Raw genomic sequence first — 121,385 nt, 5'->3', positions numbered from 1 at the left:
GGTTCTGCAAACTACTTTTAGTTTAATTCAAAGTTTCAATTGTCTCTTTATTCTTTGCATTTGCGCCGCCATTGATATTACTCATTCACGTTTCTAATTTCAATTATTGTTTCTATTTCATTCACGCTAGCTATTGCATCGTTTATAAAACTTTAATAGTTTGATCACTATTTTAAAAATATCTGCAGAAGAAATATATTTATTTTTTGAAAGAACAAAATTTTTATGTACCGATATTAGAAAGTCGATATGATAGAATTTTGAAAACTCATAACTATTTTAAAATATCAACACTAATAAGTGTTCTTATTAAATATTTTTTATTTTATATGGAAAACATTTGCACCGCACCCGTTGCAGATTTCAAATATCGATATGATAAAATTTTAAAAACTCATAATTACTTTTTAAAATGTGATCATTAGTAATTTGTTTTGTCAAATAGCCACTCACTTTTTAAAAATATCAACATTAATACAATGCTTCTATTCAATATTTTTAAATTTTATACGTAAAACACCGTTTAATATTTGCATTGCACTTGTTGCAAATTTAATGTGCTTATATTTGCATAAGAAATTATTTTATTTTTTTAAGAAGAAATATTTTTCCATTAAAAAGGAAATAATCACAACAATATGAGAAACAATTCATAACGATAGAATATTAAGTTCTCTAAAAAAACCTTATTTTGCCTTTATATAAAAAATAATTATGTTTCGGTTTAACATTTTTCATTCAATTTTACCTTTCACCGCATTATTATTTTACCAATTTATCATTCTTTGTTTCTTTAAAAATCATTCTTTATTAACAAAAGCGACTGACGCTTAGTTAAAATTAAGATTATATGCATGTGTATATGACAATGGATTTGTCGGCTATTATAAAAAATTTACCACGTGAACCATTAAAATTATGGAGCCATTTGTAAAACTTCTTTTAATAATCTCAAATGAATTTAGTTATGAAAATGGCGTCACATATAGTAGCTGCCTTGGAAAACAAAATGTTTCGTGGGAAAAAGAAAATATACATTGGCATATGCGATACGGTATTGAGAAACGAAAATAATAAGTGATGATCATGAATTATTATTTTTTTACAAAGTGTTGATAATTAACGTTAAGGCGGTCATTTGTGTAACATGATGGTTTAGTCCATCAAATTTGTGATTTAGTGGGAATTAAGAAGGACAGTTAGGGGAAAATGATACTCCATTCATCTCACAATAATTGTCACTTTAAATATCAATGAAGTATTTAATTATTTTTTTCATTATTATTTATTTATTGAATTTCATCCAAGTTAACTATTCTATTAGGCAACAATAAAGCATCAAGGTCTATTTTAAAAATAAATAAATAACAAAAACGAAAAAGGAAACTTATGCAAAGATATTTTGGTTTTTTTTTACTAAAAACAAATTTTGAAACGAATTAAAGAGCACTTATGACTTAATATCTAGATGAAAAAGAAGACTTTGATTTACCAAGAAAGGAATTTAAAGAGCACTTATGACTTAATTGAATTGATAAGAAAGAGCACTAATGACTAGATGAAAAAGAAGACTTTGCGTTACCAAGAAAGGAATTTGAAAGGGATTGAGCTAACTGCATAAGTAATACTACTCCCTCCTTCCTTTAATAAGTGACACAGTTGACCCAATTACGCATACCAATGCGTAATTTTGAGTTTAAATATCTTGAATAATATATTAAAAAAATTATAAAAATTTGATATTTTGAAAATATTCATCGAGACGAATCTAACGACATCTTATATGATATTATTTATCTTTGTATATTAGTAGAAAAATATGGTCGAAGTAAATTAGGTCAAAATTGCACATTTTCAAACAGGTCATTTATTGCGGGACGGAGGGAGTATTATGGTGGAATATTCTTTAGTTACTACTCCCTCCGTCCCTTAATACTTGACCCAGTTGACTTTATTACGCATGTCAATGCATAACTTTGAGCTTAAATATCTTGAATAATATATTAGGAAAAATTATGAAAATTTGATATTTTGAAAATACTCATCGAGACGAATCTAACGACATCTTATATGATGCTATTTATCTTTGTATATTAGTTGAAAAATACGGTCAAAATCAGTTAGGTCAAAATTAAAAAATTCCAAATGGATCAAGTATTAAGGGACGGAGGGAGTAGTATTAATTTACCTGCAATTTTTGTTGTTGATTTTTTTTTGGCTATATGATTTCTAGCTCTAATTAAAAATTATAATATAAAATTAATATACCTGCAACAGATGATCAGCGGCAGCATAAATGGATGGTGAGTAGAGAGTAATTATATACTCTATCCGTCTCTAAATAAATGACGTATTTGACAATATATATTATTGACTTAACGTAATTTGACCATATTTTTCTACTAATTCATAAAGATAAATAATATCATGTAAGATGTTGTTGGATTCGTCTCGATGAATATTTTTAAAATATTAAATTTTCATAATTTTTTTTTTGTAGAGAATTGAAGATATCAAAGATAAAACATATGCATTGGTACATGTGTCGAAGTCAACTAAGTCATCTATTGAGGGACGGAGGGAGTAGATTATAGTAGTATATACATAGCTTTGACAGAAAAAAGAAAATAATAAAAAAAGAAAATGACTATAGTGTTCTCAGGGAAAAAAAGAAAATGATTGGCGGAAATAATAGACAAGAAATAATAAAAAAAAACCAAAAAAAACTTAAACCCACGATTAAATATTAATTTCAAAATCAAGATCTTCAGCATCCTTTTTTTTTAATTAACGTGATCGATCTGGACTCATGTTAAACTCATCATCTTCATGATCTTTCAATTTAGAAAAACAATATCTCAGTTTCACATTCAAAAACATCACTTACATCTAGAATCGTCCATCATAATTAGCTTTCTTTCTTTTGTTCGCTTCAGCAAAAATTACAGGATATTTTGAAGAATGAGTAAATAGTCAATTTTTTTCTTGAAATTGTAAGTTTCATCAATTACCTCTCTGAAATTAACAAAACTTCAATTACCCCATGAAATTTCACAACGTTAGTCAATTTGCCCCTCCGTCAAATTTTTCTGTTAGCGAACATGACATTTTGCAAATACCCCCTGAAATTTTGCACTTATGTGCAAAATGCCCCCCAAACTTAAAAATTTATATTATTTATTTCTTAAAAACAAACAATTAATAATTAAATATTAAAACTAACTATTAATTTTGGAGTTTGGAAAAACTACATACATATATACATCAAAATAGAGAAAAATGTGTATTTTTAAAGTGACAATAATGGTTATTTATAATAGACAAATTATTATTTTTAGAGGTTTATAAACAAATTAATAATCAGATTTAAATTTATATTTTCTCCTTCACCATCTTAGTCTTTCAACTCCTCCAACTCTTTCAACAATTTGCTCAAACCATTTAAACTACACAACCTCCAATATTAATCCACAAATCATCCCATTATTGTCACTTTAAAAAATACATATTTTTCCCCATTTTGGAGCCTATTTTGATGTATATATGCATGTAGTTTTTCCAAATTCCAAAATTAATAGTTAGTTTTAATATTTAACTATTAATTGTTTGTTTTGAAGAAAAAAATAATATAAATTTTTAAGTTTAGGGGGCATTTTGCACATAAGTGCAAAACTTCAGGGGGTATTTGCAAAACGTCATGTTCACTAACAGAAAAATTTGACGGATGGGGTAAATTGACCAACGTTGTGAAATTTCAGGGGGTAATTGAAGTTTTGTTAATTTCAGGGAGATAATTGATGAAATTTACACTTTCAGGTGAGAAATTGATTATTTAATCATTGAAGAATATATTCCTCAAGCTTCGACGGTATACAAATTACAATTGGTCACCAATTAAAATCGAGATCTAGGTTATTTATTGAAATAATGTACTATGAAAATGAAGTTATATGCAGGCTGCCGTTTTTTTAGAAATTTGTGAATTGGGATTTTAATCCCGTAGAATAGAAAGATGGAAAACGTATCAAAAGGGGGTTAAATTTTTTTTGGGATTTTAATTTTAGAGTTTAGAAGAAGATGTAAATAAACAATACACATAAATTCATGTAATTTTGAGGTGGATTTTGGTGAATTTATTTTTTTGTTTAAGAAAGGAGATCATGAAGATCAGACGAAGAAGATGAATAATCATGTGATTTTAGAGTTTTATGATTTTCAATATAAAAAAATAGCAAAATTATACTATGTGGTTTGCCACATTATCAAATTTTAATAGAAAATGAAAAAAAGGACCAACTTGTGCAAGATTATAAAGATAAAGGACCAATATGAGAACAAAAATAAAGATAAAAGATCAATCTATTACAATTAAATAAGATAAATAACCATTGAAGTAATATATATATTTTTTTTTAATTATGTAATTTCTTTCTTTTTGGATTTTTTTTTCATACGAAGAAGATGAAGATGATGAATGTATGATGAAGATGTTGAAGAGTGACATGGTGATTTAATAAAAATATGGAAGGGAGATAATATGTATAAATAAAGAAAGACAAAGAAATATGAGAGATGCATGAGTGATAAAGAGGAGAGAGATTTGGAATTATAAGAAAAATCATGTGTAAAGGGTGTACCACAATAACATAGACACCAAGTAAACCTAACCGTTAAGATCTTGAAATAAACTTGTCCACGGTGGAACATATGAAGCAAGTGATCCATATTGTAATTTGTCCTAACATCTGACGTGTCATGGCTTGAAATCTGATTGGTCCATTCAAACGACTTCACCGAAGAAGTCATTTACCCGACTTCATCATAGAAGCTCCCAAAGAAGCCACTAATAATGAATCCATGTTGACCTCTACAACTCGAAACCCCAAGTTTCTAGCATAACTAAACCCTTTATACGCTCCCAGAGCTCTACCATATACGCACTACACTTTCCAATGCGTTTAGCAAATCTGCCCAACCACACGCCATCACTCCTCTGAACGATGTCACCATAACTAGCTATACCATTATCTCTACAAGTACCATCAGCGTTTAACTTGACCCATCCATTAGATGGAGGCTTCGACCCACTTAGAGTCATCCCACAACGTTGCTTAAAAACCACACTATTAGCTTTATCAACAAGATTATAATTTATGATAAGATTCAAGACATGGAGAGCAAGATTATAACTTCATTCCACCATGAGGAGAATGCACCTACTTAGCTTAGTTTATAGAGATAACTTGTGTAACAAGTTATCAAGTTACTTTGTTCTTTGCATTCTATGGTTGATGCCTCACCATAGTTATCATGTGGCTTACTACTATTATGATATCATATTTTCCCTCTTCTTCAGAGAGAGAGAGAGAGTTACGATCCATAACTGTTTTTCAAGTTCACTTATCGTTCATCATTCTCGTTGATCTTCATCAATTTTCATTACGTTTTGCTTCTTTGATCTTGATTCTTGTCAAGATTCTCTCATTTTTCATCAATTATCATAGATTTTGTGGTTGAATTGCTTCAATTTCTCTGTTCTTTGTGATTGATTTCTCTTCCATATCTTGCTTCAACATTCATCATCATCATCATTCCTCCGTGCCAAATACCGCTTCATGTTCATAATCAAGAAATTGATACCAATTCCATTTTCTACATTTATTCAAACGAATGACCAAATTTTGTTTTCGTTTTAATGGATCAAATTATCTTGCAAGGAGCAGATCAATGCAACAAATGTTAGGAGCTAAGACAAGCTTGCATTCATTGAGGGAACCACTCCTGTTTATGATCTATTTGATTTGAATTGAGGTGCATGAGAACGATGTAATCATCTTATTCATTCATGGTTCATCAATTTTGTTTCTGAATCTATAGCACAAACCATAGGTTTCCATGAAAATGTTGTTGTGTTGGAGGATCTCAAAGAAAGGTTCTCTAAAGTTGTTAGGATTCACTTATCATATTTATGTTATGGAATTAAAAATCTTAAGCAATGATCAAAATATGTTTTGGATTATTTCACAAATACTAAATCTCTGTGGGAGGAGCTAAATTTCACAGAATTGTGAAGTTATGCATGTTGCATGCAATTATCACACCAAAGATCAGGTTATTCAATTCTTAACTGGTTTGAATGAGAAATTTTATGTAGTTAAAACTCAGGGTTTGCTCATTAATCCTCTTCCTCAAGAAGATAACAAAAACAGAGTGATCACTTCCCATGTCTCTCTCGATGAATCAAGTGCTTTTGTGAATGCTTCTGATCGAAGGGAATTTCAAAATCGCGGTGAGGGATTCTCTAGTGGTTCTGATAGTAAGAATGGATCAGAATATACTACATTTATTGCAAGTTTGCAACCGTCATATCGATACTGATATTTTTGCTATAAAAAAGCCAAATACACCATTACAATGATTTAAATTAGAAGTTTGTGATAAATTATGTGTTGAAATCTTATTTGTTACCAAACATTTTCAAAAGAATTTATGTGTCTTGATGAATGCAGACATAGTTCCATAACATGTAGTTCCGTCAGAAGGTTTCATATTTGTACATTAGGATGGACTAAACTCATACTTTCTGCCAAGTAGTTTAAATAACAAATACATTTTTTTTAAGGAACATGTTAAAAAAGTTAACAACTTACACATTTATGAACTAATAAATGTCTATAAAAAACAGGATCCTTTTTTGTTCAAGTTTCATATGACAATATAATTATTGTGTTTATCTTAGTTTTCATTGACACAGAATATAGGTGCAGTCAAAACTTCAAGGAACATCGAACCTGTTGAAAACAACTTCATACCACTGTCTTAACAACATGCACATTACAGCTTCGTATAATTCAAGGAATGTTTATAATTTTCATACACTTTAAAGACTAGATTGGAAAGAAAAAAAAGTGATATTTGAAGATTAAATTTGACACCATTAAATTTGGCTCTTTACTCTTTCCACGATCGTTTGGACTAGTTTATATTCGTACCTGCAAAATTAAAGACATTAATTCATGTACATACGAAGTTTTCATCGATTTTATTCAATTAAAAGAATACCACGTACTAAGTTATTCAATCATATTATTAGTTACCAGAGCAGTAGTACTAGTAGACCAGGCATCAACTATGAAACTAAAAATATTTGAAAGCATACCACGTACCCAGTTTTGTAAGTTATTCCACTCAAGCTAGCAACTTCAAGTAAAGCTGACCTCCATATCTGTAACTTCTCAAAGTCATTACCAAACCTTTTTACTTGTTTAGCCATTCCTCTTTCATAACTGTTTTTCTGATGCCTTACATCGGACGGTTCTATTTTATAAAAAATCGGCAAAATCTGTTGGTTCTTCATCTTTTTACACTTAAGAATAGTGACCAATTCATCTAGACACCAAGAAGAATGTGCAATTTTTTTAGAGAAAACAATAACTGAAATCCTTGATGCCTCAATTGCTTTGATTAGAGAAGATGAAATTTCGTCTCCACCCTTCAACCCCTCATCATCCATGAAGGTCTTGAACCCTTCCCGGCATAGAGCATCATAGAGAAAACCCGTAAAAGAGTCACGAGTATCTTTTCCTCTAAAACTGATGAAAATATCGTACTGAGACATAGAATGTCTTAGACCGTCTAATGATGTTTTCCACTCCTCAATAGGTTTACTTCTTAAGGATGATCCCACATCTTTAATTGTTCCAGGCAACCCTTGACATTCAATTGCAACTTCGTATGCCACATTTAATAGATCAGTTGAGGACTCATCGTCTATCCCTGAATGCTTCTTAAACAAAGTCCAAGCTTCCTCTATAGATAAGGGACACAATGGAATCTCTTCTTGGCAGTTCATTAGTGCGAATTCTTGTTTGCAATGCGTCGTCAAAAGAACCTTGCATCGATTACTATTACAAGGAATGCCTAATTCCTCAAGATCAAGATTTTCCCAAACATCATCCAAGATCACAAGAATTGGACGATCTGTGCTTTCTAATGTCAAGTATAATTCTCTAGCTCTTCCAACTTCAGTGTTTTTGTCAAATTTGAGATCCAAAAAGTCAGCTATTTCATCTTGAATCTGTTTTACATTTGGATTTTGAGACACAGTGATAAATAAAACTGCAGCAAAAACCCTCAGGTACCTGGCTTTCTCAGCCACTGCTTTAACCAACTTTGTTTTACCAGAGCCTCGCTTTCCATACAATCCAATTTTATAGAACTTACGATTTTCTAGTGCCTCCAAAAGTCTATCTGAAGTCTCTTTTATAGGCTCAAAACATACAAAATTTCCAGAAGAGAAGTGCTCTAAACTTGGAATTGGATTGAAAAATGGCTCAAACTCACATTTGATATTCAATGCCTTTAATTTGTTAAGCATTTTATTGGGATATCTTGATTCTGGTTCTGGTATTATTGTCACATTCTCCACCTCTTGTACAAGTTTTTCCACTTCTTTTAGCCACTCAAGAACAATATCATTGACCTTTTGAGTTTTATGATCGGTTGCTTCAATTTTTTCTTGTACTGAATCATGATTTGATATTAGCTTTTTCTTTTCTCTTTCTACATCTTTAATGATTTTGTAAGCTCGATATACACATAGTTTATTGATCGTCTTTATCAGAATAATCGATATGATACAAACAACAGTTATGGTTATCTTGTATGTAGCAAGTCCAATGGCAAGGTAATCTGAAAAATAACCAATCTAAATTTCAATGGCATATATATAAAAAATGAAGTTCCTGTAAATCATCTAAAAAAAATCCTACACAAATAGAATTATCTTTTCTAATTGATCATAATTATAGAATCTCCATTAGACGCCCCAAGTATCCCGAACCCGACGGGACTAATTCTCAAGTCAACCGTGGATCAACTGATTTTTTCTTTTTTTACCAAGGCTACCTCTGAAATGGGTAACTCAAAAAATCAAACTCATGTTCTTTTTTGTAAAAGAGAGTCATGTTGTCAACTCTCCCAATACTATGTTAGTTTTATAAATGGATTTATATAAACTCGTATCCTCCATTTATATTTATAATGTTGGATCTATAGAGGTATGAGTTTGATAAAATAGGTTACAACTTACAACATAGGGCTGTCTAAAATGTTCAACATTGAACATGTTAAAACAACTAAAAGTAACAATATTTTATTGAAAAAAATAACAATAATTTATTAAAAAGTTATATATTTAATATAAAATGACTTCATATATTGCCTAAAAAATACCCACAATCATAACATATATGCTCCACTTTAGTAAATAACACACAAATTAGAAAACAAATTGTTTTACAGTACATAGTAATGAATAGAGAATACAAATGCAAATTATACTCTCTCTCTCATTTTTCTCACATCATCACATATTTCATCTTACAACTAAACACACCAGTAGTGAATAAAAAAAAAAGGAGAGGAAATTTGATGTGAAAACGATGACATAAAGGTGGAGAATTTAAATGAAAGAAAGGAATTTGAACTCACACATAGTGCAGCAGGGAGGAACAATATGTATCAATGAACTTTGAAGTTTGAATGATTGTCTCTTCCTAGCTTCAAAACCAGAAAAGTCAAGTGTCCCATCTATCTATATAATTGCAGGAAATACGAGAACTAGGTCCTCTTGACAGTTGACACTAGCATCTGATCAAGTCAACACACGTTATGGTTAAAAAGTGGCTCATAATGGTCCATTTCCTACTTGGTACATGATGATGAGCTGACTTAAAAGTCAAAGTTTTAAAAATTGAGGATGATTTGATCAATTCAAATATTTCCTTACATTAATTACTTCAACTACAATTATTCTATAACCAACCAGCCTTCTCAAGTTCAAAATAACTCGGTTTAGTCCAAAAAAAATTCGTAAGATCCAATTTAGTTCATAAAAAAAAAAAACAATTTTAGTCCCTGAAGATGCAATGTAGTACAAATTAAGTGAAGATCCAAATAAACATTCACTCTTTTTATTTTTCAAATACCAAATTCGTCTAAATTATAATTTTAGTAAAAACAAATATGTATTATTGCACCTGTCCGATTACAATTGTTTCATTTGCATAAAAATATTTCACTTTTGGTTTTCAAAAATAATTTAATTAATTTTCGAGTGAAAACATATTTTAGTCTTTGGGAGAATTTGCAAGACTCAATTTAATCCTTAACAATAATAAAAATAACTTTTAGGTACCGTTTGGCCAGCCTTTTTTTGGGTCTAAAAACTACTTTAAAATAAAGCCCTTTAAAAAAAAGGTTAAAGCTGTTTGGTTTTTTTATTTTTTTTTTAGTTCTAAAGTTATTTTTAAGTTAAAAGCTGTTTGGCAAAATAGTGTACAAAACTTTGAATTTATTATTTTTTTAGTGGTGTATGGGGTTCAAACCCGAAACCTTGCATATATTTATGCATTGTCTATAAATAAATAAAACTTTGAATTCATTATGAATTAACATAATAAATAAAAAAATGTCTAAAATATTTTTTGAAGGGAAAAAATGTTTAAAATATAAAAGATATATTTTTACAAATACTATATTTACTTAATGACGTTTATTTTGTGTAACATGAATACAAATTTGTATCATCATATAAAGGACTTGTTAAATATTTGAATGGAAGACATAATTTAAGGAGGCTCAAATAATAACATAAATAATATCAAAGTAGTTTGAAAATTAAAAACAATAATCATCTTTTTTAAAAAAAAAACATGAATCATCACAAACTCAAACATTTCTACTCTCCATCAATGCAATTCCTATTTAATTTCTAATTTTATTCATGTAGCCTCCATCTTGTACTCTTCCTGGATTATATGAACTGATTTCTTCATTTATATTGTTTTCTTCGTCACGCTCAATCATATATTCAGAGATAACATCTATAATATGTATATGTGTGTGTATATATAATGAGAATAATTTGTTTTTTCTTTTTCAATTATACTCTATAACAAATTTTGTTATAAGAATACCATATTTTTAGTGTCAGTCAAAAAGATAAGAATTTATATTATATAATATTATATTTGTTACATTGCTGGTGTCATTGGAAAATATATGTTTAGTTTTTTTAATAAGAAAAAGATATGCATAGTTTGTTACAATACAAATGTGTAAAATATATATAAGTATAATTTTTTTAGGCAACTACACTTGTACTTTTAATTAAAATCAAAATTTTATAAAAATAATTACACGCATTACGCAACACTAAAAAAAATTAAAAGGCATTAGCGTAACAAAAAAAACAGACAGACAAACATAAAGTATTACTCTAAACGCTAATGTGTGTGTATATATTTCCGAGGTTGAAGAAAGGGAATAAAAACATTCGGTGTCATTCATTGACAACGTGAATAAAAATATTTGCGAGGTTGTGATAATCAAAAGATATTGAAATTAATATATAAGTGATAAAAAGATAATAAAATTCCTTAAAAAATAGATAATAAACTTAAATGGACCTTCATTAAAAAAAAATTAAATGGATCGGTTCAAAAAATAAAATAAAATAAAATGGAAGAAAAAAACATATTGAAAAAATAAAAGAAAAGGTTGCCCGCGTGAGTTGTAGAGAGGTGCTTGTGAAATAAATTGGGGAGAAGTAGTTTTTTGAAGTGGCATTCAACAATTTTTGGTTAAAGCTCATTTCATTTAATTTTGTGCATTCTAAAAAAAGTACTTTTTTTCGAAGGTACTTTATTGATATTGTGTTTGGCCTAACTTCTCCTTAAAAACATAGAGAAGCTGAAAAAAAGTCGGGGCAAACGGTACCTTAATCTCTAAAAAAAAGTCGGGACAAGTTGGTCCCTACCCTCTTTACACTATGTTTGGTTCATAAAAAAAAAATAAAGAAAAGAAAATAAAACGAGAAGAACTGATTAATAAGTAATTTGATATGAGATAAAACCACAAACCTAACTTTTCCAAACTTTTATTATCTTCGCAAAATTGCAAACACAAGTCCTTTAACTCAATATTTGTTTATCAGTGTATTCTTGCTTCTTCTTTTTCAAGTTAATTATTTATGTAAAAAATTTATAATTATTATTTTTAGGAAAATGCTTTTTGACACGATGGTCAGAAGCACGACACACACACGACTATTTGAAGCCGTTAGATCACCCATCAACATGTTTTCCTTTTTTTTTTTTTTTTTTTTTTACTTAGTAATATCTTCTGCTTTTTTTGCCATGCCTTTAACATGCATGTCGTGGAATCTCGTGTGGTTGAGTGTCGTGCTATATAGCACTTCCCTTATTTTTATGGTAAAATTGCGACAGATTTAATGGAAATTTGGTCTTAAGTCGTGCTTTATCTGATTGACAAAAACGTGTGGATAATGGAAGGTTGGATCCTTGTGGTGCTATCCATATAGCTATTGGTAATGACTAATGATGGTTGAAATAGAGAAGGCTTAGGTAGGTAAGTAATATCTGCCAAACCCAACATTGAAATCCGTTATCTGAATTGTTTGTTGTGTGAAAAAGTACTACTAGTATCAAGGTTATTTATCAGTAGGCGTGCAGCCTGCAATATGTATCTTACATCGTTGTTGTGTTGCAGGTACATAAATCCACAACCAAAGTGGTCTGAGTTCTGCAAAGCCAGTTTTTGTCGTGGTAAGCCGAAGATTGTAAACTTTACTCATGCCTTCTGGAGTTGGCTTAGGAATGATAACGATGAATCGGTAAAAGCTGATGATATTTGGATAACCTCTTTGGTAAGCTTAGAATGTGTGTTGATCAGAAGAGACATGAGCTCAGGAGTATGCTTATGACACCCTAAGGGTGTGTTTGGATTGAGGGTTTAGGAGGAGAAGGGAGGGGAGAACTCATTTTTATTTTTTAAATTACGACCAATGTAAAATGTTTTTTCAAAATAAATTAAGGGTTTTTGAAGTACTATATGATCATTTATCATATTGTTAATTCAATTTTCTAAAAATTATTTTATAATGTCTGTAATTTAAAAAAGAAAACTAAGCCCTCCCTTCCCCTCCTAAACCCTCCATCCAAACACACCCTAAGTAATCCATGTATGTTGTAGTCATTCTTTAACTAGCAGTTTGATTATGCTAGGCTTCTGTCATGAGCGAGTAAACTGAGGTATCTCACTATAGATGCTGCTTATGCAGTATATACTAATACTGACATGTATTAATTATCTGTAAATGGATTGAAAAAGCTAGTGGTGGTCTCTTTGCAATAAATGTTACTACACATTGTATCAATGCTTCCTGCAGATGTAGTTTCATCCACTCTGGATTCTGGATACTTGAAATGGTTTTAGTAGCCAAGGCAAACATAGCATTCATCACACCTTTTCCCGCTAAATCTTCAATGTATTGAACCAAAAGAGGACTTTAATGGAAAATATGAATAGCAGCCAAGGCAAAGTCAAATATTTCCATGGAATGGCACAATAGAGGATCTGTCCATTGTAACGATCAGCTCTGCCAACATATCAAATGCAATACCATATGACTTCATGTTGTTCAAAATCAGAGGAAGTTCAGTTAGTGATTTTGCACCTAGAACCTTGATAAATGCATTATGTAACAATTGTTTGAAGGCAGGTAGAAAAGTCACATCCAAATTATGAGATGCCATGCATCCTGTAATAGATCCAAGGCATACACAGAACATGTAACCATTAGAAAGGAATTTTTCTGCCAAAACTTCTAATGCTGAAATTGTTATAACTTTCAAGGAGGTATTTGATGAATCATCGAGTACTCCACTAATTTCTATACATATTTTCTTAAGTTATTCTTCAGAACTTGTATTCATAGGAAGCCAAGGAAAACTTAGACTTGGGAAAAGTGGACCATTCCTGAGGAAAGACTAGCAGTGTGACTTGCATTTACACAGTGCATACATACAGGTAGGGTCATGTTACAGTAGTAACATCACCTACATTACAGAGTACAGACTACAAAATTACCTTGATTATGAAAGACATTGTTCAATGATCTGTAAACTTCAAAGAAATTCACTGGACTATGATTTCTCCATACATACACAGATACTTCATTTGTATTGCACGTAGAGAGAAAGAATATACGGACCAAAACAACATACAATTCATATGTCAAAGTGAACTCCTTAGCTACCATTGTTTAAAAAAAAACTGGATATTTAAAATTATAATTATACACATTGTTTTAATAGAGCTTCGGAAAGGAAAAATGGTTTTGTGGTCTAAATAAAAAGGTGGAAATTATTGCTCCTTCGTAAAACTTTGATAGAGTCTTGGGATAGAGAAAAACAACACTTTGATAGAGTTTTCTCCAACTAATTTATCGTCTGCGAACAAATATTATCCTAGAAACCATATTCAAAAACAAATTATCATTGAACATGTATATTACAATCATAATTCATTTATGAACAAGTAGTTGTTTGCCATCACTTATATCTAATGTAGCACTTAATTATTGCAAGAGAAAATGTAGGCATCCTTCTAGTTCCTATCTGTGCTTCGTATACACAGTCGATGTTTAATATTAACGGCATCTTCCACAATCTTTCGGATAAATTCATATTCGTACCTACAAGATATACACAAGGGATTTCAATTTTTTTTTTCACTAACGAAACTACACGGTTCATATGACCAACAAATTTTCTATAGCACAGATAGTCACTCAAAATGCAGAACTTGAACAGAATATTTCATGTAAAAGAGCCAAACTAACATCTATAACTAGTAGATTAACAATTATGAAATAATGTTAATCAAAGTATGTGAAAGTATGCTACGCACCCGATTTTATAAGCCTTTCCAGACAAACCAGAAACTTCAAAAAAAGCTGACTTCCATTTCTGTAATCTCTCAGAATCACTTCCGAATTTTTGTTTATGTTCAGTCATATATTTGCCATAACTATTTCTCATATGTCTTATATCTGAAGGTTTCACTTTGTAAAAGATAGGCCAAACCAATTGATTCTTCGACTTCTTACACTGAAGGATCTTCGCAAGCTCATCAAGACACCATTAGGAACTTGCATAATTTTCAGACAAAACAACAATCGAAAGCTTTGATGCTTCAATTAATAAGAGAGGGTGAAATTTGGTCCCCAATATGCAATCCCCCATAATCCATGAATGTTTTGAATCCTTCTCGACAGAGAGCATCATAGAGAAAACCCGTAAAAGAGTACCGAGTATCTTCTCCTCTAAAACTGATGAAAATCTGCCATCGAGCCATTGAACGCCTCAAATTGTCTGAAGATTCTTTCCACTCCTCCACAGGATTACCTTTTAAGGAAGATCCCACTTCTATTATTGTACCAGGTAACCCTTCACATTCAAAAGCAGCATCTTGTGCTACATTTGATATGTCAGACGAGGACTCGTCTTCTATGCCTGAGCCTGAATGTTTTTCGAGCAAAGTCCAATCTTCATCTCTAGCTGCTTTCACCAAATTTGTTTTACCAAAACCCCTCTTCCCATACAATCCAATCATAAAACAATTATTATCATGTAGTGCCGCTAGAAGTCTATCTGAAGCCTCTTTTATAGGCTCAAAAGACACACAATTTAGTGAAAAAAAGTGCTTCAAAGCTGGAATTGTGGTGGAAAATGGCTCAAATTCACACTTGGCATTCAGTGTCTTTATTTTACCTAGCATTTCATGGTACATCCAATATCTCATCCTATGATCAGCAGAAAATACCCCAGCTAATGAACAATCATAATTGGGAATCTCTGGCTCTGCTCTTGTTTTAAGATTCTCCTGCAGTTCTATGAGTTTCTCCATTTCTTTAAGCCACTCAAAAATAGTATTGTTGATTTTTTCAGTTTTAGCAGTTGCTTCAGCTTTTTCCCGCACAAGATATCGATTTGAAATTAATTTCTTCTTTTCCCTCTCGACATGTTTCACGATATTGCCAAACCGAAAGAGACATGTTAGTTTGTTTAGCTTTTTTGACCACAAGATCTGTGATGGATTCGATTTGCATTGAGTTGAATAACGGTAAGCAGCTAAGCTGAAAAATAATCAAACTAAAACTCAACGAACTACGGCAAATATTTCCTGCAACAAAAAAAGAAGAATTGCGAAAGATATAATCTAAAATAAAATAAATTTCTACATAAAATTGAAGCCAATCATTCCTTCAATTATAATGTATGTTTCATGATCCAGTAAGAAATGGAATAAATTAGAGAAGATGAGCAACACTTGATCGCATATTCATTAACATCACACTCACAGCAAAGAAAATTATGTTACAACAAAACTACAGAAAGAAACGTGTTAAGGAAGAGTAAGGATTTACCGAAGAACTGGAAAATGAAAATGACTGTCTGTCTCTATGAAAATGACTGTCTGTCTTTGCAAATCAGAAAGTCAATGACTTCGGTGCTGAAGCAGCAGACTTGCCAATTGGGAGTTTGGACTCCATCTACACTAGCTGTGAGGTGAGAACCCATTAGCTATAATATACCTATCTTATAATAATAACACAACAAACATTAAATAACATAAATAAATAGTTGAAAATTTGAAAATGTCTTGTAAAAAGGGGACAAGGAAATTTTTGAAGCAAATCTTATATTTTAGAATAGCGGTAATAACGAGGCTCTTATTTTATATGATAGGAAGCATCATATTCCATCTTCAATTATTGATGTGAAGCAATCTGTATAAACAATAAGATGTTGACTTGTCTCAAAATAATACTAGTATTTTTTTTATACAAACTCGGCAAAAAAGTCCAAATGAGAAAATCCATGATAATTCTACTAGGACCAATGAAGGTCTGATGATTGAAGAGGATAATAACATAACAATAGAATAGAAATTAATAAACCAGCAATCTTTGAATAGAATTGTAAAACATAAGTCGATTATTAAGCATTAAGTGAAAACTTCTGTCGTGAAATACTATCAACAAATGAAATCAGGTTTTGAGAATTCAATTACATGTATGGCATCATACCAATTTTGAAGAAATGTGAAGAAAAACTGAGTTCTAATATCATATATCCATGTCATGTGAATTCCAGCTTGTAAATCCATTCACATATTCTTCCTTTTCAGAATTTGTTTCTCCTTGTTGTTGTTAACACTTAACAATAATCTTTCATTTTACTACATCATCATCACGTGGCTGGATTTGCTTCGATAGTGTATCTCTCTGCTGATGTTTCTGCAATCTTCAAAGTTCCGGCTTGATTATTTCAATCCTTCTGCTGAGGATACGCACGGCAGAAACTCCTAGAGGTTTCATGGTTCATAATTCATTTCAAAACTATTTCTTTTTGGGTTTAAGCGACTTCTTCAAGTTGTTCAACTTCAATCAAAAGAAGAAATCAAGGGCTACCACAACTAGGTAACAGTTTGCTCAGTCTCTCATCTTTACATCGCCTTTGGTCACCAACCATGGACTCAAAAGTATCCAACAGATTATCCAAACCCTTGTGATTCTCCCCAACTGCCTTCAAAGCAAACACAATACTCTCAATGGTGGACAAATAACCAGCTTTAGGCTGATTCCTCACTTCACCATATAAGCTCATCTCATTCACTTCCAACTTCAAATGCGGCAAAATGTTCAACCAAGGATTTTCACTATAAATCCTTTTAGCCTTAGCCCATGTTCCATCTAGAACAATCAAATTCTTCACCTCAAAACCAACAACATCTAATTCACCAACACTAACAGCATTATCCGATGGAAAAAGTAGTACCGATCCAGAACTAACCTCAAGCTCAAATTCCTCATATTCTTCCACTTCTTCCCTATTCAATTGCTTCCTTTGAAACTTCTTCACCAAAAACCCTTTTGAGAGTGCTTCACATGCTTCAGGACAAGACAAAATCTTGTCAAAGGTTAATAACTCATTAGATTCACATTGCTTCATCCAAATATGTGACAAAGAAGTAATTGCACCATATTTGCCAATAGTAAAAGTAATAGCAGGTCTTCCATTACCTCCAGTTAGATCATCACAACTTCTACGAAACGGAATTTTCTTAACTTCATCATTCACATTTTCAACAGTATAATTATGAATGACATCATTTTTCAAACTAGCACTGTCAGTATCAATATCAATAAAGTTGGAATCTTTAGCATAAAACAAATCATGGGTCTCCTCAAATTCACGAAAAAACGAACCTTTTTCAGCAGAGTTTGAATTGGGGTCAAAAAGTTGAATAAAGAAGCGAGATTCAAAGTTAACATCGGAAACAGTTGCAATAGTGAGATTGTTGAGACCCATTTTAGCAATTCTGGTAGAATTAAGAGGATGATTACACTCAAGAGAGTGTTGAAGAATGGTTACATTGACGGAATTAGGGATTGGAGGAGTGAGAATTCGAGAACAGAGACAAGTTCGGGTGGGTTTGGAACATGAAGGGCAAATTGGTCTTTTAGATTTTGCCTGTGACATTGATGCTAATGTTGTATGGAGTTTGTGTCTGTGAAAAGGGTTGAATCGCAATGTGATGATTTGGGTTTGAGTAGTCAGAGAAAATGCCATTGTTAATTTGAGAGGGAATTCTTGGATAAAACCCTAGAAATTAGGGAAAAGGAATAATGTCGTTTTACTCAAGTGGTTTGATTCATGTTTTTTTTCTTTTTTTTTTAAACAATGGTGTTTATATCATTTCATTAATAATCAAAGTCTCAATACTTCCTAAAAAAAAAAAAAGAAATCAAAGTCTCAATACAAAGTGGTATATGAAAATAAACAACGGAACTAGCGAGAAATGTGGCCTCTTCTACGAGAGTATGAGCAACCACGTTTGCTTGTCGCCTAACAAACTCCACCCGAGAGTTGTTGAACTTGGAGGAAAGCATAACTTCGGAAGTTGTGGTGATATTGCCTAATTCATAAATGTCTTCCTTGTCTGAGTAAATCGCATCTCTTGTGCTTTTGGAATCAATTTCAAAACCAATATTGTCGAGTTGCATGTCACTCACCCATTGCTAGGCGTGATAGAGACCCAAGGCTTCGCCAATATCAATTGAGTAAGCGACAACAAAGTTGATTATTTTGGCCAGAACAAACACACCACCTTCATCACGAAGACATACACCAATACCGATTCTATTACGAAGGTTTATAAACTCATGAAAATAAGTATAAACTCGTAAAAAAGATTTATAGCTAAGATGATAAGCTATAAATTATTTGAATTAATTTATCAAAAATGTTATAAACTCATGAAAATAACTATGAGCTTGTTAAAAAATGACAATTATCAGCTTGATCTTTTTCGGATATGAACTTATAAATTATGCGTCATAAATTCACCTAACAAACCTTAAGGTTTTTCAAAAGAAAATAACTCATTTCATTAAAATTTAAAACAGTACAACCAAGAATATGATAAAAGAATGCATATGAATTAGCATTAAACATTGACTTTTTTTTTCTTTTTTACTCACCCTTGTCTCCCTTATTAGTAGGAATGAAAATAAGTTAAATCGAGTTAGAGTTTATAAAATCTAAGTCAGACCTAATAAAAAAAATTAAGACTTATGTCTAACTAATTATCTATCATAATCTTATTTTCATATTTCTATCTTACTTTTTTAGTTAAATTAAAGATGAAAATAGTTGACTCAAACTACAAAATATAATATAATAAATAATTTTTGTATAGGCTTAAAATATTTTCTTTGAGGCCTAAAATATAACATTTTTAGATGAATAAACTTTTTAAAAAGTCTTAGTCTAATCTATTTTGAGAAGAAGTCCATTCTGATTTGTTAGACTTGGCCATAGGCTTTGTTGATCAACCCGGCCTATTTCTACCGATACTTGTTAGAATATAAGCAACTAAGATTGCTCCTTCAATAATAAATTTTAAACTAACGTCTAAAACATCGTTACAAGAGTAAGATTTTTTGTTGTTGATAGGATTAACAGAGTATGATAATCACATGTAATAGCACATTGTTCTAAAAAATTTATCAAATATTCATTTGTCTCACAATATTTGTCGCATTTGGAAAGAAAAAAAAATTACCCCAAAAAATTGTGACCTTTTGATTTATAATATAACTTTTTCTTTTGAAAAAGGTAAATGAATTAATAACTAAGATAAGATCAAAGCACCAAGCATCGTAAGGAGCATGTATTTGTGATAAGGATTGAATCGCAATGTGATGATTTGGGGAGGAAATCTAGTCACGAATATATATTTTTTGGTTGACTAAACTTCATTCAAAAGTACTATTTTCTTTTTGAGGCCTTCATTCTAAAGTGTTGAGTGTTGACTACATTAAATAGGAATTATCATATGACATTATATTAAGGAAAATGTTAATTTGTGCTCTTAAGATACAAGTTAATAAGTTAAATATAAAAATAATTTATTAGAATGTGTACATTACATTTAATCTTTAACATTTTAATGAATTGAATGCACAAAATTTTAGAAAATATTTATTCTTTTAAATTTCTTAACATGTGTTCTAAGGGCACAAGTTAACACTATCTATTAATGATTCCTGAATGTAAATTGACAATTCTAAACTGTAATGGATCACCAATTCATTGTGTTCGATAACAAAATTGTGAAAATGATCAACACATTGTTCTTATTGGTTTTGTGTTTGGTGACTAATACAAGCCATAGAGTTGATGGCATACAAACTACACCGAAAGAAGAGTTGGAATTGGAGAAACAACTAAAACTTATTAACAAGGATCCTATTACGAGTATTCATGTATTTTTCACATATACATTTTAGGTTTAATTGCACTTTTGGATCCCTATCTTTCCAAAAGTTGCGGTTATGGACCCCTAACTAATTTAAATACAAAACAACCCCCTATGTTTTAATTTTTTGGCAGTTTTGGACCCCCATTTCATTGTTGACTTGGTCAATGCTGACGTGGCACCCTACGTGAGGTGCCACGTGTCAAATTTTTTATTATTTTTTTGCCTTGGGGGTCCAAAACTGCCAAAGAATCAAAACATAGGGGGTTGTTTTGTATTTAAATTAGTTAGGGGTCCATAACCGCAACTTTTGGAAAGATAGGGGTCCAAAAGTGCAATTAAGCCTACATTTTATTAGTGGTTTTGTTTGATCTATATAAGATGATTATAATTTCTCTTTGTTTGATTTTGGTGGTTTTAATAGACAAAATTCGGATACATAGTTGATTGCATTGATATTGACAAGCAGGCAGCTTTCGACCATCCTTTATTAAAGAATCATAAATTACAGGTTGAACACCTTTGAATTTGGTTAATCTTCTTTGTTTAATTATATGTATCATCCATTTTCATGTTGAGTTTTTTCTTTCATTTGTTGCATAGACAACCTAATTTTTCAATAAAGAAAGAAAAAACAAGTGCAAAGATTTCACCAACCGACAAAATCACGTGCCCAACTAGAACCGTTCCTATTCGAAGGACAACAAAAGACGACCTCATTCGTGCTAAATCTTTGTGGAATAATAATATTCTAGCTAACAATGCTCGCTTTGCTCCCGTAATATTCTAATAACCCACTTAATATCAAATGTGCATAGTCTTAATTCATGTGTCATTTTTAAACAAATTTTTTTCCTTTTTTACTTATTACTTTTATATCTTAATGTCATGTTTTGTCAATTATACTTATCTTTCATTAATTATATATCTTATCGTGGAAATGACGCTTACTTCAAGAGGAGCAACCTCTTTGAAAGAGGGTGTTGGTGGAAAAATACGGCGATCATGTTAGTGGCTAGTTCCGGGTGAGGGAGTGATAAGGTGGCCGAGATTTACCTCTCTATGGTGGCGGAATTTAATGTCTTTGGAGGATGGAGTTGGAGAGAATTGGTTCACTACTAGGGTAAGAAGGAAAATAGGTAATGGATGTAATACTAGTTTTTGGAAGGATAGGTGGTTGGGGGAAGAGCCTTTATTTAATTTGTTTCCTAGACTATTTTCACTTTCAAGTCAAAAGGAGGCAAGATGTTTGGATTTTTCAAAACTCTATGGACATGCAGAAGAGACATGTTATTCCCACTCGGACCGAGACATAACTTTACTTGTTAAAATAACAATTAAGGTGAAGCAGAGTCGGAAACAATGAATCCCGATATGATAAACGGGTTCATTTTCCAAGTTCGTTATTACGGGTAGTTCCTACATGCGTTTCGGCACATCTTGGAACCGGATGCGCCTCATGTATGTGTGTTGTGTGGTTTGATGGTGGAGGCGTCAACACATCTTTTCCTTCATTGTGATGTATCTGTTGGTGTGTGCAAGTGTGAGTTATATGTCCCACATCGGATAAAATAGAAAAGGTTGAACACCTTATAAGTAAGAGGACCCATAAACCCATTGCCTTGAGGTTTTGGGTAAGAGTGTGGTGTCTCTCTTGCTTGTGCGGTTGTTCTAGCCTCGATGTGGACGGTCCCCCAGGCCTCCCTCATGACCCAACAATATCCTCTCTAATTTGGCGTGAAGTCTTGGATTGGCTTGAGATTAATTTCATTACTCCATAAAATCTTGATGTGGAGGAGATTGTGGATGATATCAAAGCGGTATCTTGGGTTTGGGCGTCCACTCTTATGAGTGGACTTGGAATCCTAAAGAGTGTCTAAATAGAAGATGAATATGGAGGTTTGGTATTTTCGGTCCTTTCAGCTGTTGGTCTAGGTTCCGTTGATGCAGTTTGGCATTTTAGGGAGCGCATGTATATAGCTTTGTTCTTTTTGGTGATTTGGCTTGTTGCCTCCCTGTATGATGCGTTTTTTTCTGCACTTTCCCTATGCTGCTGCATGTTTGACAGTAGGCAGGGGCTTGTTTTTCAATTGTATCAGCTTGCCATTTTGCACTTCTTGTGCTTGGCTTATCAATATATATGCCGATTAAAAAAAAAAATTATACATCTTATCCAATTTTTTCTTTGGCTGGCTCCGACTTCAACCCTTATGTTCTTAGTTTATTTGTATAAATATCAATTAATGTTTCAATATTTTATCAGCTGCATGAACATATATTGAACTTGTAGATTGCAGAAGTTTCTCTCTTTAAGCATCCTAGTCTACATTATTATGGAGTCAGTGGAACTACTAGCATTTATAATCCAAAATGTAGTATTGCTCAAGCAAGTTCAACTCACATATTTATCCAAAATGGAGAGGGAGATGGTACTAATATAATATATGTTGGATGGCAGGTAAGTTTTATTTTATCCCATTACAACAAGATATTCACTTTAAAATTTTAAGGTGCATCTAATAAGGATCTCTCAAAAATTGTTCAATGGTGAACCTTTACTATTGTTTGGTATGAAAAGCACTCTAAATTAATTTATTATACAAATTGTTCCCAGGTATTTCCCCATGTATATGGTGATGATAAGACACATTTGTACTTGGCATGGACGGTAAGGGATGGTTAATTTATTTTTGAGAAACCACTTTTTCTTAAAATAACTGTTCTCAGTAAAATAACTTTTTTTTTTATTATCATTCTTTGTTTTAGGTATGAATCTTCTTCTTCAAAAAAAGATTAATTTTGTTTTGGACATGTTCTTCAAAATATAATACGATATTAAATTGTGACAGTCAGATAATTTCAAGAAGACTGGATGCTACGATATGCAATATCAAGGTTTTGTTCAAACTGGCGATCATCATCACGTCGGTGAAGTTATACAAAACATATCTGTTTATGGTGGGCCTATGGTTGAGATGTCAATTTCTATTCCCAGTTATATACAATTTATGCAAATTAAAAACACTCTCTTAAGATCTCAAAGATTTTTTATCTTATTTATTTGTAACACTTTTTTTTTTTTTTATTTTCAGTTCAAATTCTTTATCTTCAAAAATGTGCACAAAATTATCTATAGTTTAAGATAAATGACCTATACATAACATAAAATAAAATGAAGAATGTGTTATAAATAAATAAATAAAATAAGATCAAATCAAAATGTTTTTTAACTTGTTAACCGCAATAAACTTTTAAATAGATATAATCATGGCAAAATCACTTGAGAAAATCTAGTCTCGATTGGGACATATGTACATGAATTTTGCTCTTTACCCAACTGATTTTGTTCGTTTTCAACTGAAATTCTCATAATGTTCATGTGTGATTTAACTCACGCACTACGAGTTAACTCACGCAGAAATTAACACTACCTTGAGTAAACTCACACAGGATATTTTTGGAATTTCAGGTTGGATCAAGCAATTTATGTTTGGTAAAGAGCATAATTCATGGTATATTTACAAGTTTCTATGGATATTTGCAGGAACTCAAAACCAACAATTGGGTAGTGACCATTGATGATAAGCCACTTGGATATTTTCCGGCAGCTTTGTTCAGCAACTTGAAATCAGCCGGCCAAGGAGGGTGGGGTGGGGGAACAATAGCTATAGGGGCTCCTAGTCCTCAAATGGGATCAGGACTCTTACCCGATGAGGACTTTAATCATTCAGGTTATTTTAGAAATGTTGCATATAAAAATGAATCTGGATCATCGACGACTTATGGACCTGAAAAGGAGTTGATAGAAGAATTCAATGATGCCCCTAAATGCTATGGAGTTGATTACTACGAAAAACAAAAAGACCCGTTTAGATATTGTCTTCAATTTGGAGGACCCGGTGGTAACTGTGCTCCATGACCATGATTTATGAATTGATACAATCATATTATTAGAAACAACTTTTTCTAATGATCTATGCACTAGTATTTTCACATATCCTTCTTTTTTCAATGTGATTTTAATACTGTTTATTTTTAAAATATAACCAGAGAGTGTTATGGGAAAATGTTTAAAGTAAATCATATGGTATTAGAAAAAAAAAATGTATATGTTCAAACAATATTATAATATAAAAATTAAAATAACTAGCAAAATAAATTATGAAAAAAATTAAATTGAGAGAATCCCTTGCTCAATTTCTTAGTAATTGTTGTGAATTCGGACAAAACTCACACCAATAGTTTGATTTGTGGAGTAAAATCAGCCGCAACTAAAATCAAAAGGATCATATACAATAAAATATGATAACGGAAAGATGAACACGACAATATTTTTTTTTGTCCCTCAAAAAAATATTTGTTTATTTAAATCGGTCTAAATTTGACCTATGATCGGAAGAGAGAGATTTCTCCAATTTACTATCAATGAGTTCTTTACAAATAGAAGCAAGGATTACAAGAAATTAACCTTCAATAAGTTCTCCAAAAACAAACCTCAATTTACAACTCCATGTACTCTTTAAAGGTTTTCATGTACATTTACCTATTATCACAATCAAAGAGTCATCTACTCCCTAATCAAAGAGTCATCTAGATCCAAGTTAAAAGCTATAGTAAGAATGCATTCAATCTTTGAAATCAATTTATATATGATCAAGATATAAAAAGTATTGCACATAAATTAAACATAATAAAACTATATTTGCATTAGTAAAGGGTTTAACAACCTGCGTGATTCAAACAATAAATCCAATAAGATTCATCTCAAGACCTAATCACTAAGAATTTAACTAATGCATATAAATTACAAACAATAATTTTTATGAAATTTTGATTAAAATTATAGGTATAGATACTAAATATTTTGCACTTTCATATTTTAAACAAACTATACTTATTTTTTTTTTTCTAATTGATACCAACAATATAACAAATATAATATCTTTTGTAAAAAAAAGACAAATATAATATCTTTAAAAAAATACAACAATTTTTTTTTTTTAATGACACCAAAAAAATAACATTCTTATTGTCAAATTTGCTAAAGGATATAATTGAAAGGAGAAAAAATTGGGTGCAGATCCTCTCCATTTCCTTAGAAAATTGAGATCTCAATTTCATTACATATAAGCTTGACACGTAGCACATGGCTGAGATTTACTTTAAAATAAAACAAAATCATTTTAATTTAAAAAAAAAAAAAACAGAAAATTAGAACAGGAATAGGAACCACTTCGTCGTTTAACTTCTTCACATGACAAACATCCACCACATTAACTTGAAATTTGAATTAAATTGGAAACTTTTTTTTTTAGATAAACGAAATGGCAAAATCATTATAAACTCACACACATAAGTGGAGGCATTGGGGAAATTAAATTGGAAACTTAGCCGAGATCAATGGATTCAAAAGGAAAGTTTAAACAATCAAATTGAAAACTTGAATTAACTGAATCCTCCATTGGCAATGAACTATTGAGAAGGAAGTTTTCTAATTGAAGAATATCACTAAAATCATCTTCCTTTTAATTATCTGGAGCGTTGGATTGTTGTTGGTACCAGAACAGCGTAGAGGTGTGAGGCGCGTGTACGGCGACACACCTGTTAGTGAGAGATGGGAGAAGGTGTGTGTATTCTCTTTCTTCATAACCCCATTCCCACTTTTGGTTTTAGATCTCAATTTCCTAAGAAAATGGAGAGGATTGCATCCCAAAAAATCAGTCCAAGACGACGTATTTTCTTAATATAATATTATGACTAATTCTAACATTCAATTGTATTTACTTTTGTCTAACCTTCTATGGGCTAAGTGGGATTTAATTGACCCTATGATTGCTTGCCAATCTCGACTATACACAATTTTTAGTAAATATATATATATATATATATATATATATATATATATATATATATATATATATGTATGCGGGGCGTCATTTTCTAAAAGGAAAGTTTTTAAAAACAATGTCTTCAAATTCAATTAGGCATTTAGTCTTTTAAAAATATATGGACATATGAACTTTGACTTTTCAATCACTAACAAAGTATAATTATCTGAGCTGTAAAACAAAATTTTTAATTTAATTTAACAGACTTATTAGATATAGTCATAGACTTTAAAAAGAAAACTTTAGGCCTATATGAGAAGTGTGAACTCATTTTCTAGAATCCATTCATACTTAAGTTCCTATGAGAAAGTATATGCTGTAGTTATTACTTTAGGCCTCCAAAAATATTCACTCACTTTGAAGTTTAAGGCTGAACATAGTGGGATTGATATCATGGGCTTGTGTTTGGATAAAAAAGAATTACATTTGACTAATTTGCAAGTGTGGCTGACGTAAGTATATTTTGTTTGTAAATTTAATGGTCATTCAATTACTTAATTTTATTTATAATGTAATTTTGTTTCATTATCTTAGATATCTACACCGTCGTTGTGTTGAATTGGACAAAAGTGGCATGTTCGAATTTCTTGATCCATATTACACACTTACTCAAAATGACCATGTCAGTATTCAAACCTACATTCAAAACACAATGGACCATAATAAAAAGGATTTGTACCTAGTTCGTTACTTTAACAAGTAATTTTTTTTTCTCTCTTTATATCCAATCACTTGTAATATAGAGATTTGAATTTTGCAAATAATTTAATTGTTTATTTCCCTTTAGTCATCATTGATAGTTGCTCATAATTAATCCCAAGAAGCGGGAGGTAACCTTTCTATGTTAATTACGAAAGAAGCCGTCAGATAAAAAAATATCAGCCATTGTTGATTCGCAAGTATTCAATTTATTTATTGTACATGAACTGAACTGTGATATGTTTAATGATATAAGTTTAATGATTAAGTATTAATTATTGTTGGAAGGTTATAATAAGCTACAACGGGTGAGAAATCATAATAAAGTAGTATGGTTTTATCCCACTGCAAGTTGTTTACACATGTTGCTGCTTCATCTATCATCTTTGTGGTGAGTCTGTATTAAATATCTTCTATATATTTTGAATAGTATTTACCGACTAAACGGTCACATTTGATCATATTCAATTTCAGAGTCGAAGGCAATCAGTTTGTGACGAGAGAGGATATTTTGTCATGCTACATATGTTGAACATTGTATCCGGTGGTGTTGTCTATGGACGCAAGTACGCATAAGATTTTTTTAACAACTATTATAAATTAATTAATTTTATTTTTACATGTTTATATGATAAACTAATATTATGCCATCATTAGTTTATTCAGTTATTTGCGGATTCAACTCCCTTTCAAAAGGATGAAGTTAAAAATGTTCAAGAACGTTGTGCAAATTTGATTCTGGAACTTATTGAAGCAAACGCGGAGTCATCTTAGTGCGAGATTGGTTTTTGGAGCAGGTGGGAAGTAAGCTTTAGTGTGACACTGATATTTTTTTTTTAAGCAGTTGGAGTTTTAACTTAGTGTTAACTCTGTGTTTAGTTTTTTTTACTATTTGCATTTTGGTCCTAACATGAACTTTACTCTGCCAGTGTTGTGACTATTTACTTTCGTGTGACAATATAGTTCTATGGTTTTATTTAATTAGTACATGTGGATTTTATTTATGGTTTGTTCTTCAATGTATCTTTCTATTACTACAAGTTAGTGACATTAACAGTGGACAAAAAAAAATGGTTGCAGGAAAACAAATGGAGCATATTCCGCATGTATGCTATATTTTTTTAAAAAAAAACTGAACTTTGTAAGTCGGTTAAAAGTGGCCGACTGAAGAAGTTAATATGATGCTTTCAGACGGTTGTTAAATCCGACTTAAAAAAGCAAATATTCTTTTGACGGAAGCTATTAGGTCGGACCAGAAACCGACTTAAAAGACCCTTTACAACCGACTTAGAAAATGATGCCTTAAGACGGTTGGTAAATCCGACTTAAAAAGCAAACACTGACGGGAGCTATTAGGTCGGACGTGCGCCCGACTTAAAAAGCCCTTTTTGTACCATGTCCACTGGTATACTTTTTCCTAATTAAGAAGAAAAAAGAGTAGAAGGAAAACATCATTGACTGTATCGTTTTATGTAAAATTGTCTACTTTGTTCAATATCATCCTTGTTCCTTCGCATGCATATATAACTTACTACGAATAATAAAGTTATTAATGCTTTAATTTTTCATTCCAACATAATTCATTTTCATCTTCCATATGATTGAAGTTAAGTACAAAAAACTGGTCCACGGATAAGGCCATTAAAATTTAAAACTTACATATTTGTGGTTTGGCATGTTTTTCCTCTGTATCTCTAGGTGGTGCTTGTTCCATTGGTTTTGGTGTGGGTGGCATCGACAAGGCAGGGAGAATGCATTACTTATACCTCCCCCTCGTCACCCTCCTTTCTACTACCGCTACTGGAGGTTCATCCTCAACCTCTCCAGACCCTTTTCAGTCCCTGCCACCAGAAGAGCATTTTCGGGCTGCAACTTCTGATCATCGTATAAGCCACAAGTCGAATCCCCCATGGGCGATCATTATGTGGGCATTGGCTGCAGGAATCTTCTTGATATTGGTTGCCATAAAAGTCTTCTGTTGGTTATCATCATCACCAGCACCTACGGCCAACACTGCGGTGCTTGGAGTACCAGTGCCAAATACATCAGTGGGCAACAACAGTGGAGTCTGACAGATAGAATTTCGTTTATTCGAAGAACAAGAATGAGAAGAAGCTTATTTTTCAAGATATAGTACTAATAATAATACGTACACATGCGCGCACGCGCACACACACATATATAATTACTTAATGTGTTGACATACCAATGATGTTCTTGGTATTAAGTACACCCTCCGGTCTTATATATAAGCAAAAAAAACAGCTTTCACGGTGATTAAGAAATGCAGTTAAGTGTAGTTGATTTTCTAAATTTTGTATAAAACATAAGTTAAATTGACTATATTGCCATTTTCTTAAAATTAATGTACACCAACATGATTGTACAACTGCATTAGAGAAATTTAATATTGTACCTCACGTTGAAATACCTTCTGGTTTCCCACCTCACGTTGAAAATATGCAAGGCATTGGAAACATCAATTCAATTATATGCAAGGCATTTCAGCTTCTTAACACCAAATATTTGGTGTGCCGCCAAAATTTTCATTTGAATGAATGAAACTACAATTTTCATTCCATGTCAAATTTCAAAAGTTTTTTTGGGATGATTCATTTTCCTTATCATGTTCCTATAAATAGGCTATGAACATTTACACCATCACCATCTATGAGTGTTCTTCAATATGGATTTTGATATTGACTTGAACGAACCTTATAATGATGCCGACGGCGTCGCCGATGAAAACAGAGATGTGTTGCCCATCGACTTAAATGTGCAGCCTTACGATGAAGATTACATTTTCGACTTGAATGTTGTCCCGTCACTTGAAGATGATTGTGTAAATGATGCTGAAAATGTCACTGGTGGAAATGAAGCTGATGATATATTTAGAGGTAAATTAGTTTCATTGAAGCTGAGGAATCTATAATGTAGTATAATCAAATGAGTTTTCTTTTCTTACTTTATTTTTTATAACTTTTTGTTTCAGGGACCCAAGATGATACAAATGGTGAAGATGAAGACATGGGTGACTTATTTAGTGAAGAAGATGAAGATATGAGTTATACATTAAATGAAGGTGAGACAACTAATTCAAACTATTACACACCATTGTTTGAGATATTATCATTGCTTGCTGTATTATAATTGCTTGGTGTATGTAATTTTATTGGAACTTTTTTATTAACCAAAGATATTATCAAGCATGCATTTTCTTAATAAATATGGTTAATTTCGTAAAACTAGCATGTAGAAAGAAACCTTAAACGGCTGTTAATTCGAAACAGAGTGTGTATAAGAGAGTTGATGCATTAATTTTTTGGGAGGCAATGAAGAGAGATATACATAATTTTGTTGCAAACTGTGACCACAATGTTTTAATTTTAAAACATTGTTTTTTTCTTACGTTTCTGTATTTTTTCTTCTTGTATATAATAACAATAAGAACTTCTTTTTTTAATCATGTAGAGGCAATTATCGTTGAGGAAATTGAACAATCTAATAACAAACGTTCTTTTCTCGACAACAATCAACGGAAGCTTGTTTCTCATTTATTGTTAAATTCAAGTTATAATGGTAAACTTTGTCGTGGGATTGTCAGAACATTGACATCTTATTTTTCAGTCTCTCAAGATGTCATTTATCGGATTTGGAGGCAAGTAAAAAAAACGGGTGATCCGTGTCATAAGAAATCAAAAAATTGTGGTCGAAAAAGGATCCAAATAGATTTCGACAAAATGCGCAATGCTTCATTAGCTAAGCGTAGCACTCTTCGATCTTTACAAACTGTCTTGGGGCTTAAAACCAAGACAACTTTGCTGAAGTACATAAAAGAAGGGGTCTTACGCCGACATTCGAATGTGCTCAAACCATATTTGAATGATAATAATTTGAAAGCTCGTATTGAATTCTGCTTGGATATGCTTGAGGAGAGTAGCATACCACATGATCCAGTGTTTAAGCCTATGTATAATGTTGTTCACATTGATGAAAAATGGTTCTATATAACGAAAAAGTCATCAAACTATTACCTTCTTGCTGATGAGGATGAGCCACATCGTATGTGTAGGAACAAAAATTACATCGGTAAGGTCATGTTTTTAGTTGTTGTGGCTAGGCCAAGATTTGATGGTGATGGTAATGAGACCTTCTCAGGAAAAATTGGTTGCTTTCCAATAGTTCACAAGGTACCAGCACAAAGGTCTAGCATCAATAGACCTGCCGGGACACTTGAAACAAAACCAATCACTTCTATAAATAGAGAAGTCACTCGAAAGATGTATATCGACGAAGTTTTACCGGCAATCAAAGAAAAATGGCCACGAGAATATGCACATGAAACAATTTACATTCAACAAGATAATGCACCTTGTCATGTGCCTCTAGATGATGAAGAGTTTTGTAGAGCGGCTTGCGATGGGGGATTCGACATTCGTTTGACTTTTCAACCTCCTAATTCTCCCGATTTGAACGTATTGGATTTAGGCTTTTTTTCTGCCATTCAATCCTTGCAGCAACAGGAAGTAACTAATTCGGTTGATGCACTTATTGAAGCTGTGGAGAAATCTTTTGATGCTTTTTCCGCCCAAAGTTCGAACAACATTTTTCTCACACTTCAATCTTGTATGATTGAGATAATGAAGGCGAAAGGATCCAACAACTACAAAATTCCTCACATGGAGAAAGAGATGTTGCTTAGGAGAGGCATGTTACCCACACAACTAAAATGTGACCCGGAATTATTTCAAGAAACTTTTGACTACTTGTATAATGTTGAGGAGATATGAGGGTAGAAACTTAAACTCTTAAGTACTTGTATTTCATGATTTCTTTTGGTGTACTTGTATAATGTTGAGGAAACTTTTTTATTTCAAGAAATTTTTCAGTATTTTTAGTGTGCCTACTGAATAATTATTGTTTCTTTATTTACATAAAGATAAAATAACATGGCAGCTTTAGAGGGAAGATAATTTGTTTAAGGCTACACGTAATGCCACATGCAATGCCACTAACATAAGAAAATCCACTTTTTTATGTTCCATGTTAGATTCACACAATTCATTTCAATTTATCTTGCCACACGTAGTGCAATGCATGCAAACAAATGAACGCAGACGTGAAAGTTGAGGAATTATAAGTAAAAGAAAGAAAATAAAATATTATAATCGGGACAAATACAATTTTATAAAGAGATGTGTAGTTTCATTATGAAAGAAGGATTAACCAAAGATAACAGGTTACAAAAAAAAAAAACTCATTCCAATACCCAAAAACATCAACTCTTTCTATGCCACACCTAGTTCAATGAATCTATGTATATTTTCAGCACATCTTCAATCCCTTTCCTCAACTCTTCATTATTCAACTCCTCAATCTCAAGTCCATTCTCCAACTCTTCATCCTTCAACTCCTCAATCTTATCTCTAGAGTCCATTGTTTCTACTGGAACTTCATTCAGATCAAAGTTTTCCATGTTTAAGTTCAGGAAAGCTCTCTCACATGGTTGGACGAATTTTTGACGCAGATTTTTCACTCTTCTAGATTGCATTACCTCTGGAACTTCACCACAAACACTCATAGAAGACCCATCTTCATTAGGGGCTTTGTTCAAGTCAAAATTGTTCTTGTACTGCCCTCCAAATGCTAGATCTTCAAACACCCATGTTTGCTTTGTTGTGACCTCATCATCACTTTTTGACATCACTTCACCTTCAAACAAAGTATCTTGAATTAGGTTGGTATCTCCATCCCCATCAAGTGAGTCTTCAACAACAAGAAGGGAAATATCTTCCAAGTTGCTGTCAATGCCCAAATCAAATGAGGGTACTTCATCAAACCATTTTTGTGGGGATGCCATTTTTTTTTTTGAGTTGAAAAGAAGAAGATGTATGGGTGGTAGAAGACCGTAAAATGAGTTTTTATAATTGAAAAGAAGAAGATGTATTGGGTACACCAAGAGTTATGAAAAGTTGTTATGAAGAATTGAAATGAATGCATTATGGAGAATTGAATTGAAATGTATTGGTGTACGTGTATTCCAATAGGTGATTGAAATCCACAAAAGACTTTAAAGGGGTATATTAGGAATAATAGTGTAAAAGTGGTTAATTTTGCTTATATTTGTGACCAAAGATTGATGTTTTTTTTTGCTTATATATGTGACCGGAGGGTGTAGTATATTTCATTCTCCAATTCAATGTACTTTCAGGGTCACTTGCTGGCCATGACAAGAGAAATGTTTATTCTTACAAAATAGAATGCAACAAAGGAACAATGAGCACGTCTCTCCTAAATTCAAGGATAAAGCTTGTGTTTTTTACATTTTACTTACTCTTATTGTTGGTTAGCATTGCCTTGTCTCACAAAGGGGTAAGGTTTATGAATCTGTTATAGTGTTAAGATTCCTTTGTTAATCTTTCAAAGAAACCATTGTAAGGTTTATTTTTTCGTCCTTGCACTGCAAGTAATTTGGCTACAGAAGGTTGAATCACAAAAGTGAAATGCATTGACTCTACCAATGACTATATTGAACATTTCAATTAGAAGACAATGAGACATTGGTAAAAACAAAATAGACATTAAAAATAATCGTTACAGGAACTACACTGAAGAATGAGGTACTTGCTTATATAGCGATGTCTTCAATTTTTTTGGTACCATTCATTACACCATTCACATTTTTGTTAAAGTTTTGCAAAAAGTCATTTAAAAATGATTTCAAGAACTGCATCAATATGACCTCATACTTTATTTCCGTAGAAAATCATAACAAAGTTTGTATCCGTATTTGATATGACTAAGGGACTCGCACAGTTTATGGAGAGAAATAGAGAGGAAAGAATGAAAGATACTTGATTAAATTGATTCAATGAATGAAAAATACAAAGGGTTAAACTTATGTACAATAGTGAAGCAAATGTATTTGCTAACAAATCCCTAACTAATTCAGTTAAGAAACTAACTTCCTAACCAGAAGTCTAACTAACTCGTCCGAGTCTCAACCGTGTAATAGTATTTAAACCAAAAGCAATAGACATTCTTATTGATAACAATCATATGGACAATAAGCTCATGAAAGACCTTAGGCCTCAAGGCTTTGACTAGTAGATCAAGTGACATAATGTTTGTCTCTAAATATTACAATAAGTTACAACTTCAATCCATTTCTTAACAAACAACTAATTGCATGCATGACTTCATTATAAGAAAATTGGAAACCTTCCTTCTAGTCCGTTTGCATACACAAACTATTTTTAATATCATTGGTCATTTTCACAATCTCTCCGATTAGTTTATATTCGTAGCTGCAAAATTGAAAGAAATATTAATTCATGAATGCACAATGTTTTCATCTTATCCATTAGAATATAAAAAATTAAAATTACTCTTCACAAGATACAAAATTGCACATGAGCTGAAAACAAAACATTAACAACACACAATTCTGCATGTCTAACAACATTTTAACAAAGCCATTAATTCTTAAAAATGTTAGGAACTTAAATATTTGAAAGCATGTTACATACCTACAATTGGAAGCTATTCCTTTCAAGTTAGCAACTTCAGATAAAGCTGACCTCCATTCCTTTACCTTCTCAGAGTCATTTCCAAACTCTTTTTTATGCTTAGCCATGGCTCTTTTATAGCTGTTTTTCTGATGCCTTACATCGGACGGTTCTATTTTGTAAAAGATTGGCAAAACCTTTTGGTTCTTCATCTTTTTACACTTAAGAATAGTGACCAATTCATCTAGACACCAAGGAGAATCTGCAAAGTTTTCAGAAAAAACAACAATTGAAATCCTTGATGCCTCAATTGCTTTGACTAGAGATGATGAAATTTCCTCCCCGCCTTTCAGTTCCTCATCATCCATGAAGGTCTTGAACCCCTCCCGGCACAAAGCATCATAGAGAAAACCTGTAAAAGACTGACGAGTATCTTCCCCTCTAAAACTGAGGAAAATCTGCCATTTAGCAAGTGATGCTTTCCATTCCTCAATTGGTTTACTTCCGAAGGAAGATCCCACCTTTATAATTTTTTCAGGTAACCCTTCACATTTCCCATTTAGTGCCTTTATTTTTTCATATAATTCATTAAATTCATTCCATGATGGCGGTTTTGATTGTATTGTAAGATTCTCCATTTCTTGTATGATCATGTCTGTTTCTTTTAGCCACTCAAACACAACATCTCTAACCTTTTCAGTTTTACAATCAATTGCTTCAACTTTTGCACGCGCACGATCACGATTTGAAATGAGTTTCTTCTTTTGTCTTTCAACTTTCATATAGCCTTTGCTAAACCAATCAGATAAACATTTATTTCCATCAACTTCCTCTACCGCCTTCTTTACCGCATGAGTTACAAGAAGACAACCATACTGAACAACAGCATAGGGTTTTTTGCTTGCTGCAAAATATTATTATAATAGAAACTAAATCAGCATAATTTTAGCTATATTTGTATATTAACTTATAACAGAACTTAAAATGATTTTACTTATGTTGGAAATTATGTGTTGGATTTTTTCATAGGCTCAATTGAAGTGGAGGAACTTAGTGAGCTAGTTTGTGTTCTTAAGTGTTGAGGCCTATGCAATGAAGAATTTAGAAAATTCAAATTCTCAAATAATTGTTCCATCTAGAAATCTAACTCAAATTTTTCGAATGGAATTCATGAACAACTTGAACCCAATTGTTTGGGTTAGGCGGTGTGGGGGTTAGTGCCCCCGCTGTATTTTCAATTTGTTTATAGTGTTACACACACTAATATACATATATAGATTAACAACAATACATAGTTTTAGAGTTATTTCAAATATTACTTGTGGGCTGCATGAAAAAAAACTCTACTATTAATATTATTAAGAATCGGAAGCAAAATTGCATTAAAAATGAATGATTAAATGACTATTTAGTTAATTATATAGAATGATTTTTATTAAAATTAAAAATGAGAAAATTAATCAATGTATCCATAATATGAAAAATCATAAAGAATAATTATGATGTATAATTATGTTTTCAAAAATAAAAGGTTAGTGTGTGGAAAAATAAAATATCATGTGCATTCAATATTGCTGCAAATTTATATATATGATGCTCTTACTCATAATAGATCCCTGCTCCAATTGAAACAACCTAAGCCGTCTTTAGGAATATGGTTAAAAAATTCAAACAAATGTACTTGGTCTTCATCACTTATAAACATATGGGTCGCTAACAAATGTTCCAAGAACATTCGATAATGATTCAAAAAAAGAAACAATTAAAACAAAATTATATAGAATAAAATGCTTTTGAATGTATCATCAATACAATGAATACACACAATTCTCAAGATAAAATTTTCACTTTAAACTTTTTAACTAGAGTGTCGTTGTGACCTTTGTTAATTAGCATTTGCTAATTTCCTTTTTTCTACCTATGAAACTTAGAAAGATATACACAAGAGCAGCAATAGTAGTAAAGTTGCAAGTGAATACTACTAAAATGAAGATACTTGTAATGTGAAGAAAAAGGAAAGGAAGTTGAACTCACACATATTGCAGGAGACAGAAAGAATGAATTGTCTGTGTCAAAAAAAAAGAAAGAATGAATTGTATGAGTGAAGTTTGAATAATTGTCTTTTAGCTTCAAAACCAGAAAGTCAACAACAAAGGGTTGGAGATAGAGCAGTAGACAAGGTGTTGTCAAGTGTGATGGTGAACCATAGTTTACCCATCTATCTATATATAATTGTAGGCTCTCTTGACAAGAAGAGAGATTAATATATAGATAGTAGTAATAAATTATAGTAGGTTATAATAGTAATGAAGTGATATTATTTCATACGAAGCATCGTTTGTAAACAATAGAAGTTGACTCAAATTCGAACTCACCAAACTTTAAAAAAAATTGAGGATCGATCAGTTGATCTAGTCATATCACATCAACTAGCATGCCAAGTTGATTGTACGTACGGTTTGCATTGTTTTTAAATAAATTTTATAGGCTCTCACAACCAAAAAAAGTACATAATCACCACAAAAAATAATTTTTTTTATAGGTTCTATGGTTAAGCTAAATTTATCTTAAAAGTGAATAAGTAAGGTGTTCGGAGTTCGAACTCCGACCCCATATATGCCCATACGTATATTATGTATTATTTCTATACCAAATGAGTTAAGCTTATGAAGACTAAGCTTTAAAAACTTTAATTAAGGCCAATCTATAGCCTATGATAAAATTAATATATATTTTTTAAAAATAACCCACTTGGGTTGGTTAGGTGGTATTGATTTGGGATATGAGAGTGTGCTCCTCCTTAAGGTTTGAGATTTGATACTCTCTAATGCTAATTTAGGTGGATTAATTTAATTTCTTAAAAAAAAAATATTGTTTTTGAATGTCAAATATTAATTGTTATATAGCAGACAAAGTTAAACTTGTGACTTCCTTATCATATGTGTTTGGATTGCCACCAGGAGATGACGTAATTTAATGACAACATTTAAGGGGTTTTGTGAGTTTTTCATATGGTTATGACATTTGGCATTTTAAGAAGATGGCTAGAACATTAATAGACTTTTCGGAACAAATAGTTTGAAGATTTAAGAACTCATGTCGAGTGTAATTTCATCTTCTTCTAGTATGTCTTATAATTATATAGTTAACAACTATTCAATTGATGTTTTGTTCGAAATAATTGAGTCTTATTCTTAATGTTTTTCTATACTTGATCACTATCGAGTTGATTATAAGATTGATACTTTGCCAATGAAAAATAGGTAGTAGTGATAACCAAAACTAAGATCTTTCGTCATGAATTTATTTACTATAGAAACATATATTATGAGTTTAGAAATGGAATGGAAAATATGATTCTCATTGATTGAATAAGCTTGTATAACAAGTATTTATAAGTTGTTATATCCACATGCTAACTAACATGAACCTAGAAGCATAGGAACATTACTCAGTAACTAACTAAAACTAATCTAAGCTAGTTACTTGCAAGGTAAGCTATTATAGTTAGGGTTTTATTCTTCTTGCTTATCTTCCTGATGCAATAACATATAAAAAAATTACCATGCGTTCATTCTAAATTGATGTTCTTAAAAGCTTAAAGTGATAATTAATCACTTAAGAATTTAAGGGTTATTGATAAGAAACAAAGGATATTGAAACAAGGAAATTGACTAAACCTACATTGCCAATTTAAAATTATTTTTGTAAAACTTAGTTGTGTTAACCTGATAATGAAAAGGAGAGAATTATATTCTTTATCATTCCTAATCAAATTTGCAATTTTCCCTAGGTTACTAAATCAAGCAAAATTTCATTCAACTTCAACCGAATTACAAATAACTTCATTTGTTGAGCAGTTAAGATAAGAGAGTGCTAATATGTGTCCTTATAATACTTTTTAGTGCTTTAAAGATAGAAACTTTGTATGGAAAACTTTGCATTTCATTTTTCAAATAGAATAACATTGAATCATGTTTAATTGTGTACCAAGGGCACCTCTTAATGAAATTAAAATGAAAAATCTTGAATTTAAAAAACAACTTCGAAATTTTAAGGAGCTGATGAATGCACAATTTTCGAAACATAATTTTTACGATAGATTTATTAACATATACATTGTAAAGACACACATTATTACACTCCATCGTTTTAAATTATATGTCATTCTAACAAAATTTGTTTATTTCAAATTATATATCACTTTACAATATTAATGAATCATTAATGTTTTTTTTTTCTATTATGCCCCTTACTTTTTATTACTTTATCTTTTTCCAATTTTTTTAATTTTTGTTTTTCATACCATTAATGAATGATATTTTTATAAAACAATTCAAAATTACTTTTTCTATACAACAATAATTATATTTTTTAATCTATACGAAATTGCTAAAGTGACGTATAACTTAAAACAGATAAATTATATAATCACTATTATTAATTAAAATACAATTCAATACACTTGCCAAATTGTAATTAATACCCAACTTCAGGGAATCCGATTTCAACTTATATGGTCAATGTTATTGTCAAAACTTATGGTCAATATTGGTGATTATTCTTGGAGAGAAGGACTATATAACCGAGAGAAGTAGTAGCAACTAGCAACCACTCAATAAAATATAAGCTTAATTGTATTTTTAACCTCCTATCTTTTTAAAAGTTGTGATTTTGACCCCATAATTAATTAAAATACAAAACAGTTTCCTATATATTGAATTTTTGATTAACACAAACATTAGATTAGATAAGTATCAAACATAACGTAGAACTATTTTGGTGTACCAAGTTGTCATACTAATTAATTACACTACATGATCAATTGTTCTTTTCATTGGCTATGTATGTAACCCTTAATTAATTAATTAAGGTTTTTTTTAATTACCTTTGAAGAATGGTGGGTAATTTACCCACCAACCAATGAAAATGAGCAATTTGTTGGTGGGGTCAACATAATTCATGGATACCACTTAAAAATGTGCTTATGTGGCTAATGTGTATTGATTGAGATAAATTACCCATCATTCTTCCATGAATACCCTAGTTGTCACCATTAATTAATTACACGAAAATAAAATCACAACAAATATTGGTACTGCTACTGAATCCTACCTAGACAAACATTCCATACGATACAAAGTGACTTTTAATATCTTTGTAATCTTTGTAGTCCATATGTACATGTTTTGTTTTGCACATGAGTTTTAGCATCTTCCACGATCTCTTGAATAAGTTTATATTCGTACCTGCAAAAGTATGCACAAAACGTTTCAATTAAGCCATGCATATATAATTATGGTTTTATTTTAGTTTTCAAAAATTATTTAGACAAAATATATATAGGTTAATCTGACTATCAATTTTTCACAAGAACAAATTGTCACATAGAACACAAAACTGCAGTGAAACTTAAAATAAAATGTATACAACAAAACCTTTCAGGTCTAAATTTCTTGTCAGCAAATTCATGCTTATGATAGCTATATATAAAGAAGACTAAATTTGTTGTTTAAGAATTCAAAATCCTTAAAAAACGACCGAATTATATTATATCATAGTCTTAACACCTATCACTACTAGAGTAGATATATTGGTTAGGAATGAAGCAAAAATAGAAGTATGTGAAAGCATATTACTTACCCGGATCTATAAGTCTTTCCGGATATATTAGACACTTCGATCAAAGCTGATCTCCATTTTTGTACTCTCTCCGAGTCTATTCCAAATCTTCTTTCATGTCGAGCCATGTCTTTGCCATAACATTCTCTCATATACCTTATTTCTGATGGCTCCACTTTGAAAAAGATCGGCCAAACTAATTGATTATTCGATTTCCTACATTCAAGAATCTTGACAAGTTCATCAAGACACCATGTGGAACTTGCATAGTTTTCAGACAAAACAACAATTGAAAGCCTTGCTGCTTCAATTGAATTTAAAAGAGTTGGTGAAATTTGGTCTCCAGTGTGTAGGCCATCACCATCAAAGAAGGTTGTGAATTCCATTTGGTCTAAAGCATGATAAAGAGAACCTGTAAATGTGTCGCGGGTATCTATCCCTCTAAAACTGAGGAAAATTTGGTATTTAGTTAACGAATGTTTCAAACTGTCTAGCAATACTTTCCATTTCTCTATTGGTTCACCTCTTAAGCGATGTCCTACATCTTCTACTTTTCTAGGTAACCCTTCACATTTGGAAGCAACTTCACGTGCGAGATTCAATAAGTCAATCGAGCATAAGTACTCATCATGAATACTACCTGATTTTTTTTTGAACAAAGTCCAAGTTTCCTCTGTAGATAAGGGATTAAGTTGAATCTTCCTTTGACAGTACATCAAGTCACAGTCTTGTTGGAAAAATGTGATCAAAAGGACCTTGCATCGATTACTTTTCAGTGGAATGCCTACATCCTCTGGGTTGAATTTTTCCCGAACATCATCAAAGATCACAAGTATTGGACGATCCATATTTTCTATGGTGGAAGATATTAGTCTTGCTCTTTCGGCTTCATCAAATCTAATATTCAAGGAGTCAGCAATTTCATCTTGCATTGCTGTGATATTTGGGTTTTTGGTCACACTGACAAATAAAATTTCATGAAAAATATTTAAATACTTGACTTTCTCACCCATTGCTTTCACCAATGCTGTTTTACCAGATCCCTGCTTACCATACAAGCCAATCATAGAACAATCATCATCCTTGAATGCCTCTAAAAGTTGATCTGAAGTCTCCTCTCTAGACTTAAAACACATAATATTTCCATTAGAAAAGTGCTCTAAACTTGGAATTCGAGTTGAAAATGGGTCAAATTCACATTTCTCATTCAGTCTTATTATTTTTTTTTGCAATTCTCGATATTCATTCCATGATGGTACTCCAGATTGTATTTTCAGATTCTTCACCTCTTGTATGAGTTTTTCTACCTCTTGTATGAGTTTTTCTACCTCTTGTATGAGTATGTCTGCTTCTTTTAGCCACTTGATCACATCATCGCTCACCTTATCAATTCTATGATCAATTGCTTTATATTTTGCACTCACACGATCACGATTTGAAATCAGGTCGTTCTTTTTTTCTTCCAACTGCCTATAGAGTTTGCCAACCAATTTAGATAGATGTTGCTTCACACTAACTTCATGTAACACCGTTCGTAACCCATCAATAACAACAAGAGCGCTATATTGAGCAATAGCATAGCGTTTTTTTCCTGCTACAAAATTTTATTACGTTAACTTAAAATTAAAGATGATTTTATTACGTTAACTTAAAAACAAGATTTTCCTTCATTAAATTCTACTACTATAAATATCACTACCCTCGGTGTGTTTGTTTCAAGTTTACTAAATTTATTCTTGGTAATAACATTCCTTGAATATAAAGATGATAAATTTATCTTCGTGAGTTTAGCTCAGTTGGTAGGAATATTGCATATTATATGCAGGGGCTGAGATTCGAACCCCGGACGCCCCACTTCTCCACAATTAATTGTGTGAGTTCTAGCCACTAGAATACTTGACAAAAAAAAAAAAAGATGAGAAATTTATTCCAAGTTATTTAGAAAAGGCTTAATAGCAGTTTTATCCCCCTAACTTTCCCAAATTTGCGATTTTAACCCCCTAAGAAAAAAAAACTACAAAACCGTCCCCTAAGTTTTGCATATGTGGCAATTTTGACCCCCAAGGCTAATTTTGACCCGGTCTACGCTGACGTGACACCCTAAGTGAGGTGCCACATGTTTTTTTTTAATAATTTTTTTTACCAAAAATTGGCCTTGGGGGGCCAAAACTGCTACAGTTGCAAAACTTAGGGGACGATTTTGTAATTTTTTTTCTTAGAGGGCTAAAATCGCAACTTCACGAAAGTTAGGGGCCGAAAACTGATATTAAGCCTTTAGAAAAAAGATGTTTGGTTAATATTATAATATTCCATGGAACCTTAAAAATAGGGATTTTAATAGGTTATTAGAGATAATTTTATTCCCATCTTCATGGGAACTTTATTCCCATCATTTTCTTTGGGAAAACTTTTCTATTCCCAGGAATATTTCATATCTGGGAATAAAATTTAGCAAACTTGTAACAAACATAGACATATGTATTTTTATAATTTTATTCCCAAAAATCTACAAATATAACTTGAAAAAAAACACACCCTAAATCTTAATAGGTCCACCAACTAATACTAATTTTACTCACAACTACTCACTCATATCCTTATTATAAGAAAAATATATACTTTTATATTTATTAAATATCTGATGTATTTGACTTATGTTACCAATGATACATAAGATATTCAATGACCTAAACATTAATTTTATTTTTCTTCTTATAATAAGAATTAGATAGAGTAATCTTTAAAAAATAGATTTTTTACTTTAATCAACTAATCCATGTATTTTGAGTTTGTTTCATCATCATAGTTATGCGTTTAGATAAATCTTGTACTTCCTCCGTTCCAAATTGTATGTCACTTTGAAAAAAAAAATTGTCCCAAATTGTATGTTGCTTTACAATACCAATGAATCATTAATGTTACTTTTTCTATTATATCCTTCACTATTTATTGCCTTCTCTACTCTCAAGTCATTCATTTATCTTTCCCATATCATTTATTAAGGACAATTTTGTAAAACAACTCATAATATCTCTTTCTCACACAAAATTAATTACATTTCTTAATGCGTGTGAAATACCCAAAACGTCGTACAATTTGGGACGGAGGAAGTAGTATTTTTTGAAAAATGTTAATGAGTGCTCTTATAATATTGTTTAATTAAGGAATAGAAAAAGTACTCCATCAAAGGAGTAATTTTTATAAAGAAAATTATGCATTTAATACTTTCACAATGTTAGCCTTAATTATATTTCTAAGACAATTTTGTTATTAATGAATTCCTTAAGAAATTTTTTAGACGACTTGTTAGCATAACTTTATTTTTTATTTTTTTGAAATATAGACTATTTCTAGTCTCCATCAAAGAAAATTTCTGAATCCACCAGTTTGTGACACTTATTAATTTCACACAAACATATAATATGTAACGATTTACGCAAGAGATAGAGGAGAATTGAGTGAACGAAATTGAACTCACACATGTTGCAGCATGCAGAAATGATGTACTGTATGAGGGAAAGAAAATTGTCTCTTAATTAGCTTCAAACCAAAGCCAACAACAAAGGGTTAGAGCCTCAGAGCAGATAGATAGATAGATGGGGAAGTATATATACTTGTAGGTGCTCTTGACAAGAAGAAAGATTAATATATATTGTACATATATAGTAGTAATAAATTATCATTTTTATTATAGTTATAATAAAGAAGTGAGGATAAGAAGCTGACTTTGCATCGTTAGAAACTTATGGTCAATATATTTTTGTTCTTGTTAAGGAAACTTATGGTCAATATTGGTGATCATTCTAGGAAACCAAACCACAACTGTACCAATATATCCGAGAAACTTCCAACTTATTAAGGAAAATAAAAAATAGCTACTCCAATGGTTAACAGTTAACACGTACTTTCCTAAAAAAAACAAAATATTAGACAAGTGTGTCAAATTATTTTAAACATAAAGACTAAAAATATTATTTTCAACATAAATAACGAATATATCCCCCTTGTTTCATTGTATAAACTAGAGTTAACATATGTTTAGACCATGCTAACACCAAAAAAATAAAGGTATTATTTAGTGAACTCATAAAAATAAATTGCGTCTTAAATTATACTTGTTATATTAATAAATATATAAATATTTATATAAAGCTACATCTCTTTGAAGAGTTAAGTTGAGTCGCATTGGTCTTATCTCGATTCGATCCAATATAAATTGGTTTAACTTGAAATTTGATTCAAGTTTGATTTAAACTTTCTTTTAATTTGAACTCACCTTGTATCAATAATTCATAAATAATTGGAATCAGTGTTGAATTTCAATTTGTTTGCTCGAATCACATATTTTAAAAGTTATTTTAAAAAAAAGTATATATTTTTTCTTTATAATTTGACCCATTCTTAAAATTTAAGCAACTGTTACCATGTATACCAACAACTTCAGAAATTCCGATTCCAACATATGTTCTACATTGGTGCATATATCAATATAACCGTGTACCGTGATTAACATCCTTACAATACATAAGAAAAGTCTCCAATTATTTTTAACGTAATATGCATGCCCCCTTGTTCCTTGACGTAGAAGAAACTATGAAATTAGGTAAGAAAACGAAAGGAGTCACGTGGATAAGGTCAAAAAAGGCTAAGGCTACGGTGGAAGATCTCTTTAGATCTTCTACGGTAGGAGACTTGAATTTTTATTTTTTTTACAAAATAAATAGAAGTTAGTCGTTGGATTATGAACCTCTATGATAGTTAACATAAACCAACAAACACCTAATATATTTTTATTTTCTTCCTTTTTCCCCCTCCTCTCCTCTCCTCTCCTCTCATTCTTGGTACGGAGCCTTCTTCCTCACAAACAACTGAGATTGCAGCAACCTTTAACCCAATTCTACAGCAACAAATCACAATATGGACAAGAATTTTGGACAGTTGATTATTTTGACTGAATTAAAAATAATAAAAATAAAACATGATTCAAGCTCATCACTGCATTTTTGGGTGAGCATTTAAAGATGAAATTCAACATCATAAAATAATTATTTTTCCATAATTTAATTTCGGATTTAAAGTGAGAATTAATAATATTTCTGCGTCGTCGGCATGAACGAGGTGGTGAAAAATCCAAACTCTCTCCTACTTTATTCATCACCTCGTTCACGCTGGCGGCACTCTTCTAAACTTCGCTTGCAAATTCATCTAAGACATCAATTTCAACAACTTAATCACACGTCAACTTCAACATACAAAAACTCCACAATATATTCACCATTGAAAAATCCAGCAACAACCTTTTCGAGAGAGAAACGGAACCAGTAGATTTTCAAGGTTCGAATTGGAAAACTAAGAGTGGGAGCGAAGAAGATTGAAGAGAGCGAAGTAGTAACAAAGAGAAACAATAACACATATCTGGGTTTTTTCCCGGCAAATTCAAGGAATGACCAGAAATATTTGTAGGGTGAAATATTTGATGGATCTGGAAGAATAAAAAAGAATGAAGGAGAGTGATAGGCTTTGACAAAAATTATGGGAAAATTTGTAACTATCCTTAAAATCTTTAATTTTTGAATGATTTTTTTTTTATACAAGTTTAGAACATTACAAACGGCTCGTTTAATAAATTTAGAATTTTTTAATATGAAATAAATTAAATATGGATTTTTTTAATAGACAAAAGTTTAAAATAAAAGTAACAAAATTCTGGACGCAGAAATAAAATTTTGAGATAATTTTTTGTAGATGAACTTTTCGTAATGTTCTTAACACTTGTGCAAAAAATTGTTCAAAATCTTAAAAGTTTAAGCATAATTAAACAAATTTAAATTTACTAAGGACTAAAACTGAGTGCATAATTTTTTTATATGGACTAAAAACACTATTATAATTAAGTAAGGACTAAATTTAAAAGGTCCCAATTTTATAGGGACAAAAAACATATGATGTCATTTACCACATGGCAGCCATGTCACTTGAAATGTCCATGTGGCATGTCTGAGTCAGCATTTTGTTAGCCTAGTCAGCACAATTTGACGGCAAGGATCAAACTTGTAAACGAAAAAAAACGTTGAGGATGAAAAATTTAATAAAATTTAAATAGGGATCAATGTTGGAAGCTCATTTATTTATAAGAACTTTAAACATAATTAACCCAAAATTTAAATCATCACGTTCTGGAGTTTTTTCCCAGCAATTCTTCACAATTATTCTCATGTGATTATCCAATATCCATCAACGAGAAAGTGCAAGTAATTGGGTGTTGGATGTGTATAATAAGCATCTTGATCCAATGGTTGATTAACCTTCATCCTATGGTTTATATTCATTTGAAAAAAAAAAAAAAAAACACTAAGTCTCCTATGGTAGGTGACCTATTAAGGTTGCCCACCAGAAACGGAGCCCCGTTTAAGGTAGGAGACGTGAATAGGTCTCCTACGGTAGGAGGCCATATAAAACACTTTTTTTTTTTGTTATCAAAATGACATGTGTTTGTAGGTTGTGGTACATTGGTAACCTACTATTGGAGGTAAATTCTATATAAGTTATTTATTTAACTGTTGGACAATCTTGAAATTTCCTCCGAATTAAAAAATTATTTTCCCAGCAACGTTGCTATTCCTTGAACGCCATTAATATAATGGCTGCAATTTATTTTTAGAGAAATATAATAACTATAGTTGAAAATATATTTACGATTTTACTATAGATATTGAATATTGTGAGTTTTTTTAAAAAAATAATTGAATATTATTAGTTGAATAGTCAATATACAACAAGAGTTAAATAAGTTTTTAGTCTCGAATGAAAAATAATTTGACATGTTAATGATGTCTAAGTGAAAAAATTCAACCCCCAATTTCATTCTCTACTCCATCCGTTTTTAAATATAAGCAAAATTTACTTTAGGTTCATTCATTTAATGATATATGTGGTTCATATTATATACCACATACATCATTAAATAAATGAACCTAACAACTCAATTTTGCTTATATTTAAAAACAGAGGGAGGACTTTAATTCTAAAACTTTTCTTAGAATTTGTTTAATTATGTTTCAACATTTTAATTTTTTAACACCTTTTTACAGAGATGTTAGGAGCATTAAGGAACTCTTTTATAAAAAAAAATATATTTTTTTTTAACATGCAATGAATTAATTTAGAATATTTCTAACAGCAATGCTATATAACGCGAAAGATTTCTCACGAATTCCTCAAGAATCAAAAAATGCAGTTATAACAAAAAAATAAAACAAAAAAAGAGGTCCCACTTACCAAACATGTGGGTTAGCATAATAAAAGAAATAGCGGTTCTTGAATTTTTGTTAAAAAAAATTTCGCTGAATACAACATTTTCCTATTTCTAAACAACAAAATTTTAAGATTAAAGAGATACAAATTTGGAAATATTCTCCGTCGATAGTATTGTGATTAAATAAAGTGATTATAAATGATGATTTATTGTTTCAATTTTAAATATGAGGGTAAAATACCACATAATGTCAAAATTCTAAATAAAATCAAACTAAAAAAAATCAAATAATATCTTAAAAAACCTATTTATGTGTAAACCTTGTTACATTTTTTAAAATAAAATGAACGTTACACTTAGTATAATACAAAAGACATGCGATGAATTTTAAAATTATTGAACGTTTTATCAAGCATGCCCCAACCTTAGATTCAATGAACAAAAATTAAAGGATTGCTTTTTTAAGAATTTACAAGCTCGTTTAGTTGGTTAATGACAGAAAATATTAAATGTAGGGGAACATAAGCTGAATAAATAGTTGCTGGGTTTTTTACAGTTATACCATCTTTGACAAAAACACCCTTTAGTACAAATCATTCCAAAATCAGTAACTTTTTAAAAGAACAACTTTAATGATTAAAATATACAATTTTAATGGGTCAACTTGCTAAAAGATCCATGTCATTCAATAGCTACTTACTATATCCAAAGGCTAATAATCAATTTTCAGCAACAAAAAAAATAAAATTGAGTCTCCTACGGTAAAAGACCCATTAAGATTACCTACCGTAGTCAACGCCCTTAAACGGCACCACAACTCAGTAGGTATCTAAAGATAAAACCGAAATGAAGACGACAAAATTTTCAACACAAAATACTATTTTAAACTGTGTTTTTGAAGGAACCGTGTTTTTTTTTTTTGTCGTTACAAAGAAAGATGGAGTTGTATTTGTAACCGAAAAAAAAGGATATTGGTGTATTTTTAAAAAAAAAAAGATATGGGTGGATATTATTATTATTTAGCACATAAGAAAACATCAAAATAGACACGTGAATTTAATTTAGTTGGTAATAATATCGTATAATATATGAAGGAACTGATATTTGAACCTTGGATAACTTATCATTTTAAAGGTGAATTTTTAGTCATTAATTTAGTTGACAACAAAAAAATCAAAACATAGCATAATTGACACGAGTTTGATGACTTCTCTCTATTTATTTGCTCCATAGATCTTAGTGAGCCATCACATATATATATATATATATATATATATATATATATATATATATATATATATATATGACATATCAAATGAGAGGAGTCTTATTACGAGAGATGAGAGGGTTTAATTATAACCATTGGATGAATGTTAATGGTTCAGATTAAATTTATCTTATCATAGGTATGCACTGTTCCTCTTCCGTTTTCTTTCTTCAATCTTCTTCTCTCCTCCCTCGTTTTTTGTAGATAACAGACAAGAGTTTATATTTTCCCAAAATTATTTTACTGTAAACAATGAATTCAACTCATCTTTCCAAAATCTTTCTACCTACTTCTCTTCTCTTTTCTTCGTTATTTTTATATATATATATAAAAAAAAAAACTAATCCTCATTTCTCCAGGAGTCCCATCTATGTAATTTTGATGCAATTACTCAGCTGAGATGAGTATCATAGTTTGCTTCTAAAATCATGATTTTATTTTTGGTTCAACAAAAGTCATGACTTTTTTTTTTTAATTAAAAGAATAAAGATGGCAGAAAAATAAGAAGAAAAAGGCTTGTGCAGAACCCCACTAAGTGAAATTTGAAGAAAAATCTGCAACAATGGATACTATGGATACGTTACAGCAGGAGAAAAAAGGGGATAAGAGCAGAATAGCAACAGACGCGGGAGACAAGGGGAAGAAAGTGTGAAAAGATTATCTACATTAATTAAAATTAAATATCATGGTAATGATTGATCCAAGGGTTGTCATTTAACCTTCTCACCTCTTATTTTAAGAACTCTTCTCACTTGATATACCCCCATATATATATATATATATATATATATATATATATATATATATATTATAAATAGACAATAAATGAAGCAAAGTCGAACTCATCAATCTTATTTTTTTTTATTCGCTTTCTGTCAACTTGATATATATTTTTAATTAAAGTGACCGAAGTAAAGTTATTAAAAAAAACAAGGTGGTACACACACATATCCTTACAAAGTCCTAGTCGTCGCCATTTTCTTCTTCTTGATTTGATAAAGATGGGTGAGTAGGTCAATTTTGTTTTGAAATCACCCTCCAAATTATTTTTCCTTCATCTTTTAGTTAATTAAGTGTTTTCTACATATATTGATATGTTTTTGTGGTTTTGTCGTCGTAGCACAACTTGTTTGTTTTGATTTTCCATCTTTATGCAATGTGTTTTTTATTTTTCATTTTAGCGTGATGTTTATTTAATTAAGATGGTAATATTAACTTTGATCAAGTGCAAATTCAAACAATGACTTTGACGTCTTCAAGGTTGAAGGCATGAGTATTTCAAACACTGAATACAATCATATTTGTAGGCTTATGAACTTTGCCGTTTTAGGTTATTAACATGAACTTTGTGAGTTTGTTTGTAGGTTTATCATTTTTGTTATTAATGACTCTGAATCTAAATATTATTGATGTACTCTATCAATTTAAATGAAAGAATATCGTTTAATTTTTTTTTTTAAATGGTCGTAGATGATTTCTTTAACCAATATAGCAATACAAATTCATTTTATTAGAATAAAAGTTCAATTCATTTCATTTAAAATAAAATGGGAAATACGAAGGGGCGGATGATAAAAAAAATAATCATTGGGATTAGCCGTGAACGTTGTCTCCCTTGCTAATCTTTGTTATTAATCTTAATCTTCTTTTTTTGTTACAAAGATTCTTAATTTTTATGGATAGAGTTTCTTAATCTTCTTACTTATTACTCCCTCCGTTTGAAAACACGTATTACAATTATACAATATGCACTATTTACATAGTTTATTTTGACCATATTTTTAATTAATACATAGATACAAATGTTAGCATGTAAGATGTTTGATTTGTTTCAATGAATATTTTCAAAATATCAATTTTTTATAATTTTTTATTATATATAATTAAAGATATTTATAGTCAAAGTTATCGTAATGACATATGTGTAATGGTTGATTAGAATATGGATTTTGAAATGGAGGGAGTAGTTAATGAGACTTTTATATAAAGTATATTATATTTTAATTTTTTTCTCTACATTATTTAACCAAAGGGTGATAAAATAAAAAGATGAAGGAGTTGCTTAGAAATCAAGTTCAATTGATACCCCATCTAAAGAAGTAAGGAATCCAACCTTACAAACAAAATTAACAATTTGATACCCCATCTATAGAAGTAAGGAATTATTTATTGTTTCATCAGTTTATTAGTCCTCCCTCACCTTTTCCTCTTTTCCTCATCTACTTTGAAGTCTACCAACATCGATCTAAAATATAATTGTTGCATTGTATCATCCAAATTGAATTGAACATATAACTACGTGACTTGTGATTGGGTCAATCAACTATTTTGTCCAAATTGGATAACTCTTGGTACGTATTTATATTCAGCTATGCTCCCTTATGATATATTTCGGCATTCTCTTTAAAACATGTAATTAGTGTTTCATTCTTTGTGCGTTAGAATTCAAAGTAATAAATTAAAAATATAAATGGTGTATTAATTAATTACCAAATTTTGAGAGGAAAAAAAATCCAAATTCTATGTTTGCTAGAGATAGAGACTTATACCTCTTAGGCAAAAAGATGAATATCATCTCATCCTAAAAATAAGCTTGAAAACTTGGTAAAAGAAAACCTCTTAAGAATTAATGTTGAGAGTTCTAGGGTGGATGAGATAAAACTTGAACATAAGTTTATAAGTAGAGGTAATCCTCATCTTAATAGAGTGTTTTTGTAAGGTTGAGTTAGACCAAACCCAAATTCTAAGATGGTAGTGGAGTGTCTATCCAAGATTTATTGGACCACCTACCATGAGGTCAACACAATTAGGTCACTTAAGTCACGCTCCATAGTCATTCTAGGCATGCGGAGGTGTTGAGAGTTCCATGCTGGATGTGATAAGCCAAGATCCATTGTGGTAAGATAGTATTAGAGCCAGCCATTCTGGGCATTAGGGGGTGTTGAGACTTTCACATTGAATGAGATAAGACAATATCCATTGTTGAACTGGTTTTGTAAGGTAGCCAAGATCCATTGTGGTAAGATGGTATTAGAGCCAGCTATTATGGGCATTAGGGGGTGTTGAGATTTTCACATTGAATGAGATAAGACAATGAATTCTGCTCTTTTACCCAAATGGATTTGCTCATTCCCAAAGTAAATGACCAAAATGCCCATGCGTGAGTTAACTCACGCTAATGTTAAATTTGCGTGAGTTAACTCACGCTACGTGACTTAAGTCACGCAGAGATTTACACAGGATTTACACTAGCGTGAGTTAACTCATGCTGAGAGTGAATGAGGTTTGCACAAGCGTGAGTTAACTCATGCTGCGGGAGTTAACTCACGCATGGGCATTTTGGTCATTTACTTTGGGAATGAACAAATCCATTTGGGTTAAAGGGCAGAATTCTAAGACAATATCCATTGTTGAATTGGTTTTGTAAGGTTGAGTGAACCCCAACCTAAATTCTAATATGATATCAGAGTCTCTCCTTGATTCACTGAGCCACGTACTATCAGTTCATTGTTATTCGGTCCAGGGGCGGAGCCAGGATTCTAACTTCAGGGGGACCAAGACTTAAGATACAACTTTGTAAAGAAAACTTAAATTAACCAAAAGCACTTATATGAGATGACACAAGTCTCTTTTAACTTAACCAAAGTTTTGAATTTGAACTTGAATTTAGACATGCAACAATGTTAAAACTTGATAAAGTTTCGCCTATTTAAACTCCACAAGACTCAAGAGATTAATATCTAGAGTTATCCCAAAAATTAAGAAAAAGTCTACAATATCACTTTTAATATTTTGACAAACCATATAAATTCATTTTTATTGATTACGTCCAATTGAGAAGTATATGGAGTATTAATGAATTGTTTTGCATGTTTTCAAATGGAAAAATATAGTCACAAGGAGAAATATAAATGACACCTAGCTAGTATTGTAACTTTAAAAAAATAAACTGACCAATATTTTATTTTAATATTACTAATATCAGAAGAAAGAAAAAACTAGAAGATATCGCATAGCTGAAATAATGGATTATAATATGTACATATATATGTTAAACAAAATTAAAATTTAATGGGGGGCTGTTAAGAGTTCAGAATATTTGGTCACGCTTCAGATGTTCAGTTCTCGATATGAGGGGGATGTTAAGAGTTCCACGTTAGATAAGATAAACCGTAAATATGAGTTTATAGGTAGAAGCGGCCCTCCCCCAAACGAACTCTAACTAACTTTTCTTAACATTAAAGTGTAATTTGATCCATATAGTCGACTCCACTTAGGGGGATAAGGCTTGTTGTTGTTGTAATTAGTCAGAAGTCGTGTTTTCCTATGGCAACACTTCTTTGTGTTGCAACATAGATTACTGCTACCAGTTAACCAATATATGCATGCATTCTATTCAACTAATTACCATGACTTTCTTTTACATAGGTTGCAATAGCTTTGCCATTCAAATATGGCAGACATTGCTCTCTCCGTTGCAGCCAAGGTTTCAGAATATTTGGTCAAGCCTTTACTACACCATGCTCGTTACATGTTCGGTTTCAACAAAATCGTTACAAATCTTTATGATAAAAAAGACAAGTTGATATTAACCCAAAAGAGTGTGAATGAACACATGAAAGAAGCCAGAAGGAAAACCGAAATAATTGAGGAATCTGTAGAGAGGTGGATGAATGATGTGAAAAATGTCTTAAAAGATGTAGAAAAGTTGGAAGAAAAAACTAAAGAAAACAAGGGGTGTTACCGTGTACCTTTGCAATACTTTCTAGCAAAAGAAGTAGAAAATGCGACAGAGAAAATGATGAATCTAAATAGCTGCAACTTTGAGCCATTTTCTAGACGCACTGAACTTCCTGGCATGAAATACTTTTCATCCAAAAACTTTGTGTATTCCAAGTCCACTGAGCATGCTTATAATAAACTCATGGAGGCATTGAAAGATAGAAAATATCACATGATTGGATTTCATGGGATGGGAGGATCTGGTAAAACCACTTTGGTGAAAGAGGTTGGCAAGAAAGCTGAGGAGTTGCAACTTTTTGACAAAGTTGTTATGGCTGTTGTCTCTCACAATCCAGAAGTGACATATATCCAAGGTCAAATTGCAGACAGTTTGGATTTGATATTGAGGGAAGAGTCACCAATTGGTAGAGCACAAAGACTTTCAACAAGTTTACAAAACGAGAGGACTCTTGTGATCTTAGATGATGTGTGGGAGAATCTTGAATTTGAAGCCATAGGGATTCCACCCTGTTGCACTGTCTTGTTAACTACTCGCGGTCGAGATGTATGCGTGTGTATGAACTGTCAAATTACAGTTGAGTTGTCTCTCTTGGATGAGGAGGAAGCATGGACTTTGTTTAAAAGGTGTGCAGATATCATTGATGACTCGCCATATGCCTTGAAGTTGAAGAATGTGCCAAGGAAAATTGCTAAAAAATGCAAAGGACTCCCGATTGCAATTGTGACTATGGCAAGTATGTTAAGAGGAAAGAGAGTTGAAGAGTGGGAGTTAGCATTGCTTAGACTAGAGGAAACACAGACAATAGATGGTGAAGAAGTACTGAGTAGTTGTTATGCATGTATCAAGTTAAGCTATGACAATTTGACAAAGCAAGTGTCTAAAAATCTCTTCTTATTGTGCTCAATGTTTCCTGAAGACTGGGAGATCAATGTGGAAGATTTGGTTAGGTACATTAAGGGACTTGGACCAGCTGCTGGGACTATTGGCACAATGGAGAAAGTGAGGAGAGAGATACAAGTGACCTTGCTCATCCTCAAAGATTCATATTTGTTGCAACAATGTGGCAAAAAAGAATTTGTGAAAATGCATGACTTGGTTCGTGATGCAGCCTTATGGATTGCTTCCAAAGAAGGTAAAGCAATTAAGGTACCTACCAAAACATTGGCAGAAATAGAAGAAAATGTAAAAGAGTTGACTGCAATATCCTTATGGGGCATGGAGAATCTTCCTCCTGTTGATCAATTGCAGTGCCCGAAACTCAAGACTCTTCTACTTCATTCCACGGACGAATCGTCTTTACAATTACCAAATGCATATTTTGGAAAGATGCAAATGCTGGAAGTCTTGGGGATTACAAAATTTTACTACACGTGGCGCAACTTGTACACCCTGCGCTACTTGAGTTCATCATTGTCTATCTTAGCCATGCCACAATCGATAGAAAGATTAACCATGCTTCGAGATCTTTGTCTAAGAGGATATGAATTAGGCGATATCTCTATACTGGCAAGCTTAACAAGACTCGAGATTCTCGATCTACGTAGTTCAACTTTCGATGAACTGCCACAAGGAATCGCAACTTTGAAGAAACTAAGACTACTGGATATATACACTTGTCGCATCAAGAAGAGCAACCCTTATGAAGTGATAATGAAGTGTACACAGCTAGAGGAATTGTATATGTGGAGAGTTGAAGATGATTCTTTACATATTAGCTCTTTACCGATGTTTCATAGGTATGTAATTGTATGCGACAAGTTCAGAGAAAACTGTAGATTTCTCATAGATGCTTATCTAGAGGACCATGTGCCATCAAGAGCATTATGCATAGACCAGTTTGATGCCTCAGCTCTTATTCATGATTCATCTTCAATCAAAGATTTGTTTATGAGATCGGAACACCTTTACTTGGGGCATCTTCGAGGAGGATGCAAAAACATCGTCCCGCACATGGACCAAGGAGGAATGACCGAGCTGATCGGTCTAATACTCGAGTCTTGTTCAGAGATAGAATGTCTCGTTGATACTACAAATACCAATTCTCCAGCATTCTTTGAGTTGGTTACCTTGAAGTTGATATGCATGAATGGTCTTAAACAAGTTTTCATTGATCCAACTTCCCAATGCTCTCTTGAAAAAATAGAAGACCTGCAGATAGAGTATTGTACACAACTGAGTAGCATATCTTTTCCAAGGAAATCAAATATGTGTAATCTTAAGATTCTCAGACTACAGTGGTGTCCAATGCTAACATCATCACTTTTCACACCCACCATTGCTCGAAGCTTAGTGCTACTAGAGGAATTAAAATTATTTGATTGCAGCAAGTTGAAGCATATCATAGCAGAAGAGTATGTGGAAGTTGAGAATGCTAATTATCCAAATCATGCCTTGAAAGTGTTCCCAAATCTAAGGATTCTTCATGTGCATGGATGTCAAGGTTTAGAATCGATCTTTCCAATCACTTTTGCTCAAACTCTAGAGAGATTAGAGAAGATAGTTATATGGTACAACTTTGGTTTAAATTATGTATTTGGTACACACAATGATTACAAGAATAGTAGCGGGAGTGAAACTAAGACCAACATCAACCTCCTTGCTTTAAGAAGAATCTCACTTGTATCATTGTTGAATTTGATTGACATTTTCCCCTCATATTGTCATCCAAATTCACCAAATTTGAAAGAGATAGAATGCAGAGAATGTCCTCGCTTTTCAACCAATGTACTGTACAAGACTATGATCGGTTCAGATCATCAGAAAGGTCGCATGGCTACAGAGGTAAGGATTAAAATATTTTTAGTTATACATAAGAAAACTTTTGAGTCATTAAGTCATTATGAATAATATATTAAGATATTATTGAGTCGTGAGAAAACTTTTGAGCTTCATAGCCAAATATTTTACTTTTAGATTAAGTATGATCTATAAGTGCACTATATTAATCAACAAACACGGTGATATAAAATTTACTGATTTTGAATACAGGAGAGAGTAATATTTCCTGATAGTGGAGAACCAGTCCTAGCCCTGGAATGTCTTACCATTGAGAACTCTATGGTACTAGAAGGTATTTTTCAACTGCAAGCTGAAAAACAATCGCCCTTGAACTCAAGCTTATCTCATTTATGTTTAAAGGAATTGCCTGAGTTGAGGCTTATTTGGAAGGGTCCAAAAGATATCCTTACCCTTCAGAAACTTAAGAGTTTGGTTCTGGTTGGATGTAGAAACTTGGAAACCATCTTCTCTCCCACTATTGTTGGAAGCCTTGCAGAGCTAAGTGAACTTGTTGTAAGCAAGTGCGAAAAATTGGAGAACATCATTTGTTCAGATCAAGATGGAAACTTATCTACCTTTTCAAAACCAGTGTGCTTCCCTCTACTGTCCATAGTTCATGTCTTTCAGTGCAACAATTTGAAATGCCTTTTCTCTCATTCATTGCCTTCTCCATTTCCTGAACTGGAATTTATTACTGTAGAGGAGTGTTCTGAAATAGAACAGGTTTTCTTTTTCAATGATGATGATAGAGGCCAACATGTGACTGAAGAAAACAAACAACGTTTAATTCTTCCAAAATTGCGTGAGGTGAAACTCGTATGTTTGCCAAACTTCACTGAATTTTGCCGAGGGCCTTATAAACTGCAGCAAAATGTGAAGCATTATACAGTAAGGCACTGTCCCAAGTATACTTATGCCTGGTTTCCGACTGAAAATCAGGTACTTTTACATCACATTCCATATATAATCTTATAATAAAGTTACAGAATTTATTATTTTCTGATATTTAATGCATGCTTGGTATTTATTTTGATAAACAAAAACATTTATAGTGTTGGACATTGCTTGTATGGCTAACTAACTAAACTCTTGTGAAACTACATGTTCAGAGTCCCACATCGAATGATATATGGCCTTAAAATATGCAAGTTGAATTAGGCCCAACCCAAATTCTAATATGGTATCAGAACCTATCTAATATCTGTTGGGCCAGGGCTACTCGAGTCACGTAACGGTACGGGACGTGAGGGGGGGTCATGTTGAGAGTTCCACATTGGATGAGATCGGCTCTAATACCATTGAGTTGTGTAATTTTATGTGTTCAACTTTTAACCAATCATTCTTTTAGTTGTAGTTCTCAGCTTTTATTTATATGGAAGTTTAGGTGTTATGTCAATGGTAGTAATATTTTTCATTTATACAGGAATGGAATCCATTTTCCTCTATACATTTACAATCAACTGGGGATGTTTGGGAAATGGGATTAGGATCAAGCTCAACTAGTACTTTTGCTGTTGCTACTAGTAACAGTGTTAACGATCCTGAGATACAAGATAAGGTGATCAAGTTGGAAACAAACTTAGAATCTGAAAGACAAAGAAGAAGATTGATGGCGTTGGAGTTACAGGTTGAGAGTGAAAGGCGAAGACTAATAGAACTGAAACTGGAAGCTGAGCAAGAAAGACGACGGATCATGGAAGAAACGTTGCTTTCTTTCTTTCATAAAATGCTTGGAAGGGTCCCTCAACAATTTTCTTACCTTCTTTCTCAAACTCGATTGGTACTTGTCCTCAATTTTTTTACATTTACTAATCAATTTTGAAGTAGAAATATATTGTTCTACTTTCTATCGGATAAAATTATACTGTGCTTATCCCATATAATTTCAGGCACAAAATGAAGAAAATGAAGATCAGACTTTATTTGATGTATCCATACAGTCCCTCTGAATTAGTCATAACTAAAATATCGTTAAGGAGGTTTGTTAATGTATTAATATAATACTAACAGCATATTCTTGACAAATATTCTAGAGATATCTTATAATATAAGTGTAATATTCTACAGATATTCTACAAAAGGCTTCTAGAAATTTGTATTAAACTTAAATAATGGCAAAGGTTGATAGAACCGAAACTGGAAGCTGAGCAGTAAAGGCAAATGATCAGGGAAGAAGCATTTCTTTCTGTCTTTCATAAAAAGCATGGAAAATTCCCGATGTATTTTGCTGGCTTTCTTTCTCGAACTCCTTTGCCAGTTGATTCTCCATGGTTTTTTTCTTTTCTTTCTCGGCTTTGTAATTCAGATTTAATCAGTGTTGATAAATAACGGCCATAGCGGCACTATAGTGTAGCGGAATTCGTGCAAATTGCTATTGTTTTGTGAAACACCATGTTATCAAATAGCAGCTATAGTGGCGCTATAGGAATTTGAACAAAACTATTTTTTGCGGTCCTAGATCGATAACATTGGATTTAATGTATAGGAATTTGAACAAACAACTATTTTCTGCGGTCCTAGATCGATAACATTGGATTTAATGTAAATTTCTCTCCACCATTCCTTTCCACTATTACAAATTTATTGTTCTATTCCAAAATAATAATAATATGATAACTTTAACTACTACTATATATGTAATTTCTGACATAGACTGAAAGAAAATGGAAACCATGCCTTCATTCAAGTTTATGCATACATACATACATACATATTCCTTATTGTTATGTTTAAAAGTTGTCTAATGTCTGTGATAGTTACTGGCCTAGTACTATTCCACCATATCTTGTACAATCTCTCCCTGATTTTCCCCAGAACAATCAGCTGTAAGTGACTTAAACTTTCCGATTTGGATTATACGGCTCACAAAATTACAGGTTTTTATTTTATTTATGCAAATAAGATTTAATGAGTTTTAAATTTAGATGGTCCAATCTTGATCAAGCGACTTCTGATATGTTAACTGCGTGACTCATTCCCTCACTCCATGATGTCATATTTGGCAGATTGTGTGTGGATTATCATAAAAGTCAGTCTATGAAATTTCTTAGGAAAAATGCAAACCGTCTTAACTTGGAAGGTTGGTTTAGTTATCATTATAAAAAATAGAATTCTAGTTGATGTGATGTAATGTGAGATAACAAATGAAATGTCAACTGATCCTTAATTTTATCTCAATTTTTTAAATTTTTTTGAGTTTGAATTTGAAGTCGGCTTCTTGTTGTTTACAATATAATTTATAATATTATATTCTTTCTTCATTTTATTAACCAAAACGCGTACTTGATGCCATCTCATAATTTCCTGCACCTAGTTCCTAAAAATATATGTATAAGAATACTTTTTCTTTAACAACTTTGACATTAGTCATTACTAAGTAAAATCAATCACATTGATAGTTGGCATTCTGAGATCCATCCTTTGTGGTTTCACTGGTTTGTGCCTCTTCAGCATCTTGGAGTGAGTTAAAATTTCATTTACTTATCTATGCATTTCTTTTCTGGCATTTACATATCTTCACATAATAACCAAGAAAGATTAGTGGTGGTAAATGGTAATGAGGGTATTAAATATTGAGATTAATTTTGATGAACTGTTGGTTAATGTAATTTTTTTTTATACTATCAAGCCAGTACAAACCATCATTTGTATGACTTTTGAGGTTGATCATATGATTAAAGTCAAATTATTTTAATGATCCAATAATTATGATTGATTGAATTTTGTATAAAATCTTTACATTGTATGGTTATATCAATTTTTTTGAAAAAATTATGTGTATATCAATTAAATCCTTAAAAATTTACACTTCCCTTCTTTACAATGATTCTAGGGACAAAAAGTTTTCTTTCCATTTCTATCAATAAGGATGAACATAATTTGACAAACTCGACCTACTGTAGCCTATTTTATTAAAGCTACGTCCTTACCATGTTATGATCATTTCAATTTTCATATCTTATATATTTTCTCTGTTTGTTCCATTTCTGATAAGATCATCTAGAACAAACATTGTAAACATTCACTTTCAATATAAATTTATTTAGTTTTTATCTGTTACATCAATTCATTCACCCTGTTTTCATCTACTGCATCAAAATAGGCTATTAAACAGTGATCTGGATTAAGTGCTAACTTAATTATTTTCCAGTTACTTTGTTTCAATGGAAAACCAAAGCTCTGTCTCGTCTCTTACTTTGTTAGTGTTGAAAAAAGTTGAAGAAAAAAATAAAACAGAAAAAATCAATGATGTTGTTATGGAATGGCTAAATGATGTTGATAAAGTCATGGAAGAGGAGGAAAAGATGGAAATAGAAATGGAAATTTTGGAAATCTTGTGTACTTCTATTGATAGTGAGAAGAGATATAGGTTGTACAATGAAATGCTAAGGAAAATAAAGACCTTAAATACCAATTGTGAGTTTGAGCCATTTTCTAGCCCTATTCCTGGTTTAGAGTACTTCTCTTTCGGAAATTTTGTATGCTTTGAGTCCACTAAAGTAGCTTCGGATCAACTTTTGGAGGCACTGCAAGACGGTAATTGCTATATAATTGGATTATATGGGAAGAAGGGCTCTGGTAAAACAAAGTTGGTGAAAGCAGTTGGTGAGAAAGCCAAGTATTTAAAGATTTTTGACGCAGTTCTATTAGCCAATGCGTCTCAAAATCCAAATGTTAGAACAATTCAAGATAAAATTGCCGAATCACTGAACTTGAAATTTGACAGAAATACCGAAGCTGGAAGAGCAAGAACAATATCTTCGGCATTACAAAGTAGGGATCGTATTCTCGTGATCTTGAATGATGTTTGTTCAAAGCTTGAGCTAGAGGATATAGGTATTCCTTGTAATGGTAATAGATGCAAGGTGCTTCTGACCACACGTCGCCAAAGAGAATGTGCCTTGATGGATTGTCAAAGAGAGATTCCACTAGGTCCGTTATCCAAAGATGAAGCTTGGACTTTGCTCAAAAAACATTCAGGCATAGATGATGAGTCCTCATCCGAAATATTAAACGTAGCACATCAAGTTGCTTATGAATGTGAAGGGTTACCTGGTACAATTAAAGAAGTGGGATCTTCCTTAAAAAGTAAACCTGTTGAGGAGTGGAAAGAATCATTAGACAGCTTGAGACATTCAATGGCTCGCTACCATATTTTTCTCAGCTTTCGAGGAGAAGATACTCGTTATTCTTTTACAGGCTCTCTCTATCGTGCTTTGTGCCAGGTCGGATTTAAAACCTTCATGGATGAAGGAGGATTGGAGGGTGGTGACCAAATTTCACTTTCACTTCTCAATGCAATTGAAGCATCAAGGCTTTCCATTATTGTTTTATCCGAAAACTTTGCATATTCATCATGGTGTCTCGATGAACTTGTTAAGATTCTTGAGTGTATGAAAATGAAGAATCAATTAGTTTGGCCAATTTTTTACAAAGTGGAGCCATCAGATGTAAGGTATCAGAAGAATAGTTATGGTAAAGCAATGACTGAACATGAAAATAATTTTGGAAATGATTATGAGAAGATACAAAAATGGAGATCAGCTTTGTTTCAAGTTGCCAACTTGTCTGGATTGTGTTACACTACAGGGTATGTTGTATGATTTAAAATGTTTTTTTTTTTTATCAAATTCCATAATGAATGTCTTGTCTACTAAATCTAAGAGGCACTCGTTAACATTTCCCTTAAATATATTACATTTATTTGAAGTTCTATGAAATGTTAATCAAGAAATATGACGTTGTCCAAATGTATATTTCTATTAACCAGTGAAACTTAAGTTTATATGTTGTTTGACGCCACAAAGAAAATTAATAGTATTTGTATGAATGAATTGAAAAGGATAGTATTTTTGCAGGTACGAATATGATTTTATCCAAATGATATTGGAGAGGGCCAAAAACATTAAAACTCGATTGTACATACAAAGCATGGATATGGATTAGAAGGTTCTCTTACACAATAGTGCCACACAAGAAAGAATTGATCGCAAGCCATCACTAGTTCATAAATGGATTAAGTATAGTGTTGTAATGTGTACATGTTTTAATCAAACTACACTAATTTGTTAAGAGATAAATACATATAAAAACAGTCATGTGTGAGACAATATCATTAGTCTTTAATGTAATGAAATTGCAAATATATCATCAAGTGTCTCTAGTCTATAGTTAGTCATTTTGTTGCTTTAATATGTCTTTTAATACTCATTTTGATTCTCAAATGTATTATTTAGTTCATAATAATGATAAGAAATTTTCACGGCCGCTTAACAAACCACATACTTAAGGGACTTCAGTCCCATACCATTTGGATCAATCCATATGTCAAAAAATCAATTTAGTCTATAACTACAAATAAATAGATACTTGAGATGGACTTTGCTATTATGATCTATTTAAAAACTATAATAAGTTGTCTCAAAATAATATTATGATGTTTGCTATCTCTTTTGTATAAAAGATAGGCTAAAGTGCACTTTTCCCCTCTTAATTTTTAAAAACTTGCAATTTTGACCCCCTAAATACAGAAACTACAATTTTGGCCCCCTAAGATTTAACCCCATTGCAATTTTAATCTTTTTGATCAATTTTGACCGGTCAATGCCTACGTGGCGTGCCACGTGTGTAATTATTTAATTAAAAAAACATATTATCATTTTTTAAATTAAATAAATGAAAATGAAATTAAAAAAATAAAAAAAATCAGAAAAGAATTAAAAATAAAATCCAAATCTTAATCTTTTATTTCTTAGTAAGAAAAAAAAAATATCTATCTTGTTTATATGGTCTTTTCATAGTATATATCTATCTTATTTATATGCTTTTTTCATAGTATCTGTTTATGTATTATCATATTCTTATTCTGTTTTATATTTTATTTTATCTCTATCATATCATACATACCACACAAACTCTGAAGGTTTTTTCTTTTGAGAAGACCAACACTAGATAATTTGAGTTTATAAAAAACAAACTTGCATAAATAGTGCTTTTTGGTGCGACATAAATAGAATGACAAAAATTAACGAAGCAACAAGTGAAAACTCCACTTTTGGTGGAATTTATAAGGGGGTGATATAATTGAAAACATATATACTTCCTTTATTTGATTTTTTGTTTGTAAACAACCCTAACTTCGTTACCTTTCAACAAAACCCTAACCTTCGTCCCTCACTCTCAACCTTCTTCCCCATCCAACCAATCCCAGCAACACATACTAAGATGAAAAAAGGCTGTCGTTGTTGTTCGCGGATGACTGAAGGATCACAACCTGTAAAATAATAAAATAAAACGTAAAACAGGCGTGACTATGTCACTGAACTAAGGAATTATCCACAGAATTGCGCAACTCCTCCATAGTACAACAGGTTCATCTCGGCGATAATCATAGAGACTATCAAAACACGAGAAATAACCAGATACAAGGTAACTCAGGCACTTGGTATTTATGTAAAATGAAAGAACAAATTTTACTAAGTGTTTAAGGTGATGAGGGAATGGTTTATGAAAGAAGGTTTTAGTAAAAACCGTCTGTAGACCAAACTTCACTTTAATTGTATAGACTCCACTATCACTAATTTCCTTCACACTATAATTAATATAAATAATAATAATATTAATACACCGGCAGTTGAGAAGTTTTAGGGAAGTAACGCACCAGTTAAGAAAAATTGTGTTAAGAACTTTTGACTCTTGAATTGATGTTACAACGTAACTGAATCGTCTTCTAAATGTGCGTGTTACTTTCTCCATGACTCTTGTTCTCTTATATTTTTAAAAACAAAAAAAAAAAAAAAAAAAAAACTTGGTATCTGATCCAAGGGCTCTTTTTCTGTTATATTATCACTGTTACTCGTTTCATTGACCAATCTATGCATTTTTGAAAAATAATCATAAAAGCTTTTATCTTTGCATAATTAAATCAGCTTGAGCGGATTTAATCCTTGCAACCTTGTTCATTAAATTGGATCTGCTCCTTCATATGTTTTCCCATGCTTCCTTTGTTGTTATAGTATGATTTTTATTTTCAAGATCAGGCAGGTTCACGTATATTGACATATTAAAAAGAGAAGCTTTTAAATTGAGTGGAATTATTTTTCTACCAGTTGGTTGTGCAAAACTTTTCTCTAAAATATCTCCATAACCACTGGGTTTTAAACATAGTTCGATCAAACTTGTAAATTATTGATTAGACTTGTTGAAGTTAGGTTAATCTTGTGCTTGAATTTGCTGTGTGCTTCAATTCGCTGCTTAGTTCAACGTGGCTCTTGATACCATTTGTTGGCAATTAGAACTTCCTTCTAAACATGGATAAATAAAACAGAGCACTAAATGCAACATTGATGAAATCAATCAGAATTTATACATAGTATGCACAAGGAACTTGTTGGAGTCTCCATTTTGAAATTCTCTTATAATTCTATTTATACAAATAAGATGTTGTTGTTTGCTACTTTTAAACAAATTGAAACAAGTACTAGATAGTAAATTTCAAGAAATAGGTTTTGTTTCAATATCCATTCTGCATTGTCCTAATTTCAATTGAAATTTTCTGAACTTCAAGTTAGAGTCATGTAGAAGAAGATATAAAAGAAAAACTGCGAAAAACTCATCACGCCCGTCGGAAGTGTTTTGAAAAGATAACCCTATAACTATCATCTTTTTTAATTGAAAGAGAAGATACATTTCTTCCAAAGTACATATAACCAAAAAATAATATCATATTTACATGATGGTTCTCATCATATGAGGTTTAAGAATATTCAAACTGAGAGCCTTATCAAAAAAGGCATACAGGCAAGTGAGTTTGAAAATAGTGGATGTTGTCATGTATTGTTGTTGTGCTTCTGAGTTTTCAACACAAGCTGAGAAAACCACCACAGGGAACATGCACAAAACCTTCCTCCGAAATGAAATGCTCTTACACGAAACAAGTATAGTCCATGCTTAAGCATGTATCAATGCATTTGGATCAACTATTTCTTCGTGAAACTAGTTTTTTTAATTATTACTTGCTAACTTTCCAGAGAAAATATTTTTATTATTATGGAATTAAAAGGACATGAAACTAAGAAACAAGTTGAGGAGTACACTTAATACATCTCCCTATAACCTTCATAAGGAGCATGTGATCAATATTTACCAGAAATCAGTTTGCTTGATGGCTTTGCAGTACGTGTATATACAATATTTAGAAAGATATAAAGTGAAAAATTATAATGTATGTTTCTAAAATATTAATGTACATCAAGGATATTTGAGAAAATTATATTGTAAATTTGTGACATGTGACGATGGGGCTAGTTAGTTATTCACGCTTCTTATAAAATCAATGATAACGCTTGAGCAATTCCCATGATAGCGCTAATTGTACAAATGGAGGCTAAGGATGGTTTGGAAAGAAGAAGAAAACGAAGTGTTGGAAATAAGTTTGTTTATAGTTTGTTATAAGATTCGTCATCTTCTTGTGATTCATATTTAAGATGAGACATTCTAGTATTCGACTTTCCACGCAAAGTTATATCACCTCGAGCATTATACTCTGGTGTTTCCAATGCTTTGGTATTTCTTGCTCCTCATAAAAAAGTTACTGGCATGTACCCTTTGATAGCTTCAGTATTTTTTTCTTATTGCTTCTTTATCTCTTGACATCAAACTCCTTTAAGAGCTCCTTCCACTTCCACACCCTCTCCAATGATTCTATTCCATAATCATGTTTCATTTTTCTCCTAAGTTTTACCTGCTTCTACGTTCTTCAGTTTTTTCCTTTTTTATGTTTCATTTATATGCTTCTTTTCATTTCTGCTTCTGCTATTCTTGTTTGCTCTAAGAATCCTTATTATTTTTATTGTCAATTTATAATATGAATATTAATTTTTTTTCTTAAAATATGTTTTTGTTGCACAAAGATAATTTTGTCATTTAAATATAATATATTTCTTATCATGTCAATGTCAACAACAAATGTGTACCGAACACGTGATATAATTAATAAAGTAATCATATCATATTTGTTATTATGTGTGCATCAGACACGTGATATAATAAATGTATATCATGTTATTATTATCTACTAGTTTCTAATCATATTGTGTCTTTTATCCTATCTTGCGCACCAAACTATTTTTTTCTTTTCAAAAGAACACCGGATAATTTGAGTTTAAGAAAAACAAACTTTTTTTTTTTTTGAGAGAAAACTATTTTTATTATTATCTACTAGCTTTGTCACATTGTGTCCGCTGCTGCAATTCGCCTCGCTTCGGGTGACTCTGCCATTTCTAGTATCTGCAATGATTATTATTAGTTTTTGTTGGAGGTGTAACAAAATAAAAAAGGAAAAAATATGGGTTGTAAGTAAACTGGTTTTAAGGTGGAGTAAAAAGAGATGAGAGAAAGGAAAATCTAATTTATCAAAACATTTTTTCTTTTAAACAACAGAAATTGTAAACATTGTTCAGCAACTAAAAATAGTTTTGGTTTGAATTTACTCAAATAGTCAAATCACAAAAATAAAATTAGAATTAGTGAGATTGCAAATCCTTTACTACTACTATCTTTTTTTTTTGTTGGTCAAGCATGTTATATGAGTAATAATAATTAGTCCCTGAGTAATTTTGATTGGTTGATGTTAATTCCTATTATGTTAAGCCTGGAATTGAGTTTGTAGCTTCTGGTGTAATATACACTATTGTTCATGTCATATTTCGTTGTAAGCGGTTTCACACCACCAAGCATTACTCAATTGATAAATATGGCTAAACATCGTGTTGCATGCATGTACTCATGACGAATTCCCGTGCATCAACCTAATCATTAAGCAAATACAGTTCATTTAATTGAATAACCTTTCCTAGATTCTCTTTTTATAAAAGGAGAACAAGTCATACGAAATTACAAGAAAACCAAATTAAAAGAAATATCAACTACTAATGCAGGAAATGGGCTATGACCAAATATTTTCTCCATATGAAGATGTGATAAATACCCCTTTATATTTTGATTATATTTGCTGTTTTATTTGTTGTTAGTCTATTAGGAATTTTAACTTGGTTTTTATATGCATCTATAAAAATAAAAAAATGTATGCTTTTCATGTGTTGTGCAGATGAAAGTTCTCCAGCACCAGTCTCAAAATACCCTCATTTCATGATTCCTCCTGGTGATAGAGTTAGAGATAACTACGAGGGTCACCCGGCTCGTCTTCTTCTTCATCACGGGAGTGCTGGTGATCATTTTCTGCCCCAACATATTCAGAAGATGCTTTCATGCTCGACCAGCACCAGCACTAGCAATCGAGGCTACTCCGACACCACATCAAGTGGTGGACGTTCCAGAGGAAGTTTCGGAGGATAGGTCTAGTAGTTAGGTTATTTTTTTTAATATTTGTAATAAAGAAAAAAATTAATGTAATAAAGAAAAAAATATATATTATAAAGAACTTCAATAATGAATGATTAATGTCGCTTCAACTTTTTATAGTTTAATTATTTTTTAAGTTTTTTACTTTTTTTCTTCTTCTTTTGAATGAATCTTTTCGCCTTATTAAGAGTTTTTTTATTGAGTAGAAAAGCACAGCAGAAGTTGAAGTGGTGGAACTTAAGTTTCTACTGCTTTTGTGTATTGGGTTGTGTAAAGTTGCACCCGTTATAAATAGTTTACAAAATGGTGGGTATTAAGAAAAGTGTTCTAAGTAATAAATTTATTATAATTATATGTTGCTATTATCAAATTACTCTTTGTTCATTATATAGGCACAATGAGTCCACCATAGAAATGAAATTTGATACATTTTAATCAAAAAAAGCCCAGACAAAAACATATGCTATAATTGGTAAATGTACACAAAAAAGAGTTTTCTTATTTATTAAGCAACTTTTAATCTATGCAAAAAGTAAAAATAACTTTTAATCCCCTAAAAAATAACATTAGAATTAGTTCAAATAACACCGTAAGTTAATTGTCCCCGTGAGCATAGCTCAGTTGGCAGTAACATGCATTGTTATATGCAGGAGTCGGGGTTCGAACCTCGAACACCCTACTTATTCTCATTGAAAAAAGAGAATTCTAATCACTAGGCTACCTGACAAAAAAAAAAACACAGTAAGTTAACCAATAGTTTTGGGTTGAATTTACTCAAATAGTCAAATCACAAAAATAAAATTAGAATTAGTTCAAATTCAACCTACTCCTCATTTTCCATGTAGAAAAAACCATGTTAATTCTTAGTGTTGTTTACTTATCTTCTCCTTCTTTAACTGCTATTGCTTTAATTTATTTCCTAGTTTTATTGTTCGGTCTAGCTTAATGCATTCATAGTCAACAAATGATATTCCTTATTTATTAAAAAAAAGGCCAGACAAAAATATATGCTATACTAAATTGGTAAATGTAAATGTCATGACTAATTTACACAAAAAAGAGTTTTCTTATTTATTAAGCTACTTTTGTTTATTAAGAGTTTTCTTATTGAGTAGAAAAACCCAAAATAAGCTGAGCCAAACATAATTTTGGTAGGAAGTTATATTAATACCTTTGTCTAGACATTTTCATGATCTTTTACACATTTGGATTTTTCAAATTGTACGACTCAAATGTGTTAAAATTTGCTGTTTGATTAAAAGTTGGAGTATTGAAGAATTATACACCTTCAATTCAAATGTGTAAAATTTTCTAAAAGTATTGAAGAATTAAAAGAAGCCGGAGTACTCAAAATCAAATGTATAAAATTTTCTAAATGTGTATTTCTCTCAATCTCTCGAGCCTAGAATGAAAACACCCCATTATGTATGCTTGTCAGGGCCGTTCCATGCCATGCGCAAGTAGTTCTACGGAGCCGAGCCTCCAATTTATGAGGGCCTCAATTATTTATAGGGGTATGAGTATAATTGTTCGGATGTAGGATAATATTTTATTTTGTTATGTTAGTCTAAATCAAACTCTTATTATTTGACAAAAATAAAGAGTAAATGGACAAGTTAGGTCAAACCCATACATCTATCAACAACAAAAATTCAACAAAAACAAATTAAAATCAAAATAATGCTTATTGTTAATTTAAAATTATTTAAATTATTATTAATTATTTTTATTAGGGGTCATTTTTAATATTAGAGCCGAGCCTCCAATTATATTGGAAAAGCCTGATGCTTTGAATAGAAAGTTGTGCGAGCAGCCAATCAATCAATGTTATCAAGAAATCGGATAACCTTGTCATCAACTGCTTGGGGAAAAGAGTTAAAAAAAAACAACTTGAGGAAAATTAAATATAAAATAATATTGTAATTCAAATAATAGTTTTTTTGGTTAAATATATTTTTAGTTATATGAATGTATCAACATTTCGTTTTAGTCGCTTAGAAATTTTCTTAAACTTTTGGTCACCTGAAAGTTTTTCATTAACGCTTTTAATTTCTAATTTTGAGTCAACTCATGTGTACCATTTATATTTTTAAATGAAATTATGCAGGATTGGTTAAAATATTACACGAATTTCTCCATATTTTTTATTTTTTATTTTAACAAAACATGAATTAAATAAGAATTTTTTATGTTTTTTATGCTTAAAAATTCATAACTAATGCATATTGTGTTAAAAGAATCTTTTTTTTTCTTACATATTCTTACTATATTCTAAACAATTAAGCAAAATTTCATTAAAAAAATATGAAGGTTACAAATGAGTTGACTTACATGTCAAATAAGTTTTTTTTTAAAGAAATTAAAATAAAAAGTTGGTATATTTATAATCCTTCCTAGAGTCCAATGACATCCACGACTTACTTTTAATTTTTTGTTTTTAAAATTGTTTTTTATGTTTTTACTAATTTCAGAAATAAATTTTGTATTTAATATAAAATGAACAAATTTATGAAATGACTTCCACATAACTAAGCCACCATTGCCACATCATTAAAATCGAGTATCAAATTAAATTAATGAGAGGGACCAAATGTTTGAGTTTTAAAAAATTGAGGGACTAAAATTGCAGATTTATTAAATCCTCCCATTTTTTGTTGATCAAGGACAATTTCGTAATTAAACTGTATGCATTCAGTTCGTTGACCTGTGTATTCCACACGCCTCAAAGTATACACATTCTCTGAAATCTTTGCAAGACTTTTTCTCCATCGTTGTCCCAATTCACTTCAAATTCATCCAAATTTTCTCACCAATTCAAACTTCATTTCAATTTCAAGTGAGAGAAAGAAAAAGAAAAAAAATGCACGATTTCTGTTTCACAATTCCGTACGGGTTGGTATTGGTCGGTGGAGGATTATTCGGTTTCATCCATAAAGGAAGTACCGCTTCTCTCGCCGGGGGTGTCGGAACCGGGTTGCTTCTCATCCTCGCCGGTTATCTCAGTCTCAATGCCTTTGGGAAGCGGAAAAACTCTTACCTAGCTCTCGCCATCGAGATCCGTATGCTCTTTTTTCATTTCATTTTTCTTATTATTGTTTTATCATTCATATATCGTGAAATTGTTGTAATTAGTGTTTTCTTTATGTTTTTTATTCGTATTTTGTGGATTTTATTTTTGTATAGATTGTGTTTGAAATTTTGGATTTTAACCTTATAATTAATGCGTTAAAAAATCAACCTTATGTTTTGCTGCATTTTTAGTTAATGTGCATATGTTTACAAAGTAATATTTCTTAGTGTTTGTTTGGTTCTGACAAAAATTGTTTTTGACTGAATTTACTTTGAAAGATTGATTCTGATTAAAATTGAGTTGAAGTAAAGTGATCTATGTTTGTTTGGATGTAAAAGTGAGTTGAACAAGGAATTTGAGTTTGAATATCAATTTTAGCTTCAAGTTAGAATTAATTTTGGAGGAAAATCATTTCTATTCTAGAGGAACCAAATGTGTCAAAATCAATTTTACGCATCTTGAATCAATTTTGGCTTCAGCAAAAGTGGGACCAATCATAAACTTAGTACTAATTTGTGTCTTGCAAAACAGTTTGCGCAGGTGTACTAACATGGATCATGGGACAGCGTTACTTGCAAACATCTAAGATTATGCCTGCTGGTATGATTGCAGGACTCAGGTAATTAAAAGGACTGATTATGTACTTAGTTTTACTATAGGAATTAAATTTGAGTCAATACAAGATTTAATTATTGGATTCTGTCAATAAAAAAGGGATTTTATTGTTGGATAAGCTGTTGTATTGTAGATTGTAAATCTATGAACTTGTCCTTTATGAATAGTTAATGCATTTGCGGACGTAATTTGTTCTTTTTAATATTTTTCTAACTAATGAAGACTTCACCATACCATTTACTTTCAGAATAAAAGAAAAACTCTAGTTTGCGATATCATCCCTTAGGAGAAAAACTCAAGTCTTAAATTGGTCAGGGATACGACTTAGATAGAATTTATAAAGTTTGGGCAGTTATCGCGCCTTACAAGTTGATTTTCGGGGTTGAATACTTGAATTAAGTTCATAATCTAATATACTATCTGAACTTATTCTAAATGTGTTGTTGGGTCACTTGAATTGTCTGGGCACTCCACACAGCCCTAATCAATGTTTATAAAGTTTTGGCAATCCTCACTTTACAATTCGACACAAATCTATGAATCCTGCCCTTGTTTAGTGCAAGTTCTTTTTTATTTGCTTTAATATCTTGTTGTTGATTTGAAGATCTATATATAATTTTCCAAATATTATTTCAGAAATCAAGCACTACTATACTTAACAGATTTTTGTTAGTCTGCTAGTCTTAATGGTCTCTTCTCTTGACTTAATATATGCATTTGTAAACATTATTATGCAAGTTTGGTTGTTTGTTAGTATTTCTAAACCGCTACTTATGAATGTGCATTGATTTCATTTTCTTAGAAGAGCAATCTACATTTTTGTACATGGGAGTTGAAAACATTTGCCTTTTCTTTTTATGCAGTGCTCTCATGACTCTGTTTTATCTGTACAAACTAGCAACTGGTGGCAATCATATACCTGCTACTGCTAAGGCTGACTGATGATAAAGTGATTCATCATATACTATAATACGTATATGTTAGATGGTGCATGTATTATTGTACTTAGTGAGTTTGGAACAAATAGTTGTTGTTGTTGTTGTTTTATATATAAGAGAATTGGACATGACTGCATTATTCTGTAAGCAGCTCCTATTGTTAATCCTTTCCTCTTTTTCTTCATTAAGCATTGGGGTCTTCCTAAATGCAAAATAGACGCTTATTTGTTACATGATTCACAAATTAGATGAAAATTCCAAATGAAATGTATTGTGACCTGTTACTTGACTATTGTGCAAATTTCCATTTCCTTGTGTAATTCTACCTTTTATTTGAACTCTGACATGAATTACATTGTCAACATTTAGCTTAGGTTCTGACGCACGCATATTCGATGTTTTAGACAGAAGTGTTCTTTAATCTTCTATGTTTTGTGTATTCCAATCCCAACTTCTGATATTCTCGTGCCATTTCTGGTTCTTTAGTAGTGCATCACTTCTGCCTCTTCTGGTAGTTGTATAACACATATTTTTTTGAATGAAAGATGCTTATGACTCACTTGAATGCATTAACTATTCATATATAAGAGTATCACTGTAATTTTGCAAGGTAATAAATTGTGCGAGAAAAATAAAGAGCAATTATGACTCACTTTATAAAATCACCCTTCGTTAATAATACGAGAAAAATAAAAAAAAAATTTAAAAAAAAAAAATAGAGTAATAAATAATATAACATAAAAGAAACGTTAATACTTCATTGACATCCTGTGCGACATAGAGGATACACAACTTTAACATATGAAAGAACTAGAGCAGATCCTAACTCACAACTTTATATGCTTATTTACATTTTTAGACGTGTTAAACAATGTTTTAGATACTCTTTAGCATTTGTCAACTGGCAAAATGAGTGTCAGCTTCTATCTTGCCACTGGATTTAATATAGATAAATGGATATTATATATGAAAAATGTTTTAATAATGTACACAGCCGGCTTGTTTTTATTTGAAAACTCCAACTAAGGAATCAAAGAAAAGGACAGACCCTCTTATACAAGCATCAATAAAACACTCTCATGTGATCATATCAGGATATTCCAGAACCTGAAAAACAAAGTCTTGAACAATGATGGCTAGTGTTCTTCTTGTTGCCCTACTCTTACTCATTCCAATTCTCTTTCTGCTAAGAAGAACCAAACCATCCAAAAGGGTCCCTCCAGGTTCACTTGGAATTCCCATTATTGGTCAAAGCCTTGGCCTTCTTCGTGCTATGCGTGCCAATACAGCAGAAAAATGGATTGAAGACAGAATCAACAAGTATGGTCCTATTTCAAAGCTAAGCCTGTTTGGAACACCAACTGTTTTGATTCATGGACAGGCTGCGAATAAGTTTATATTCGCCAATGGCGGTGACGCTCTTGTTAATCAGCAAACACAGTCCATTAAGATGATATTAGGTGATAGGAACTTGCTTGAACTGAGTGGCAAAGATCATAGCAGAGTCAGAGGTGCACTTGTTCCATTCTTGAAGCCAGAGTCTTTGAAGCAATATGTTGGTAAAATTGATGAAGAAGTTAGGAGGCACATTCAGATACATTGGGAAGGGAAACAGCAGCTCAAGGTATGTTGTTACAAATCTTTAACAAAATCAAAACCAAATAAAAATACATGTTAGTGTTAACTTGTGGTAATCTATAGGATCGGATCCTCTCCAGTGAATGCACAATCTATGTGGTATCGACACGGGTGGTACCGGATTTTTCTAAAATGACCAAGTAAAAATATTCATTAGTATAAATGTACAATAAATTGTATGAGAAAATAGAATTTGATATAAACATGATCAAATTGTAGACAGAGATCTGATTCCGAGGGAAAATGACTTGATTTACTTGAATAGGAGATTAGTAGTATTAAGTGTCTTGATTGGTTAGACTAATTTATATGATTTCTGTACAAAATAAATACTTGATTACATATTCTTTTTGGGTTAAGCAAATGAAAACTGAAGTAGGAAAAAAAATTATACCACTATTTTTTTTCTGATAGGTATTGCCCCTAATGAAGACTCTCACTTTCAACATAATTTGTTCTCTATTGTTTGGTCTTGAGCGTGGAAAACAAAGAGATCAATTCATGAATCCCTTCCAATCAATGATTAAAGGAATGTGGTCGGTCCCGATTAATGCACCCTTCACACACTACAACCGCAGCCTCAAGGCAAGTGCAAGGATCCAAAACATGTTAAAGGAAATTGTGCACCAGAAGAAAGTTGAATACGAGAAAAATGGCGTCAATTCCCGCCAAGACTTAATCAGTAGCTTGCTTAGTATGGTTGAAGATGGAAAACAAGTTTTAACTGAGAATGAAATTATCCATAATGCTATGCTTGTCATGGTTGCAGGACATGATACATCATCTATTCTAATCACTTTCATTATCCGGCTCTTGGCAAATGAACCAGCTATATGTGCAGCTGTTCTTCAAGGTATGCATAGACTTGCGTGTGTGAATGTGTGTGTGTGTGAGTGATAGAGAGAGAGAGAGAGAGAGAGAGAGAAGAGGCCAGCTAGGATCCTCTTTTTCCATGCGGCCAACAGAAGGAAAAATGAGGGTGGGAGGATAGACAAGATAAAGGGAAAACGAAAAAATTATATAGATAGAGATCCTGGGAGATATGAAGAAGTTATTGGGGATGTAAAGGAGGCTGTATTGCAGAGGATCCAAATTTAGGAGAGACATACAAACAGATGTAGATGGTAACTCTACAGTCGAATCTTTGCATTTTCCCCAAACCTCTTGCAAAATCTCGACTGTCAGATTAGTCTAACAGTTGAGATTTGTCTAGAGGGGCTGCAAGCAACGATCGAAGTTCTAATTTTATTTTAATACTATCTTTATCTTTTGATTGGTTATACTTGTGCCTAATAAGCATGGTGTGCAAGAATTATTCAATTGAGAATACTTGTGATTCTTTTTCTTTAAAATTAAGGCAAAGAAATCTGTGTATTTGATTTTATGGTTGCAGAACAGGAAGAGATAGCTAAAGGCAAGCTCTTGGGAGAGACTCTAACATGGGAAGACCTTTCAAAGATGAAGTTTACTTGGAGAGTAGCAATGGAAACTCTCAGAAGGTTTTCTCCCATCTTTGGTGGATTCAGAAAAACTGCAACAGATATTGAATATGGTGGATATATTATACCCAAAGGGTGGCAGGTAAATGAAACTCTAGTGTATGTCATTGATGAACTTCTCAACATGCAATCTAATTAACATAAAACTTGTCTTTTTATAGATCTTTTGGGTTACATCAATGACTCACATGGACAACAACATTTTCCCAGAACCATCAAAGTTTGATCCAAGTAGATTTGAAAACCTAGCATCTACCCCACCCTATTGCTTTGTTCCATTTGGAGGGGGAGCAAGAATATGTCCAGGATATGAGTTTGCTAGGGTTGAAACTCTTGTGGCAATTCATTACCTTGTGACCAAGTTCAGTTGGAAGCTACTTTCAGAGAATTCTTTCAGCAGGGATCCAATGCCAACCCCAAGTCAAGGCTTACTGATCGAACTTTGCCCAAGGAAACTATCTTAGCTCTCATTATAGTTAAAATCTTATTAGGACTTGGAAGGGAAAAGTAATGCAAATTCAAATATGAAATCTTTAATAAGTCAGAATCGAACTCAATACTCTAGAATTTACAAAGGCTCACACACATCCCTCTAATGTAAATGCTCTATAAATGGGTAAGCATGTAATACTATAATACTATAATAATAAATGTGTACTGCAGAATTGGAGAACAACAAACGTGCAACTTTCACAAATCACGGTACAATAACTTTCATTTGAATGTTGATGGACTAAATATTTTGAAGACAAATAAAGATGTACCACTAGGAACATATATTGTATGATATACATCCATCTATTTACATAATCTTTAATCTAGCTAGAAATGTAATCCAAATTACATGAATCATCTAAGCTGTGATTGTGAGGATATATACAATGGTGAGTCTGTTGTACTTTTTTTATGAGATCAAATGGATACAAACAACATAAATTATTGATTTGGAATGTCATAAATAATTCCAAATCTATTGGAAGAAATAATCTTGTGAAGCAATCTGCCCATGAATAGAAGGAAAGAATTGTAGACTGCTACTAGCAATTCTTGGTTCTGGAGTACTTTGTGGGAAGAGATGGGCACCTTTCATTCATGTGGGGATATGGTTGCATGGTATTGTATCCAGGTAACTCCATTCGATACTTCCCTTTAATCTGACAATAAGGAAGCTTCACGGTGTCTCCATCGTTGCACCATGTTGGCAAGCGACTTGAATTATTCTCGAAAAAATTGAGAAGGTAGGCATCTTTTATCTGCACTTATTGCACAAAAACAAGGCCATAAGAACCAGGTCAAGAAAATTTTACAAAAAATAGTTCATTAACTTATGAAGTTACAAAAATAATATAGATTGTGAATTGATATCAGCCATGCTCAAACAATCTGATCTCATTTTGTTAATTTATTTAAGGATGAGATGAATAGTAGTCAACAGTATCGTTAGCACAAATGGCTCCGACTTAGTAATGGACAGCATCAAGAGTTAAAACACTATAACGAGCAAAACACATTTCCTGAACAAGTCCTGGAAGACACATATTTTAGTTGAGGTGTGAATTCATTCCTCAAACAACACAATAATGAAACTTCTGGATATGTCCTAAACTATTAACTTTTTAATTTTAACTACTGTAAGAGCTTTAGAGCACACAAAAGAAAATGTACAGCCAAGGTAACAAATTGTATATGCTCAATGGTTCCTATTAATTTAGTGCAGGGTGAAATTTTAAAATTATGACAATATTGCAATACAAAACATAGAAACCAGAATCTAGGACAAACTCACCGTAAATTCAGTCACTTGGATAGAACTAGCAATTGGATCAAACAATCCTGCTTCCTTGTACATTGCAAGTATAAAAGCAACACAAGAAGTCGACTTGCCATCACTGTAGGTCCAGTCATCCTGTTCTGGAATTGTCAGTAGTTCAGCAAAAGATGATCCACGCTTTTCAACTTCCACTAAAACTTCTGGAAGGTCAAGCCCCTGCAGAAAGAAGAAACACAGAAAGGCTATATTGTTTACTTAAGTTAATAGGGAAGTTCGAGATTATCACAAAGAAGTTACATGTAATAGATCAAAGAGCACAAAATATTATATTGCATATATGAGAGTTCCAAGTACTGATAGATTGCTAATCTATATAGTAGATCACATCACAGGCATCTTATGATTTATATTAGAAGGTTGAAGGTATTGGTTCAATTTATAGTCAAAAGCCAAAATAAATTAAATCATAATGACACACACACACATATTGGAGCACGAGACAAGTAAAGGTTGCAGCATACTTTAGTTCCAAGTCGTTTGTTCAAGGCTTCATTCCACATATTTGCAGCATATGCAGGTTGGAGTTGACTCCAAATTGTCATAACACATGCAACCTGAAAAGCGGCAGAGTAAATGCTAAGATTCGTAAAAAAAATAAAAAATAAGATATATGTATTGTGTGGCTTAAACATGCAAAAGACACAGAAATGAGAAGACAGAAAAGCAACATCGACAATAGTTGATACTTGATGCCACATATTTTAATATTATTTATTACTTTTTTTAAACTGAGAAAAAAAAATTCGATACAAATGGTCTTATTGGGTGGCAACACAAGCAATTATAAGTAAAACTGAAAGATCTTATACTGTAATTCAAAATTTTGAACTAATTTTTTAGAATTTCCAAACTTGCGTAGAAAGCTTATGTTGAATTTCTGCAAAATCGCGAGATCAAGACTATGGTTTATTGATTCTCGGTTTGGAACAATTCATAATATTTTTAGGACTTGGGAAAGGGAAGTAAAAAATTCTCAACCATAGAATTTAGAGAGCAAAGAACTCAAGATCGCTGCATCATATGGCACCACAGATTAACTGATTTTTTTTTTAAATGAACAGCTGATTAAATTCTTACCACATTAGCATCTAAGGGAGGTGGATAGTTCCCACTTAAAGTGTCTATCCAACTGAAAATCATGTTATGGTAACCATATGGTTGTCCATCCATACTTAGTGCATACTCCCACGCGGCCGTCTCATTAAACCTGGCACGCATGTCAGGGTGTAAAGGAAGCAGTGCAATATGGGGATTAGAATCATCTTTATTCAGTTCAAAGTCCCACCACTCGTCCCACGCTATCATAGCAATTATATCTTCTCCCTGCAAACAAAAGAGAGAGGAAGGAATGAAACACTATCAGACTCGAAATTATGCCGGAGAGTTTCACCAAGGTTGTTAGACACACGAATCTATGTAAACTTATGAAATCTCCATAGGCTCGACTCATGCACTTGCAAGAGTATACTTGGCGTGCAGTTAACATTCAAAATTCTAAGTAGTAAACAATTTTCCTAAGTGTGTTAAGATGTTAACTTAATTTTGATACCGAGAGTTGTAAACCTGCACAAATATGAGTTAACTCAAGAGTTTGATAATCACGGAGTTCAGAAATTACCATGCCATTTACCATCAATAGCTCAAAGTCAACAACCATGATGAATCATATGCCACGAAAGAAATCTAGATTATATTAAAATCAGTATTGCGATTCACAAATTTTAAATCACAATTTCAACTAAAACTGAGAAAATATATCTTACCTACTCTGATGCTGCAAGATTAAGGAAAGTTTACAGTAATGCTTTATAAACATAAATTTTTATCGGATTCAAGAAATGTTTGATTCTTGAAAGGATAATTATATAAGTATTATGAAATTAAGAAGAAATAACAATTTAATATATTATATCATGCTTGAACCAATAGACAAAATGCAAATTAAATAATTTACCTTTTCATTTTCATGTCCTGACTCCCCAACCCAAAGCTTTCCATCTGAATCTCTTAAGCAAACAGCAGTGTGACCGGCATAAGCTCCACTAACCCATTTTTCTAGAGTCTCAAAAGCACCCCAGCGACCTCGAATTTTTGAAACAGCAAGGAAATCTCCAGAGTGAATGTCATCAACACTGATATTTGTAACCCAAGGCTGAGAACGTGTTTCAAAAGAGGCTCCCATATGTTTCTCCATAAACCCAATATTGGACTTCTCACCCCATCCAGTATTGGTAAATAAAGGGAAGACCTCCCAAAGTGCTTGAAGGGTCCCCAACATTCCAGCTTTCATTAGGAAAATTGATAACCCGTGATTTTTCACCTGATTGCAAAAAGGGTAAGGATCCCTAAAAGAAAAAGGTGTGTTTCTACTTTCAACACTTTACTTTGTGATGGTGTAGTAAAGAAAAATGGTTACTTACATACTCGTACTCAGCTCTTCCATCCCATTCCTTGATCTCGAGTGTATGCTCCCGGGACAGAAAATAATAATCCCATGTTACACGATATGGGGTTGCAAAAATATAAATATCCATACATGTGTAACTATGAGCATTGCTAACCTAGATCAGAGCAAATAGATAATAATAACCAATCAGTTTCCTTTGAATCCAAATATCAATGTTTACAGAGGAGAGGGTAATAGTAATACAATAATAGAACTGCATAATGCATACAATAATACTGACTTATGCAAAACATTGAATGCCGTTCAATGTACAGTGAACTTGATCTCCTCTAATGAAATATAGTCTAGGGCTTTAATTGCCTTGCCCTTTGGCTGGTCTAACTAGGTTACCACCAAATTTAGGTTTCTGAACATTTCAAATTACAACGTGTTGGTCCAACCAAATCTACCAAACTACAACTCCGACTCATATCTTAACACACATACCAAACTACAACTCCTACACATATCTTAATCTAGATCTAATGGAAGATTATATTACGTGGATAAAATATATAATATAAGCTCTTTTCATATAAGCATATCCTATCACTCAGATAATTATGTTACACACACCAACTCCCCTAAGAATTTCTACTATCTATTATGTTACGTGGATAAAGTAAAAACTACAAATATATCATAAGTAAAGTAAAAACTACAAATATATCATGATTCATGAATATGACAAATTTCTGTTAACACTTCATGCCTTTCAGAGGATTAAGTCTTAACTATCTTTCAGACCGATAACAGCAGTAAACAAGTTTAATTAGTTCTTCATCTTCATGCTAATTAGTTTAATCAGTAAACAAAAACTTCAATACAACAAGTCTTAACATAAAATCTGATTCTGAATAACATAATATTATACAAAAACAACAGCGACCCAGATTTCAAAACTTTGAAATTAAGACAGAGAAACTAAAATCAAAGGAAAAAAATTAAGAAACAAAAGTTCAATACAACAAGTCCCAACATAAAATATAGACATATTTAACAAAAATAACAGCAACCCAGATTTCAAAACCATGAAATTAAGACAAAGAAGTAATAAAAAAAACGACCTTTAAGTGAAGGGTACCACCACCAAATTGGGAACCAGTTTTATTATGAAACTCCATCCAAGCTTGATTCTTGTAAAAGCAAGCACCTTTCCACTCAGGGGTGTTGTTAGGGGAAGAAGCAGCAGCAACGAAGACAGGGAGAATATCAACAGCGCTATGGAGGGAGTTGATGATTGGCCATGAAATTTGTTTGGGCATCAATGGAAGCAAGTCTCGTGGGTGAAATGGTGATTTGAAGGTAGAGAATTGAAGGCATGTGAGGAAGATGAGAAGCGTGGTTATTGCACATGCTGCTACCTTCGAAGAAGAAGCCATGGATGGAAGGGGAAGAAAGAGGAGTGGTAAAATGGAACTCTTTTTTTGAATGTTTTGGGTTTGTGCATAAATGGAGTCAACAACCTATAATTTATTTCTTTTCTTAGAATTATATTTTTTGTTGATTTTGTAATGACACGAGTTTCATTTTTAGTTTTAAAAAAGTTAGGTTTTATGGAGAAAAGGGAAATGCATTTTGAGTATAACTAATTTTATAAGTTAAATTTATATTTGGATTCACGCTTAGAGTAAGATATAATTGATTTTGAAGATGTTAAATTGATTTTAATATATTTAGATACACGTGGCTCTGTTGGCTACAATATTGATTCCAATTTAGCCAATGTTTAAAAACGTTGTGACATTTCCTTTAAATGTGCCTACTAAAAGCTACTACATATAGTTTTAGTTTTTTCATGGTGAAGATGCATGTGAAGGTGAGAATTGAGCTAAGATTTTAACTTTAGAGTATAAACGTCGTTAAAATGTATGTTATGTATTCAAACATAAATTAACACATATTTAGTTTTTTCATGGTGAAGATGCATGTGAATGTGAGAATTGAGCTAAGATTTTAACTTTAGAGTATAAACGTGATTTTTACGTTGAAATGTATTGTTATGTATCCAAACATAAATTAACACATATTTAATTTTTTCATGGTGAAGATGCATGTGAAGGTGAAAATTGAGCTAAGATTTTAACTTTAAAGTATAAACGTGATTTTTACGTTAAAATGTATTGTTATGTATTCAAACATAAATTAACACATATTTAACTATTTTTTAATTAAAATCAATTTTACAAATCAGTTCATTCAAAATTAATTTTTATCATAGCAAAATTAAATATGCACTCGGACATAGAGTATTTTTGAAGTTGTCTTTAGATTGTGATTTTAAAGTGGCATTGTTAATTATGTGGCAATATCACGAGTTCTAATTATTCTATATCAACAATATATCTTGCTTAAACTCTTTGTTTAAGCAAGCAACCAAAAATTGATGCATCGATCCACTAATGGTTTGTTGAGCTTAAAGGTGTGAATAGATTAGGATGAGCAAAACTTTGTAAGATGTAAGTATAACTTCTCAAAAAAATTAAGGTTCAAGCTTGGTATGTATAAATGGAGTCAACAACCTCTAATTTATTTCTTTTCTTATGTTGTTTTGGTAATAACACGAGTTTCATTTTTAGTTTTAAACAAAAATTAGGCTTTATGAAGAAAAGTGACATGCACTTTTGATTGAGTGTAAACTAGTTTTACAAATTTAAGGAGACTTTAGCTCTTTTTAGGTTATCTTTTAAATTGAAATGCAAAATGATTTTTAAGAGCATTATATAGAAAGCAAACACTTAAGATGACTACCATATGCATCCAATCATTTAAACATTTGAGAAGATTTTTTAAAAATAACATAACAATGATATACTGATAAAATATAATTTATTGTTTGCGTAAACAATATTTATATCATCTATACACGATATTCTAGTTAAATTGATTATACAGTGATACATAGCATTTATAACGGGATTTTTTTATCAGATTTAGATTCTCTCATATTTAAATTTAAAATGAGAGAATTATGTTCATCATTCTCAACATCAAAACTAATAGAGCTCACTTATATACTTTTTTTAAGTTGTAGAGGTAATTAAAATTTAATGTGTGCGATAATAATTTTGCACCACTACCAAGAGTAAATGCTACTTGACTACACTTTCATTCTCTTATGTTCCATTTCCTTTTCACTGGTCCTAGACATAAGGTGAGCAAAGATTAGACAAGAAATTACAAGTGTCTACAAAATGTTAGACTCTTTTTTCTTTTCTTGTTGTTGGAATAAAATATGTATGACAAAACAAGAATAGCATGCACACGTCCTCAGCATAATACAAATATGCAACAGAATATACTTTCCCCAAAGTCAACCACAAGTGAAGAAAGGATCCACATAATGGACCATCAACTTAACCTTACAATCAAACAACAGATATACATTTAGCAAAGATACGACATCTTGGAACCATATTTAGACAAAAACCTTTGATCTAATTATTATATTTAGTATATATTCAATCATTGTTGAGCTAGCATAATTTGGAGTATTACAGTGAGTTTGCCATAATTTGGAGTATTAAAGTTAATGTGGAGTATTATACTAGTGAGTTTGCCATAATTTTTTAAAAACCGCATTCCTAAGTCATATTAACTTTTGTAAAATTCTAATATTTTTATTCGATTATTCCTAAGTCCTAACGTTTGCTACTTCAACTTTCTCGCAACATTTGCATCTTTAAAGTTTAAATCTGAAAAGAATAACCAGTGCAAATGAATACGGTCTTATACATAATTAGAAACATTTATATCTATAAATCAGAGTGGCGCAGCGGAAGCGTGGTGGGCCCATAACCCACAGGTCCCTGGATCGAAACCAGGCTCTGATAAAAATGCTTTTTTTATTTTCCTGTTTTTGTTGTATTTTCTGAAAAAACTTAGCTACCGTTGATTAATATATTTTCAGAATTCAAATGAATTCTATACTATATCTTATACTTCTACTAAATCACAAATCAAATTCAAACATTTCACTATCACTTTCATTTTTAAATGATATTAACTCTGTTGAAAATGTTTTATTTTAACTGTGCTGGTTGTTTTTGCTTTTCTGAACTAATTTTTTATGTTTTTTCATAAAAGTTCACTCAATTAAGTGTTCCAAAATGCTTGTTTAGTTTGATGAATAAATGGATTCCAATATTATTTGCCTAAGTTATGCATAAACTCGTCAAATTAATAAGAAAGCATGTTTTTCTTGATGTCATTGTACAGAGTAACTGAATTTTGGTTCCTTGATCATGATTCATGACAGCAACCGAAAGTAAACAAATAGCACAACCAGATGACAAAGTTCAGAGAGGCTGAAACATCATAAGCAAAGAGTAAAATTATTGGAGCAGAGTCTTAAGTAATTATTGAAGTAAAAATTTAATTTTTACATGTTTGGTTGTTCTCGAGTAAAATTGATTGTCTCCATAATATATTTTAACTTGACGCTTTGATGTGTAGTTTACAAGTCTAAACATGATTTTCGCACATAAAGTTATGTTCAATTCTCATTTACATATATATATATATATGGGATTTGCTAGAACACACCCACTAGTTTTTATGTGGGAGTGTTTTAGCAAACTACACCTTAAAGTGTATTTAACTACTTTTTAGTTATAACTTGCTAAAACATAAGTGGGTGTATCCTAGCAAATGCCTATAGGAGTTGCTAACATACAATTTTATAAAATCAACAACAACAATGAAGTTTTATTCCACTAAGTATGGTTAGTTACGTGAATCCAACAGCGTCGTGATGAAAATTAATTTATTAAAAATCAACTTTTGTAACCATAGAACCAAATTCGTACCAAGTGACTGTTTGTTTATGGAGTGAAACCTAATGTCTAACGCTCATCACAGTTGAAACAAATTGTAGCTTGTGAAAATCATGATCAAATATGCATTTGGAAGCAGCTTTAGTCTTTGAAAAAGCTAAATCAAACATAAGCTAAAACTTAGATTAGCCTTCTACAAAGGATGAAATAATAGAAAATAATCCATAATCATTATTCACATTTTAAATATCGTGCTTTTTTTGTATATATCTACCAAGTTAACAATTAAAACAACAAGTACACTAGCCACTCAATCACAAAAAAGAACAACACTGATCAGTGGTCACCACATAACAAGGTGCCCATACCCATATAAGAACTCAATTTAGTTCACCAGTAAATTTTAGAATAAAGCTGAATACAAACATGCTAAGTTTCACAGTCACAATCATCCTTTTCTGCACTTTCCTTGCTCAAAACTATAATCACATAAATCAAAATTTTAAATTTTCAAGCAAGAATTCTATCCAATAGAAGAAAAGATAATTGTCATGATTTAATTTATGCTATAATAAAGATGACACTAAAGTCTAGTGCTTTTACATGATACATAACAACAGACTTTCCAACTCCTGAAACTTAACAGAATCACAAAAATCATCATTCCATCAAACTCACTAGGCTACTTTACAAATGTCTTCATATTCCACGGCTTTAAGCACCCTACCATCATAGGCACCTTTCTCTATCTGCACCTTAGCACAAAAACGATCTGTATCCACCCCCAGCAGCCTAGCAAGTGATCCGCGATAAGCCCCGTTGACTATTTTTACACGGCCCCCAACCTGTGGTATCACAGTTTCAAGCTCTTCCTGATCAACTCTAAGCACATGCTTGCTTTCTAGCATTTCTATTTCCCCTACATACTTGTCAATCACTTTTTTCACAACACCCTTTTGCTTGTAGTACCCCTTCTCAGCCAAGACTTTGCTCATAACCTTAACAACAATTCCCTCATGCAACCAATAATCCTTCCTGTTGTTTTTTTCTTTTATTCTCTCTTCCTCCCTGATCATTTCTTCCAAAGCTGATTTTCCACCACCACTTTCTTTCCTCTTCAAATTGTTCTTGGGATTCCTTTCCTCATATTTCTCTTCATCAACCTCATCAAACACTATCCTTGATGCATCACCTGTTTCCTTGGTCACAGGTTTAGCTGATGATCCAAGAGAAAATCCTATCTTAGTTCCATCTTCTACATTTAGTTCCTTTGTGGTCTGTACCTGTGAAGAAGGCTGATCAGACTCGGGATTAGACTGCTGCATCATCTGCTCAGCCCTTTCAATCTGTTTCTGAATCTCCTTCTCTTGCTTTTCTTCATCTACCAAATCTGCCTTGATTCTCTTATTCTTCATCTTCTCCTTGAAAAGAGTTTCTGAATCTCTATCTATATATGTAATGAACCATCCCTTGGGCGTTTCTTCAACCTTACACTTTCCAGTTCGACCCAAATACTTAACAAACTCGGTAAGTGTAGCCCACTCTGTGGAGTTCATATGAACATGGTTTCTATCATTTATGTATTCATTATAAACTACAGTTGCAGCCACGCGGCTGAATCGATGGCTGCGCTTCATGTGCTCAAGAAAAGTTGTCTCAAACTCTTCGGTATAGCCCTCAATTATGCGGGTTGGGTTTTGACCAAATATTTGCATTTGACGCTGGTGCCCTTCACTCATGCAGTGGCATTTGAAACCATTCTCATCACGACACTGCTTCTGGCACATCTGACAATACCACCGAAGCTTCTGCAGTCCTTTTGCTTTAATTCGATTGGCAATTGCCTTAGGTGTGAGAAAGTCGTTTTTCCCCATTGGCAATCTGGATAAACTGTTTCAGATCAAACAAAATGATGTTAGTAATCCTGTCTGACACTTCCTTCTTAAGACAGCTGAAATTATGTTTGTCTCAAATAAATAAAAAAGACAATATCGTCAAAAAAAAAAATACGGCATTGTAACAACAGCTAAAATTCTTAATGCTTTAGAACTTGAAGCAATAGTATTTTGAAGCAAGGATCCAAGCTAACACTGTGATCAATAAGATACTGGCATATAATTATGACAAGCAGATCATTGATCAACGTAAACATTTACTTGTGCACATGAATGCTAATTAAAACTTGAGATATGATTCTCACTCCAACAATCATAAATTCAGAACAAGAAAAGTAAGAAGCCCAAATACTTGACACAATACAGATACGAGAAAATTTTAAAATTCAAAATACGATACGGCTGCAAGGATACTTTAATAAAAAAAAAAAATTTATAATAAAATATACAAATGCACAATATGTAAACAGAACTAAAATTGATAATGATAATAAATTAACGTTCACATTACTCAAAATGAGCAAAACAAGTGACAATTACATATCTTAAGTCCAAATAGGACATCATCAGTAAATTTGCAGTGAAGATGAAACAGAGTTAATAAACAAAATTAATCTGAGGGTTCTAAATTACAAATTAGAAGCAAGCCTTGTTCTAAGTTACAGTTACAGTAAATTTGCAGTGAAGAGCTACAAAAAGTTCTATTTCACAAATAAACCAACACAAGACATTGACACACACCAATACATCTGAACCAATCATTTCATTTAGGAAAACTATGAATCTACTATTGAAAAAAAGTAGTAATCTAAACTAAAAACCAAAAAAAATAGACAAAGTATGGCTAACAGAGATGAGAAAGAGAGCGGCGTTGACTGAGGAGAGGGTTATGTGGAAAGGATGAAGAAAAGAAAACCTATGAATCTGCTACTAAGATGAAAGGCACAAATTTCCTCTTAAAAGGACAAGACCCTTTTCCTCTCCTCTCCCCTTCCTCTCCTCTCTTCAATTTTTTATTATTCACTTACATACACTTTGATAATCTACTCTCTCTAACTACTGGAGGCTACTATTGCTAACATGTTCAAAATTAACTATTGCTCCATTTGTTAAAGGCATTCCAGTTGATCTTTGATTCGACGTTAAAAGTGTATTGATTTTTTTCCCAATAACCAAATACTTTTGTCTATAAAATACCACATATTTCATTGAACTCACAAATCTATTTTCTTCCCGATGAGTTCTAGTCTCAATAAGAATAACAAAAACCTCACAATATGAAAGGCACAAATTTCCTCTAAAAAGGACAACATGCCTTTTCTTCTCTTCTCATTAATTATTTACTTAAAAACATACATTGTGATACCCTAACCTCTCTAACCACTTGAATCTACTAAATTACGAACTAATTGGGTGGGGTTACCTAACATGTTTTTGTTGCCCCTGCAGCAAAACTGAAATTTATGATAGTCAAATGCAGAGAAAAAGGAAGTACCAAAGTAGGAAGTGATAGAGACAATTAGAAGAATCTAGCAACATCAATAACAAAAAAAACTATGAAGATCGACAACCAAAAGCAATTTTTTATTTTTATTTTTGAAAAAGTCTAAATTTATCAAGCACACTCAAACCCAAGCACAACGAAATACATGTAAATGGGAGACCCTTCCCTCATTCAGATATCAGACACGCTAAAAATCGAAATCTCCATAATTGAATAGTTCCAATAAGCTATAGCAGGAGCAAGAGAGATGAATCAGAACCCTAGCACTAAATCCTAATAGATTGTTTTCTCCCAGTTAAACAATCCAATAATTACAAATAAAACATTGTTATTTCATTATAATTTCTTGATTCGAAGTTGAAATTATAAGGAATCGAGAAAACATGGTTGTGCTAAGGTAATCGAAAGTGGAATATAAATTCCGTTGATATTGAGGAAGCAAAATTCACAAATTAGGAGATGCAGTAACAAGTAAAATCCGAAATGGAAAAATGAGAACGGAGAAAGAAAACAAACGAGAGAGAGAGAGAGAGAGAGAGAGAGAGAACAGACCTGAACAGCAAAACCCTAGGATTGCTTCTGGTTTGATGATAGATCGGAGCAAGAAGATTCTGATTTCTACAATTCGCAAAGTGTTTTCAGATTTTTTAGAAAAGAAAAAAAAAAACACTTTTCAAAATGATAAAAGTGATTTTTTTATTTTTATTTTTACCATTTGTTTAAGAATTTTAAAAAATTATTTTATAAAAAAAAATTGACTTTAAAAAGAAGGTAACACGTGAAAAAGTTAGAAATCTTTTTTTAAAAAAAATATATGATTTTTTTTGAAGGAAAAAAGATAATTTTTTATTTTTTTAAATCCATAAATATTAATCTCCAGACTTTTTTTTTATCACTAGTTTTTTTTAAAACATTGAAACAAACACACCGATGAACCCCATGTTTTAGATTTCCATATTCATAAGCTTCGATGAATTTTGGCTTATGGAAGTCAATAAATAGGGATGACAACCCGTTTAGTTTGTGTACTTGCACTATATATGAAACTACAATTTAACCACTTTTTGTCGTGCCTTGATAATGTTTTCAAGAGGGATATTTATAGCCATTTGTGAACTTGTATTCTCGTGACTTAAGTCTCAAGCAACTTGGGCCTTAAGTCATTTTACAGTGCGGTAGATGCTTCTAGAAACCTATTGAGGCGGCGCCCCTAGGGGAACGCGCCTAGACTTCAAAAGCCCTTCTAGAGGGTGCCTAAGCCTTTATGGAGGGCATATGTATCCTTAGGGATAGGTTGACAGTCCACATCCCCCAAAACATGAGTCTTGAGACAAGGCGAAGTGATGAATCTATAAGGTCGATGGTTCGTATAATTTATTTTATAGTGCTCTAGATGCTTCTAGAAGCCTGTTTAGGCGGCGCCCTTGAGGGAACGCGCCTAGGTTTCAGGAGCTCTACTGGAGAGCTCCTGAGCCTTTTCTGTAGATTATCTGTGTTGGAACAAAATATGTTTTACAATAAACCTTAATGAGTTTTGATGATAACAAGGTATAAAAAATTGTCAATTGGATATTGCTAATATTTGTTCAAGTGTACAGGACCATAGACAAAGTTAATCAATTTAATAGGTCTTGGAAGAACAAAAGAGAGCAAAGGAATCAACAAGAAGAGAAACCTAGAAGCATCTGAAGAAATCTGCCTCTGAAGTTGAAAGTGCGTCTGAAGCCAAAATGCATCTGATGACGTCATCAGAAGCAAATCTATCAGAAGCAAGACCTTCAGAAGCTAATTGTTCAGAAGCTATATAAACACCAGAAACTGAAGTTGATCAGGAGATTCAATCTGAAGTTTCAAACAGCTGTCTATTGGATTCAACCTCGTCTAAGAAAGCGAAAGACTAAAGGGAAGGTGCCAACGTTCGTTTGAAAAGCATTGGGTGATTGTCCTTCATTGAGAGCTGACAAAGTACAAGTGTACAACCACTACCTCCATGACTCTGCTTGTGTCTACGCTACAAGACAAGATAACAGCTCTGCCTGCAGAAATGTTCCTTCAAGATAGGAATGGATTTGAACGTGATCCTTCATAGGACAACATCCAAATCAGGCAAAAGACCATTGGTATTTGATCAAGGTTTCTCAACGACTCTTTTGACGTGCTTAAAGATCTCAACGTCTCTCTACACATCTCTATATAAAGGAGTGAAGACTTGAAGATCAGTAGAGACAAGACAACAAGTTAAAAGCGCCAAAACTCTGCCAAATTTGTTTCACACAAAGCACTTTGAATTTCTGTGTTCATTTGATATATCTTAGAAATTCTTAAGTCTAGAGAGTCTTTCATTTGCATTATATTGTGAACACCACTGATTGTATATCAAGTGTTCAAACTCAAACAATTTTCTGTGTAATTCTGTTTGAATAGAAGTCTCTTGCTTTAGTGCTTGAGCATAGGAAGTCTCTTGCTTTAGTGCTTGAGCAAAGGGAGTCTCTTGCCTGCGTGCTTGAGCATTTGTGAAGTCTCATACTAGGTGTAGTATTGAGCAGTTGTAATCTGTGTGATTATTACTTAGTGGAAATCTCCTTGGAAGTGCAAGGGGGACTGGACTACTTCTAGTTTGTGGAAGGAACCAGTATAATTGCTTGTGTCTTTCTTTCTTCTCTCTTCTCTGTTTTTACTCCGCTGCGTATCCGATTCTGAACAACACATCAGAAACAATTTAATTGCATCTGAAGTATTATTACATCAGAAGCACTCTTAAACAGCTTCTGAAGTGATATCAGAAGAAGATTCATTTTTGAGAAAAAGAAAACACAATTCAACCCCCCCTTCTTGTGTTTTTTCTCACCTTCAATCTGTGCCCTTAGGGATAGATTGACGGTCCACAGTCCCCCAAGCACGAGTCTTGGAACAAGGCGAAGTGATGGACTTGACTTAAGGGCAGGAACACTTCTATCTTTCTACTGGCGAGCTCATTCTCTTCAAGGGGGATCCACAGGCGAGGTCTTTTTATCTCGACGTGATTCAATGGTCCAGATTTGACGACCTTTCGTTTGTGTTGACCCGTCGAAATCGTGGCGTTTTATGCCACGTGCCACCAATCACTGTCGAGGCTAGCGGGATTCCTGAGGCGACATTAATGCTAGGTTATAAAAGGGGTTTGTGGTTAGCAGACCATATTTAAGAAGGCTAGCTAATCATATAAGGCTTTCAGAACTTATGCCTAAGAAGTAAGTCTTTGAGACTTTGACAGACCAGATTTATGCCTTATAAAAGATAGCTTGACGTAGCTCATTTCCACCCCTAATTCCAATGTATCATTTTAATTGAGTTTACTGACAATCTGTCAAAGAAAAAGGAGAGTTTATTGACATTAAAAGGTTTAAAGCCGAAAAATATTATTAATATAGGTAAAATTAGGTACGCCCCTTAATGAAACAAAACATAATTGAGGTAGATGGGAAGGATCCAACGTTAAAAATGGTCCATGAAAAATTAATAGTTGTCATTATTTACTATTATGAATCCATAAAAGAGTTCTCCTTCTGTTAGCTGGCATGATAAATTGGAACCTAAGAAAAACCACCTAAAATCCTATATTGAGGAAACAACTTTATATAATGACACAATTAGGATGTTTGACAAAGTCATAATTTCTTTTCCTAACTATGGCCTTTGAAGAACAATGAAACATTGCCAATGTGGCAAAAATTCTTTCAAGCCAAAATTCATAGGATCAATTTTGTTTTTATGATGGGCAAAGGTTTGAATTGAAAACATCTAGAATTGATTTTGAATTATAAGCTCCTTATGTGTCCAAAGGTTACATTGTTTTGAAAAGGTGATGCAAGAACTTTGTAATTTTATAAATGTGGTTTTGGTCAGATCAAATATTTAGGGGGTGGAAAATGAGCTTTTTTGCATGTTGTAAGTCACAAGAGAAGAACACCAAGAACACATTGAAGAAAAGCATTAAGGACTATCATAACATTTGTTCTAAATCTGGTAAGTTTTTTACCCTTCAATGTTAATCTTCCACATTGTCCCAATTATTTAATTACTTTTTTCAATTGCAAGGTTCTGAATTTCTGGTTTCACATCAAATATTGTATTCATTTTTTTATTTTTTTTTGCAAAGGGTATTGATTTTCATGTTAAAGAGGTTCAATTTAATGTCTCATGTCTAGATATTATTGTTGTTTTCTTTATGAAATGTTAGCACATCAATGTTGTTTTCTTTAATTGTAAAAATTTATATTGTAGATGGTGGCAAACGGAAGTACATAGCAGAGGAAGAAAACACAAGAAATGGAAAAGGAAATATTACCTCTAAGATATTTTCTTACCATGAGCTATGTGTTGCAACTAAGAATTTTCATATCAACAATATGATTGGTGAAGGAGGCTTTGGGAGAGTATACAAAGGGCGCATTAAAAGCATAAATAATAAGGTATAATATTACTTATGCTAGGAGTTATTTGAATATTATGCTAACAAAGTTATTCAATTTGTAAGCAATGTTTTAAAAATTGAACCAAATTGAACATCAAACCGGCAAGACTTCTGGATCATATTTCAACCGTCTTAAACGGTTTGGTTTGAATGGGGATAAAACTTTGATCAAAGTGCCAATTCAAGGTTCAACCGGTTAAACCGTCTTGTTCAATTTTTAAAACGCATATAGTAAGCGAACTTGTCAATGTTGTGTTACTTATACTATATGCAGGTTGTTGCTGTTAAGAAACTTAACAAGGATGGATTTCAAGGAAGCAGGGAATTTCTTGCAGAGGTTATGATTTTGAGTTTCTTGCACCACTCTAACCTTGTCAATTTGGTAGGGTATTGTGCAGAAGGTGATCAAAGGATTTTGGTATATGAATATATGGCGAATGGTTCGTTAGAAGATCACCTTTTTGGTAAGAAAATGCACATCTTGCACAATGTCTTCTTGCCTGAAAATCTAAAATCAACCAATTCCAGTATGAAAATTGTATAGTACAACTACGGCCACAAAATAAAGCACATTTTATAGCTTCTTAAATTTCTCATAGCTGTTTTGTTTACCTTTACATTTGTGTGACAACCAAATCATACATGAAATTTAAAAATAAAAAAATCTGTAACATCAAAATAAATTGAAAAATGAAGGTCTATATCCTTCCCAGTATAATCACATGCAAAGATTGCACCATAAAATGTTCCCTTTCCAATAAAAGTTGTTAAATGATTTTCAGAGTTACCTCCGGGCAAAAAGCCTTTGGATTGGCACACTAGAATGAAAATTGCAGAAGGTGCGGCGAAAGGACTTGAATACTTACACGCAGAAGCAAAGCCACCGGTGATATATCGTGATTTCAAAGCATCAAACATACTCTTGGATGAAAATTTCAATCCAAAACTCTCTGATTTTGGACTTGCAAAGCTTGGTCCAACTGGAGATAAAACACACGTGTCCACTAGGGTGATGGGAACTTATGGCTATTGTGCACCTGAGTATGCCTCAACAGGTCAATTGACTACAAGGTCAGATGTTTATAGCTTTGGAGTGGTGTTTCTAGAGATGATTACTGGGAGAAGAGTACTTGATTCTTCAAGATCGCCTGAAGAAGAAAACTTGGTCATTTGGGTATGTCATGTCACTCTTTTGTGTGCATATATTTTCTCTAACATAAACTATAATGTTTTACAAGTCAATCAAGGTTAACAACTCGCTAAGGGAACAAATAAGTGCATGTTTGAATTTGCGGTGAGTTGGCCAAACCGCGATTCCGCAAAAACTATTTTTTGGAGCTTCAACAAAACTAAGGTGTCACCATGATTTTGCGAGATTCACAGTAATTCTAAACACGCACTTAAAGAATAAAAATTAGAAATTATATCTTAAAAGTGGTGTATTTAATTATTGAAAGTTAAAAATTGACCTTTTCAATATAATATTTTTGTTTGGTTCTTTGTATAAAAAAAAAAAATCTTATATTTGGTTCCTAAGATGCACCTTAAGACACTTGATCGCACAACCACAGACGTCACGAGTCATTGACATTCATAACATTTTTTGTTTTCAGGCACTACCACTACTCAAAAACAAAAGAAAATATACATCAATGGTTGATCCATTGCTAAAAGGGAACTATCCAATGAGGGGTCTATTCCAAGCACTAGCAATTGCAGCAATGTGTCTATTGGAGGATGCTAATGCTCGACCTTTGATTGGTGATGTAGTTACAGCTCTTGAAGTTTTAGCAATGAGGCATGTACAAGTGGGTAAACAAAAACATACAAAAGAAACTTCTATTGAGAAAGGAGAATGCAGTTGACAAATGAATTTCATAGAATAGTGGTCTTTCTTAGAGGGATAGTGAATATGAAAAGGCAAATGTTAAGTTTTGTGATGTATTTTACTACATTTTGTTGTGTTGCCAATAGTGTGTCATTTGAAGATCAAAACCATTACTATATTTTTCTATGTTCAATGTTTACTCTTTTTATTAGTAGTATATTAGATTAGATTTTGATGATAAAAATATGATTTCTATCTAGTTTATAATTTTACTCACTAAGTTCTTCAATAAAACTTGTTACAATAGACTCACGGCTTGTAACAAAACGGGAAAAAAAAGTTCACACTGTCTAAAACAACAAAAAAAACATTTATTTTCAATTTTTTAACTTCAACCATTGAATTCTTATTTATATTGTCGCTCTAACATAATGAAAAGTATGTTTATCTCGTTCTCCTTTTTTTTTTATTTTTTTATTTGAAGCCCTCTCTTATGATACACCTTTATAGTTCATCAATAATAAATGAGAAATTATATTTGTACAACCACTTTGTGACAACTTTTTGACAACTTTCTCTCTCATACTCACATTATCCTCTTATTCTCTCTCTTTCTTTTTCTCTCTCCATTGTTTTTATCCAATGAAAAGACAAAGAAAAAAGTTGTCACCAAAAATTGTATGAAATGGTTGTTCAAATATCACTACTCATAATAAATTGATAGTGCAATTTACAAATTCAAACAATTTGTGGGTTCATAGTTCAATGATTACAAAATCCAAATCAAATCGATGAACTTATTCAATTTATAGATTGAAAAATGTAAACCGATGATTCGTAGGTGTGAATACTAAAATGAGTTACAAATTTATAGATCATGCTAACCAATATTTCCAAAATATTAGTTAAACAAACAAAAATGACAATTTTTACATTAAAATGATAAGTTGTTTTAAGAGACATATTCTTAAAAAATATATAATTTTTATTATATAGTAAAAACATTTTATTTATAAAATTAATAATATTATTTTAAACTATAACATATGAGTTCGAAATATCTTTGCAGTACACAATTATTAAAGAAATATCAAAAACAAAAATTCTATTTTTTGGAGGTGTAAAGTAAAAATCATGTATTTGTGATTTTTCTTTTACCTTAAAACAAATGGGTCGACAATATAATTGTATATTTACATTTTTGTAGGGGATAATTGTATATTTACATGGCAACTACTATATTGTTGTTTTCTCAAAAAAAAAAAAAAAAAAAAAACTACTATATTGTTGTGAATTCGTTGTAAAAAACCACACCAATAAAAATTTGATGCGTGGAGTAAATTAATACCAAGTAATCAAATCAAGAGGGTAGCAAATAATCCAAACAAAAGGAATGAACAACAAGAGATAAAAGGAAGAAAGAGAACACAATAATTTGTTTACCTAGTTCGGTCTAATGATGACCTAGTATGGGGGGGAGAGAGCAGCTCTCCGTTCCACTATAATGATATGAGTTTCTTTACAAAGAGATATTGAGTTACAAGAATCAGTCTTCAAACATAATTCTACCCAAGTTCCAGCCTCTTCCCGTGATCAAGAGACTCAATCCTAATAATACTTTGTTCAAGGTGAATCAAAACAATCTCAACCCTAGTGTTGTTGCCAAGAGAAATTCTCTATAAACCCTAGTTTGTATGTTGGCTTCTAAACCTTGTTTTTCTACACACTTTATCATCTGATACAAGGCTTATATTTATAGTGAAAGTAATCCTTTAAAAAATTGAAACAAATTTTCACTGAAAACACGTTTTTATTTTATCCTCAATCGTACCATCGTGCCACGTTGCGATTTCATCGTGGCACGATTTTTCCTGTGACTGCTTCAGAATCTTGCTTCAACAATCGTGGCACGTTGCTTCTCCATCGTGGCACGATTCTCCAGATTTCTGATTTTAAGTTAACTCTCACAATTCTCCACCTTGACTTCAAATCAGTGATGATGCCAATATAACCATCAATCACTTTGCTGCTCTCTCCAACCTTCATCTATGCTTCAATGAAGTTAATCAAGTCCAAGCAATGCTTGAACCTTGATCTTGGTAATGATTTGGTGAACATGTCTGCTGGATTTTCTTCCGTTGCCACTTTCTCCACCATGATCTCCTTTGTCTCAATCATGTCTCTGACGAAATGCAAACGAATGTCAATGTGTTTTGTTCTTTCATGATATACCTGATGATTTGTCAAATGAATGGCACTTTGACTATCACAATGTATCTTCACACACCCTTGACTAATCCCCATTTCTCCAATCATACCTTTCAACCATATGGCTTCCTTGACCCCTTCAACAAGGGCTATGTACTCTGCTCTCTCTAACCTTGTGGTTGTGGGTTCGGGCCCCACAGTGGGCGACAATTGTTGTAAATTTGATGAAAAATCACACCAATAACAAACTTGATGTGTGGAGCAAAGGATAGTCAAGCAACCAAAACAAAGTGTATGGAACAATTATAAACACAAGCCAAAAGTAGAAAACAGCGAGAGAGAGAGAGAAAGGAAGAGAGAGCACAAAATAATTTGTTGACCCAGTTCGGTCCAAATTGACCTAGTCTGGGGGAGAGAGCAGCCATCCGTTCCACTATAATGATGAGTAACTTTACAAAAGAGATATCAATGGGTTACAAGAATAAGTCTTCCGCCTAATTCTACCAAAAGTCCCAATCTCTTCCTGTAACCAAGAGACTCAATCCTAATAGTGTTTTCCAAGGTGAATCAACCCTCAAATCCTAGTGTTTGTTCCAAAGAGACAAACTCTATACAAACCCTAGTTTTGTTGTTGCCATTCTAAACCCTTGTTTCAGCCCCCTCTATCTCAAGGTTTACTCTGAGTCAATGTCTATATTTATAGTAAAAGTAACTCATAAATTTAGAACGGATATCACACTGAAGATACGTTTTTTGTTTTTTCCTTCTCCTGCAGTGAAAGAATATTTGCATCAAAAATATAATATTCCTTTTCAAAATATATTTGAAACAAATCTTTTATATTTTTAGCAACAATATTCTTCATCAATTAAATTTTGAGTCATACTACAACATATATAATTTTATATTTTTTAGGATAATAAAAAAAATCGTAGTATTTTTTATTCTCTTAAATTAAATATTTAATCAGCAAGGTTTGATGATAGAATAGAATAGAATAGAAGAAGCGAGTAAGCCATTGAAGTTGCAGAAGACGCAACAATGGAGGCTACTACACAATCCACTTCGTTAAGACCATATTGCCCTTTATGCTGCCGACTCTCACGCCCCTTCTCCCTCTCCTTATCTTCATGCTCTTCTCTTGTTTCCCTTACTCCCCACAGGTTCACTCTCTCTCCTTCTCCTTTTCACTTTCTTTCAACTTTACTTGCCCATGTCTTCAAATTCTTTCTTAACTCCAAATTTTGCATCTTTTCTTCATTGGGTCTTCGAATTTCTGTTTCAAAATTCTTTTAAAATAAGTCAATTTTTTTTTACTTCATGTTAGTCATAGAAAAAACATGCTGAAAGTGTTGTTTTTTATGTTTTGTTTTGTACTTGAACATAATGCTGAGTTTAATGGGTTGTAGTGGTTGTTGTTTCCTCTCTTGTTTTGAAAGTTTGAGGATTACGTTTCAAATTTTTTAATTCAGTAATGTAACTAGTAAGTACATGTGATCAAAAAATAGTGTAAAACTTGTTATTAGGGATGATATACTATTGTTAATGTGGAAATATTGAGCAAATTATTTAATGGATAGTGGAGATTTTTATGAGTAAATAACCATTTAGGTAGTTGAATATGTTATACCGTCATTGTAGTTCCTGAATGTATTATAATTATAAGGAGAATGCTAACAAGTGAATTTAGGGCATTGTTCAATGAATAAAAAAAAAAAAGTAATTTTTGTATAGTGAAGTGTGTTTATGACTTTGACAAGTATTTGACTTGTATTTTCAAGACAAAATTTCCTTTTTAAGGTTCCTTAAACAATGCCCTTAGGATGCTTGTTAGCATGACCCTCATTACGAAAGAGTATTGCTATATATCACGAATGTTTACATGTTTTTTTTAAAAAACATTGGTCAAATTTTCAACCTCTGTTTGCCAGAAAACTCAGGACGGGTAGAGGTGGAGTTGAGAAATGTTACAACCTAAGTTATCTTTCACGAAATTGATGTTTGTGATAAGCAAAATTTTCCACAGTACAAAAAATATCATTGGATGTGTCTTTTGTTAGTCACTTTGGTCCTAAAATGTATCTTTGGTTAGTTAGTTTGGTTCTCGAATGTATCTTCTGATTGTGAGTTTAGTTCATGAAGTTACTAACACAAGACACACTCTGAGGTGTTTTTGAAGTTCTGACACTTTCAATGACTATAACGACTATACCTCACACATTAAGAGAAGAGGCAAAGTGACAGTTTCCTCCATTTTTTATTGTTATATCTCTGGTACACGTGGAACCCTGTATTATTTTACCACACGTACACAGTTATAGATGGAGTTTTTCTTATCTGGTGCATTGCGGTATAATAATATGCTATTAGTTTTCATTCAATTGACACCTTTATTTTCATTGTATGATATGAACTGCAGAAGAAAAATCAAGGCAATTCAGATTGCTAGCAATGGCCTTCGAAATAGCACTATGCATAGTAATTGTGTTAGAGCAGATTTATTGTGTACAAAGTTGACATCTTTGGGGTTAAATGAACACAGTAACACTGGATATAAACATAATTTCCCATACAAGAATCCGGTTCGCGTTACACTTATGAAGTTTTCAAATGCATCAGCTAGCATGTTAGAGGAAATGATGGTGGAGGAAGAGGTGAATTCTTCGCATTCCTCTGAAATGCAAGTTAGGAAGGTGGATGTCGCTCCTTGTAATCCTGAACTTTCCACAACAGCCACTGAAAGAAAATTGGCTGGTGGTGATAATAGAGGATGGACTTTAGCAAAAAATAAGTTAGCTGAAGGTAAGAAGGAAATGAACGGCACAAACAGATACGAGAGGAAAAGTAACGGCTCTCATGTGTCTAATAGATTTGCTTCCATTGGTCGGAGACAAGGTTCTTCTACGGATGTTGTTAGCAATCTTGTACGGCAAGGTCATGGTGAACATGTCTCATCTTCTGTTCAATATTCTGTATTAAACAATTCAAAGATGTTTACAGATTCTGAAACTGTGGTCCATCAGTTTAACGAATCTGCATTGGAGATCAGTGAAGAGAAAATTACTAAAGTTAACGGTGATGATGTTTCGGAGGAAACTGCAATGGACTCAACTGATGTGACGTTTGATAGAAAGGCTCGTCGTACCGACCAGTCAAAACTTCGGGACAGACTCTGTCGTATCTATGAAGATATTCTGGTGGTTGATAATATTCCTCTCGCAGAGGAGGTTGTTAAGATGATCACTGTAAAATACCGGCATCTTATTTATGCATGTGATACCGAGGTATAATTATTTTGACTATTTTCACTTGTCTGTCGGTGTATGCGTACTTTGATCACTAGTTCAACTAATTTGTATGAATGACGAACATATATTTTCTGCTGATCTCATTCTCTTCAAAGGTAGCCAAGATAGATGTCAAACAAGAAACACCTGTAGATCATGGGGAGATAACATGCTTCAGCATTTATGGTGGTCCAGACGCAGATTTTGGAGGTGGAAAATCTTGTATCTGGGTAGATGTGCTTGATGGTGGAGGCAAAGAGATTTTAGAAAAATTTGCTAACTTTTTCAGCGATCCTTCGATCATGAAGGTGAACTTTTCTTTCTTCTTCTATCCCTTGTACATTCTTAATCCTATCACTCACCTCAAAATGCAGCACTGCTCGTGCAGTAATTCTTTGGTTTCTGCTGTATGAATGATATGGCTTTGGATTACAAGTAATATTTGAAATAACTGAGTCACTGATGCATTGTGTAGGTCTGGCATAATTATAGCTTTGACTGTCATGTTATAGAGAACTATGGATTCAAGGTTTCTGGTTTTCATGCTGATACAATGCACATGGCACGGTTATGGGATTCATCAAGACAATTAAATGGGGGTTATTCTCTTGAAAAACTATCAGGCGACAAAAAGGTCATGTCAAGGTCTCAGTTTAACCATGAAGAGGATTTGATCGGTAAAGTGTCAATGAAAACGCTATTTGGTAAGAAAAAGGTGAAAAAAGATGGATCCGAGGGTAAAATTATTACCATTGCTCCTGTTGAAGATCTGCAGAGAGATGAGCGCATACCTTGGATATGTTATTCTGCTTTAGATGCTAAAAGCACTTTGAATTTGTATGAGAGCCTAAAGAGCTATCTGTTAGACATGCCGTGGAATTTTGATGGTGTACCAGTTTCTGGGAAAACCATGTATGACTTCTACAATGAATATTGGCGCCCATTTGGGGAGATTCTAGTCCGAATGGAATCTGAGGGAATGCTAGTTGATCGGGAATATCTTGAAGGCATAGAAAAGGTTGCCAAAGTAGAGCAAGAGGTAGCTGTTGATAGATTCCGGAAATGGGCATGTAGGTATTGTCCCGATGCCAAGTATATGAATGTCGGAAGCGATTTACAGTTGCGCCAGCTGCTTTTTGGCGGTACCTTGAACAGGTACACCTTTTTTGTTTTTAATCTTATGACTTACATGGACTACTTAATTAAATCTTAAATGAATTGATTCATAGTTGAAGCCTGAAATATTTATCAAGCAAACAGTCTGATTATTGTAATTTTAATGTATTCGTGAATGTTAGTATCTACTTTGATATTTTTGCATGTGTGTTGATTGAGCTCATCAAGGAGAAAAGGTCACAATTTTTTATGAATTGTGCTGTTTATGACAAAGTAGCTGAAAGATATTGTTCTCATTGCAGAAAAGACTCCAATCTAGCACTTCCAACTGAGAGAATATTCAAAGTTCCCAATGTTGATGAAGTGATTGAAGAAGGAAAGAAGGCTCCCAAAAAATTTCGTGATATGAAGGTGAAGAGCCTAGGTTATACCTTGAAGACAGAAATGTACACAGCCAGTGGTTGGCCATCAGTTAGTGGTGATGCTTTAAAGGTTCTGGCTGGAAACATTTCGTCTGATTTTGACTTTACTGATGAGATTTATAACTTAGATGATGATCATGATGACGGCGATGAACATGGAAATCTTTCTCAAAATCATATTGAGGTTTCAAAAGTTGATAATTCTGCATATGGAACAGCCTTTTCTGCTTTTCCAACGGAGAAAGAAGGGAGAGAAGCTTGCCATGCAATTGCTGCTTTATGTGAAGTCAGTTCAATCAACTCTCTGATTTCGAATTTCATTCTACCCCTGCAGGTATGTATTTTTAAGTGTTTTTGGTCTATTTCATTATGGCTGTCCTGTTCCTTGTAGTGAAAATAAAGAGTCGATAATGTGTTTAAGCAGTAACATCGCACATCTATAATTTGTGAAGGGGTCTGCCATTTGAAGTTTGGTGATCTTATTTTAAAGCTTTTGATCAAGCTTTTTTTGTTGAAACTAGTACAAGCAACAACTTCCATATATCTTGTCCACAGGAAATTGATGATATTTTCTTGTTTACCTGTTATGTTTTACTGAAGGCCATATTCTTTTTTAAATACGTGTTGTTGTTGTATTTTGTTGTTGTCTAGAAGTATTTGTTGTTCTGCAATATTGAATTGAAATATATAAGATATAGAACTGAAACCATTCAGAGACTTCAAGTTTCTGTCTATTTCTTCTTGTGTAATGTTCTATTAAGTTTTATTTTCATTTTGTAATGTTCTATTAGTTTTATTTTCATTTCTGGAATTGGTTGATTTGATTTAATATATGCTACCCTTGTGGCAAACAGCTTATCTGAATGATATTTGAGAACCTGACCATGAATGCTTGCTTCCATGTGCCATCACTTATCTATTAAAATTTTGATCCAGTATGTCTTTTTTTTAACTCTGAAGTTCTTTATACCTGTTCTACGTAGCTTCATGGTTTCTTTATGTCAGGGACATAATATATCAGGAAAGGATAACCGTGTTCACTGCTCCTTAAATATCAACACAGAGACAGGACGCTTGTCAGCTAGACGGCCAAATCTGCAGGTAATTCTAAATTGCATGGTTTATTGGGATTTTGATTAGGATATTTCATTTTAATGATGGTAGTTGCGAACCTGAAATTTTATAAGCACTATTTATTTGATCATTGACCTTCATTTTTGTGCGTGTATGTTTAATTGGTGTCATAAGATTTTGTTGATGCTAAATTCTTAATTGGTGGCTTTATAATTCTCTTTTGACCTAAAATGTAATATCTCCTTTTAGTAGGACTTGTTCCTATTAGACATGTAAATCCATTCATGGGCCTCCACTCCATTCTTTTTTCCCTTGTTCTTTAAAATCAAAGTTTGGCAACTGCGTAAAATAAAAAGACAGAAGGTCGAATAGTTATATGGATTGTCCATGCTTCAACTTTGAAGTGCTCTTTGGTGACTGAGGTTGTCAAAGATATAAAACTATTTTTAGGCCTCCATGTAACATTTCAACTCAACAGTTGATTCTGGAAACCTCCTCTCAAATGTACAATGTCTCCTTTCTTTCATTTAATATATTCATTTATCAACAAACATTTAATCAAACTTGGTTTGTTTGGTTTTGTACTAACTAAAGCCTCTTCATACAATTTTACATACTCTTTTAATTACGTAATTGAATGATTTCTACTTAGTCTTGTTACCACTTTGTTAAACACACAATCATTTGGATTGGACCATAAAGTTGGGCTGCATTATGCAATCCCAATGGTTTTAATTTGAATTCTGATATTCTTATTATTACGTGTACTAGATTAATAATTGATTTTCAAAAGGATAGAGACTTAATCTAATACATAGCAATTCATGAATTAGAATCAACCTGCTTTGGAAAAAGACCGATACAAAATCCGTCAAGCATTCATCGCTGCGCCTGGGAATTCTCTTATAGTTGCTGATTATGGACAGGTTAGTATAGTTCATATCGTGTATCTGTTTGAAATGTTTTCTACAATTCTCATTCTGTTGACGATGTTATGTACTTGTGATTTGTTACAGCTTGAACTTAGGATTCTGGCGCATCTTGCCAACTGTAAGAGCATGATGGAAGCTTTTAAAGCCGGTGGAGATTTCCATTCAAGGACTGCAATGAATATGTATCCATATATTCGTGAAGCAGTTGAGAAAAAGGAAGTGCTTCTTGAGTGGCACCCTCAGCCTGGAGAAGATAAACCCCCAGTGCCTCTATTGAAGGTATAGAAGCTTGAATTATCTGTTTAGCATTGCAACTATCTTTTCCATAATTTGATCATGACTCTTTGTATCTTGTCCCTCCATTTTAGGATGCATTTGGTTCTGAAAGGCGAAAAGCTAAAATGCTTAACTTCTCAATTGCATATGGGAAGACACCAGTAGGACTTTCTAAGGATTGGAGGGTACGTTGAGTTCTATTACTTATTATGAGAGATTTGTAATGCTGACGAGTGTCCATGCTTTATTATTTCGTTGTCAAGAAAAGTTCACATGTTTTTTCTTTTAGGTTACTGTGAAAGAAGCTAAGAAAACAGTTGACCTTTGGTACAACGATAGAAAAGAAGTTTTGCAATGGCAAGAGGAGCGTAAAAAAGAGGCCCGTGAGTACCATTGTGTCTACACATTACTAGGGCGAGCCCGGCGGTTCCCTTTGATGGCCCAAGCTAATACTTACCAGAAAGGTCACATTGAACGAGCTGCTATTAATACTCCAGTGCAGGTCCTTACTTCTTTTGAATAGACTAATCCAATACATACTCTCAAGATTGGCAATCACATTATGGTGAATCTAATATGTAAATTGTTCATCAAACCAGAAGAAAAACAGACTATTTCTTACTAGACTAGGTCTACAATAAAATCAGTTACATCTTTTGAAATTATCCCTTTAAGAAAACAATTAATAATGAAATAATGTTTTCAAAACCCACTTATAAATCTAGCATATTCAAAGTTTGTATCAAAGTGATGGTTCAACTAGTGCTTTATAGAAACTATTACCGTTTAATTGTATTTAACATTACAATAGCACATTCATGATACAGATCTTTCTCTATGGGTTTTTTATTTGTTAAATGCAACAGGGTAGTGCTGCTGATGTTGCCATGTGTGCTATGATACAAATTTCAAATAATAAAAAGTTGAAGGAGCTTGGGTGGAAGTTACTTCTACAGGTAATTTCATGCTCTTATTTCCTTGTTGCTCATTTTTCTTGCTCAATTTTATTGGTATGTATAAATTGTGTATCAATTGAAAGATAAGAGAAGTTGGCCATACAACCACCAATATTGGTATGTATAAGTTGTGGTGCTATACCACCACAACTTAGCGAGCGAAAATTGAACAAATCACTATTGTTCGCAATACGCTATGTAGTACAAAATGTTGTCAAATGGTAGCTATATTGGTGCTATAGCACTGTTGCGTAGCAAAATTTAAACAAACCACTATTTTCCACAATATGCGATTGACAACCACACATGCATGGTCAAGATTAGTTTTGCTTGAATGTTTTTAGATATCTGTTCACAAGCTACCTTGTTACTTTTTGCTAAGGTTTTTGAATATATGGCAAAGCAGGTTCATGATGAAGTCATATTGGAAGGACCGACAGAGTCGGCTGAGGTTGCAAAGTCCATAGTTGTTGAGTGCATGTCCAAACCCTTTTATGGCAAGAATATTCTTAAAGTTGATCTCTCTGTTGATGCTAAGTGTGCTCAAAATTGGTACTCTGCAAAATAGGTATACTACATAACTGCATTTGGTAGATGTTTATACATTCAGATAGCTTTGGATGCACGGTTCCGTTCGTGATTGCAATCACAAGAGGCTGCTACTCTGGTGCTTCTATTTTTAAGGCAGAAAAAAATATCAATGCCTTAAATTGTATTATTTCTATAGAGGTTTGGGATGTCCTTGTAGTTTTTGCACTGCTATGTTTTGGTAATATTAAAGCCTATCACTCTTTAACTTAGGACGAAGCAAAAGGCGAAAACCAGTGGCCTAGGCTTTTTACTGATTTAGATGATAGGGTTCCTTTTTTGAATGTGTATCTAATTTTCATGTCTTGCATCATGTACCGATATGGTCTTTTTGCTTGATGCAAAGTATGTAAGTATGACTCTTGGTTGAAAACATGTATAACATTTTGTTGCAGCACTTTGCACATACATATTGATTAGTAACTAGTGACTATTTAGAGTGTTTGGAAGAGTTTATTTAAACCAATTTCATTATATAAGCACTGTTAGTAATTTTTTAACACACTTACTTATAAAAACAACTTGGCGGCAAATTTATAAGTTGTTTTCAGCTTACATCAACAAATTAGGTAACTTTATTCTATTTTTGACGTGGAGCACATTGTGATCGTATTGGACCCCAGCTTGTAGATCATGACCACCCTATAGATTGACATAGATTTTTACCAAAAAAAGAGGCCGGCCTACTTTGGCATTTTTCCCTTTAAATAACACAAGGATTTGCTAATCACATATACACTCATCCATTCAGAAGGGTACGTGGACTATTGGAAGACATGTAGAACGTGTGTCTGTGTGTATTCCCATTGTCACCGACTCACCGTGGCTGCTTTCTAGCCAAACTCGTATGATGAGCCTCATTTTCTATAACTTATTTTGGCACCCAAAATTTATCACAATTGGTCACACCTAAATCTATATAGTATACTAGTAATTTTTTTATTTAAATAAAAAGAGATTAATTTATCAAATCATGTGCACCTAAGTAATTAACTTATTGTAACAAAAAAAAAGTAATTAATTTATCGCATTTGGTCACACTTACATGCATACAATATTATTTTGCCATTCAAAAAAAAAAAAAACATGCATTCAATAAAATGTTGGTTAGTTCAATTGATTTCATTAAATAAATTGAGAAGTTAAAGAATCTTAAATAAATTGGAGTATCCCTAAAAAAAAAAAATTTGGAGTAACATACTAATATTTACAAATAAGAAAAACTTTTCTTTTTGCATATACAATACTACTAACATTTCTATATAGAATTATTTAATGAGTAAAAAAAAAAAAATTCTTTAACAAACATTTTTTTTAAGTGTTTAAAGACGATTAATCTTAGTTAAAAACAAAAGGTGAATTTTCACTTTTCAACATAATTTTCTTCATACATTATTGTCTGAAATCAAACTCCTAATTATTTGCTACATCTAAATCTTTTAGTATGAAACACACTCCTTGGATAAGGTATGTCTTGGTGTCGAATACGGATTGTGTTCAACATCGACACGACACCGATACATATGATTATATTGAATTATGTAATTTTCTCAATTTATTATCATCGGTGTCAACATGTTAGTGTCTGTATCGTGTATGGTGTCAGTATCTATGAAAGAATGTTAAGCACGCTACTTAGTGGTATTAAAGTAATGTTGAGGTTGATGACAATGAATTGATTTCTTGATAATTAGTAGTAGTGAATATTTGGTAGAAACATTTATTAACATTTTCAGTTTTTCCTTCGTACTACAACTACATTGATGTGAAAATGAAAATAAAAGTCAAATCAATGAAAGTGGATCCGCACGCTCTAAGACTAAAATAACAAGACATACACAACAAACTGTGTTTTTTCTAGAACACAAGAACAATTTCCCAAAGTTTCATTTTCATGTGAAATTTTAGCTCAGGATTGTAAAAAGGTTGCTTTCTTTGTTGGGTCTGTTTCAAATCTGCAATTTCTAACATGTGAGTAAGATACCCAAAATCTATTTTAATCTTTTTCTTTATGGATCTATAATGTGTTTGGTTTTAGTATTATATGAATGTGAAGGGTAATTCTGTTGAATTCAAAGTTAATTCCTTTTTCCATCTTGAATGTGGATAGTGTTTTGGATTTGATTCTGTTTCATGATGTGTGGTTTTGCTGAGATATCATGATTCACAGTTTAATGGTTAAACTTAAACTATTTGACCTGCATTGATTTTACTAATGAGATCAATTTGAACCAAGTTTTGGTCATTCTTGAGAAGAAATGTTTCTTTGTTTGTATTCCTAAAATTTCTCGAAGCTAATTGGGGATTTACTATTTTGGACTACTTTTCAAAATTGGTGTTATTCTGTTGTTCAATTGAACTTGAAGCTATGTTTCTTATGTTGTTCAACTAAACTACCAATTAGTTTTTTAAGAAAATTATTACTTTACATTTCAAAACATTGCGTGTCTTAGGTGTGGCTCATAGTTTACTCATACGCGGGTAAGTCGCTCGAGCTGACGAGTATTTATACACAAGCTGTAATATGTAAACCCTAAGCTTGAATAATAGAAAGATATTGTAACCACTCTGCGGTTGGAGACATAGGCACAATCGACCGAACTCTCTGATCAATCATGTGTGTTTTTCATGTATGTTTGCTTTTGAACTAGAATTGCTATTCTAACTGGGTGACACTTATGTGCAACAGATAGTTGATTAAATCTGCAAGGAGTTTCCATCTCAAAGACTAGAATATTTGGACCATTAATTGGAGAAAATAGGATCATAGGAACATGGCTCAAACACTTGAAAGTATTAAGGGCAAAGGAGGTTCAATCAAGTTAGGGACCACTGGAACAATTGGCTCCTTAATGACAAGAGAATTGGATCGTGTCTCTTCTGTAACACACAAACAGCATGTATCTTCAAGAACTAAACCTAGGACACTTCCTGTTTCTGTTCCATGTAGTAGTAGTAGTAGTACTGGTACAAGTGCAACCCCTAGAAGACTACAACCAAGAAAATCATCAGATGAGGCTAGTGGCAGTGGAAGCAGTAAAATTACAAATAATAGAACAAAAGCTAATAGTACTAGAAGGAATACTCATAGAATACCAATGTTAGGTTCTGCTGATAACTTTTCAGTGGACAGAACTCCAGTCAGAGAGAAAAAAAATGATAAAAAGAAACCTAACATTGTTGAAGTTGTGGATATAAAATGTGGGAGTGCCGAGAAGACTTGGGCTACACCATTAGCGAGTCGTCTTAAGAAACTTGGTTTCTCGAAGCTCTCTGAGAGCATCATCTAAAACTGAAATTTTTTCTTGTCGGACCTTAGGTTTTTATAACCGAAAACCGAGGTTCTGTTAGGCCTACAGTTTTCTGATACATCAACCATAGAGCACATACTTGGTAGGAGCTTGCTACTTACTCGCTTTTTCTTTGTACTTTCAACTGTGGATACAATCGTGCTTCTGGAATTTGTGCTAAGGGAGGAACCTACATCTGTGATTTGATGAGACTTGTTCCTCTGTGACCTGTCTTGGGAATTTGATTCGATCCGGCTGAAGTATTCAATTTCCTGCATTATGAGGGATGCCACCGTGCCTCGAGTGCCTATGTCTACTGGAGGAAATTCAGCCATCTCTTTTGTGTCACTTGCGTCAAGGGTAATGGATCTATTATGCATGCTTTCTTTGGTTGGTGCTGAGGAGGTAGCTAAATCTTCTGTTCTAAGAACTGCTACTTCTGGTTTTGTTCTAGTGGGGAAAATGCAGATACTTTGTGGCATTTTTTTCTTCATCTTATGTTCTATATCTGAAATGCATGGCATAAAGTTTGTGTAATTGGTAGATTGGTTGATGACATTATGGTCACTGCATTCATGTGCTTGTAGTTAAAACACTCAGATTTCTAACTACTAAACTACCCTTTTTAACTTCTTTTTAAGTTACATCATTTTCCTAGGTACATGCTAGCTCATTATTTGGGACTACATGTCAGTATGAAGCAATGTTTTTAAAAACCAGACTGAACCGGACGGTTCAACCAGTTGAACCGAGAATGGGCTAGTTTTTTGGTTGGTTTGATTGCGGTTACATTACAACCTGGTTGAACCGGGTCAACTGCAGTTGGTTCAACTGGTTTTCATATTGAACCCAATAAATTGTGATCTTGAGGTCTCACTTATTTGATCTCCGGTTCGGTTTTAAAACTGGTGTGAAATGAACTGGATCTAATGAGATTCATGTTAAAGGTAAAATAGGACAATATCTTTCATTGGCTTTTTAAGTAAATTGATTTTGTATTTTTGTGTATTACTCCCTCCGTTTTTTATTAAGTGTCACTTCTGGAGAAATTTTTTGTTCCTATTTAACTGTCACTTTCAAAATTCAATGCAACAATAAATGTTGTTTTACCAACATTACCCTTAGTTATTTATTGTGGATAGAGAAATATAGGAAATATGATATTAAATGACTATTATAGTAAAAGTATAAATTATTGCATAAGAAAAAGTAATATTTATTGAGTGTCTTAGTTTATGTAAAATGTCAAAAACTGACGGTTAAAAAGGAACGGAGGTAATAATTGACAATAATAGTATGCTAAGTTGATAACTAGGCAAGGCAAGGAAAACAGTTTAATTATTGAGTGCTTTTCAGGTTTAGGGAAGTACATTATGCATGGTTTTATTTCAGCTGGCTCTATCTATTTTGTAATTTGGTTTTATATGGGGAAATGTGTAAAGATATAACATCATTTACGAAATCTATATTTATCAATGAGTTGAACTTTAATTCTGCAATTAGACAAAAACCTTGATGGACTACACTTAAAATTTGTTGTTTTGTATTTGTATTATGCTCTCTATCTGAATCACCCTTTTGTCTGTGACCAGTTTTAGTTAGCTTGTAAGTCTTACTCCCTCCATTTCTAAATATAAGTAAATTTTACTTTTTAAGTTTATTCAATTAATGATATATGTGGTTTATAATATGAATCACATATATCATTAATTGAATGAACTTAAAAAGTAAAATTTGCTTATGTTTAGAAACAGTGGAAGTACCTTATATGGACGTCTTAATTAAAATAAAATTATGATTTTTCACTGATGTGAAAAGTCTCTAAAAATTAATAGATGTTTATAGAGAATTCAAATGAGTGGATTTCTAAAAAAATAATTCAATGAGAAAGCTAATGTCAACTTGTTATTTAAAAAATTTATAGTTGATTCAGTATTTCATTTTTCATTAGTACCTCTTAATGAGTTGAGAAATGATATTTTGACATACAAAATTGACATCAAATTAGATTTTTTTTTTTGAATGATAAATATTAGTAGTTAGTTGTTAGATTAATTTTTTTTTTCTTCATTGTCTGAGTTTAAATCGAAGATCTTCAACTTCTTATCCTTTAACTTAAACCAATTGAGCTCAAATTGTTAGATAATTAATACATTTTGATTAATGAGTTGTTGATTAATGAATATAATAAAATAACACAACTCATTAAAAATCAACAGAACACAATTAATCATCATTTTGAATGTTGTTAGCTACAATCTTTTGGTTATCAATTAAACATATCCATTTCCATTAAACAAAATATATATGTATACATATTTATTAATTCTCCAAATTGTGTTTAAATATACATGATTTTTATATGTTTAAATATACATAATATTGGTTAATCATGATTTTCTATTCAAATATACATTTAAAAATCGTAGATAATGACGTTTTTTTTTACGGCGTAGATAATGACATTTAATATATTTTGGTAGATGGTTAATAAGTTTTGACACCTCATTATATTAATTAACTATCCACTAAACGTAGTTGACCACATAACTAAATTTTGTGTCAAAATAACACAACTCTTAATTTAAGTTTGTCCAAACTTGTAAGAAAATATCATATATTACCAACCTATTTCTTCTCTTTATTTAATTCACTGTCGAGTGTGTGAATTTATTGGTGCAAAACTTTACTACCAAAAAGAGATGGATTAAGTTTAAGGAGCATGTGATTGTAACACTCTTCAAAACGCACCTATTTGTGGCCCCTCATCACGGTTTTTGTTGTGGAGTCACTCACGGGTAATACATTTACTTGTACTTGGTCATCCATTTCACATCACAAGCTAAAAAAATAATATAAGTAAACTAAGAATAGTCAAAGCTAAGGAGTGCCCTTTCTCATTCACGAATATATAGCATACACCACTTGACAAATAAATACATATAGCATAAATTTTAATCAAACATAGTAATAGATTAGGACAACATTGGTAAGTGGATAACATAGTTGCTCATATGACTTCAAATCAAGATAACCAATTTTATGCATGCGCTAGACATGGTTTTCTAAGTTTTGAATACAAACTAAATATAATTAGATGAAAAAATTAGCCCGCATTATAAGCTAAGTGTGACAAACAATGCTTCGCCAGTACGAGAGAAAATGTTCTTCTTGACCAATTTCACTTCAGTCTCAAATACGATGTTCGATTTGGCCAGGGAGCTAACAAATTCCATAGCGAGGTGAAGACTGACCGTGAGTCATGATGGCGTAATCAAACCCTCTTCACAACTGATTAGCATCGGCCACAAAAAACAGTAGTAAAATTTGAATGTTATTTTCAATAATTTGTCGTTGTATTTTTGAAGGGTGAGAAACTCTTTTTGATCCTGTTCTGCATAGCATTCATATTCATATTATACGTTAACATGAGATACCCAATGCCATTAACAGTATTTGAAAGTTGAACAAACATAAGCAACAAAGGTTGGTCAAGTTTGAATGATTCATAATTTCATATCATGTTTCACAGAAGTGTTCTTTTGGATCATGTAATCGATGCGAGGACCTTATTAGTGAATAATAATATGTAACTTTGTAAGTAATTGTGTTTTATGTATCTTGGAACTTTTTCTAGGCCCTAGTGAGTCCTGGTATCTAACTCTTCTGAACTTTTTTCTCATGAAAAAACTAGTTAAAACAATGAAACCTACTTCTCCTTGCCATATTCTCAAGATTTCTTTTTCAAGTTTTTTTTAACTTCACCTAATGATGTTTGACAAAAAAAAAAAAAAAAAAAAAAACTTCACCTTATGATTTCCTTTGGTAGACAGGATATGCCTCTAAAAATTGTTGAGGACTTAATATAATAATAGGCTTATGTTGTTTAGGTGACTTGACATCCACCAAAGAAAAGGAAGTTCAATTACACTGTCAATATGTGAAAATTTGACAGAAGCCATCATCTAAGATTTGATGATCATATTCATTGAGAAAAAAAAAAAAACAAAAGCATTAAACACCAAATCCTAAAAATTGAATGAGAAACATTTAATTTAATACTCTCAAGTTAATCAAGGTTTCATGACCTCCTTAACACAAAATTTAGCAAGACATGATACTACCAAAACACAATCATTCGAGGTTTCATTTGCAACAATTGGTAATAATTTTGCAATCACAATACTTCAGATTGCATTCTCACTGTATTTTAACACAAACCATTATGAAACTTAATTGAGTTGGAGTTAATAGTTACTACTTAAAATAAAGCTCAACAAGCTTCTTCAGAGTTCCAAATACACTTGTTAGTGGATCAAATGCAACAGAGCCCTTCAGTTCAAGGTCAGGAAATTGGTTTGTTAGTGCCTGCTGCATCCCTGACATGGACATCATAGCTTCCAGTTTACTATTGGACATTACTTCACAATCTTGAGGTGTGTCTTTAATTTCGCTTGGATTATAGCCATAATCTGAAAGGTAAGTTTTGTATTTCTCTATAAATTCAGGTCCAGGGTTAGGTGTCCTTGAGTATATCTGTAATATTAATCAAGGGAAAATGTATTATAAGTGTGACTCACACATAGGCACCACTAATAAATTAAGAAAATGTAAGTAATTGAATGTAACATGTGTTGGTGTCATGTCGGACACTGACATGTGTGAGACACCCGACACGCCACCAACCAGGTGTATATTTTTTGCTACAAACGTCATAATAAGCTAGTATATGTGTTATCTTGGATTGCTGAAAAATCAAGTTGTCTGTCAAGTTCATCAACTCTTTCATGGACCACAAAATTATCAAGACATGATTCAACACTAAAAGTAAAAATAGAATCAAATACTGCCTTGCTAATTGATAGCTATTAATTAAAGAAATGTTGATGCAGCAGAGTTAGAGTGCTTGACTAACACATGATAACATAAGTGCCATTGCCATCAATTAAAATTTAGAAGAATTATTTCATATGATGTTTAATAAACAACTTATTTACATGCTTATAACATAAGTGTTTATTATATAAGTGCTCATGTATAAGATACTTCTATAACAAAAGGTAAAATTGAGTCAGATAGTTTTCATATAAACTAAGTTGTTTTCATAAGCTATCCTGGAGAGCTTATAGAAATAAGCTGAAAACAGATTATGGACATGTTATAAGCTGTTTATATAAACTTCTCAAACAATCTCACATGGCTTATGTCAATAGATAAGCTCTAATAACTCAATCAAAATAGTCGCTTAAAATGCTTGATCAAGTGCTTAAAAAGTTTCATACCTGAACAAAACTTGTGTCCTTAGCTCCAGAAACAAGAGCATAATTGTCATAATCAGTAGCAATCACATCATAAGGCTCCTTGGGAATGAACGGCAATGTTGGAAAGCGGAGAAAGCATTTTCCTTTTATCATCTCCTGCGTCTCAAGTTGTGTCTCATTATTCACCAAATCTTCTTGTGAAAGACATTGAACCCTTCCCCTAATGCCAGTTATATACCCATTAGGGCCCCCATGAACACAAAACGTATCAACTTGGATAGCTGGTTTTTCCCTATCAAATGTATACACACCCTGAAATGTCATTTATATACTCAAATTAATATCAAGAAGCATGGTCACGGATGAAAAAAATAGATTCTATGCACATGTGGTTTTGTGAGTTTATTTTTTTATGGGGGTGGGTGGGACTTGGGTATTATGATGTATCATATCGAGTAGTAGTATAGGATGACCAGCAGAGTATTAAGTGGCTTGGGCTTTCCCCTTGATAAGTAGACTTCAAGGGAGGGTTCTCCAAGTGTGTTAGTGCTTATCAGAAAGGGTTACCTACAGAGGGACTGGCCAGAAAGGTTGTAGAGTTTAGTTGTTGGAACCTTACTCCTAGAGATGGCGCATGATACAGACTTCGGTTGTCTCATATTGACTAATATGGGATGCTAGGTGGATTACTTAAGTACTAAGTTATTCTCCCTCGATAGCTTGGTTTTAAGGGAGGGTTCCCCAAGCACTTGGGTGCTTATCAATGGCGACCAAGTGAGTAACACCTTTTATCTCCAAGAACCACTAGATTATTCTAATGAATGAAAAAAAAAAAAAACCACATATGGTTCATATACACAAAAAAGAAAATCTATGGTTTGTCTATGCTTCCCCCTTCAACAATTAGTTGTGAATAATGTGAAGTTGACAAGGGAAATAAGTTGGCAAAACCTAAATGCAGACTATATTTATTTTAGCATTCACCTGCCTGAGTGCAATGACAGTCTTCTTGGCCTGCTCCAGCAAAACCGCGTTTGAGTGAAGCAACTTCAAACCATCTTCCTGAATATCTGATAGGGTCAAAATTCTTGGCTGTCATACCTCTCATCATCATAAGATTTTCACTATTTTCATTGGACTCGTTCTCAAATGGCGAACTAACTGCATTTTCACTGGCAGTAGCAAGCTGGCATATGTTTTGTTGTTGAGAATATATATCTGCTGCTATAGACTGTTGACGAAAAAGGCGTCAAAATTTGAAACAGCTCATACACACACACATATATATATATATATATATATATATATATATATATATATATATATATAGACGCATATTTACTAGATTTTTTATCAATCAAAAACTTTATCTATAGCAACATCCAGCATTTGTAAGAACATCCATATGGTCATATTAAAGAGTGAATACACCCAAAATATCTACTTCCCCTAGAATGAAATATAAGCAAAAATGAATAAAATTACATATGTTAAGAAAAGTAGTTGATTACATTTAATCTATGCAACCCAATAAAAAAAAATTATTGCCTAAATTAACCTTCATAACTAATACATTGATTAATTGAAAAAGTTAACATTTGCTTATAATTCATTCCAAAATAGATGAGGTAAAATTTGCTTATAATTTTATTCCAAAATAGATGAAGTAAAATTTGCTTATAATTCATTTCTGAGGAGGTATCTAGCAAAGAAAACCACAGAAAAACGTAAGGGCACCCAATAATACAAGAGTAAACCGTAATTTTGACCCTAAATGTGTGAGACGATACATTAAAATCCTTGAATGTATTGAAACTTCAAAAACATTCCTGAGCGTGTCTTATGTTTGTAGTTTTATGGGCCAAAATGACAAAAAGAAGACGCCTTTGGGTATCAAACCGACTAGAGAAAGACGCATACAAAGATGTTTTTGTAATTTTAATACATTTATGGACTATGGCGACAAGTTTGACATATTCAAGTACGTTTATTCACTAATTTACTAATATTTACAAACTACAATAATTATTGAATTTTCCTCTAGCTAATGTCCATGTGATTTTGGAATCATAAAAAATGATTAAAATCTGTATACACTATCTGAAACATGAAATAGTAAAATTCTTGAGTTGTGGAATATTTCTAATAATTTTAATAACTACACAATACAAACCTGATTTGCTGGAGAAATAAATAGCAAGGAAGCAGCAAGGCCAGATAAAACATGCTTGGTCAAAACCTTACTAGGAAGATCAAGTGAGCACTTCAACTGTGTTTTTCTTGACACTCCCCTGCATTGTCTAGAAACAAAAGTTACTAACAATAATTGATAATGGAAATGAAAAAGAGAAAATAAAGAGAGATAGAGTTACCTATGATGAATGAGAGGATAAGAAGAAGTACAGTGAAGTAGCTTAGGTGATGCTCTTAGAAAAATATCTACCATGACTTTGCTTTCTCAACAATTTTCTACTGTTGCTCATTCTCATCTTTCTATAATAGGTAATTCTGGTTTCTGTAGCAAAAGATCTTCCTGAAACATCATCATCGTCCAACGGTCCCATGAATGAAATTGGACCTGTCTCACTGTACAGATATTTATTTCTCAAAGGATAATGATGCTACCTAAACACTAAGATTTTCCTATCCACACCCCCTCTGTTTTTTCTTTTGCTATAACACCCTTAATTTTTCTTATTCAAGTGATGGATCTTTAAAAAAAAAAAATACAATTTTTCTTATTTGTTTGAGTATTAATTTTTTTAATGTAACTTTAGTGATTATCGTGTTTGTGACGATGAAATTAAATTATGAAAATATATTTGGTTATCTTGAGGTCATGGAGGGATAGGAATAGGATAGGTCGAGCTAGGCTTTGCAAGGCCTGAGTCTGCCCTACCATATTTTTTGAAGGTTTAAGCTTGGCCTGCGGCCTGTCATAGACTTACTTTTTAGGCCTGAGTCTGGCCTTCTGAAAGTCTGATACGGTATGCTAGTCTGTTTAAAAGTCTATTTCATTTCAACATCTTTTAATAAGCAATGTGATCTAAGTTTAAATAGACTAGCAAACTAATATATCAATTAGATTGAACTCTCTTTTGATAATCAAGATAAGTCTTTAGGGAATTTGACTATATATTGTATCATATTTCAATTCTAGTTTATAATAATACATTTAAATATTCAAAAAATAATAATGTATACTAATAAGCTTAAATTACCGAAAAAGTTAACAAACTTTTATTTTAATTCAAAGTACAAAATATAATATAATTATAAATAATATTATTCATAGTTACTTAAATAGGTCGGCCTAATAGAGACTTTTTGAATGGTATGTGGCCTAGCCTTTTAAGCTAAATAGACTTCTAAAAAAGCCCAGGCCTTCTCTGTTAATTAAGAAAAAAGTCTGGTCTAACCTGACCTGTCGTAGGCTAGACCGTAGGCTCCTGTAGGCCGGCCTGATTTATTCCCATCCCTATAGAGAATAATTGGTTATTAATCCAAGCAATACATGCTAATTATAGATACTCCAAACAACATCGTCTAACAAAAGAATAATAATAAAAATACTGACGAGTCATCAATATATCGTCAACGGTTAAGACATGGTGTGCAAGTGAGACAAATCTTGCACAATACGCAAATTTATTTTCAACATTGGATCAATAAGTCTCATCGTTAGATCAAATGAGATGTGATGCGACTTATTGATCCAAAAGTGAGAAATAAATTTGTGTATGATTCATAACTAATTTACTTTTGCACATTAGACAAAGTCATTGTCGATAGAGAAATGATATTTATACAACCATTTTTGTACAATATTCTCTCTCATAGTCACATTATCTTCTTATTCTCTCTCTTTATTTTCCTCTCTTCATTGTTATTGACCAATGAGAAGAAAGAATAACAAGGTTGTCACAAAAGTTGTACAAAAAAATTGTTCAAATACACTATTCTCGTCAATATGCTAGTTAAAGTATCTTCTCCAGTCAACTCTACTATCATCCCATGCACAAGGTGTATTTTTAGTAGTGTGGTCGCTTCAAGAGAAATTATTTTATGCGTTTTGCCCTTTTTTTTTTTCTTCCAATGAAGTTGCATTTTTGGAACATGACAAAAACTAAATATAGATAATCATTATTAACTAAAGGGAAATTGGCATCTCCATATATTTTTATTGTCCGTTTAACGGTGTGCTAAGTTTCTATTTTCACTGCTACTTTTTTGTTGCTATCACATTGCTTCATTTGCCACTCCAAAAGTTTTTTCAGTCACATTATGCCTCTAGTATTATGACCATGTTTGTTTTAAATTGCATCCTTCACAGCCAGCAGATGAATTGACCTACTCATATTTATAGGAAATAGAAAAAGTTAAATTATCTTTTGTTGTCAAGTTCAACTCAGATGATAATTGTCGAGATATTTAATATGATGGGGCATGGTTACAAATCTGCAATTTTTCATTACTCAACATTTAGTATGTTTGAGTTTTAACACTAGACTCAAATAGAAAAAACTTTCTTCCTCTTCCATGTTCATATATAGTTTTTTATACCATATTAGTGAGTTTGGTTCTATTATTTCTGCTTGTAGACGTTTGTTACAAAATAGGAGGCACGTTAACGAGGTTGCTTATGAGTTAGTGCAGACAGCTCCCATATTATAGATGATGCTCCCTTATGTATTTGAAACATTATAGCTAATGAAATGCGATGAATTTCTTCCTTCAAAAAATAAGTCATTGATTTAATTCTTTAACCCCTAAATACACTTGTTTTGAACTTTGATGGAAATGAAGAATCAATTATTTTGAGAAAGATATTCAAAATGCTACGTCCTCGCATAAAACAGACTCACACTCAAATTTTTGTACATTAGATTGAAAATTCAAGATGGTGAAATAACCGGGTTTAATCGAAACAAATGGATATCCATATGCTTTCCTTCCAACACAATTAAGCTAGTAAAATTGTTCAATTGTAGGAGTATAAAAATTGTGTGAAACTACCAAAAGTATTTCACGTATAATACACGCATTATTGAATTTTGGAAAGACAAACTTCAACACTTTACAAAACCCATTTTGAAACTTTACCAAACTTCCACGATTAAATAATCACATAATCATATTGTATAAGACCCCATCACTCTCAAGTACACGTCGTGTAGTTAGCATCATTCAAAGTCGTGTGCTTTTTACTTTCATTTCATCACCCTTTGCCAACACGTGTTTTAGGGTTCTTATCACTCATACTTGTTAGTAAACCCTAAGTATTAATTGAGCATGTTAATGAGTTATCGTGAATCATGATATGATAGTAATATTTTATTTTTCTTGTCTTAACGATCTTGCTTGGGGGATTAGGACATTGACATTTTGGAGATTGATAGGAAGATTAATACTACTATTAGTTAGTAAAAGTTATTTGAATTAGAAGTTGAACTCCAATTTTTTTTGAGAGAAGGAGTTGAACTCCTCCAATTATTGTGAAGAGTTATACATTATTAAATTAACCAATATTCAATATTACAACTTGATCCTCAATTCATCATCCAATATTCAATATTACACGTGTATCATGGACCTATAATTTTAATCAATAAAATTTAGGCATTGACATCCGGCACAGTTTGTGGCTACACTTTTTTTTCCACAATTCTCATTATCCAAACAACCCACGATCTATGTAACTAACAACATAAAATCATATCATAAAACCATCAGGTTTAATCTAGAAATCCTAGCTCAACTGATAAAATGCCGAAATTGTTAGGCTGGATGTCATGATCGAAGTTCGAACCCCGGTACCTCCACTTATGTATGTGAGTTTATAATGGTTTTGCCATTTCGTCTATCTAAAAAAAAAAAACCCATAAGATTTATTTTTGAAAGACCCTTTAAATATTATTGTGGTTAGGTTGATGGCCTTATTTAATACTATCTCCGTTCTTTTTTAATTGTTACTTTTTGATATTTTACACAGATCAAGACAATCAACAATTGTTACTACTTTTGATGCAATAAGTTATACTTTTACTATAATGACCTTATTCATTTAACATCTCATTTCATTTATTTCTCTCTCCGCAATAAATAACTACGGATAATATTGGTAAAACAACATTTAATGTTGTATTGAACTTTGAAAGTGACAGTTAAATAGTAACAAAAAATTTCTCCAAAAGAGACACTTAAAAAGGAACAGAGGAAGTATATTAGAACTCTCGGAAGAAAAAAATAGCAGAGTAGAGCTTATTATACCTTCATGAGGATTTGAAATTTCACTTGGGTCTTATTGGTCTTTGATATTTTTGATGGCTTTGTTTTTATCTCTTTCTTAACCAATAATTATCTATCGTATAAATACATTAACGACATTAGGTAAATGACATCCAATAAAAATTCAAGACTTTGACACATAATGTCATTCTTAGAAGCAAGATCGTATGATTATAAACACAAATGATTTACATTTATCCACACACAAAAGATAAAAAGTAGAAGAAGAAATAATTAGTTTATGTTTATTATTTTTTCTACTTTTCATCATCTATGTGTGCTTAAATTCAAATTATTTTTGTTTGTGAGGATACAAATCTTACTCCTTTCTTAGATAAGGTTGCACCAAAAATACTAATAAAAAAGGGCATCCCAAATTAAAATTTGGTATAGGTTCTTACAGGGAAACATTTGGAACTATTAAGATTCCACAATAAACTAGTGCATCACAATATGGGTTTTGAGATCTGATGCAGTATTTTAATTATATCAATAGTATTTTTTTTTACATAATTACATCAACATTATTTTCATACACTTATTCAACGTCTCATTTTCTCTTTATTTCTTTATTTTCATCACATTTTTTTAAAAAAAAAGCTAAATTAAACCACCTAAATTGACATCGAAAAGAATCGAACCTGAAACCTCAGTGAGGAGTTATTTTTATCACATTATCAACGTACCATATTGTATTTTTTATTTCTTTGTCAGTGGAGTGATAGATGTCTATGAAACATTATTCCCTTCGTTGATCTCTATCATGAATGGTGTGAGGAGAAAGTAAAGTTGGTTTCCACAAACTTATTCCGTATTAAGGCTTGCTATATAGTTGGGGAAAACAAGACTAACTCAAACACTTCGAAGAGATGTGTGCAAATATATATTTTTTAAAGATGCAAATAATAATTCACATAAACAAAATGGAAAATGCTAACTTAAAACACTAGTTAAGAAGATTAATATAGAAATTATGCATTGGAAATTAGTGAAAAGTGGAATGTTTAATTTTATAAAAATAAAAAAATCGTTGTTTTTAATAAATTTAATTTAATTTTTGACATTCTTAATCATTGCCCTTAGCAAAATCCAAACAAAATATACAAACATAACTTTTCGTGGCAGTTTTGATTTTTCCTCTTGTTGAACTAGAATGGAACTTTGAGGTTTTTTCTCCTTTCCTTTAATAATTTTATTTTTAACGTTTTCTTTTATTAATCTTTTGTCCTAGTCAATGTTACTAAGACAAGCACCAGGTTGGTGCATCAAACAATAGCGCCAAATTCATGGTGGTAGAAAATGAACTTGTCCATGGTGAGTAATATCAAAAGTAGATATCGTAGATGCATAAATTGTAAGTTCTATTAAAATTACAATAT

The 121,385-nt window shown here is 32.2% G+C and overlaps 13 protein-coding genes, 1 non-coding gene and 1 pseudogene across 18 annotated transcripts; 9 read left to right on the top strand and 6 right to left on the bottom strand.

Annotated features, from left to right (window-relative positions):
• Nucleotides 1–6,774: 6,774 nt before the first annotated feature.
• LOC11428833 (probable disease resistance protein At1g61310) lies at nucleotides 6,775–9,637 on the bottom strand. The gene is made up of 3 exons (XM_003617457.4): nucleotides 9,493–9,637; nucleotides 7,167–8,691; nucleotides 6,775–6,992 (listed from the first exon to the last, which is right to left on the bottom strand). The coding sequence occupies exons 1-3, from the start codon at nucleotides 9,494–9,496 to the stop codon at nucleotides 6,938–6,940; spliced, it is 1,584 nt and encodes a 527-aa protein (XP_003617505.3). The 5' UTR covers nucleotides 9,497–9,637; the 3' UTR covers nucleotides 6,775–6,937.
• A 4,586-nt stretch (nucleotides 9,638–14,223) lies between these two features.
• On the bottom strand, nucleotides 14,224–18,585 carry LOC11436068 (uncharacterized). Of its 3 annotated transcripts, none has more exons than XM_024784079.2 (4): nucleotides 16,958–18,585; nucleotides 16,295–16,429; nucleotides 14,776–16,050; nucleotides 14,224–14,560 (listed from the first exon to the last, which is right to left on the bottom strand). In XM_024784079.2, exon 1 carries the CDS (start codon nucleotides 18,501–18,503, stop codon nucleotides 17,331–17,333), a length of 1,173 nt encoding a protein of 390 aa, XP_024639847.1. In that variant the 5' UTR covers nucleotides 18,504–18,585; the 3' UTR covers nucleotides 14,224–14,560; nucleotides 14,776–16,050; nucleotides 16,295–16,429; nucleotides 16,958–17,330. The 3 variants fall into 3 exon arrangements, with proteins under 3 accessions (XP_024639847.1, XP_024639848.1, XP_039690418.1); XM_024784080.2 differs by having other exon boundaries at nucleotides 14,776–16,003; XM_039834484.1 differs by lacking the exons at nucleotides 14,224–14,560; nucleotides 14,776–16,050; nucleotides 16,295–16,429 and adding an exon at nucleotides 16,547–16,657.
• Nucleotides 18,586–29,967: 11,382 nt separating this feature from the next.
• LOC112422189 (uncharacterized) lies at nucleotides 29,968–32,071 on the top strand. Its single transcript, XM_024785035.1, has 3 exons — nucleotides 29,968–30,178; nucleotides 30,274–30,363; nucleotides 30,753–32,071. The coding sequence occupies exons 1-3, from the start codon at nucleotides 29,968–29,970 to the stop codon at nucleotides 32,069–32,071; spliced, it is 1,620 nt and encodes a 539-aa protein (XP_024640803.1).
• Nucleotides 32,072–34,123: 2,052 nt separating this feature from the next.
• Nucleotides 34,124–44,030, bottom strand: LOC11432472 (uncharacterized). Its single transcript, XM_024785034.2, has 5 exons — nucleotides 43,890–44,030; nucleotides 40,433–42,005; nucleotides 39,974–40,038; nucleotides 34,811–35,693; nucleotides 34,124–34,588 (listed from the first exon to the last, which is right to left on the bottom strand). Exons 1-5 carry the CDS (start codon nucleotides 43,891–43,893, stop codon nucleotides 34,510–34,512), a joined length of 2,604 nt encoding a protein of 867 aa, XP_024640802.1. The 5' UTR covers nucleotides 43,894–44,030; the 3' UTR covers nucleotides 34,124–34,509.
• Nucleotides 44,031–51,152: 7,122 nt separating this feature from the next.
• On the top strand, nucleotides 51,153–60,675 carry LOC11431977 (putative disease resistance protein At5g05400). The gene is made up of 7 exons (XM_024785070.2): nucleotides 51,153–51,284; nucleotides 53,362–56,458; nucleotides 56,666–57,394; nucleotides 57,879–58,235; nucleotides 58,345–58,434; nucleotides 58,523–59,914; nucleotides 60,606–60,675. Exons 2-5 carry the CDS (start codon nucleotides 53,387–53,389, stop codon nucleotides 58,402–58,404), a joined length of 4,218 nt encoding a protein of 1,405 aa, XP_024640838.1. The 5' UTR covers nucleotides 51,153–51,284; nucleotides 53,362–53,386; the 3' UTR covers nucleotides 58,405–58,434; nucleotides 58,523–59,914; nucleotides 60,606–60,675.
• Nucleotides 59,914–62,629, top strand: LOC112422207 (disease resistance protein UNI-like; annotated as a pseudogene).
• A 7,908-nt stretch (nucleotides 62,630–70,537) lies between these two features.
• LOC11431519 (protein FATTY ACID EXPORT 5) lies at nucleotides 70,538–72,759 on the top strand. Its single transcript, XM_003617443.4, has 3 exons — nucleotides 70,538–70,875; nucleotides 71,418–71,505; nucleotides 72,365–72,759. The coding sequence occupies exons 1-3, from the start codon at nucleotides 70,677–70,679 to the stop codon at nucleotides 72,441–72,443; spliced, it is 366 nt and encodes a 121-aa protein (XP_003617491.1). The 5' UTR covers nucleotides 70,538–70,676; the 3' UTR covers nucleotides 72,444–72,759.
• A 711-nt stretch (nucleotides 72,760–73,470) lies between these two features.
• LOC11427332 (cytochrome P450 716B1) lies at nucleotides 73,471–76,252 on the top strand. Its single transcript, XM_003617442.4, has 4 exons — nucleotides 73,471–74,063; nucleotides 74,492–74,930; nucleotides 75,471–75,658; nucleotides 75,738–76,252. Exons 1-4 carry the CDS (start codon nucleotides 73,569–73,571, stop codon nucleotides 76,038–76,040), a joined length of 1,425 nt encoding a protein of 474 aa, XP_003617490.2. The 5' UTR covers nucleotides 73,471–73,568; the 3' UTR covers nucleotides 76,041–76,252.
• A 12-nt stretch (nucleotides 76,253–76,264) lies between these two features.
• On the bottom strand, nucleotides 76,265–81,323 carry LOC11419666 (uncharacterized). Its single transcript, XM_003617441.4, has 7 exons — nucleotides 80,921–81,323; nucleotides 79,828–79,968; nucleotides 79,362–79,727; nucleotides 78,485–78,730; nucleotides 77,869–77,961; nucleotides 77,363–77,563; nucleotides 76,265–76,829 (listed from the first exon to the last, which is right to left on the bottom strand). Exons 1-7 carry the CDS (start codon nucleotides 81,233–81,235, stop codon nucleotides 76,614–76,616), a joined length of 1,578 nt encoding a protein of 525 aa, XP_003617489.1. The 5' UTR covers nucleotides 81,236–81,323; the 3' UTR covers nucleotides 76,265–76,613.
• A 2,291-nt stretch (nucleotides 81,324–83,614) lies between these two features.
• Nucleotides 83,615–83,686, top strand: TRNAM-CAU (transfer RNA methionine (anticodon CAU)). The gene has a single exon. It is a non-coding gene; the product is annotated as a tRNA-Met (tRNA).
• Nucleotides 83,687–85,043: 1,357 nt separating this feature from the next.
• On the bottom strand, nucleotides 85,044–88,705 carry LOC11436625 (KIN17-like protein). Its single transcript, XM_003617440.4, has 2 exons — nucleotides 88,580–88,705; nucleotides 85,044–86,518 (listed from the first exon to the last, which is right to left on the bottom strand). The coding sequence occupies exon 2, from the start codon at nucleotides 86,500–86,502 to the stop codon at nucleotides 85,306–85,308; it is 1,197 nt and encodes a 398-aa protein (XP_003617488.1). The 5' UTR covers nucleotides 86,503–86,518; nucleotides 88,580–88,705; the 3' UTR covers nucleotides 85,044–85,305.
• A 2,876-nt stretch (nucleotides 88,706–91,581) lies between these two features.
• Nucleotides 91,582–94,527, top strand: LOC11437067 (probable serine/threonine-protein kinase PBL23). Of its 2 annotated transcripts, XM_024784006.2 has the most exons (6): nucleotides 91,582–91,790; nucleotides 91,913–92,032; nucleotides 92,291–92,478; nucleotides 92,755–92,944; nucleotides 93,263–93,654; nucleotides 94,094–94,527. In XM_024784006.2, the coding sequence occupies exons 1-6, from the start codon at nucleotides 91,727–91,729 to the stop codon at nucleotides 94,343–94,345; spliced, it is 1,206 nt and encodes a 401-aa protein (XP_024639774.1). In that variant the 5' UTR covers nucleotides 91,582–91,726; the 3' UTR covers nucleotides 94,346–94,527. The 2 variants fall into 2 exon arrangements, with proteins under 2 accessions (XP_024639774.1, XP_003617487.2); XM_003617439.3 differs by having other exon boundaries at nucleotides 91,587–92,032.
• A 2,959-nt stretch (nucleotides 94,528–97,486) lies between these two features.
• On the top strand, nucleotides 97,487–105,618 carry LOC11436067 (DNA polymerase I A, chloroplastic/mitochondrial). Its single transcript, XM_003617438.4, has 12 exons — nucleotides 97,487–97,679; nucleotides 98,936–99,800; nucleotides 99,920–100,111; nucleotides 100,279–100,958; nucleotides 101,222–101,675; nucleotides 102,347–102,442; nucleotides 103,249–103,341; nucleotides 103,432–103,626; nucleotides 103,716–103,808; nucleotides 103,913–104,125; nucleotides 104,490–104,579; nucleotides 104,986–105,618. Exons 1-12 carry the CDS (start codon nucleotides 97,558–97,560, stop codon nucleotides 105,145–105,147), a joined length of 3,255 nt encoding a protein of 1,084 aa, XP_003617486.1. The 5' UTR covers nucleotides 97,487–97,557; the 3' UTR covers nucleotides 105,148–105,618.
• Nucleotides 105,619–106,870: 1,252 nt separating this feature from the next.
• LOC11433524 (uncharacterized) lies at nucleotides 106,871–109,097 on the top strand. The gene is made up of 2 exons (XM_024783198.2): nucleotides 106,871–107,138; nucleotides 107,857–109,097. The coding sequence occupies exon 2, from the start codon at nucleotides 107,942–107,944 to the stop codon at nucleotides 108,455–108,457; it is 516 nt and encodes a 171-aa protein (XP_024638966.1). The 5' UTR covers nucleotides 106,871–107,138; nucleotides 107,857–107,941; the 3' UTR covers nucleotides 108,458–109,097.
• Nucleotides 109,098–112,506: 3,409 nt separating this feature from the next.
• On the bottom strand, nucleotides 112,507–116,247 carry LOC11429972 (chloroplastic lipocalin). Of its 2 annotated transcripts, none has more exons than XM_003617436.4 (5): nucleotides 116,091–116,247; nucleotides 115,892–116,018; nucleotides 114,707–114,949; nucleotides 113,740–114,030; nucleotides 112,507–112,993 (listed from the first exon to the last, which is right to left on the bottom strand). In XM_003617436.4, the coding sequence occupies exons 1-5, from the start codon at nucleotides 116,162–116,164 to the stop codon at nucleotides 112,715–112,717; spliced, it is 1,014 nt and encodes a 337-aa protein (XP_003617484.2). In that variant the 5' UTR covers nucleotides 116,165–116,247; the 3' UTR covers nucleotides 112,507–112,714. The 2 variants fall into 2 exon arrangements, with proteins under 2 accessions (XP_003617484.2, XP_003617483.2); XM_003617435.4 differs by having other exon boundaries at nucleotides 112,512–112,993; nucleotides 115,892–116,009; nucleotides 116,091–116,239.
• Between the last annotated feature and the right edge of the window lie 5,138 nt (nucleotides 116,248–121,385).

Source organism: Medicago truncatula, chromosome 5 (genome assembly GCF_003473485.1).
Source record: "Medicago truncatula cultivar Jemalong A17 chromosome 5, MtrunA17r5.0-ANR, whole genome shotgun sequence".
Taxonomy (NCBI): Eukaryota; Viridiplantae; Streptophyta; class Magnoliopsida; order Fabales; family Fabaceae; genus Medicago; species Medicago truncatula.
The sequence above is the reverse complement of the archived record's forward strand: the minus strand, read 5'-3'. Positions and strand labels throughout refer to the sequence as shown.

What these genes read in the sequence shown, in the direction of transcription:
- LOC11428833 (XM_003617457.4), bottom strand. An exon ending in GGAATAACTTACAAAACTGG is followed by an intron (nt 6,993 to 7,166) that starts GTACGTGGTATG and finishes TTAATTTTGCAG; the next exon opens with GTACGAATATAAACTAGTCC.
- LOC11436068 (XM_024784079.2), bottom strand. Translation starts at nt 18,503, where the DNA reads ATGGCATTTTCTCTGACTACTCAAACCCAAATCATCACATTGCGATTC.
- LOC112422189 (XM_024785035.1), top strand. Translation starts at nt 29,968, where the DNA reads ATGGATTTTGATATTGACTTGAACGAACCTTATAATGATGCCGACGGC. An exon ending in AGCTGATGATATATTTAGAG is followed by an intron (nt 30,179 to 30,273) that starts GTAAATTAGTTT and finishes TTTTTGTTTCAG; the next exon opens with GGACCCAAGATGATACAAAT. An exon ending in GAGTTATACATTAAATGAAG is followed by an intron (nt 30,364 to 30,752) that starts GTGAGACAACTA and finishes TTAATCATGTAG; the next exon opens with AGGCAATTATCGTTGAGGAA.
- LOC11432472 (XM_024785034.2), bottom strand. An exon ending in TCATGTGCAAAACAAAACAT is followed by an intron (nt 35,694 to 39,973) that starts GTACATATGGAC and finishes AATATTTTGCAG; the next exon opens with CAAGCAAAAAACCCTATGCT. An exon ending in GGAATAGCTTCCAATTGTAG is followed by an intron (nt 34,589 to 34,810) that starts GTATGTAACATG and finishes TCAATTTTGCAG; the next exon opens with CTACGAATATAAACTAATCG.
- LOC11431977 (XM_024785070.2), top strand. Translation starts at nt 53,387, where the DNA reads ATGGCAGACATTGCTCTCTCCGTTGCAGCCAAGGTTTCAGAATATTTG. An exon ending in AAGGTCGCATGGCTACAGAG is followed by an intron (nt 56,459 to 56,665) that starts GTAAGGATTAAA and finishes TTTTGAATACAG; the next exon opens with GAGAGAGTAATATTTCCTGA. An exon ending in TTCTTTCTCAAACTCGATTG is followed by an intron (nt 58,236 to 58,344) that starts GTACTTGTCCTC and finishes ATATAATTTCAG; the next exon opens with GCACAAAATGAAGAAAATGA.
- LOC11431519 (XM_003617443.4), top strand. Translation starts at nt 70,677, where the DNA reads ATGCACGATTTCTGTTTCACAATTCCGTACGGGTTGGTATTGGTCGGT. An exon ending in AGCTCTCGCCATCGAGATCC is followed by an intron (nt 70,876 to 71,417) that starts GTATGCTCTTTT and finishes CTTGCAAAACAG; the next exon opens with TTTGCGCAGGTGTACTAACA. An exon ending in GGTATGATTGCAGGACTCAG is followed by an intron (nt 71,506 to 72,364) that starts GTAATTAAAAGG and finishes CTTTTTATGCAG; the next exon opens with TGCTCTCATGACTCTGTTTT.
- LOC11427332 (XM_003617442.4), top strand. Translation starts at nt 73,569, where the DNA reads ATGATGGCTAGTGTTCTTCTTGTTGCCCTACTCTTACTCATTCCAATT. An exon ending in AAGGGAAACAGCAGCTCAAG is followed by an intron (nt 74,064 to 74,491) that starts GTATGTTGTTAC and finishes TTTTTCTGATAG; the next exon opens with GTATTGCCCCTAATGAAGAC. An exon ending in TTATACCCAAAGGGTGGCAG is followed by an intron (nt 75,659 to 75,737) that starts GTAAATGAAACT and finishes GTCTTTTTATAG; the next exon opens with ATCTTTTGGGTTACATCAAT.
- LOC11419666 (XM_003617441.4), bottom strand. Translation starts at nt 81,235, where the DNA reads ATGGCTTCTTCTTCGAAGGTAGCAGCATGTGCAATAACCACGCTTCTC. An exon ending in CTCCCTTAGATGCTAATGTG is followed by an intron (nt 77,962 to 78,484) that starts GTAAGAATTTAA and finishes GCCGCTTTTCAG; the next exon opens with GTTGCATGTGTTATGACAAT. An exon ending in ACAAACGACTTGGAACTAAA is followed by an intron (nt 77,564 to 77,868) that starts GTATGCTGCAAC and finishes TTCTTTCTGCAG; the next exon opens with GGGCTTGACCTTCCAGAAGT.
- LOC11436625 (XM_003617440.4), bottom strand. Translation starts at nt 86,502, where the DNA reads ATGGGGAAAAACGACTTTCTCACACCTAAGGCAATTGCCAATCGAATT.
- LOC11437067 (XM_024784006.2), top strand. Translation starts at nt 91,727, where the DNA reads ATGTGGCAAAAATTCTTTCAAGCCAAAATTCATAGGATCAATTTTGTT. An exon ending in TGTTTTTATGATGGGCAAAG is followed by an intron (nt 91,791 to 91,912) that starts GTTTGAATTGAA and finishes GGTTTTGGTCAG; the next exon opens with ATCAAATATTTAGGGGGTGG. An exon ending in TTAAAAGCATAAATAATAAG is followed by an intron (nt 92,479 to 92,754) that starts GTATAATATTAC and finishes TACTATATGCAG; the next exon opens with GTTGTTGCTGTTAAGAAACT.
- LOC11436067 (XM_003617438.4), top strand. Translation starts at nt 97,558, where the DNA reads ATGGAGGCTACTACACAATCCACTTCGTTAAGACCATATTGCCCTTTA. An exon ending in TAGTTGCTGATTATGGACAG is followed by an intron (nt 103,342 to 103,431) that starts GTTAGTATAGTT and finishes GATTTGTTACAG; the next exon opens with CTTGAACTTAGGATTCTGGC. An exon ending in GACTTTCTAAGGATTGGAGG is followed by an intron (nt 103,809 to 103,912) that starts GTACGTTGAGTT and finishes TTTTTCTTTTAG; the next exon opens with GTTACTGTGAAAGAAGCTAA.
- LOC11433524 (XM_024783198.2), top strand. Translation starts at nt 107,942, where the DNA reads ATGGCTCAAACACTTGAAAGTATTAAGGGCAAAGGAGGTTCAATCAAG.
- LOC11429972 (XM_003617436.4), bottom strand. Translation starts at nt 116,164, where the DNA reads ATGGTAGATATTTTTCTAAGAGCATCACCTAAGCTACTTCACTGTACT. An exon ending in AAGACTGTCATTGCACTCAG is followed by an intron (nt 114,031 to 114,706) that starts GCAGGTGAATGC and finishes ATGACATTTCAG; the next exon opens with GGTGTGTATACATTTGATAG. An exon ending in AGGACACAAGTTTTGTTCAG is followed by an intron (nt 112,994 to 113,739) that starts GTATGAAACTTT and finishes TTAATATTACAG; the next exon opens with ATATACTCAAGGACACCTAA.